At 44.7% G+C, this 128,023-nt stretch overlaps 5 protein-coding genes across 20 annotated transcripts; 2 read left to right on the plus strand and 3 right to left on the minus strand.

The window, feature by feature from the left end:
- Nucleotides 1–13,469: 13,469 nt before the first annotated feature.
- Nucleotides 13,470–30,292, plus strand: RTN4RL2 (reticulon 4 receptor like 2). Of its 2 annotated transcripts, none has more exons than XM_072638647.1 (3): nt 13,470–13,888; nt 19,779–20,260; nt 28,811–30,292. In XM_072638647.1, exons 1-3 carry the CDS (start codon nt 13,858–13,860, stop codon nt 29,561–29,563), a joined length of 1,266 nt encoding a protein of 421 aa, XP_072494748.1. In that variant the 5' UTR covers nt 13,470–13,857; the 3' UTR covers nt 29,564–30,292. The 2 variants fall into 2 exon arrangements, with proteins under 2 accessions (XP_072494748.1, XP_072494749.1); XM_072638648.1 differs by lacking the exon at nt 13,470–13,888 and adding an exon at nt 15,002–19,084.
- An 11,096-nt stretch (nt 30,293–41,388) lies between these two features.
- Nucleotides 41,389–63,538, minus strand: SLC43A1 (solute carrier family 43 member 1). Of its 11 annotated transcripts, none has more exons than XM_072638643.1 (15): nt 63,358–63,538; nt 61,608–61,774; nt 56,138–56,324; nt 53,312–53,367; nt 53,017–53,093; nt 49,927–50,019; nt 49,369–49,502; nt 47,509–47,687; nt 46,651–46,797; nt 46,473–46,508; nt 45,880–46,018; nt 45,170–45,311; nt 43,904–43,977; nt 42,614–42,737; nt 41,389–42,134 (listed from the first exon to the last, which is right to left on the minus strand). In XM_072638643.1, the coding sequence occupies exons 2-15, from the start codon at nt 61,759–61,761 to the stop codon at nt 41,994–41,996; spliced, it is 1,683 nt and encodes a 560-aa protein (XP_072494744.1). In that variant the 5' UTR covers nt 61,762–61,774; nt 63,358–63,538; the 3' UTR covers nt 41,389–41,993. The 11 variants fall into 11 exon arrangements, with proteins under 11 accessions (XP_072494744.1, XP_072494742.1, XP_072494739.1 ...); XM_072638641.1 differs by having other exon boundaries at nt 61,608–61,852; XM_072638638.1 differs by having other exon boundaries at nt 61,608–61,922.
- A 1,571-nt stretch (nt 63,539–65,109) lies between these two features.
- Nucleotides 65,110–69,368, minus strand: TIMM10 (translocase of inner mitochondrial membrane 10). 4 transcript variants are annotated; one of them, XM_072638649.1, is made up of 3 exons: nt 69,212–69,368; nt 66,120–66,238; nt 65,110–65,395 (listed from the first exon to the last, which is right to left on the minus strand). In XM_072638649.1, exons 2-3 carry the CDS (start codon nt 66,188–66,190, stop codon nt 65,194–65,196), a joined length of 273 nt encoding a protein of 90 aa, XP_072494750.1. In that variant the 5' UTR covers nt 66,191–66,238; nt 69,212–69,368; the 3' UTR covers nt 65,110–65,193. The 4 variants fall into 4 exon arrangements, with proteins under 4 accessions (XP_072494750.1, XP_072494751.1, XP_072494752.1 ...); XM_072638650.1 differs by lacking the exon at nt 69,212–69,368 and adding an exon at nt 68,948–69,045; XM_072638651.1 differs by lacking the exon at nt 69,212–69,368 and adding an exon at nt 68,856–68,874.
- Nucleotides 69,369–76,336: 6,968 nt separating this feature from the next.
- SMTNL1 (smoothelin like 1) lies at nt 76,337–89,335 on the plus strand. The gene is made up of 8 exons (XM_072638660.1): nt 76,337–76,431; nt 83,045–83,760; nt 84,046–84,178; nt 84,275–84,305; nt 85,320–85,478; nt 86,482–86,596; nt 86,841–86,992; nt 88,935–89,335. The coding sequence occupies exons 2-8, from the start codon at nt 83,047–83,049 to the stop codon at nt 89,077–89,079; spliced, it is 1,449 nt and encodes a 482-aa protein (XP_072494761.1). The 5' UTR covers nt 76,337–76,431; nt 83,045–83,046; the 3' UTR covers nt 89,080–89,335.
- A 7,659-nt stretch (nt 89,336–96,994) lies between these two features.
- On the minus strand, nt 96,995–106,118 carry UBE2L6 (ubiquitin conjugating enzyme E2 L6). Of its 2 annotated transcripts, XM_072638661.1 has the most exons (4): nt 105,815–106,118; nt 98,760–98,855; nt 98,024–98,207; nt 96,995–97,427 (listed from the first exon to the last, which is right to left on the minus strand). In XM_072638661.1, exons 1-4 carry the CDS (start codon nt 105,839–105,841, stop codon nt 97,270–97,272), a joined length of 465 nt encoding a protein of 154 aa, XP_072494762.1. In that variant the 5' UTR covers nt 105,842–106,118; the 3' UTR covers nt 96,995–97,269. The 2 variants fall into 2 exon arrangements, with proteins under 2 accessions (XP_072494762.1, XP_072494763.1); XM_072638662.1 differs by lacking the exon at nt 98,760–98,855 and having other exon boundaries at nt 105,815–106,063.
- Between the last annotated feature and the right edge of the window lie 21,905 nt (nt 106,119–128,023).

The raw sequence follows: 128,023 nt of genomic DNA on the forward strand, positions 1-128,023 counted from the left end.
CTTCTAATGTAAAGACATAAAAGAGAAAACCTGGGGTGGGAGTGGGGGGCAGTGGAATTCTTAAAATTTAGAATATCTGGAAGAATTTAGAAAATCTGGAAGGATAGAAATTGAAATCATCAGGTACAACATCTTTGTTGTGTAAGATAAGGGAACAAGGTCCAAAAATGGGAACTGCCTTACCTAAGGTATACTCAGGACCTAAGTCCTGGTCTTCTTCCCAATTTACACAATATCATATTGCCCCCTTCAGTAGAACAGACCTTCATACTCATTCACCATGTATTTGCCAGACATTTACTATGCGCCCAGCCCTGCGCTGGGCACTGTGGACTCACAAGAATAAATAAAATAATATCTTTGCCCTAATATACCTTCACAGCCTGCTGGGGATATAAGAATTGTTCAGATAGCCCTGATATAAAGCAAAGGATAATAAAGGTCCTAGCTGGTGTTACAGGTGGTAAAGATAGGAAAATGACAAAATGTGATTTTGTTAGCAGGGGCTACTGCTAACAAAATAGGCTACTAGGTAGTCAAATAAGCTAACATCTACAAAGGGCTTTTCGACTTTAAAGTCCTCTATAAATGCTGCTTTTATCTTTCTACTGCTTATAATAAGAAGAATTGCTTATAAATTTTTAAAAGATAATTTGGCCAAAAAAAAAATAAGTTAATATTCAACCTCACTCCTTAAGGCAGCTAGCTGATGCAGCAGTCAGAGAGCAGAGCCTAGAGTCAGAAAGACATGAGTTCAAATTTGACCTCAGATACTATCTGCATGATCCTAGGCAGGTCACATGTGCCCTTTTCACAACTGTAAAATGGGATGATAATAGAGCCTAAATCAAAGGATTGTTGTGAGTTTCAAATGAGATATTTGCAGAGAGCTTAGCACTATATGTCGGGCATATAGTAAGTGCTTAATAAATGCTTATTTCCTTCCTTCCTTCCTTAAAAGCATCCTAAATATACACTGAGACCATTCAATTAGGCACAATACATAATTATGTAAGTGAAACACATGGCAAATTTGGGAGTGTTACTTACAAAATAGTAATAACAGCTCCTAAAATAGACAATAACTGCTCTTATTCAATGATAGGCTTGCCTTACAAGCTGCTGAGGGAGCTTATGCTGGGAACCATTTCCCCATTCTACAGAGGGCTAAGTGACTTGTCGCTGGTCCCACAGATTCTCAGAGCCAAGGTTTGTATCTCCAACTTCAGATAGCTTTAAACCACCCTCCTGCCTCGCCTTATGACTCTTAGAGATGGCTGTCCAAACTAAGGGATGCCATTGACTGGCCTTAAGTTGACTGATCCCTTCAAGGGATGGAGACACTGACCTTGACCTCATTAGCACCAGGCACTGGCCCAGCTGAGCTAACACACACATCTCCAAGTGGCCTCATCTGACTGAGTGACACAAGAATGCCCCACCTGTGTAGAGCCATGTAGTGACAAGCTCTGAGTGGGCAGTTACGGAAAAGAGTAATAACTCAGGCCTGGAGGAAATGACTGAGGTTACTTGTTACCCAGAAGACAAGATACATAGACCACACCAGGAGCAGGATAGTAGGTTACATTCATGGGAGGGAGGGCACCAATGGCAGTGTCACCTCTCCACCACAGGGCAAAGGTTTATCATAAATGGGATGAAGATTGTGTTTTTCCTTTATTAAAGTGATCTGAAATGCTGTGTCCACCAGGCTAGGGCTTCCTGTATCTCTTTCTCGCTCTCAGAACTAACAAAACAGGAAGTACACCAACTTCTTGTTGGTACAAACCACTTCATCATGAAACCCTAAAACCGGGGGGATCTCAATAAGCCTATTTTACTCCACATCATAAATGAACCTCTCTAGGCATAGGCATCATATTTATGGCACTTTGAACCTTACAGAACCCTTTATTTACAATAATCCTAGGAGGAATATAATAGGAATATCATTATGCCCATTTTATGAAGGAGGAAACTGAGACCTGAGAGGGTAGGGTTAAGGTTATAGTCATATAAGCTTAGTTATATGATTATGGTTATAGTCATATACAGTCATAATCATAACAGTGCACTAGCCCTGGAATCAGGAAGAACCGAGTTCAAATTCTTGGGCAAGTCACTTAACCCTGCTGGTCTCAGTTCCTCATCTCTCTGTCAAATGAACTGGAGAAGGAAATGGCAAACTACTCCAGTATCTTTGCCAAAAAAAGGGGTCCCAGAGAGTCAGACATGACTAATTGACTGGCCAATAATAGCAATAATGTAGTTCTAAATATCATTGACTTGGTTATGATCACAGAACCAGTAGGTGTTGGAACTGGGATTTGAACCCAGACCTCCTGACTCAAAAACTAGTAGTATTCTTTCCACCACACCATATAACCATTCCAAACCTATGATTTCCAATTAAAAAGAGGGGTAGAAAAGGAGAAAAAAATAATATGCTGATTTGCAAGATCTCATTTCAAGTTCAGCCTCTAAAAAACAGGGATCTTGTCAATTTGACTTGTTTGACTTACTTATTAGGCACATACTGTGCACAAACACTGTGTATACAACACATTTATTAAGCAGCTAAAATGTGCCAGACACTAAGGACACACATAAAAAAGGCAAAAGTAATCTCTGTCCTCAATGTGCTTACAATCTAACAGGGGAGATAGGGAGGAAAGACACCACTCTGTATAAAGAATACTCAGCTTACAGGTCATGAAAAGAAATGGTAAATCAAGCTAGCATCCTGAAGGAGGTGAATGAAAGTGAAACGATGCAACAAAAATTGATTAAGCAAGCATCTGATATGTACCACTAGGAATTTATTGTGTCATTTCAGTCATGTCTGACTCTCCATGACCTCATTTGGCACTTTCTTGGCAAAGAGATACTGAAGTGGCTTGTCATTTCTTTCTCCAGCTCATTTTACAGATAAGGAAACTGAGGCGAACTTGATTAAGTGACTACCCAGGGTCACACAGCTAGGACATGTCTGAGGCCAGATTTGAACCTAGGAAGATGAGTCCTCCTGACTCCAGGTCTGGCATTCTTCCACGGCAGCACCACCTAGCTGCCCACCAGGGACTAGAGATACAAAGGCAAAAACCAATCTGTCTCTGCCCTGGAGAAACTTTGTAGCCTACTGCCCTCCATGTAACAGTTCTGAGCCACTTCCAGGAATCTTTATGGAATCTTGCAATTCTGGGGAATAGAGAGGTGTTGGATAGAAAGAAGTGTGGAAATGGACAAATATCTAGATTTTTCACAGAAAAGAGAAAGGCAGATTTCACAAACTGTAGACAAGTAAACTGGATGGTAATCCCTTGCAAAATTCAGAGAATCAGTGATGACATGAAGACAAGCGTGGGTTTGCTAAGAAGAAATTGTGCCAGACCAACCTCACTTCCTTTCTTGAAAGAGTTACTAGAATGGGAGGCCAGGGAAATACTGTGGATATACACACATATATGCCATACACACATACAGATATGCATATATGCTTACATACATACATACAACTTATAGAGTTCAGCAAGGAATTTGGCAATCTCTTGATGATAACCACCTCATGGATAAAGCAGAGAAATGTGAGCTGAATGATGGGGAATGAGGGCGAAATTCACAGCTCATTGACTAACACAACCCAGAGAGTTGCTCGGTGTCAATCTAAAGAAAGTCTCTACTAACACATCACAAGGCTCTGTCCTCAGTCCTATAATGGGCAACATTTTTATCAGTGACTATGCTGAAGACACAGGTGATGTGATTACTAAATCCACGGATGACACAAAGCTGAGACCAGCAGCTAATGCTTTGGAATCAGCATCTTGTAGAATTAGGATTGTAGAATTAGAGCTAGAAGGAATGAGGAAACTAGGGTTCAGAAAAGGTACATAATTCACCTAAGGTCACACAGTAATAAAGTCTATAGAGCTGAGATTTGAACCCAGGGCCTCTGCCTCCAAAGTCAGTGTTCTTTCCAGTATGCCGTGCATCAGGTAAGAGTAGGCCCCCCATTCTCACTCACCTACCTACACCTTTATTTTTATCCTTGGATGACTCCTTAGTCTCTTTAATGTTGGTATCTCACCTTGCAGTGTCATTCCAGATCCAACCATGCTTTCCCCTCATGGGCAGGTCTCAGCCAGATCTTTCCAACAATCTTGCATAGAAAATCCACCCAACATGCTAGAGGTTTTCCTCTAATTTCTTCTAATATGTTGTGGATATCAGCACAATACTTAGGTTTCTCATATTCTATACCTCAATCTCTCCCCATAAGTAGCCCAACCATCCAACCACTTTGTGGGACATAATTATCCTTGATGGTATCTTTTTTATGACATTTCTTGCTATGTACAAGTAATCACTGGTAATAGACTACAATCTGTTTACCACCACCAAAGGGAAGAGTTTATTTCTTTCCATGACCTTTTGGGTTACCTGTAATTTTGATTCTTCTGAAATCCCAGTGTTCTGTTACTTGTAGTCAGACATAAAATCTTGCACTTAGATTTAGAAAAAGAAGAAATAAATAACCCAATCACAGCATGAGGGATCCATGGCTTAACTGAAGTTCATGTGAAGGGAAAAAAATGACAGGGGTTTTAGTGGCCTGAAAGTTCGATATGAGACAAGAGTGTAAAGTGGTTCCCAGCTAATGTGATCTGAGGTTGCATTAATAGATGTACAGTGTTGACAAGGCAGGGTACTGTCCTCTAGGTTGGTCAGACTAATTTTGAAATATTGTGGGAGTGGTATAATTTTTAAAAATTAATTTGTTGTTCATCCTTCATTTTCTTTTCTTTTTTCACATAATAGTATTTTATTTTTTTCCAATTACATGTAAAGATAATTTTCAATATTCATTTTTGTAAGATCTCAGGTTGCAAATTTTTCTTCCTCCTCCCTTCCCTCTCCCCCACCCCAAGACAGAAAGCAATCTGATACAGGTTATACATGTACAATCATATTAAACATATTTCCACATTAGTCATGTTAGGAAAGAAGAGTCAAAACAACAGGGAAAAAACATGAGAAAGAAAAAACAAACAAAAAAGGGAAAATAGTGTGCTTTGATCTGCATTCAGACTCCACGATTCTTTCTCTGGAGGTGGATAGTATTTTCCATCACCTGTCTTTGACACTCACCTTGGATCATTGCATTGCTGAGAAGAGCACAGTCAATAATAGTTGATCACTGCACAATGTTGCTGCTATTGTATACAGTGTTCTCCTGGTTCTGCTCACTTCACTCAGCATCAGTTCATATAAGTCTTTCCAGGCTTCTCTGAAGTCTTCCTGTTCATCATTTCTTATAGCACAATGGTATTCCATTACATTCAGATACCACAACTTGTCCTTCCATTCCCTCATTGATGAGTATCACCTCAACTTCCAGTTCTTTGAGTGACATAATTTGGGGGAGGTTGGGGACCTTTCTTTGCATTCCCAGCTTATAGCATAGTACCAGGCACATAATAGGCATTTAATAAGTGCTTGTGGACTTGTGTTTAATTTAATTCATTAAGCACTTATTAAGTGCTTGATGTATGTTGGGTGCAGCTATATGGCATAGTGGATAGAATGCTGGGCCTGACGTCAGGAAAATTTGTCTCCCTAAGTTCAAATCTAGTCTCAGTCACTTACTAGCTATGTGATCCTATACAAGTCACTTAACTCTCTTTGCCTCAGTTCCTCATCTGTAAAATGTTGTTCAGTCATGTCTCATTCTTTGTGAACCTATTTGGGGTTTTCTTGAAAATAATACTGGAATGGTTTTGACATTTTGTTCTTCAGCTCATTTGACAGATGGCCAACAAGGTTAAGTGACTTGCCCAGGGTCACACAGCTAGTGAATATCTGAGGCTGGATTTGAACTGAGGTTCTCCTGACTCCAAGGCTAGTATTTTATCCACTGTACCACCTAGCTGCCTCCTATAAAATACACTGGAGGAGGAATGGCAAGTCATTCCACTAAGAAAACCCAAGTCATGAAGTGTCAGATATGACTGAAAACTATTGAATGATAGCCACACAAAATATATTGGGCACTGTGTTAGGCACTGGGGTTTCATAGACCAAAAAAATTAAACAAATTCTACCTTCAGGTAACTTCTGACTGGGTTTGGAACATGTGCACAAATAAGAATTGCAAGAGTACATACATAATGAATACAAATAACTGAGGAGAGAAGGGGACTAACTACAGTGGAGTGGGTGGGAATCTGAGCTCTGAAACCTTGTTTAATTCTGTATATTACAATTTTAAAATGGATTTGCATTTATATCTTTATTTTTACATTGACTAGCCTTCCTTTTGAATTATTCTCCTCTTTCCCAAAGCCATCCTTATGTTCATTTTTAAAATTATTTTTTTAAAAAAAAAAAGAGAAACCAAAGGAAAACATTCAGAAAAAAAAAAACAAACTCAATACACCAAACAAAAAAATCTGACAATGTCTGCAGTATTCCAAACCCACAAGGAACCCTCGCCTTGAAATAGGACTGAAGGGAAGTGTCTTCTCCAATCTCTTCTTTAGGGCCATGCACATTCTTTGTAATTTTATTTTTTTGTGTGGTTGTTCTGTCCAACTTACGTTTTGGTTTTCTTGAACCACTTCAGTTTGTATCAATTCATATAATTCTTTCAAAGCTTCTCTGTGTTGATTCTTTGTATTTCTTAGAACACAATAATATCCTATTACAATCATGTAACACAATGTGTTTGGCTATTCTTTAATGGACAGGTACCTGTTTGTCTTCCAGGTCACTTACTATTGAGTGATGCAATTTAAGATTAACCAAATCATGTCTAAAGGAAAGTCCTCTGATCAGTAAAGAGAATTAAAATCATGACATGTAAGGAAGAGCTGAGGGAAATGGAAATGTGTTATCTGGAGAAGAAATGCCTTTAACAGGCCCTGTGATAACTATCTTTAAGAATTAGAATCACAAAATTAAGAACCACAGGAAGCCTTCAAGTCATCTTGTACAAATCTCCTAATTTTACCCATGAAGCAATAGACTGAACCTGGTTAAAACACCTTCTACCTATTGACCCTGCTGATGGAGCTGTAAGTAAAGTGGGGAAGGGCAAATGTCTCTGGCTAGTTTGTGAGTTTATGTCTAGGTGCTGGTGTATCTGTATCCTGTCTGAATGCATGCCAATATAGGAAAAGTACCTTACCCCCCAAGGCCACCCCGTTTCTCTGCCCCTTCCTTAGCTGAAGTCAGGGGAGAAATTGCTGCTTTTGGAGTCAGAAGATCTGTGGTTACTAATAATTATAACCTTATTGATAGCTAGGATTTACATTACTCTTTAAGGTTTGTGAAGCACTTTATACATATTATCTCATTTTATCCTCATAGTAGCTCTAGGTGGTAAGTGCCATTATTATCTTTATTTTGTAGGTAAGAAAACTAAGGCTTTACAGGTTAAGTGATTTGCCCAACATCACACAGCTAGTAAGTATCTGAGGCAGAATTGGAATCCAGATCTTCCTGACTCAGGGCTTCCAGTATGCTGTCCAGCACTGTGCATCCTAGCTGCCTAACTCTTGTTGTTTGGTCATCTTTCAGTCCTATGTGATTCTTCATGACCTCTTGTGGGGTTTTCTTGGCAAAGATACTGATTAATTTGCTATTTTCTTCTTCAGTCCATTTTACAGATAAGGAAACTGAGGCAAGCAAGGGTGAGTGACTTGCACAGGGTCACACAGCTAATAACTGTCTAAAGTCTAGCTTTGAACTCAGGAAGATGACTCTTCCTGACTCCAGGCTTCGCCCCTCTATCCACTGTGCCACCTAACCACCCCAGCTGCCTACTTGACTTGAATCCTACTTGTGTTGGTTCTATGACCTTGCACAAGCCACTTATGTTCTCTCAAACTCCGTTTCCTCTTCTGTAAAAAGGATATAATAGTACTTCTGCTGCCTGCCTCATGTAATTATTATGAAGGGTAAATAGGATACTATTATATTCAAAGAGACGTACAAACCTTATTATACAAACCTATATGGATATTAACTATCACCAAGTCGGATTCAGTGCTTTCTTCACAAATTCATTTGTCCTTTGTTTCCTCTCACAAATTCCTATGCCTTCTTTATTATTCTCTCTCCTCATATTCCCTCTAACCTACCCTTCACTCTCTCTGTATACTTATTCTCTGTCTTCATCTTGGGGAGGTGATCTAGTCTAGGAGTATCATTCTGGACTTGGAATCAGGAAGACCTGCGTTCCAATTTCACCTCACTTCCTAGCTGTGGGTCCCTGAGCAAGCCACCTATCTGTCTGAGTCATAAGTCTTACTTTCTAGGAATGCTATGAGTTTCAAGTAAGATAAAAACACATTTTAAAGTTTTGCAAACATTGAAACCGATATAAATATCAATTCCATCAGCCTAGGTGGGTTTCTTTGTGGGAGGGGGTGGGGAAGTTGAGCTAGGTAAATAGAGCAAGGGATCTTATAAGATGACAGTTCTGAAAGCTGAAAGATCATCTAGTCCAAACCCCTCATTTTACAAATAAGGAAACTGAGTCCCCGAAGTAGGAAAGGTCCTTGTCTGAAGTCGTACAGCAAGTAGAAGTGCTGATATTGGACTACATACAATCAGTGTTTTATGCCTGCACTGTGTCATTCTCTCAGGAGTTATTGCCTCTGCTAAAGAGGTCCAAAGATGGGGGGTAGGGAGTAAGAACTCTAAGTTGATTGATGCCTCCTAGCCTTAGTTACCAAGTCCCCTAACTCTCGCTCTGTTCCCGTACCCTGTGGTCAATGCTTCTTGTCCTTGGTCTCATCATTCATCTTGCTCTCAAAGCAGCAGCCCTTCAGACCTTGGTATAAATTGGAGAAGTACATCACCACCACCACTACCCCCCCACCTCCATCCCTAGCTAGGCTCCCTTAGAGGAAGGCTGGTCTAACCGCACTCTCTACCTCTGTCAGCACATTCTGTTCTTCTGGCCTCTGGAAAGACTGGGCATTCTGTTTCATAGATAAAGGAACAGAGACTTAAGAGGCCAGAGGGAGGATGAAAAAGTACATCATGTGGGAAGGAGGAGAGCTGAGCCAACTTTCATTTCTTTTAAAGAGGAGATGGGTCTTTGAAACTTGTCTTGGTGCTTGTTTCCCTTCCCCTCTCCTCTTCCCTTTAAAGGGATCAGGAATTGAATCCTGTACCTTTAAGACAGAAAGATATTGAGAAAGAACATACTCCCTAGCTGGGAGTTGGGAAAAGAGAGGCTTCAGTTTTTAGCATCATTGTTGTTGATCAGTCTTGTAAACTGTTTTTTGGAGTTTCCTTGGCAAAGATACTAGCGTGGTTTGCCATTTCCTTCTCCATCTCATTTTACAGATGAGGAAATGGAGGCAAAAAGGGTTAAGTGACTGTGACTTGCCCAAGGTCACACAGTTATTAAGTGTCTGAGCCATATTTGAACTCATGAAGATGAGTCTTCCTGACTGGAAACCAGTGCTCTGTGCCAAAAACAAACTCCCAGCTATGGATGCTGCCCATTTGTGAACAACCTTAGACACCCTTAGCTAGTGCCTTCAAAAGACAAAATCCCTCCTGGAGAAAGCACCACTCTCCACCATCCCAGCCCCATGATGCTCCTTTAGCTCCACGAAACTCTAAGTAGCTAGGGACCCTGGGGCTGGGATTCCCAGTTAGTGCTCTGTCAGGGCTTTAAATTCAGATTGTCAGGCCAGTCAGTGGGAAGGCAATGGGAGAGGAATAGTGATGCTGTCTAGTCATTCAGTTTAGCTGGTACTAGAGTTTGTGAAGCAGGGTACAGTGTAGAACACCTGGCAAGGGAGGCTCTAATCAGATTTGTGAAGTTTGTATTTTAGCCGAGAGGCGATGAGGAATTGTTGGAACTCCTTGGGCAAGGAAGAAACATGATCCTACCTAGCCTTTGCTAAGATCACTTTGGCAGCTGTGTGGGGGACGGACTGGGGATGGGAGAGACTTGAGGTAAGGGATCAATTCAGAAGCCGGTGCAATGGTTCCGGTGAGAGGCAAAGATGACCTGAACTCGACTTGTGACCTAGAAGTGAAAAGAAAGGCTAGAGGGAAAACATTAAGGTTTGCTGATTTGATTTCAGTTGAATTGGATAGTGTAACAAGCCACGGATTTGGAGTCAAAGGGTCTGGATTAAGAGAGAGACCTGGGCAAGTAAGGTCCCTCTCTGGCTCCTCTTCTGTAAAATGAGGTTTGACCAATTGATCTCTAACGTCACTCCTTTCCAGCTCTAAATCTTAAAATCCTATGAATGAAACGGAAAGGAACGGACTTCCCTATAGCGCCTGGCTCTACTCCCAGGCTAAGCCCCTAGAGGATGTCTTCCTGGAGGAGGTGACATTTGAGTTGAGCTTAAAAGGATGCGTTTCAGTCCAACAGAAGAGGAGGAAAGAAGGCATTCCAGACATAGGGTACAGTGAAAGCAAAGAAGTGGAAGTGTGAGAACGCGGGGTTTGTTTGGTAGGACAAAGCTTGATATAGCCCAAGTTTAGGGGAGAAAGATGAGATAAGGCTGGGAAGGTGATTCATCCCACCCAGGGGCATCTGCTCCTCCAATCAGCTACTCAAACCCTAGGACTCTGTCTCCATCCCACGTCCCCAACCTCAAACTCGCTAGCCTCAAGTCCAAAGCCACAATCGCCAGGGTTCAGGCGGGTTGTTTAGTGACGCATCTCTTTCTCTGACCGCCAGAGGGAGTGCCTGCCATGCAGCTGATGGCTCGGACTAGATCACTCGAAGACTAAGCCTAGGTTCTCGGCCTAATCGACCCTTCCCTACAAGTTCTTCGTGTTTAATTGTAATTGTTTGCAAAGAATGGAAGCACCCCTACTCCCAGGATCTCGAAGCACGTACACACACACACACACACACACACACACACACACACACACACAGACTGAATAGAGGAGAGACTTTGGAGATAATATAGTTCAGTCCTCCCGTTTTGCAGATGGAAAAACTGAGGCACAGATACAGGATGAGACTTGGCCAGGATCACACAGGCAGGAAATGATAGGAATCTGAATCCAGACACAAACCCAGCGTCCTACTTCTTCCTTTCCCGTTTAACCGAAACCGGGCAACCCTATGGTGGGTGACCCAAGATGAGGGGGTCCGTGAGGTTGCCCGGATCAAGGAAATCGTTGATGGGGTTGTGGGAGTTGGCCTGGCAGCAGAGAAGCCCTGCCAAGTACCAACTCCACTGGAAGGATTGGAGGGGGGTGTCCCCGACAAGTCTGGGCGCGTCCAAGCCCATGCCGGGGGGCGAGCAGAGGGGCCCCGCCCCTTGCTGAGGAGCGCTGGGCCAGCAGAGCCGGTGACAAGCACACCTGAGTCAGCGCCCGCCGCCCACCCGCCCCTCAGCGTCTGTCTGCCCATCTTGTGATATTTCGCTTCCCGGGAGCCCGCTCCGCTGCGCTCCGGAGGCAGCTCGGCAAACAAACGCGGCGACAGATTGCGGCGTGGCTCATTCCGGGGAAGGACGCCAAATCCCCCCACCCCCAGCCCTCGCACCCCCCACTGCCACCCCCTCTTCTCCCCGCCCCTTCCCTCTCTCCCGACCCCGGCCTCAGTTTCGTGTGCCGAAAGATGGGGGGGGGGGGGGGCTTCCTCCACGGACTTCGCCTCAACTTCTTTGGACCCACGAAAGGTGACAGGACGCATTAGGGGCAGGGTTTAAAGTAGGTATCGGAGTCCAAAAAGGGGGCAGGGGATGGAGTCCGCCGCCTAATGCAGCAGCAGGGGGCGCCCCATGAAGAGTGAGTTTGTGTGGTAGGACTGAAGGTACCAGGGAGCCCACGGAGAGCTGAGGCAGAGAGAGAGGAGAGAGAAAGAGACAGACGGACAGACAGACAGAGAGAATAAAAGGTACCAAAAGAAGAGAGAATTAGAAAATGGAAAAGAAGAGAAGGAAAGATAGAGACAAAGACATAAAGACAGGAGGTGGGCAGACTGACAGAAGAACAGAGGCAAACACAGAGATAAAGGAAGGAAAAAGGAGTGGGGAGAGGGAAAAGACAGGAGAATAGGGAAAAGAGTGATAGAAACGAGATGACAGGAAGGAGAGAAAGAAGAGAGGGAAGAGGAGTAAAAGAAGAAAAAGGAGTAGAGAGCGAGGAGAGGAACGGGGTTGGGAGAAGAGGAGGGAATGAGGAATTTCCTTTCTGCACCCAGATAAGCAGCCCTGGCTAGGCTGGGCGGATCTCTGAGCTGAGCGGGGCATGGGGCTGCGCAGCAGATGGCTCCTGGCGGTCCCAGCCCGTACCCAGTCCTGGCACCGCTTGGCATTCGTTTCTCTCCCCAGTCCTTCCCCTCCCCCGCCCCCAATCTCCCAGGCTCCCTCCCCCGCGCGAACGGCCACCTTTTCCCGTGCGTCCCTAGGTGTCTTTCCTGAGGCCAAAGGGGCGGTCTGACAGGGGCCCCTGGGAAGCCTGAAGGTAGTTCCCATCGTTTCTCTCCCCTTCCTGGTCCTGGGTGGTGGGCTGAGTTTCAGGGTTATAGCCTCCTTGCCTGCCTCCCTTCTCTCCCCCCCCTTTCCCTTCCCCAGGTAATAGACCCTACCGTAGCAGAGAGTGGGGAAAGAACTCTGGTAAACCGACCTCGAGGAATTGGAAAGAGAGGCCCGAGATCACATAGCTGCATTAATACTAATTATGCTACCATAACAGAAAGGAACAGGGAATTGAATGCGGTCTGATTGACAAGTTAGCATACCCTGCGGAGTATAAAAAATTCTGGAGTCAGAGACTCAGGCTCGAACCCTGATTCCGTTACTTAACTCCTGGTGTGACCTTGGGCAAGTCATCTCACCACTTTGTCTCAGTTCTAATAAATACAAAATCAGGAAATTGACCCAGAGGATATCTAAGACCTCCCCCAGCTCTAAATCAGCCGTTTTTGGTTTTTTACAAGGAGAATGCAGGCGGATACACACCCTGGAGCTCTTCTCTTTTTTAGGGCCAGCGAGATAGTCTGGGGACTCAGGAAAGAAGGTTTCATCTGTCTTTCCCCACCAAACCAGATCTTCCTGGGGGAGGGTGAGAAGAGGAGATAGGGGATGTCTAAGGTGGGGTGGGGGGTAAAGCTGAGAAACAAAAATTAGTACTCCATCCCACCTCCCACAAATCCCTGGTGGACGAAGGTATTTGTAAATGGAGTTAGGGCGGGGGAGGATTTTAATTTAACGGGGTTATCCCGAAAGAGGGTTCCCTCCCTTTCTTCCCACCTCCTGAAGAGTTTTCCCAATAAGAGCAGAGCCTGGATAGAAAGAACGTCCCCTAGGTCCCTGGCAGCTGTAGGAAGAGGTTAGACTTGGTGGTAGGATGGGATGGGATGGGCAGCGTGGGGAGGGGGGCCCTGCTCCCGCCCCCCCAGATTTACCATTAAAGGGTTAAATAGTCGAGCGAGGGAGGAGCCAGAGGTGGTGGGGGAGGGGTGCGGGGTAGGGAAGCACTTCTCTGTTGTCCTCACACTCCCAGGGCCAGCGGTCTGGGCTTACGGAGCCCAGGATCCGACTGCCCTGCTTGGGGTGGGGGTGGGGACCGGAGCACCCGGCCGCCGCCGCCTGTCCCATCTCATCCTGTCCGGTCCTGTGTCCTATACGTCGGGGCTGATGGCTCCCTCTGAGCCGCGGAGCCCCGGGGGCGCAGGGTAGAGCCCAGTGGACAGCCCAGACCACCCGCCCCCCCACAGTCCAGGGGCTCGGAATCCAGTCCCATTCCTCACCCCAAGCAGTAGACTCCGAAGGGGACGAGGGAGAGAGTGGGAGCCCCCCCCCCCCACTGCTCCCCACCCTGCCCCGCCCCGTCCCCCTCCCCCAGCTCCGAGACAAGATGCTCGCCTGGCTCCGGCGCCTGCTGCAAGGTAAGGATCCCCTGCTTGGACCGGGCTGAGGGAAGGGGGCTCCCCAGGGAGTCAGAGTGTGGAGGAGGGAAGAAGAAGAGGAAGGGCAGGAGAGTAGGGGGGTCCGAAGAGGACGGAAGCAATGGAGAAAGGATTGGGAAGAGACAGAGGAAGGGGCGGGAGAAGGCCAAGGGGGAGGGGGACGCTGGGATGGGGTGAACTCCTCCAAACCCACGATCTGCCTGGTTACCCCCAAACTCGGTCCAGGGGCTAGGAGAGCACAGCGACGTGACCGAGGCACGGCCCATCCCCGCTCCCGCCCCGGTGGCCGCCCCGCTGGCTTGGCGGGGGAGCTGAACCTGCAGTGGCTGGAGGATCGGGAGCTGGCTCGTGACCGTGGAGTCCCGGGCTACGGCCGGCGGCCGGGGAGGGTTGGGGCCAGGGGCTGACCGGGCTAGGTGAGGAAAGATCAGGTTGTGCCGTCCCGGCTTCGCCTGCTGGGGGGCGAATGCAGTGCAGAGAGGGGCACAGAGGACTCCTCCGACCGGGAAAAAGCCAACTCAGCAACTCCAGGGCGCCTGGTGTGGGGCTTTCCTCTCGGCTCCGCACCTTCACTCACCTAGGAGGCATTGGATGAAGGGGATAAGAACTGGTTAGAGGCAGTGGGGGCAGTCAGACGGGCAAGAGATCTACCAGAGGATGACAGGGAGCAGCCGGTTGCGGGAGAGTGAGGGGGCAGGGATCAAGAGAGAGGAGACAGTCAGACAGACGAAACTGGACACTAAGAGAAGACAAGAGACGGGGGACATGAGACAGGGGGGCTGAGGAAGGGTGACAGGGCCAAGGTGGGGGAAGGGGGGCTGGATTAGACAAGGAGACAGGGAGGCAGGGATTAGGAGCAGAAGGAGCAGTGAAGCCCAGGGGTGAGGGTAAGGAGAATGGGTAAGAGGGACTAGGGCAGCAGGGGCCAGGAAGTCAAAAGAGATAGTGTGATATAAAGATCGAAAAAGCCCTTATTGCAATTCAATGCATTTGGGGAGGGCTTCCCCTCCTCCCCCACCTCACAGGTGAGGCAAACCTTTTGTGACTCTTAAAAGGCTATCCTCATGTTTATTATCACTCCCCCCCCCCCCCCCCCATCTCAGCTCAAGGCCCAGCTAGGCCCAGGGTCTTGGGAGTGGGCAGGCTGGGCCTAGACAGTAGGTAGAGTGCTGGAGCTCCAGAGTTGAGCAGAAGCACTGATGGATAAAGCATTGCCATTTTTGTCCCTAGCCCCTCATCAGACTAGGCTCTATCCGGACCTGGGGTGGCTGTTTATTTGGGGGGATTCTATTCTGGCAGAGTGAGAAACTGTTTGCAGCAGCTCTGAACCTCACCACTCGCACCAGCGTCACTGCCTTCCTGGGTCTATGCGTCAGCGCCACCACCTCCACCTCCGTCCCCACTCCACTCCCATCTCCTTTGCCCCCTCAGCATCTGCCTGGCAGCAGCTCATGCCCTTAACCCCCTGCCATTCCCTGGAAACAGTGCCTTTAGGCCATCTTCAGCAACCAATGTTGAGCTTCAAGACTCCACGCTCCTCATTCTTTAGACTCAGGGACTGAATGGGATTCCTCTTTGGTATTAGCTCTTTTCTGGAGTCACCAGCTAGCTCATTCCCCTTTTCTTCTCAACATCTCTGGCTTTTCTTTAGTCATACTTGAGACTTAGTTCCTTCCTTACCTCCATGATCCCAATCTCAAAGGTTCTGGAATCTTTAAAACTAAAGGTAGAATTTGAATTCTAGGATGTTCTCAGAGCCTCCAAGCATTGGTGTCTGAAATCCATCTGATGGTGACATGTGTCCTCAGTCTGGTGGCTACATTCCTCACGCCTGTACTTTCTGGGATCTTCCATCACCCTCCATGATTTTCTGAGAGTTTGTGATCTTGGCTTCCCTTGTTAGAGAAATCATGGAATCACAGATTTATAGCTGGAAAGGTTCTTAGAAGCTATTGAGTTAAGCTCTCTCACTTTATAAATGAAGAAACTGAGACCCAGAGAAGTTAAGTGAATTCCCCAGGATCACACAGCTAGTCTATGGTATGTTTGAACCTAAACCTTCTTGTCTCCAGTTCCATTGTTCTATCCACTGTGGCACTGTCTTCTATCAAGGGTACACCTGCCATTCTCATAGTCCCACAAAGGATAGGTTGTAGACTCCCAAATTGGCCATCCCACACTGGACCTAATGGTTCTTGTCTGACTGCTGAAGCCTGGGAGATACAAAATAAAAGAAAACTCAAGAATCTTGGCCCTTTCCCTCTGCTCTGCCAGCCCAGTTCAGTATAGTAGCTTGCCCTGCCCCCCCTGGGTCTGTGGTAGAGCCCAGGTTCTGCACCCTCTTGTCTCCATGGGCGTTGTTCATCCCTGTTCAGGGTCGATTTGTCTCCAATGAAAGGACCAGAAATACATCATACTACTTAGTGCAGGAAGAAATCTTATGAATAACCACTCCAATCTCTCCATTTTGCAGATGAGGAAGCTGAGGCCTATGGAGTAGGTCCAATGATTCCACAGTTAGCAAGCTCAGACATGAGTCAAGGCACCATGTTCTTACTACCCCATGGTCTTCCTACCCTATGCAGATTTATTCCTGGTTCTCATCATTATTCTCTTTTCTATCTTATAACTAATCCTTAATCTCTAGACCCTCCCCACTAAAATAGGGACATGAAAAGAGGGTCATAGTGTTTGGGGGACTTTGGAAGGGCTTTTCCTTGCTATGAAAAGACTGAGAAGCTAGCTCCATCCTACCTGATGTCTGATGTCCAAGATTCTCTAGGACACTAAGGTAATGACAGCCCTTTGAGAGAGTACCCTAGAAAGGAAAGGAATAGGAGGGTGAGGGGATTGGAAGGATAGAGAGAGAGAGGAGAAGACAAGAGAAAATGTGAGCATAGAAGGAAAGGTAGGAGAGAGGATGGAAAAGAGGGGGACTCTGGGGTGAGAGAAAACCAAGGAAAGGAGGGAGCAAGACCAGAGTAGGGAGAAGGGGCTACTTCCCAGGTATCAGCTGCCTCTAACCAAGAGCTTTGCTGAGCTGGGCCTGGGGGCAGAGGCACTGGAAGCCCCCACCTTTCCCTCCACCCAGCCTCCAGTGAGAGCCCGCAGCCTGAATTATGGATGAAGCTCCTTGGGTTACAGCCACTGTATACAGGCAAGGACTAGAAATGGCATCAGCCACAGCTCTGCAGCGGCTGCCAAGGTGCCCCTCCCCCAGCCTCTGGCCCATTCCACCCCCCTCCTTCGAACCCTCTCCTAGCCTAACCCTGGCTCTCTGAACCCAGTCCCCTTTCAGGCTTGAAAATGGTATTTTGGGAAAGGCACAGGGTGTGACTACTTATTGGGGAAGTTAGGCCAAAAAGCCCCCTGGTTAGGCAAAGAATCTTGGATCTGGCATATCCCAGTTATGCTGCTATGTGACCTTGGGCAAGTCACTGCCCCTCTCTGGGTCTCAGTTTCCTCAACTGTCAAATGAGTGTGTTGGACTATCTGACCTCTGAGGTTCCCTTGTGACTTACAGTCCAGCAAATCTCTGTGAGACAGGGATAATGGGAAATTCCTCTTTTGCCTTTTTTTCCTTGAGGGGGGAGAGAAGAAGAAATAGGGAGGAGAGAGAGACAGCTGTCCTTGGGGTATATGAGAGAATTATGAGATGAGGGAGGAAGAGGAAAGATTGACCACCATTTCTCTTCCCTAACCAAACCATGCCCTTAGATGCTGGATATGCAGTCAGGGCTGGAGCTGTCAGGAGCAAGAACATGCCCTTTCGTTCCTCCTTCCTGTGACAATTGACAGAGAGAGAGAGAGAGAGAGAGGCCTTCTAATCCGGGAGAGCCTTGGCAAGCCTTTAGATCTGGGTGGGATTAAGGGATCAGGAAAGGAATTTGGCTTCCTAGAGCATCAACTCCAAGGGGAAGCAGCACTAGGGAGGGGGAAAAAAGTAACAGGGGTTGTCTCCACTGGGCCAATATGAAAGAACACCCCCATCCAAGGTCCCATGTTGGGCTAGGGGGTTTGGCTTCCCCACTGTAGAGTAATGGAGAGAGACTTGTCCCCCCACCCCAACTTACCCCATGTGGCTCAGGAGAACTGGGGAGGAGAAAATGATCGTGAAACGCTGCTCGGGGGAGGGGTGAGAAGGGCCGAGAAGCGCGGAGGTGGTGTGAAGGAATGGAACAGCCGCCGCCTGTGTCACTGAGTATTACATCACACCCCTGCCTACACACACACGGGGCCCAGCACTCGCTCACACGAGGGGGGACGACGGGGGACATCCAGAACATGCACACTCATATATGACGACGGACCCCTAGCGGGGCTCCAACCCAGGTGCTGGGATCCTATCCAGGGGTGCTGTCCAACACCTCAATTATCCACAAGCCTCAAGCACTGATGTCTCACATAAGCCTCACAGATAAGTCGGAATGAGGACCTGTGATGTTACACTTGGGGGTGAGTGATGCCACTGATAGACATCTGGCTGGATTGGCAACATCAGAGATGGCAAACACGTACACCTGACGGCACACCTGGCACAGGAGAGATCACAAATCTGTGCACACACAAAGTGGCAAATCAAACACCTAAAATCTGTCCTATATTCATGTGAACACATCGTAGTGGTGATAGTGGTTTCATACCCATACATGATGACCCAGATAACCTCCTCAGAACAATCAACCTCAGAGAGGTAGAATGAAGCAATGAGAAAGGTTTGTGTCCCAGTTTTGGATTCTGTGTGACCCTGGGGAAGTCACTTCATTTTGTGGCAACTGGGTGTCTTCATCAAAAAAAAAAAAATGGAGACAAGAAGACAAAGCAATAGGGCTTTAAGATTTGTAAAAAGTTTTGCACATATCATCTGCTTTGATCCTTACAGCCCTGCTATGAAGTGGGAAATAAAGAAGGGGGGACTCCAAGGGGGCTTGAAGTGCTATCTCGGAGGCTTGTGGTAAAGATCAAATGAGATGGTATATGAAAGCACTTTGAGAGCCTCAAAGTGACCACTACTACTACTTCTACTAACACCACTACTACTACTACTGCTACTACTACTACTACTACTACTACTACTGCTACTGCTACTGCTACTACTAGCTACATTATTTATCTATTGCAAGATGGAATATATATGTTATTTCATTTCATCCTCACAACACCCCTAAGAAGCAGGTATTTTTTATTACCCCTGTTTTACAGATGGGGACAATGAGGGAACTTAAGTGACTTAGACAGAGTTGCATAGCTAACAAGCAGCTCATGGAAGGATTTTAACTAAGATTTTCCTGACTCTAAGTCCAGGCTCAAACCACTTGCTGTCACCTCTATTATTATTAGCGCTACCTTTTTATCATCATCATCCCCATTTCAAAGATTAAGAAAGAGAAATGGAATGATTTGCCCAAGGTTACAAAGCTAGTGTCAGAATCTAAGATCAAACACAAGCCTGTCCTAACTGCAAGTCCAGTGTGTTGTGTTTTTCTTCCTCACTCTTGAGAGGAAAGTGTTCTGTAAATCTTATGTGCTAAAGAAACAAGTATCATTTCTAGATCTGGTTGAGGGCACCCACTAACCTCTGATGAGTGAAAGAGGTAGCAGAGTCAATGTTTGTTGAACAAACAATAGTGGATGGTGCACACCTCAGTCCAAGACCAACTAGGGAGCCATTGGAGAATGAGATCCTGGACCTAAAGATGAAAGAAGCTTACAGATAAGGAAACTGAAACCCGGAGAAGTGTTGTAACCTGACTAAGGTTACAGTTAGTGGAAGGGTGGGATCAGAACCCAGGTCTTCTATGAGCTGTTGCAGGCCAGGGAACACAATCCCTATGGAGTCCTGCCAGTCCATGCCTTTGTCTCTCTACAGGTCCTGCCTCAGCCTGCCTGCTGCTCCTGCTGCTGGCCCTGCCTCTAGTGACCCCTAACTGTCCCATGCTGTGCACCTGCTACCTCTCCCCACCAACTGTCAGCTGCCAGGCCAACAACTTCTCAGCTGTACCCTTGGTACTGCCCCCCCACACCCAGCGCCTTTTCCTTCAGAACAACCTCATCCGCTCCCTTCGGCCTGGCACCTTTGGCAGCAGCCTGCTCACCCTTTGGCTCTTCTCCAACAATCTCTCTACTATCTACCCTGGCACCTTCCGACACCTGCAGGCCCTGGAGGAGCTGGACCTCGGGGACAACCGGCACTTACGTTCTCTAGACCCTGACACATTCCAGGGCCTTGAACGGCTACAGTCCCTCCATCTGTACCGCTGCCAACTCAGCAGTCTACCCAGCAACATCTTCCGGGGCCTGGTCAGCCTACAGTACCTCTACCTTCAGGAAAACCAGCTGCTCCACCTCCAGGTAAGCTCCCTTTACCCCACCCTTTAGCCCCACCAACTTCCAGACTTTTGGTCTTCTCTGCCAGACCTGTCTACCTTTCCACAGCTCTTCTGGTCTCCGTTCCTGCTCTTCTGAGTATGTGCCTTCATCCTTCATCTTTCCTTTCTGACTCTTTCTCTGTCTCTGCTATCAGCTCACCCTCCTTTTCCTTGCCTGTCTCTCTAGTATCTCCATCCACTAGCCACTTTCTTCTCGTTACTTCCATCCTTTCCTTTCCTTTTCCTCTTTTTTATTTCTTTCTGCATCTTTTTCTCTCTGTTTTTTTTTCTCACCTTTTCAAGACTTGTTTTCTTTAGACTTGTCTCCCTTTTCTTCTCTTTCCTGTCTCCTCCATCCCTTTCCTTCTTTTTGTCCCCCTACCCTTCCCTCTCTCCATCTCCCCTTTCTTCTCTCCTTCCCTTCCCTCTCACCTCCTCCCTTTCCCCCTCTCCTTCTTCCCCCCTTCTCTCTTTCTCTCCTTCCCTCCCCTCTCCCCCTTCTCTCACTCTCTTCCCTTTTCTACCCCTTCTCCCCTTCCCTTCATCCTCTTCCTTTTCCTTTCCTCTCTCCCCTTTCTTTCCCCTTCCTCTTTCCTTCCCTCTCACCTCCTTCCTTCCTTCTCTCCCTCTTTCTCTCTCTCTCCCCCTTTTTCTTCCTCTCCCTCCTCTCCTTCCTCTCCCTCCTCTTCTTCCCATCTCTCCTTTCCTTCACTCTTTCTTGCCTTTCCTATTTTTTTCTGTATCTCTCAGTGCCTCACTATCTCCCTCTTCCAACATTTTCTTTTCATTCTCCCTTTCTCCTCTGGTTGCATCACAAAAATCCTTTGATACTTTCTCCCTTCTCATCTATTCTTCAGAGACCAGCACATGGAATGTGGGGGCAGGGTGGGGAGGTGGGCAGAGCAAATGGAAACGATGATCTCATCAAAGGCCTCTTCCCACCTTAGATTTGCTGGGTGGTTTGGGGAGAGGAGAGTATACAAAACCCTTTGCCCTTCCTATGCGTCAGTTTTTGTTCCTGTGAAATGGGCAGAGAATCATCCCAGGCCCCATCCTATCTGTCTCAGTGGTAGGATTAAGAATTAAAAGGAGGATGGTAGCAAGCTTTTGGGAGAACGCGGCTATGGAAATTGAAGGGATAGCCATAACAGCTATTATTAGTTTTATTGATATTATTATCAAGAATGATTAATGTTTCTTTTCAACCGGATTTTCCACCTTCTGTCCATTCCCTTCCCTCCCCAAAGTCACAACACACCCCCTAAAACCACACCCAGGGAAACAAAATTCCAAAAGGTTGCTGATTTTAAGGGTGTGTTGACAGCAGGGAAGCTGGGAGAGGTGGTACTGAATCATTCTGGTACGGTATGAATCCATGCAGGGCTTTGCTGCAAAGGGCCCAGCTTGGCCTCCCATCTTTGGGGCAGAGGCTCAAAGAGGGCAGTACTGTCAATGACCACACTGGTCATAATGGAGGCTGCATTAGAGCATCACTTAGTAGAATGCAGTACCTTTCTTAGACTCTTTCCAAGGGAAGTTAGCACTGATCAACCCAAGGGTTCTCTATCAGGCAGGCTTGTTTGTAAGCCATGGACACTAAAGATGAGAGTAAATCAAGGTTTTTGGATTTCAAGTCTAGATGCCACTCGTATCCTGTGTGGACTTGGGGCATGTCATCCAATCTCCCTCTGCTTTAGTTTCTTTATCTCTAAAATGAGGGACTTGGGATTAGAGGCTCTCTTCAGTACTTTCTAGTTCTAAATTTCTGGTCCTATGACCCTACGTCCTTAGTCACATCCTCCCAGAAGGGGACTGGGTACCTTAAAGATTCTCTCTCAACCACCACCTCCTTTCCAGACCATGGAAATGTAGTCAGAATCCTCTCCTCATGCCCAAAGTAGAACCATTGACATACACACACCCTACTCCCTCATGTCAGTCATGGAGATTCTGTTTGGTCCAGATCTGGGATTCCATCAGTATTAGAAGCACTCTGATGAGAAAAGTCCTTTTACCCCCAACCTCTCTACTGCTGACAGTGTCGAGTTGCTTAGCTCTTGAAGGCTAAGTGACTTGCCCAGACACACAGCCCATATGGTTAAGACGTTGGTCCTGAACTGTGTTTCTAACTGTGAAGTCAGCTCTATTCACTGTGCCACACAGGCTCTGATATGATTCTTTCTACATGTGATTACTTTCATAGTTGTGTTATCTCACATTATTATTTTCAATATTTAATTAAATTATTAATTAGAATAATTGTTGATATAATAATTACTAAAGCAGAGTAGCATAGTGAGAGAGAGCTGGCTTCCAAGTGAGGAAGGCAGTGGGAAAGAATAAAAAGAACTCTGAGACCTGGGTTTAAACCCCACCTTTGACACTCGTGACCTTAGAAAAGTCATCTGATATCCCTAGTCACCTAGCATTCCTCCCCTATAAAATGAGGTCTGCACTAGATGGCCTGTGAGGTCTCTTCTAGCTCTAAATCTATGATCCTAAGACCTGGGTTCCAATCTAGCCCCTAATTACCTTCTGTGTAGCTCCTTGAAAGTGGCTTGACCTCTCAACACCCCAGGCTACTTTCTAAGTCTATGAGTTGCTGCTCTGAATTTGTGGGGGGAGTTTCCCTAACCAGGGTTTCCTAAGTCAAAGAAATCATAGATATGGCCAAAATGCAGTAACAATGATGACGATGATCCCAACACTCTTATTCAATTACAAAAAGCACTTATTTTATCAAGCTAGGCAAGGGTTGGTCCTCAGACCATTTTTCCATGAAGCCCATCACAAAAGATGAAAACCAAAGGATGATAGTAGCAACCCCCTCTACCGATTCCCCACTGGAGGACAGACACACCCTTGGACTCTCAAAGGTGAGACCAGTGTAGGGCAAGTCCTGGCCCTTTCTCCCAACTTGGAAAGGCTTCCACTATGGGCTTAGTGACAAATGGTGTGTCTATTCTCCAGCACTCACCCCAGCCAAGTTCAAGGAGGCTCATTGCCAGCTTGGCTACTCTGTTGGGAAGGGGACAAAAGTCACAGTCCCTTGAAATACTTTTCTTAACCAGATCAGTTGATTTCAGTGGTAGGAGGAACTTTCAGGTGAAGAAACTCCTTCTACCAGTACAGACTGGCCCCTACAATGCAACCTACCTTTCTAGAGAGTTAGACTGAGAAGTGACATGCCTAGCTCAAAGCACTGAAATATCTCCCTAGACAGGAGAAATAGGAGAAAGGACTTCAGGTCAGGTCTTCCTGACTCCAAGGCCAACTTTTAAGCTAGTCTACCAACAATAATATTAATATGCTTCCAGTAAGGCTTCAGAAGCTGATATCCCAAGACCTTTATTCAGTTACAAAAGTATCATTTTATACACTTGCAAAACAGTTTGCATTAAATACAGAACAATTATAACAGGAAAATGACTTGTCCTTGGACCATTTCTGTGTCTTCCTGCCACCAGAAAAGATTGGAGGAGTGAACTTGGGATGATCTAGAGTTTTGAGGGTCAGGGAAGAGTACTGACTAGAGAACTGACCTTGGAGCCAGGAACACCTGAAGTCCTTTGATACACTTAGAACTCTAAGTTCAGAAGCAGCTGGGTAGTGCTGGAGTAGCTGTATGACCCTGGGCAAGTCACTTAACCTCTCTTCCTCAGTTTGTTTCCCCATCTATAAAATGGGGACAATAATTATAGCACCTGTCTCCCAGGGTTGTTGTGAGAATCCCGTGAAATAATACTAAAGTACTTTGCAAACTTTAAAGTGCTACCTATTATTATATGTTTCCCCCTCTGATGCATGTGTCTGTGAGATCTTAAACAAGTCACTTAACTTTTCAGTGTCCTAGGCAAATCTCTAAGATGATAGTTTTCAGGGAGGGTGCTAGCTTGAATTGATAGAAGGAGTTATCTCTTTGGGAGACCCCTATACCAATAAAATCACAGGTCTAATATGTATTCCTATTCCTATAAAATGCTAAAGTCTATCCCTAGGACTTAAGATGAGAGGTCCATGGGGCTCAGTCCATGGGGCTCCATCCTCAGGGCTCTGTCCTTGGGCATAGGAGCTGGGAGGCTGAGCAAGAGAGCTCCCAGAGACCTCAGATGACAATCTTTGGCCTCAGGGACCCACACATTGCCATTTGGTCCAATGTGGAATAAAAAGAAAGACAGCTTCTTCCAGGGAAGTGATTTGTCTGAATTAGGCCAACACAAGTCGCAGGCAGGTGAGGAAGCCTGAGAGCTGGGGTGACACCCACTGGGGGCAGGTGTGGCTTAGGATGGACACCTTCCCTACAGCAGTGGGTTGGAAGGAGCTATTTGAGGAAGTCAAAGGTGGGGATGGGGAGGGTGTTTCAGGTGTGGAAGAAACTGAAATGGGGTAGAAAAGGAGACTGGAGTTGGGAAGCAGCAAAGGGAAAACAATTCAGTTTGAAATGGGGGAAGGAACTTAGCCCCAGAGGGAGAAATGCAGAATGGATGTGGGGAACAATGAACCAGTTGGGGGAGGGGCTGAGGGAGATCAGGAAAATGTGGTTGTAGAAATGGAAGATGATTGAAAGCTTTCAAGCCAGGAAGTGGAGGGGGGAAGGGGGGAGAAGGGGGGAGAAGGGGGGAGAAGGGGGAGGAAGGGGGAAGAGAGGGCTGTGAAAGTCAAGAGCTGATTAATGCACAGAGAGAGGTTTTAGCAGTGGGGAGAGGAAGGAGCAGATTTTAGAGGCGTGGTGGAAGATACAGGATTTGGGCAACAGCTTGAATGGGGGGTGGGGAGGTGTTCCAACTTCAGACCCCAAGATTATGTGTTAAATGGAGACTGGAAAGGGGACAGGGAAGAATCCGATAATTAGGAATCGTTACACCCCTCCACCATGTGGTCTCTGACCCAAAAGGTGAAACTACCCCCCAAAAAACATGGAGTCCCTTGATCTTAGTTGACCTGGCAGAACTTCCAGAGGTTCAGGCCACAGCTCTTCCCTGCCTCTACCCCATCCATTATCTGACCAATCCTATCTCCCATTTCTATCGTTTCCAAAGCAACTTGTCTAGTGTGACTGCTCTGTGGTGAAGCCCCAACATTCGCATTACTAACCCATTTCACAGATGGGAAACTTGACACACAGAGTGGTAAAGTGTCTTATCTAAGGCCACACCTACTAAGTTCCAGAGTCAGCATTCTAAACCAGATCTTCTGGCCCTATGCCTAGTAGCCTTTGCTAAAACATCACCCAGCCTCTCAGTGCCCTCTGAGATAACACAAGCTGCTTAATATTTAGTAGAAGATGGAACACAGGGGAAGAAATTCAGTAACCATTCATGGGGTGAACTTAATGGGCAGAGAGATGATGGGAGAAAAGGTGGGTGAAGGTTGTTGTTGTTGTGTTTGTCCTTCATTCTCGAAGAGGACCATGACATCAAGATGATGACATGACTTGCATTTGACTTTGATTTGAGTGAGAAAGGGCTGTGAAAGGTCACCAGCCTCACTTTCTCCTCCAGAGCCATCTGAGTCCAGTGGCCTGATATTCACCAGGATGACTGGAGATGGCCCAGGATGCACTGGGAGACCTTGGCCATTTTAGGCTAAGGTCTTAAGAGTCAGAAAAGAGTCTGTAGAGAATTGGTCAGAGTCAGAGAAGTCAGGTGAGCCTGGAATCAGGAAGACTCATCTTCCCGAGTTCAAATCTGGCCTTACACACCTCATAGTTGTGTGACCCCGGACCTGTCCATTAACCCTGTTTGCCTCATTTTCCTCATCCTAAAATGAGCTAGAGAAAGAAATGGCAAACCACTCCAGTATCTTTGCCAGCAAAACTCCAAATGGGGTCATGAACAGTCAGAAATGACTGAACAACAACAGAGAGGTCAGAGATGTAAGGGGAGAAGAGGCCGCAGCTGTGGAAAACTCCAAGGATAAAGAGAGAAAAGCTCTGTAGTGTCAGAGGCAAGGGGTGGGGGGTGGGGGGGTGTTGGATGTGGTTAAGAGGAGGAGATCTTGGCAAGCGTGGTTCCTGTAGAGAGGAGAGGGTGGCTGCCAGATGGGAGGGGGGCGAAGAGAAAGCAGGAGGACAGGAAGTGGAGGCTGGAAACTGAGGTTCTCCCCACCCAAACTTCTCAGACCAGACTTCAGGGAACTGGGATTTCTTGGGGGCAAAGATGGTCTTCTCTGCAAAAAGAGTTAGGGCTGGGGGCTGTGAATCCCTGCCCTTCACCAGGGACCACCTCTCCTATCTAGGCTAGGGTTGGGCTTAATCCCAGAGAGAAAGGCTCATTGACTATCACTAGAGAACCTCCAATGTAGTTTTTGAAGCCCCAGAGCAACTACACCTCCAGATGTGTATCTCTTAACAGCTTTGCCCCCAAGGGACACTCCAAGCTCATCCAGATCATAGATTTCCAGATGGGAAAAAAACATCTCAGTCCTTCCTCCCCATTTTACAGATAAGGAAGCTAAGGAACAGTTAAGTGACCTGCACTAGGTCATGCAGGTCATATATATTAGATGTAGGATTTGAACCCAGGTCCTTTGACTCCAGAGCCAGTGTTCTTGACACTATAACATGTTCCTTCCTGCCTTTCTCCAGTCCTGGTCTTCTAGAGAAGTACCACCCCCACACACAGACAGACGCACAAACACTTGTCTTGGATGCTGGGGAAAACCCAACTCCCTTCTCTCTCCTCAATCCAGCCCCTGGTGAGAAGTGTATCAGTGGCAGATATAGGATCAAGTCAAACACAGAACTGGCAGTCAGGAGAGAGCTGGGATCAAATCCCAGCTTTGGCATTAACCAACTCTATCACTCTGATGAAGTCATTTATTCTAACTGGTCCTCAGTTTCCTTACCTATAAAATGGGGGGGAGTCATCCTTGCTCTGTCTACCTTGAAGAGCTGGTGTAAAGAAATTGCCTTTTCCTTGCCTTAAAGCCTAAGAAAAATGTGAATTCTAGATATACATATATACATAATTATATACATTTAATACATATGTATGCATATATGTACATATATTAGCTAGCATTTACATCACTCTTTACATTTATGATCTCAATTAGTCCTAATCACAACCCTCTGAAGCAGATGCTATTATTATCTTTATTTTACATATAAGGAAACTGAGGCTAAGGGTCATGTAACTAGGAGGTGCAGCAGGTAGAGCACTAGGTCTGGATTCAGGAAGACTTGAGTTCAAATATGGCCTCAGACACTTACTAGCTGTGTGACCTTGGACAAATCACTTAGTTTGTTCAGCTGTAAAATGGAAATAATAGCACCTACCTCACAGGGTTATTGTAAGTTCAAATGAGATATTTGTAAAGGGCTTAGCACATAGTAGGCACTATGCATATGCTAGCTATCATCATCATCCCACTGATGAATGTCTGAGGTCAGATTTGAACTCAGGTCTGTCCTGTCTCCTTGTCCGGGATCTCCCCATTATTGCATGTAGGCAGATACGTATATGTGTCTAGACAGAGTGAGAGAGCTTCTTCCAGATGCAGCTAGATCAAATTTGATGCCTGAATAATAGGCATAAAATTCAGGGTCCACCAAATCGCACCTCAGATACTTACTGAGAAGTCCTAGGGAAGTTACTTAACCTCTTTTGCCTCAGTGTCCTCATCTGTAAAATGAAAAATTGCTCTCAACGGTCTCTGAGATCTTTCCACTATCTAAAGCTATATACCTATGACAAATGGGCAAATAGACAACTGTGGAATGGAGATAAATTAGCCCCCTCCCCAGTGAGGTTGGGTGCTTCCCCAGCTCCCTCCAGACTTGGGCTCCCTCCAAGCTCCTGATCTCCAGGGAAGAGATCCTCATGATATACCAAAGAGCTGTCTCAGGGCTCTTCCCACCTCTTTTCTCTGGGAGAAGAGCTATCACATGGTGGGAAGGTGAGAAGCCAAGAACATCAGAGGATCATAGGATTTAGGGCAGGAAGGGACCTTAGAGATCATCTTGCCTGACCTCATTTCCCTTACAAATGAGAAAACTGAGGTCCAGAGCAATACAGTAACTTACCTCAAGCCAAAAAGGTAGTAAGTGATAAAGCTAGGATTCGAACCCAGGTCCTCTAACTCCAAAACCATTGCAATATACCATGCTAACCTGGAGATCATCTAGTCATTCCTCAGATGAGGAAACAGAGACTAAGTAACTTGGCCAAGGTCTCAAAGGAAGAGCTGAGGTTTGCAACCATCAGTAAGGGAGTTTGAATGATACAACAAGGGGACTGATCACCTTATCCAACCATCTCATTTTTCATTGGAGGACAGAGGTCCATGGAGTAAAATGACTTTTGAACTCAATTCTAACCCTAACCTTTGACTGAACCTGAACTCAGGACCTCTGACTTTAAATCCATCAGTCTTTACCTTGTACCAGTGTTACTTCTGGATGCCTAAACAACGTCTTCCTTCTAGTTAGGGGCCTCCAGGAGCTATTTCCCAGTTCTAAGTTTCTGCCACCCCTCACTCCATTACATCTCTTGCACCCACTCTTTTTCTTTCCCATCTCCTGCCACCCCAGGATGATCTGTTTGCTGACTTGGCCAACCTGAGTCACCTCTTTCTGCATGGAAATCGCCTCCGACTGCTCACTGAACACGTCTTTAGGGGCCTGGCAGGGCTGGATCGGCTGCTGCTGCATGGGAACCGGCTACAGGGAGTGCACCGAGCAGCCTTCCGGGGCCTGGCCCGACTCACCATCCTCTATCTATTCAACAACAGCTTGGCTTCACTGCCCGGAGAGGCATTGGCTGACCTACCTGCCTTGGAGTTCCTGAGGCTGAATGATAACCCCTGGGCATGTGACTGCCGTGCCCGCCCTCTCTGGGCCTGGTTTCAGAGGGCCCGGGTCTCCAGCTCAGATGTCACTTGTGCCACCCCTCCTGAGCGTCAGGGCCGTGACCTGCGGGCCCTCCGGGAATCAGACTTTGAGGCCTGTCCCCCCGCTGCTCCAACTCGACCAGGTGGCCGTGCCCGTGGCAACAGTTCCTCCAACCACCTGTATGGGGTGGGAGAAGCTGGGGGAGCTCCCCCTGTGGATCCTTCTACCTTATACCGGGACTTGCCAGCTGAAGACCCCAGGGGGCCCCAAGGTGGTGACACACCCACAGAAGAAGACTACTGGGGTGGCTATGGGGGTGAGGACCGGAGGAGGGGAGAGGTGTGCCCTGGCCCAGCCTGCCCCACCTCACTGGACTCTGGAGGCCCATCCCAACACCATGCTCTGCCCACTCCTTTCTTCTGCCTCTTGTTGCTGGTTCCCTATGGCCTCTGATGGGCAGGTTGATACTTGAGAGGGTAGCGAGTGGTAGGAGGGCAGCCAAGGATGGAGGATAAGAGGTAATTTTGATCTAGATGACCTCCTGCCTCCATCTCTTTGAAGATTACTACCCTCCTTTGTGCTGCTACCTATGCACTGACTCATTTCCTGTCCCCACCCCTTCCAGGACACTCTTCCAAGGGACAGCATCTTTCCTCCATTCCCTACTTGTTCCCAAAATGTTTAATATGGGCATTTCTCTTCAGTTTTCACCCCTCACCCCAGCCATTAGCTCTTCCCTCCTCTTTCTAGGGCTGGGATTTGGCTGCTCACAGATTCATCTTTGGGCCCTTCAGGGGCCAGAATATTACTTGAGGGGGAGCATATTTAGTTTTCAGAGCTATCTCTGTCAGCTGGATGTATCCAATGGATTAGAGTTCCTAGTGCACCTGTAGGCTGGACTTTATCTGCCCTGCCTCCCCATCAAAGAACACTAAGGAGAAGTACCCCCTAAGAAGGCCACTCTAATTCTGGCAAGGGATGACCCCTAAGGCCCCAGCTTCTCCTGGCCCTCTCCAAACTCCTGAGAAGGAAAGGAAGGGAACTTTTCCTCATCCATCTCTCCTGGACATTTTTTGGAGGTGAGAGCCCCCGGAGACCTTTCTTCTCCACCATGCCCCCGTGCGGCAAAGAACAAAAAAATTGTTTGAAAACAAATTTATTAAAAAAAATTATATTATTTTAGATATGTCTATGGGACTCCTTCACTTTTAGTCCCTTAGGGGTAGACTGTCATAGATCCTTGAGTGCTCAGATGCTGAGATTCAGACATTTCTAGATCATATGCTCTCATCCTTTCATTTTACAGATAATTCAGGGTCCTCTAAGAATCTAGAGCTATTGTAGAGACCACCTCAGATCTGGATAAGGGGCAATTAAGCCAGGACTGAACCCATGTTCTGTGACTCTATATTCGAAGCTTAGGATCCTTCCAAGCAAGAAAAGATAACTTGTCTAAAGTCAGGAAGACTTAGAGAACAGTAAGAAAATCTTCAGTATCTAGACATTAAACTTGGGTTGGTGATTGAGGAGCTGATGCCCACAAAATGGCAGGAGCTGAGGCCACAAAAGATGAATGTATTTCTCAACTCTGGGGTGGGGGAAGAAATCAGAGTACCTCTCCCAACACATGGAAATCTTATTCCTAACAATATTCCTCCTTCTTCTTTATGTTGATTGAAATAGACAAAGTCTTACATCAGCCCATGATACCTGACACAAATCAATAATCAAGAAGCCTCATTAAACATCTATTGTGTGCCAGGAACCTTACTAGACCCCGACCATACAAAAGCAAAAGTAAAGTCATATTTGCCCTCAAGGAGCTTGTATTCTATCAGGAAGGTAAGGCTAGGGAAGGCAACTTGACTGAGAATAATTTTTCTCATATCCCAAGGCCTGACTCCTCTGCTATAAGCAGTAATTAAATATACAACTATATGTAACATACAATAGAGAAATGTTCTATAGTAGAGTATGGTCAGAAATGCCATCCTTGTGCTTCTCATCATTCCATTCAACAATTAATCAAGCATTAATTAAGCTCCTACTGTATAGCAGGCAATGTGCTAAGCAATGGGGTTATGAAGGTAAAATTTAGCTGCTCCTTCCCTCAAGGAAATGACATTTGACTGTGGGGAAAGCCCAGGTATAGGTAACTAAATACTACATATGTAGAAAATAAATACGCAGGCATTTTAGAGATGAGGACCATAGCTGAGGGCATCTGGCAGGTCCTCTTGTAGGAGACTGACCCATGAAGGGAGCAAGAGGTCCCAAAAGACCAAAGTGAGGAAAGAGAACAGTCCAGGCATGGGGGATGGCCTCCTAGGAAGCACATAACTGAGAAATAGAAGGCCACATATAGGGAAAAGCAAATTGGTCAGTTTGTCTTGGACATAGAGTGCAAGGGTAGAGGGAAGAGGAATGTGGAAAGCTAGGTTGGAGTCAGGTGGTGGAGGACTTCCAACAGCAAAACATATTTTATCCTAAAGACAAGAAGCCATTGAAACTTCTCGGGTACAAAGATGACATGGTGAGTCTATGGACTGGGGCTGTTCATTTGGCAGTAGTGGGGAAGAAGGACTGCAAAGGGGAGAGTCTGGAGACAGGAGATAGTTTTGAGTGGCCTTTGGTTCCTACCACAGCACCAGGTCTGGAAGGCCATAGCTAAGAGAGAAAGGTTAATAGTATGACTAGTTAAGGATCATAGGCCCATCAGCTGAGAACCAGAGGAGCTTATCACAAGGGTGATGGGGTCTTTGGGCCCCAGCAGCTCACCAAGACCAATACTAAGGTGTGCAAGAGCTGTGATTTATATGTTCATGTACAAGAGAATGGAACTTTCACATGGAGGAAAGTCCCAGTCCTGGAAGTTTTGAATTTGAAGGCTGGAGGAGGGGGAGGGGAGACTTTTAGGACTGGAGGGAATAGGAGTCAGATATTCTGATTGATACAGCTAAAAGATGGAGAATTAGGGGGATGTAACCCTAGGTTAATGTGAACTGTGTTGTTGTAGCTGGATTAGACTTAGCTAAACAGAGGTTAAGGAAATAAATTGATGGGGTTGGGTGCTGAGGTTGAGATAAGAAGAGTGAGTAGAGAAAAGGTAGGGACCTAGAGATGGAAGAAGATTACAGCTTGGAGAGCTCAGTGTTGGGGAACAGATCAAATCTGATTCTTAGATCTGATACTCATGGCCTAGACTTTCATTTGGGCTGCTGGAATACACAGTGCTATGCTGAACATAAAAAATAGAACCCATACTAGAAAGCATCTTAGAACACAATGTATGAGAGATGGGAGAGTTCTCCTAACATAGAATCCAGAATGTTTGAAAGGATCTTAGAATGTAGAATATTAGAGAAGAGAGAGTTCTCCCAACATAGAACCTAGAATGTTAGGGTTAGAAAGGATCTTAGAACATAGAATGTGAGAGGTGGAAGAGTTTTTCTAACATAGAAATCAGAATGTTGGAACTGAAAGGAACTGTAGAATTTGGAAGGTTAGAGAAGGAAAGGGGATTTCAAATGTAGAACCTGAATGTCAGGTCTGGCTGGAGCCTTTGAACATGGAACACAATTAGGACCAGAAATGACTTTAAAACAGAGTCAACAATGTTAGAGCTGGAAGGGATCTTAGAACATGAAATATCAGAGCTAGAAATGTCTTTAGAAGTGATAAAGAAGAAAGTGTTTATAACAAGGGACCTTGTAAGGGAAATGACATTTTCAGTGTCACACAGTGAGTTAAAGGCAGAGACCCCAGATCTTCCAACTGCCACTCCAGGACTTTCTCTAAGGTTTTTTTCAGGTGCTAGCTAAGATTGATGTTCGGTTCGCTTTAAGACAGGCAGGCTGTGAATGGGAATGAATCCTGACCCTGGGACCATGGACAGTGTGGGTGTTGGGGGAGGGAGGGCTCAAGATGGAGACAGGTAGGTATGAGGTTGGTCGGCTGCACCATGGACCAGAGGAGGGCCGGTGCTGGTAAATCGCAGCCAGCCTTCCCAGGCCATGTAATTATCCTTGTGAAAAATTCATGGGCCTTCAGTCCAGATGCTATTTCAGAACAGCCGTGAGAGCATGATGAGTGAGCAAGACAGCTTCAGGAAGGAGGCTGTAGGCATTGGCTCCTCAGTCTACCCCCACACAACCAGCACAGAAGGACACATAGACACCCATAATGGACTGTGGCACGTGCCCAAACACAGAAACACTTCCAGAGATGACCCACAGTATGACCCCCAATAAAGCACAAAACAGATATGCACCCCCCAAATCACAGGCATGCCCACCCCTACCAACTGCTCTCATATCCAAGCAGAGACCACACCCAGAGATACTGCACCCACATCTACATGCAAAACTACAAAGGGAACACACAGGCTCTCAGCTTCCTAGTTCCATCCATATCCTCACCCCTACCCCCAACCCTGTGGAAGACTCGAAGCCACAGCCTCCACTATGGAAGTATACATTTAATATGGAGCTCATCTAGTCCAGCCTCCTTCTCTCCGCTCCCCCCTTTACAGTTGAGGAAACTGAGGTGCAGAGAGGGCAACTGAGCTGTTCAAGGTTATCCAGTCACTTAGCAGAGATGAGTCTGGACATTAGATCTTCCAGTGCCAAGACCAGCTCCTTCGCACACTAAAATCCCCTCCTCTGCTCCAAGGCTTCCACCACCCTGATCCAGGACCTTTACTAGTCTTTTTGCCTTGCCTATAGACTCTTCCATCTCCATTTCATCCTGTTCACCACCATTCATTAATTCATTCATTCATTCTCTGACAAATATTTGGCATTGTGGATGTTCAGAGCAGTGTACTAGGCACTGGGGTGGGGGCTGGGGTGGGGAATAGCTAATGTTTAGCTAAAATGCCCCCAGTCAAGTTGGGACGGGATGAGACACAAAAACAAATAATTCTAATAACCAGATCAAAATTTTCCCATTAAAACAAAAATGTAATGCCTTTTGTTTTCACCTCAAAATAATTTCTGGATACATACTTATATTTCCTCCTACCCCCAACCATGAATTTCTCTTTCTAAAAAGGAAAAAAAATCACAGTTAAGTGAAACAGACTCATTTATATCTTTGGACAGTATATTCAACACTCCATACCCATGATCTCCCATGTTTCTAATGAAAGAAGGATGGAATAAGCTTTTATTAAGTTCCTACTTCATGCCAAGCATTGTGCTAGGCACTTTACAAATATGTCATTTGATCCTCACAGCAGCCCTGGAAGATTGGAGCTGTTATTATCTCCATTTTACAATTGAAAAAACTGAGGCAGGCAAAGGTTAAGTGATTTGCCTAGGGTCACACAGCTAGTCACATTTGAATTCAGGTCTCCTTGACTCCAAGTCCAGTACTTTATCCAGTGTACCACCAAGCTGCCTAAATGGGAAAGGATAGTAGTATATTTCCCCAACTCTTCCTAACCAGACTAGAATTCTAGAACAGGCATGAGGAACCTGCGGCCTTGAGGCCACATATGACCCTCTAGGTCCTCAAATGTGGTCCATTGATGAAATTCCACACCTGAGGACCTAGAGGGCCACAAGTGGCCTTAAGGTTAAAGGTTTCCCATGCCTGTTCTAGAAGCATCAGTCACAGAATTTTAAGAGACATTTACATTGTCACTCAAGAAATGACAATGATTCCCTTTTGTTTGCTCAAAGCCCAAACTTACATCTGCCTTTGTAACCTTATCTCCCACTGTGAACCCTCTGTTCTATGTTGGACATGCTTGGGATAGGTCCATATATCCCACAAATACCACCAACTTTCACTTTTCCCCCAAAAACCCTACTAAGCTACCCAACTACCCACCCTGCTGCTAGTGGGCTCTTCCTCTCCCCTTACTTCCTGACAACTGGTCTCTGAAACTGAGGCAATTCTCCAAAAACAATCCCTGGACTTCAAACCTATACAAAGTGTGCCCTCATACACATCTGAGCAGCATTCCCTAACTTCCCCCCTGAAGCCCCAAGAAAAGAATTCAGACCTCTGCCCCCTACACAGATACTCTAAGGCTGAGGGTGAGCATCTGTTGGAGGCAAAAGAACTTGGGACTGAGAGAGATAAACCAGCTTACTGGGTTGAGCTCTTAAAACTATAAGACTATTAGACATCCACAGAGAGAGGAGGGCTTCTTTTAGTCCCTTTCCTGGGATTCTTACTCCCAGAAACCAGATAAATGTTCAACACTTCTCAACTGCAAGCTTTCAGATGGACACAGTCTCACAGTCTAAATCATACCCATTTTACAGACATGGAAAAGTGAAGTCTGAGAGAACAGAAATGAGTTCCTGAAGGTCATACATCATAAGAAACCAACACACACACACACACACACACACGTCTCTTCCCTACTCAGAAACCCAAAGACTGCAGGAAGGGGTGGGGGCTCCCAGATTATCAATGGAGAAGATCTCATACTTCTGCTCTGAAAGGTGACACTAGTTTTGGAAGAGCACAGGTGGTGGCCCTGGGGGTAGGCTGGGGTTATCTTTCCACATAAATGTTTCATGCTTCCACCCAGACCTGTCAGCTGTTCCAGAAACCTGAGCCCAGCTCAATGTCTTTGTATAGGTATGACCTTTGATGGGGGAGGGGAGGGAAGAGCCCCTAAGGACAAGAAGACATCTGCCTAGGGGCATGCTGGGTAACTTGGGGTGGGGGTATATTTTTAGAGAAGGAGGAGTGGACAAGGAAAGGGGGAGGGAGCAGAATTGACCTTGAGGACCTTGAGAATTACCTGGTGACCTAAAATTAAGGAGTTTCAGGAGGCCTGCTTTGGATCTGACTAAAGCAACTGTCTTCCAGACTCCCTGCCCTACCCCCTACCTTTCAGTTCTAGAGTATTGTCTAATCCTGCTTAATCCTGCCTACCTCCCAGCTTAAAGTTGGCCTGTTGGAGAGATAGGGGAGGTGCACCCAAAAGATGCCCCCAGGGCTGAGCAGGCAACTCAGAGCAGGATTCCCTGATCCCTTTTTGCTCTGTGATTCAGGAAGAGGAAGGTTGGAATAGAAGGGAGAAACTAGGGAAAGATATTAAGAATTGGCAATGAGGGAAAGAAAAGGGGAGGGGAGTTTGGAGAGAAAAAGAAAGCAAGAAAGGGAGGAAGGGAAGGCCCTTGGAGACAGATGGCAAAGAACAGAGAGCCAGGGACAGACAGACACACCAAAAAACTGACAGAGATAGTCACCAGCAGGCAGAGGATGGAAGAAATCAAGGAAAGGAGAATGCTACTATAGTGCCAAAAGCAGAGAAGCAAGAACCAGAATTGGAATCCCAGCTCTGATACTTACTACCTGCATGACTCTTTGCAAGTGACTTAAACCTTTTTGGACCTCAGTTTTCTCACCTGTAAAGTGAGAGAATTGACTATATGATCTCTTTGGTCCCTTTCAACTTTAAATTTATGATACTATGATACTGGTCTAGATGGCCTCTTGGATCCCTTCCAGTACTCAATCTATGGATAACTGGGAAAGAGTAGGTTGATTGTCTCCACATTCTCAAAGGTGGCATGGTCTCTGGGGACAATGGGGAATCAGAGAGAAAAAACTGGGGAAAATGGTCCAAGTTTCCTATTTGCAAATTTCTAGGGACTATTAGGAAGCAGCTGGGTAGAGTGGGTAGAGTGCTATGCCTGGAACCAGGAAGACTTCTCTTCCTGAGTTCAAATCTGGCTTCAGACACTTCCTAACTGTGTGACTCTGGGTAAGTCACTTAATACTGCTGGCCTCAGTTTTCTCATCTGTAAAATGAGCTAGAGAAGGAAAAAGCAAACAGCTCCAGTATCTTTGCCAAAAAAACACCAAATGGGATAAGGAGTTAGACTGGACTGAAAAGAACAAAGGGACTGTTAATATTGGAGGGAAAAGAGGGGAGGTGGGTGAGTTTATGAAATAAAGACTCAAGAGAATGAAAAAAGAAGTAGGGAAATGATGGAGAGAAGAGAAAGAGGCTGAGAGGAGGCAAACATGGTGGCCGAGAGAAGAAAGAGAGTCAGAGGGGTGCAGAAGGGGAGGGGTGCTGTCAACTGAATCAGATCTGGAAGAGCAAGTCTCCCATTCAGTCATTGGGCCTTGGGGCAGAAGAAGCGCATCTACACCCAGAAGGAGACTCAGAGGGTGGAATCAGCCCTCACACCCATATACATATTCTCACATATATCATATATGGTCACACTATGTACACAGAGCGTTAATTTGCATTTGTATAACACATTACAGTTTACAAAAAGCTTTTCCATAATCTCATTTACTATGTATATGTATGGTATCACACGTCCCCAGTTACATGCCTATGTGTCTATAGACTCAAAGACCACACACACACACACACACACACACACACACACACACACACACACACACACACACACACTCCCCTGGACGGAAAACTCCTGCCCACTTTCACGCTCACTTCTCCTGCAGAGAGATTCAAGCCCCCTTCACATGCCCCTTCTCCCTTCCATCTAACCTCTCCCCCACCCCCCATCTTTTCTCTGCCTCCCCCCCACCCAGCTCTTAGCTCCAATTCATCTGCATAAAGTTCCAATTAACACGTTTTTCTTTTGCTATTTGCGATCCCTGAGCTGGTTCCCAGCTTCAGTAAGCCAGCTTCCCACCCGCAGCCCCCACCTCCCAGGCAGGTCCCATTAACCCTTCGGGTCCTGGGCCTTTGAACTCACTGCTGGCTTCGCTGACCTGGTGCCCGTCTCGAGGGCAACAGGATCATAGGGTTTAGAGCCAGAAAGGAACTCGAAAATTATTTAGTCCAACCCCGACAGTTTACAGGAGGAAATTGAGGCACAGAGGAAGGGAAATGACTTGCCCAAAGTCACACGGAGCTAAATTTCTTAGCTAGGACATATGACTGCGAAACCTTTAGGCAGATAAGGTTTGATGCTCAAGGAGTTAGAGCGTCAGTAGGGTAGGGGGATCGCAAAAGGTTGGGACAGGAGCGGGGGCGGCGCTTAGCCACGCTTCCTAGGTGGATGCTAGCCGGCCCGACCCACTCATGTTTTCAGAGAGGGTGGAGATGGGGGAAGGGGCTTCTCCTGGGAGACTCTGGGCGTCGAAATTCCGCGTTCCTCATTTTCCGGCCCCCGCACTCCCTCCCCCTCCCCACACACAGTTTTCCCTTTCCCAGCCATCTGTTCCTTTCCGCAGCGACAAACACGGCTCTCGCTTCATCTCGCCCCTGCTCAGCCCCCTCCCCAAACTCCGAAAGACTTGAGGGTGGGGAGGGAGACCCCCACGAGAGGGTTGCCTCCTTTCACTGACGGGCTACCTCTCTAAATTCCCTTCCGCCCCTAGGGCTGATGAAGAGGGAAGGGCCTAGACCCTCTTTCCTTCTCTCGGGCTGAGAAGTGAGGACAGGGGAAGACCGACCATTCTCTCAGGCAAGGACTGTGCGGAGGTGGGCTCCGGCAGTGGGTCCCGAGAGTTGCGGAAAAGCTGGGGAGTGCACACCTCCAGAGCTCCGCAGCGCCGACTGCAGGGCGCAGAGTCCCAGAGTAGGGCGCGCGGCTTCCAGGGCGCTGTCCATAGTCCCTCCTAAAGACTGGAGCTGCCAGGAGGTACCAAAAGATCCCAAGAGAGGGTTGTCTCCTGCCTCCAAGCGCACAACCCTAAGATATGCTCAAAGTCCCATTCTTCCTCTGACTGAGAAGGGAGGTGGCAGCTCCCAGGACCACCCCTTCCCCCGAGACACGCGCGCGAGCAAACACACACACACACACACACACACACACACACACACACACACACACACACACACACACACCCTAGGGCCCCGCCTCTAGAGGGAAAAATCTGCCACGTGATCTTAGACTTTCTCATGCCCATCCATGCCCCTACTCTCCATCACTTGATCAGCTCGGCCTCAGTATCTTCCCTAAGCGTAGATTACACTGTGCCACGTGCAATTGAAAAGCGTGTGAGTGTGTGTGTGAGTGTGTGTGTGTGTATGTGTGTGTGTGTGTGTGTGTGTGTGTGTGTGAGAGAGAGAGAGAGAGAGAGAGAGAGAGAGTGAGAGAGAGAGAGTGAGAGAGAGAGAGAGAGAGAGAGAGAGCTTGAGTGCTGGCTCTGAGGAAGGGAGGGCCAAGAGCCCTGGCCATTCTAACCGCGGACCTGGTATTCAGGGGATGGGGCCAGCCTGTTCCATGAAGACTGTCCAATTCTAGCCGAAAGGGCAGTTAGAGCCCATCTCATCCACTCCAACTTTTGCAGAAGAGGTATCTGAGACCCTTGCCCAAGGTCATAAGGGAAGGAGTCACAACTTCTCCTTTCTTTGGTTCCTTATATGTGAAATGGGGATAATAGGAGCAACTTCATAGGGATGTTGACATGATCAAATGAGATATCACGTGTAAATCGCTTTGCAAACCTCAAAGTGCTATTATAAATGCTAGCCAATAAAGTAGCTGAATGAATAAATAAGTGAATATACAAAAGAACGAATGAATGAATGGATAAATAAAAAGTAACAGAACCTTCAACCTGAGTAGGCAAGAGAGGTTATCAAGGAGGGGGGCTTCTTAAGGGGCAGCACTCTAAGGGGAGAGCTTTTAAATATGAGGTTGAGGTAAATTTGCCTATTTTAATGACAGAATATTCCATTTTATTAACCATAAGTATTTATGCTGTAATGAATCCAATCTCTTTTTCAGTAGCTGGATGGAGTGGAAGGGGGACTGGAATTGGAGATGGGAACTTCACAAGTTTGGATTCAAAGAGTTGCACTTGAGGACCACATGTGACCTCGAGGCCACAAGTTTCCCATTCCTGGAATCTGTCTCCAATTCTTGCCCCACCTCTGCCTTTCAAGAGACCTAATGTCACCTCTTGGAGGGTGGGGTGGGGAAGGAGGTCTGTACTGCTTCTAAGATTTAAAAAAAAATCACCACCTGAGCTTGGCCTTTGATGTCCTCCACAACTTGGTTCCTGCCCACCTTTCCAGACTTACTGCACATCCCCTCACCCCAACCCCACTCCCTTTACATGCTGTACTTTCAACTAAACTAGGCTCATTGATTTTTAACTATACCCCATCTCTATACCTTGGCACAGGCCCTGTCCTTGCCCAGAAGATATGATTCCTCACCTCCATTGTCTTAGAATAGTTAGCTTCCTTCAAGGCTCAGTTCATGTACCACCTCCTACAGGAAGTCTTTATTTTTACCCCCCTTGTCACTGGTGATCTCATATGTACATATATCATTAAGATTATATGTGTCGTATTACACATTATATGTACATCCTCATAGTGTGTATACTTTTTCATCCATGAGCTCAAAGATTTAGAGCTGAAAGGAAACTCAGAGGTCATAAAGTCCAGTTCCCTCATTTTACAATGAGGAAACTGAGGCACAGAAATGTTAAGTAACTTGTCCTGGGGAATAAAACTAGTGTTTGAGGTAGGAGGTAAACCCAGGTCTTCCTGACTCCAAGCCCCAGGCTCTATCCACCACGCCAAATCTCTCAGTAGGACCTAAAATCCATGAGAGAAGGGGCTCTTCTTTCCTCCCCTAGGCAAGTGCCAAGTCTTGTCCATTCTCCCTCACTAATACCTCTCCCATTCCTCCCTGCATCTCTACTCACTAAGACACCACCCTGTTTCAGACCTTCATCACCTCTAGTCTGAACTCTTGCAATAGCCTTCGAAATGATTTACCTACTTCAAGTCTCTCCCCTTTCTGAATCTAGCTTCTACATCACTGCCAAACCACAGATCAGATCATGTCTCCTGACCAAGAGGTTTCAATGGCTCCATCTTGGATCTCGGATATAATACAAACCTCTTAGGCCTTGGCATTTAAAGGCCCAGCCACCTCTCTTATTATGCATCACTCTCTTTCATGACTCTACAGTCTAGTCAACCTGGCCTCTGTGGGATTATTTCCTATGGCATTCCCAAATCCATGACTTTACACAAGGAAGCCCATCATGCCTGGGATGCCATACTTCCCCTTTGAGAGGGAAAGGCTCAGGATCTGAGCAATTTTTCAAGCTGTCCCCATTACAGTGAGTGATGGGGAGAGAACAAGGTGAGGAGGAGCCAGACAGAGCCCTGAGGGGCACAGACTGGCACCCAAGGCATTTGTATACTCTGTGTTCGGTGCTCAGCTGGGGCTGTGTCCCATTTAATGCCAAAGAGTTTCGGTGGGGTGGGGAGTGAGAGTGGTGGGAAAAAGGGGGGAAACGCTTTGTGTGGGAGGTTCCCAGGTAGCAGCTCTGCCCTGAGGCACAGACACAAGTATCTTTGCTTCCCTTTTTATTTCCACTGTGGCAACCACAGCTTCAGAAGATGTAGTGACAAAGAGGGAACCTGCCCTCCCACCCTCAAAGTCAGGCTCCCCTTCTAGGCTCTAGTCCAGATACTCATCCTGGGCCCAACCCCACAGCCCTGTGCAGGGGATGGAGAGCCACCCTATGGTTCTCATCTCCCAAAATGTCTGTCACCAGGGTGGCACCTCTACCCACAGAGATCAGTGGGTAGCCCTGGCTCTAGGCAGCCTTGGTTTCAAGAGAAAAAGAAAACAAATCTTTCTACCCTGGATCTGCCAATGAAGCCCCTTGGCCTGGCCTTCCTCAGTGGAGCATTTCTGTGTGGAGTTTTTTTTTTCTTTTGGTGGTTGTTGCGGGGTGCTTCAGGGCTTTTTTTTTTTTTTGGTTTGGGTTTTTTGGGGTTTTTTCTTTTTTTGGTTTTGACTTTTTTGCAAGTTCCTACAAAAATAGAACTCATGTATTTATAAATCCATGTCCCGTGGCTATGTGCATATGTTGCAGGTAGAAACTCTAAGCTGGGGCAATTCCTCCTGTTCTCCATAGGTAGACGGAGTAGGGGCACTCTTTTCCCCAACTAGGCAACTATTTCCTGCAAATTGTACACCTCTGGAGCCTTCCAGGAGTGGAACTTTTTCTGCAGCTTTGCTCGATAGAAGAAGAGGTAGGTAGGCAGCAGGTACCCCAGTAAGGAGAAAAACAGCAGGCCAAAATTCACCTGAGGGAAGGGAAAGAGGGTGGCACTCATCAGGCACAGAGGTAGCATGATACAATGGAAAACCTGTGAGACTGACTGAAGAAGGCCTGGGTTCAAAAACCAGCTCTGCTCCTTTCTCTTTGTATGACCTTGGACAATTCATTTCCTTTCCCTGGACCTGAGTTTTCTCATCTGTACAGTGAAATGGTGGCTGGACTAGCTGACAATCAGTAAGCCTTCAAGGCTACCTAATCCAAACCTATTTTTAGCACAAGTGGAAGAGAAGAGAAATGATTTGCCCAAGGTCTCAAAAAACAAGCAGTAAGGATGGAACTCAAGTCTTTGGAATCAAGATCCAGAACTCTTTTCACTCTATCAGCAAGCCCAGCAATACCCTCAGGCCCTGAAAAGAAGGAGGGTCAGGGGAGGCTACAGCCTTTCCTTCAGCTGCTCCCCACCAACAGCCCTCCCCCCAGCAGTTACCTGATGCCCACTCTTACCCAGAAAGGGTCTCCATGTAGAGGTCCCAACATTAGCATGAAAAGAGGCTGCTGCAAAAGGGCAAATATGGCACTGATAATGGACTGCAGGCCAGTCAGGGTCCCAAAGTGATTAGAAGGAAACCTGTCAATTAAAGAGGCCCAAAGCCCCGGATTCATGATTCTTTCTCTCCTACAATACAACACAATTCTTTACCCCTTCCCACTCTCTCTATGCCCTCACACACACACATACCCCAATATTATGGAGCACATCCAGACAGTGACAGCTGAATCATTTGAAGGAGGTAGAAATGTTTAGAGCAATCTGAGACAAATATGACCTCAGACATCAACTAGCTGAGTGACCCTGGGCAGGTCACTTATCCTGTTTGCCTCAGTTTCCTCATCTGGAAAATAATCTGGAGAAGGAAATGCAAACCATTCCAGTATCTTTGTCAAGAAAACCCCAAATGGAGCCAAGAAGAATCTAAAATGATGGAACAACAAAAACAGGAATGTTTAATCTGGAGAAGAGAAAGAAACAGGAGGTAGTGGCCTTCTGATATTTGAAGGACTGTTGTATAGAATACTTTGTTCAGTGTTCCTCCTAAAGACAGAACTCTGGTCCATAATGGGAGAACAATCAGGATGCAAAATTGTATCTCAGGATAGGTATTTAGCTCAGCGTAGGATCTAGGTATCAACTCTGACTACTAAGCAAGGGTTGTGAAAAGAGGTCACAACCCCATGACTAGCAGAGAATGAGTGTCCAGCAGTCAGGAATGCTGGAGAACCACCCCTGCATTAGGAGGTAGGTTCTTAACTTAGGGACTCAGTGAACTTGGTTTTTAATACTTTGCTATATATGTTTAAGTAAATGTGGTTCCCTTTCTCAATGGATTATATTTTATCTGTTTAAAAATATTATTCTGAGAGGAGGTCCCTCAGCTTCACTGAACTATCTATCTCTAAGGGGTCCCATGACACCCATCAAAAGTTGAGAACCCTAAACTAGAAGGTCTATTTACATCAACAAAACTGAAGTTCTATGAGCTAAAATTCCATCTGCAGGGGGAACAGCGAGTAACGGAATACACCCCAACTCATGGGATGATCAATATTAGAGCTAGAGGAGACCAGAAAGTACATCTTGCCCATTTTACAGACGAGGAAACTGAGGCCTAGGAAGCAGGAGACAGCAGCCTAGTAACATGAAAGTGGCAAAGAAGAGGGGTTGGAGTCAAATTCAGAGCCCCAAAGCCAGGGTTCTCTAGATTCTACACCAGGGGTTCAGCCCCAGTGACTTACACAGCAGCGTAGAGTCCCCCACAGGCAGAGTGAAAAAAGCCTCGAATCATTGTGTGTAGGATGAAGGTTAAGAGCTGTGAACGAAAAATTGAGGAGAGAGACAGGTTTGTTAAAGCTGAAATACAACGGGGAGGGAAACAGGAGCCTCACTTGGGTAGGATAATCACTGTCTGTGCTCTCCTAACCCAAAAAAGTTCAAAGAGACATTGCCCTTGGAATTGACATGTCACATGATGAGGATATGGAGAAAACTCCCTATTGGGAAGGGTAAATGGATGACAGTCTAGTCTTGAAGTGATTCAGTCATGGCATTAAAACAGCTACCACTCCTTCCGGTCTTCAACACCTCCCACCTGAACTCTAACAACGATCTCTTAGCAAATCGAATGAGTTACTGCCAACTAATTATTACTGTAAGCTGTTTTGCCCTCTCTGATCCATGCTCCACGTTACCACCGAAGTGATGAGGTGGGAATCTGTCAATTAAAGACAGCTGAGGGGGGCAGGCAGTGGAGATAGTGCTGGAGGAAAGCAACATATGGACATGAAAGTAAATTTATTTGTCTTTTTTTTTGTAAGACATTAAAAGTTATTAGGATGTAAGCTCATCCTTTGTAAGCTCCTTGAAAGCATCCTTGGTGCATTCTAATAGCAGATAGGATGATGGGCATGACTTGCACCCAAGGGTGTGCTTGATCGCAGAGCTGATTGTAAAATTTTCAAAGTGAACATTTACACCTTGGAAATGGAAAAATATGACAAATTAGGGCTTGATTTGTTTTGTTGATTATTTAGACTAAAGAAAGTGATGGAGGAGACGATAATCATGTAAATTAAATGTAAAAGTGTGTCCTGGGTGCAGTTTTTTCCTGGATAGCTGGGAGCCAGAATATCCCTTTGTGCACCTCACCTTGTCCCCAAGTGACTTAGATCTCCTTTTCAAGGTTTGTGTTTGTAACTATTATTGTTGTTGCTATCATCATAATAAGTCTCTATGCCCCTCCTTTATCAGATAAGGAATAGGAGGCCCATATCGCTGAAGTGACTTGCCCTAGGGTCACAAAAGCAACAAGTGAAAAAGCCAGGATTCAAACCTAGGCCTTCCAACTTTAAACTGAGCTCTCTTTTCCCTGAATGGCGTCTTTTTCAGGATCCCCCACAACTGATTATACCCAGGCCACCTGCTAGAGAAAGAACTGTAAGGGGTTGGCCCATAGCATTCATGTCCCAGGGATGGGGCAGAACAAGGGTGGTGGATAAGGTTACCTGCAAATGCAAGCTGTGAATGAGGCAGGTGATCCCAAAGACCATGAGTAGAGTGTTGGTCAAAAGAAAAGCGTAGATAGCATTGGTGAGTTTCTGTATCTTTCCATAACGAATTCTGGTCCCTTTCTTAGCAATACCATTCCTGTCAAGATCAAAGAGTCACCCTTGGCTCTGGAAATCCATCTATCTCTATGGCTGGGAGTTGGAGAGTGATGGAAATAGCCTACCCATCCTTTCCTCTGGGCTTCCATGACTGAACCAAGGAGGCTCATCAGGTTGTATCCCACTGACTAGCCTAGCAGGCAGAAGTGCCCCAGAGCTGGCTCCCCATTCCTCCATCCTAAGCCTTGTCAAGACAGAGCCCAGGATGGGAGGATCCCACATAGAGAAAAGCTTGTGGGATTGGGATGAAAGCAAGAAGCCTTTAACAAAATGGAACCCCACCAGCAAGAGCAGCAGAGGACAAAGACTTCATTAGCTATGGGTAAGACTGGCATATCTAGCTCCAACTAGCCCTTTGGGTTGTTCCCATTGGGCCCCTGCCCCACCAACCCTTTCCAAGAGTAGTCTGGGAATAAAGGACATAATCTCTTTGCTAGCAGAATGAGAAACCCCATGGGAGTTCAAGTCCATCCGACCCCAACTCCAGATAAGACTGTCATTATCTTATGTCATAATCTCCACATAAAATTGTCCAGATAAGAGGTCACCTGGCGTCTTCTAGGATGTTGGCATCACTGCGAGCATCCACACAATCCTTGATTCGCCAATCCATGATGTAGCCAATTAGAGGACACGTGAGGAGGCACAGCAGCTGCATAGCACCAAAGATGGAAGAGTAGAACCCAACTGGCACCAGCAAGAGGAAAAGTGGGATAAGGAGGTATCAGTGAGAATGCATTGTTTGCTCTGCCCTGGAGGGCCAAGGAGAGGGCAAGAAATCTCTGAAAGGCCCTTTCTCTGATTTGAAAGAAATGCCAAAATCCTCAAGGATACTAAGGTACTTTTAAAACTAGGGAGATTATCCCTAGAGTTGAGTGGAAGAGCCAATGCAGTTGATATAGGGAGAAAACTCAGCATCCTCTTCTGTCAAATGTAAGAACTGGCCAAGATGGTTGGGAAGAATCTTTTTATCTCTGACCTTTTATGTACTAAAGCCCTGCCCAGCTCTGATATTTGATGTCCTAAGATTCCCTTCTAGCTCTGACTTTCTAGGGTCTAAGGATCTCTAACATCTATGGCTTCATGGCTATATAAGATTCTGATACCCCCATGTCCTCTTACCCCACCTGAGATCACATACCTTGCTCCTTCATATAACATTCCTCCTCCTCTGTCTCTGTGGAGAGTGGGAAGGGGAGAAGACAGAAAGAGAGACATAAACACATAGAGTTAAGTAGTTGATAAGTAGTTGAAGACACTCCCTCCCCTCACATATTGTGTCTTCTCCTATATGCTTCCTCCTTCCCAGAAGTCCTTACCCAGCTTTTGGTTGCCAGTGAGTAAGAACTCCAGCATCTTGTTCATGGCAGCCATGTAGAAAATCACGCGAAGCTGGGTCATACCCATGGTAAGGAGACTCCAGAGAAATATGGGGGAAAAGAGGCTTTTTCGAAAGGGGACAGACTCTGCAACAAAAAGAAGGGAACCCCTCCCTGAACCAAGATGGCAGGATCTTACCCACCACCTACCTTCCTTTCCCTGTCTCCTACCTTAGTCCATGCAAGTCCTACACACAAGCTGGGCAGGAGCACCTGGACACCTCTCTGGTGGTCTTGGGACAATTTGTCTTTAAGGCAATCCTTCCCACCTGGTGGTATCCATGCAGCTAGGGCCTCATGCCTAGAGGGCCAACCGTGCTATTTCTTCAAGGTCCACCTCTATCATGAAGCCTCTCCTTTCTCTTTCTCCCTCCATCACTCCTCCCTCTCCCCAAGGTAGAAGGGTCTTTTCCCTCCTACTATTCCTCTAGCATTTTGACTTATTCCTTTTCCCATCTCACATCAGCATAGAAACAAGGGCCCTGGCATGAGTGTAGCTCCCACCATTCACCAGCAGAGGGCCCCATCAAGCTAGGCACTAAAGTACCCACTCCCAGAGACCAGAATCCAGTGATGCAAGAGGCCCCGGGATTGCAGGGGGCTGGGAAGCAAAGCAGCTGCTGGAGAAAGTGGCAGCTGCCAAAAGTTATACTGACAACACCCAAAGGCCTTGTTTCAGTGCCTGGGAGACCCCTCCCACCCAATCCTTTCCCAGCATCCATGTATAGTCCTGTATTACAACAATGGGTCCCTGCAGCCTGAATTTCCAGAGACTCAGCTCTGGGCTCTGATACTCACTCTCAAGAGTGGCAGTCAAGGTTCCTTCTACCTCTTGAGATAATGAAATGAACTCTCTCTCTTCCTCTGCATTTGGAGTCTTCTGGTTTAGCTGCTGACTCGTGGTAGCAACTTGGACAAGAGAACCATCACTAGTCACCTTGTCGTCTAACGTCAGCCCATTAACCTTGATCTTTTTCCTGGGGAAAAAAGAGATGGAGGACATGGGAGATTCGAGCTCGTGGCATCTGAAACATTATTCCTCTCAGAAGTCATCCCTTATTCCAGATTCACACAGAACACAGCTTGAGGGAACTCAACAGTCATGATGCCAGTTGGTCAAGTTCATGCCTAACAAGGAATCAGCACCATAACATTTCCACAAGTAGCCATCCAACCTGTGCTCAAAGACCTCCAGAGAAGGGGAACCCACCAAATCTCAAAGCAGTCCACTCCAGTCTGCAACAGGGGGGCGGGAGGCAAAGACTGGACCTAGAACTTCACTGGATTATGGACCTCCTTGTGCCAGCATCAGTCAGCACCTTCTCTGCACCTTCTCATTTTTAGAGCATTGTCTAGGACCCCAAGAGGTTTAAGTGATTGGCAAAGGATCACAAAGCCAGTAGGCAGGACTTGAACCCAGGTCTTCCTAGCCCTAGGCAGCCACTCATTCAGTTTGAGACAGTATTGCTGGTTAGGATTTTTTTCTTTAAATCGAGAACAAATTTGTTTCTGTACCTTCTACCAATTGCTTCTGGTTCTCTGTGTTTAGAGGGCAAAGAGAACACTTCCAATCCCTCTCCCATTTCTTTTTTTTTGATGAGGCAATTACAGTTAAGTGACTTGCCCAGGGCCACACAGCTAGTAAGCAGCTGAGTCTGGATTTGACCTCAGGTCCTTCTGAGTCGAGGCCTGGTGCTCTATCCATTGTACCACCTAGCTGTGCCTATCCTCCTCCATTTCTACCACCCTTCAAATACTTAAGGACAGCTATCTTTTTCCTTAATATGTCTTCTCTTCTCATGTCTAAATACCCCCCAGTTCCTCCAACTGTCTATAAATACAGTATGGACTCAAGACCTGATCACCTTCCTCAACCATAGCCATCTCATCAATGTCCTTCCTAAGATGTGGTACCCAGAACTAAACGTAACACTGCTGATGTAGTCTGACCAGGGAGCCATTCAGAAGCATACATCACCTTTGAATTCCTAGAAACTTCACTTTCCTAATGCAGCCTGAGATCGCATTAGCTTTTGGGAGGCTGCCATATTCATTCATTCACTGAACAAGTATTTATTAAACTCTCATTCTATGCCAGGCATCATGGATATGGAGGTGAAAAGGAAACAGTTCCTGTCCTCAAAGGGCTTACACCAAGCATACCAATAACTCACAGGAGTTTGTAGTCCATCCAAGCCCACTAGTGCCAGCTCAGACACCTCTACTTGGCACTTAGGGATTCTGCAGAGAGCACATTAGAAACTGAGGTTGTTTTTATGTTTATGTTTGGCTGGCCCTTCAGAAAGAGAAGCCTGTCTTCCCTTCCATTAGGATCAGAGGATTTCTGTTCGGATAGAACCCTAAAGCTCATCTAGTCCAATGCCTTGAATTTAGAACTAAGGTTCAGAAGGAGGAAGTGACTTGATCAAAGTCACACTGCCAGAAAGTGACAGAATCAGTCCTTCCATTCTAGTGTCCAGTAAAGTGCCATGAATCCAGTGCCAAAATACTGCTTACCAAACCCAGTGAATATTCCTCCCAATCTTCTTTCCAGGACAGGGAGAAGGAAGTGGTCTTATTTTTCTCTCCCCAGCTGGAGGTCCACAACACACACACACACACACACACACACACACACACACACACACACACACTTACATGTAATTGGCCTCCTCTGGGGAAGGGAAGGTTTCACTGGGCCAGTTGAGGGCACAATTGATAAAAATGAGACAAGCCAGGGCAGACCAGGTGAACATGATGACCACAAAGGACACTCCAGCATCATAAAGCAGCTGCAGCATAAGATGCCAGAGTCAGAAGACAGAAGAAAGAGCAAAAGGTTAGAGACCTACCCAGTGCCAGCATCCCAGTCATTGCAGCATACTGGCCAGATCTTAGGGAGGACAAAAAATGATACTGCTAATGTCTGTGACTTGCCCAGTGAATCACAGCTGGGACTCATACTCAAGGTCTTCAAGCTGAGTGCTTTTTTCACTACCCTATGCTGTCTGGTTTCCAGTCCAATACTTTTATCTCCATTAAACCACAGTCTCTCTAAATGGTGTGTGGAAGGAGCCTCTGGTCTTTGAACCCCAGAAGTCCTGTAAACAGAGATACCAGACCCTATCCCAGCTCTTTCCTGAGGGCACAAAGAACAAGTTCAGGTTCCTCCCACTCAATCCCTACCAGGCTGCTGCTGGAGATGGCTGACTCTACCTTAACTCCAGGGAATGTGATGGCAGATGATGCATAGGAACCAATCATCAGGGACATGATGGTGGATCGAAGGTTTCCAAATATGTTGGGCAGCTGAGGAGGGAAAATGACTAGATGAAGCAGCTTGTTAAAAACTCCTTCCACCTGGAGAATCACAGATCATGAGAGCCAGAGGCAATCTCCGATATTTGTGACCATTTCAGGATTCCAAGACGGAGAGGACCTGAAAGGTCAGAGTCCACCTCCTTAACCTGACAAATGAGGCCCAGAGAAATACAATCATTTCCTAAATGGCACCCTGATGTAGGACAAGAGAGTGGGATGAAACTCCACAGCTCCTGATTCCCAGTCCTGCCAATCCTTAATGAGGCACTATCTGATTTCTAGCCACCTCTCTCCCTAAGGTCTCCAGATATTGATCTCAGCATCCAAGGGCCAGTGAAAGGTTGACTCAGTATTCTTAGGCCTATAACAAGGCTTAAAGTTGGGCTAAACCAAGCAGTCTTAAGGATCATTTCCAACTCAGAGATTCCAAGATTCTAGCCCTGACACTTTTACCAAACCCCCCCCCCCACCCCTCCCCCAGCAAACTAGCAATCCTGCCTGCTGCTATAGGGAGTCCAGCCTGGAGGGGAAGTCTCCCACCTGCCAAACCTTCTGCACAGACCTGACAGAAGGGACAGTGAAGGGGCCTGGGAAGGGTCAAAGGCAAGAAGGGGAATTTATAGAATCATAGCATTGAGAGACAGAATGGGAGAAAAAAGAAGAGGCTGCTGGTCACAAATGCTAGACTCTTCCATACCCAGCATACCAGGTTAGATCAAGATGACTGGACTAACAAGAATTCACCTAGAATCAGGTAAGGTGAGCCTTCCCAATATATTTGTAATAAAAGTCAGCAACCCCAAATCCCAAGGAGGCTAGGTCATCTCCCAAACCTTATCAGGGAGACATGAACCTAAATATAACTAATGGGGGATCAATTATATTATTGGAAACATGCTTATGCCAGAATGAAGAAAGAGGGGGTGCTCTTCATAAAGTCTAGAAAAAGGTGAGAAATTCACAGAATTTCAAACTGTCAGAGTTGGAAAGGGCCTGGGGGGCCACAGAGCACAACCCATACCTGAATGACAGTCCCCTCTACAATATTCCAGTCCCCACACCTAAAGAAATAAGGTTGTCATCCAGCCTCTGCCAGAAGAGCTGAAGGTGGTGGGGGCCTAGTGTGACTCCCCCAAAGCATTCTTGCCTTTTTTATAGCTCTGTTTATTAGGAAGTTTGTCCTGACATGGGATCTAAACCTGCCACTTTGACACCTCTAGCCATATGGCTCCTAGTTCTGCCCTTAGGGAGTGAGCGAGTCCCTGACACAGTCCCAGGAAAAGGAGGCGAGGACTCTGATAGAGGTGCTCAGGTTGGAAAGTTAAACCAGAGTATAAGCACTTCTGAGGATCCTTCCTCCACTCCTGCAGATCTCAATACCTCTCCCTCCAACCCCCTCCCAGAGCTTGCACCCTGACCTGGTACAGTCTGAAAGCACTCAGGATAACCTCCAAGCCACCAAGGGGCAACGATTAGAAGGACCTTAGGGAAGGTTCACCACCAAAGAAATAATTAATGACTTGTTTGGCTCAACTTGAGTCCAGTCATGCCCCCAGGAAAGGGGAGAGTGAACACATAGTGTCCTTTCAACCAGTCTTCCCTACTCCCCTTTTACCCCAGATCAGGTACTCGGGCCTTTCCAAGAAAAAAGGGCCGAGAGAGGGTGGTCTAGCCTAAAAGCTGGAGACCTGGGACCTCCAGGACCTTGGGAAAGGAAATGGTGGTAAGCTGACCACTCTCACTGGGGCAGATGTTTCTCCGGTTTCCTGTATCTGAAAGGCCAGCTGCCAGGAGCATCGAGGAAGGGTGCCAAGGTCCCAGAAAGGAGGGTCTTTGCAGGCAAGACCCAAGTTCCTCAGCATGAGGGGATAGCCAGCTCGAGACTTCCCCAGGAGGGGGAGGGAGGGTCAGCCCTGGCTTGCAGTTGGCTACGGGCTTTAGCAAACAGTGGGTCAGGAGGCACAGGCTGTCCCAACACAGCTCAAACCACTGCGGGTGCAAGGGAGGGAGAGGAAGGAGTGGTGGAGGAGGGAGGGGAGACGGGTCGGGTGGCCCAGTCCTTCCATTGGTCAGCGGCTCCCCGCGGGGGGTGGGAAGTAGGGGTGTGCCTGAGGAGGCCTCATGCAGGAGCCAGTTATCAGGCAGAGTTTCCTGGCCAGGGATAGGAGCCTCCGCCTCCTACCCCCAGGGGAGGATACCGGGATTTCGCTCTACCCCTAAAGGGGGGAAGGAACAGCGACTGAAAAGAGAAAGGGGGAGGGGAGAGGATGTGGATTGGGAGAGGAAGGAGCCAGAGAGCAGTAAGGTGGGGTGGGTGGGGTGGGTGGGGTGAAAAAGGAAAGAGGAAGGGAAGGAAGAAAAGTGAGAAGGAGAAAAGCACCCTACCCTGTGCCCGGGGCTTAAGAAGGCGCACTGAACGCAAATCTAGCTGCCTTTGGCTTCATGCCCCCCACGCCCAGGGAACAAAAAGGAGGAGGCATTTCTCATTCCCAAGAGTTGTGCAATGTCCCGGAGCAGGAGTGAAATGCTACCCCCTCAGAGTCAGGGAGAGTCTGCCCTAAGCACCCAAAGAGCCAAAACCACACAGATAAACATGACCCTGGCTGAGCCCCCCAGCCTAAGGGCTGAACCCCCAAGCCTTAAGGCTGGGCCCCTCCAGCCTAAGAGCTGGCTGGCTAACCCAAACAGACATACCTTCCCCAACCCCAACACACAGTACCACCACCACCACTCCTCCCAACCCCCACCACACACACACACCACTACCACCTGCACCACCACCACCATCACCAGCACATCTGGGCAGACACACATTGAAGTCTGCTTCCTTGGGCTTTTGTCCCCCACCACACACACGCCACACACACGCATGCACACACACACACTCCACCACCACACCTAACGTGGCTACATTCTTCCGCTGGCTCCCCTTCTGGCTGTACCCCATCACTGCCAGGTAGCCCCTGGCAAGTGCAGAGAACTCACAGTGAGCGAAGTGAAGGTCAGACAGATGCCACCGAAGCCATTCATAGACAGGGCCAGAAAGATGAGCGGAGACAAAACTAGGGGCCGGATATAGAGAGCAAGGTGTGAGAGCAAAGTCGGGGGCAGCATGTGTAAGGGGAGGGACAAGTGCTACTTCCATCCCAACCCCAAAGACCCCTAGGTTTCTTTCCCTCCAGATATCTGCAATATTAGGTTCCTGGGTGGGGTTTCACAGCAAGGGGAAAAGAAATAGGGATGGGAGATGGAGGGAACAGACCTCAGAGGGATCTCTCACCTAAGGGATTCTGAGAGGCCAGAGCCATCAGGGCACAGGAAGTTGCAAAGCTGGAGCTGTGGAGACAATGGGATGGTAAGAAATGTTGGACAGGGATTCTTGATGAAGATGATAGCCTCAGCCTTATATCACGTTTTACAGTTTGCAAAAAGCTTTCCTCAGTAAAACTCTTGCTTTGACTGATCAATCTAGACCCACAATCTTTCTCCTTTGCTCTAGTCCCCCATTACCACCTGTTTACCAGTCATCTCCACAAACAGCTGTCCAAAACAGACCTAGTCATCTATTTTCTCTTCTTTCTTTTTCTTTGTTACAAGGGATGGTTCTCTGAATGGAAGTGGGTGGGACAGAATACTTAGAAATGCAAGTGATGTCAAGACAAATGCTATCAATAATATGGTTTGTGTTCAAAGAAAAAAAAAACCAAGAGAATCATGCAGATAAATTCTTCTGTTTCATTCCCATCTCTTAAAAAAAAAAACTAAAAAACTAAAAATAATTCATTCTCCTCATACCTCACCCCTGAAGTAGCTTTTTAACTTATCTATTTCTGTTAAGGATACCATCCCTTGAAATGTTGTAAGCCTCAGAGCCTGGTCCTGAACTCTCTATCATACCACATATCCAATCAGTTGCCAAGTTCGGTTGATTCTACCCTCACATATCTCTCACATCTGGCCCCTTCTTGCTACTTATATTCTCATCACTTCTCAATCTGACATTAAAAGGCTTTAGTCTTCTAATTGTCCTCCCATCCATCCAACTCAAGTCTCACTTTTATTGGATCCATCCTTCATCCATCTGCCAAAATGATATTCCTAAAGGTTTGATCACATCACTGTCCTTCCTCTACTTAAGAACCTCCAGTGGCCCCCTTGTGCCCCTAAGATCACCCTACCAAACATTACCCTCAGGAATTCTACATTCTGGCTGACCTGCCTGTTCTTCTCCATACATAGCATTCCATATCCCACTCTGTGACTTTGTAGAGTCTTCCCAAAATGCTTTATCTCCTTACTTCTTTTTCTTAGGAACCCCTGCTCTTTAAGGTTCAGCTCAGGTGCTACCTTTTCCCTTCCCTTTTCCCCTTTCCCCTTCCCTCAGCTGCTAGTACATTCTCCTGATGACTTGTCTGTGTCCATATTTTTTTTTCTTCTTCCCACCAATAGGATGTAAGCTCCTTGAGGGTGGGGACCATTTCATTTTTGTCTTGGTATCCTAGTGCCAAATATGGTGCCATACAGTAGGTGCTTAATAAATGCTACTGAATTGACTTGATCATTCTTTTTAGAGGTGGAAAGGACAGTGAAGATCATATAGAGCAACTTTCCTCCCATTTTACTGATAAGGAGCCTAAGGGCTAGAGAGATCCTAATATCATAGATTTAGAGTAAGAAGGGCCCCTTCTGGTCCAATGCCTTTATTTAACAGATGAGAGAATGAGGCCTGAGGAGGCTAAATGACTCACTCAAAGTCTTGCAGGTACTAGATGATAGAATCAGAACTTGAGCTCTGGTCCTCTGATTCTTTGTCATTGTTCGGTCACGTCCAACTCCTCATGACCCCATTTGGGATTTTCTTGGCAAAGATGCTGGAGTGGTTTGCCATTTCCTTCTCCACCTCATTTTACAGAGGAAGAAACTGAGGCAAACTGGGTTAAGTGACTTGTCCAGGGTCACATAGATAGGAAGTGTGTAAGGCTAGATTTGAACTTATCTATCCACTGTACCACATTGCCTCTTTAAGGTTAGGTTGGAAGGATTCTTTCCTTCCTCAAATGGAACACTTGCCTGCTCTCTCCTTTGTCCTCACTTATCATCATCATCAATGAATAACATTTATGTATCTCTTTAAGGTTTCCAAAGTATTCTACATAAAGCATCTCATTTGATTCTCACAACAACCCTGTGTTATTATCCCAACTTTACAGAAAGGTTATGTGACTCACTTAGAGTCACCCAGTTAGTAAATGTCTAAGGCAGGATTAAGACTCTGGTCCTACTGACCCCAGGTCCATCACTTTGCCACTTAGCTAACTCCCTTCCTCAGATTACATTTATAATATGGACAAATTATCTTCCCCTCTATTAAACTGTAGGCACCTAGAGAGTAGGAAGTGGTTGCCCCCCACCCCTTCAGGCTCTTCTACTAGATAGGGCTTGATAAATCTTTAATTGTTCTTTGTGCAAGTACAGCTGGAAAATGAGACTGGTCTCATTGGTTGTCCCCAAGTAGAACTCTGCACCTTCAGAGATAGTTTCATGAATTTCAGAAGCCAAAAATTCATTGCTCCTTCCTGGCTTCTTTCTGTCAGGCAATTCTCTTTGACCTTTCCTTGGCTCTGAGTCATTTTCCAATTTATGAGTTATCTATGTATATAGATATGCTTCCCCCCACCTAAGAGATTATGAAGTCCTTAAGGACAATAGTAGGTTAATAAATGTTTGCTAAATTGAATGAGATCATCCGGTAGCCAACCATCTGCTGACAAACAACCCTGAAATAACTACTGGTCTTCAACTCAGACACAATCACTGTGCCCATTTCTGAAGCCCATACATTAGGTGTGGGTATTCCCAGCCCCACTTTGCAGCTGAGATAACAGAGGCTCAGAGAGAAAAAAGAATGCTCCTACACAAAGGTGGAATGAGTGACTAGTTCACTGTGACACAGCTTATAATTGAGAAAAGGCTCAAATCCAAGCCTTCTGACAAATGTTCAGTGCTCAGCACACTGCCTTCTGTGAACAGCTTTGGACCACTCTCTGTTCCCAGTCCCTCACCAGGACCCCCACCCCGGATGGTGCTCCCCTTTCCCCTTCCTTACCTGCCAATCAGGCGAATAGGTCTGGGTCCAAATCGGTCCATGAGGATGCCCAGAGGCAGGGTGGTGGCACTCAGAACAAAGGAGCCAATGGTGAAGCCCAGATTTAACATTTCCTCCTGGCTCTCACAGGTGGGCCACTCATGCTTGCTTGGATGCTGGCTCTCACTACCGTTGGTACCATTCTTTTCTGAGAAAGACAGGAAGTGGCATTCGAAGACTTCGGGAAACATTAAAGCACTGACTATGTGCTTAGAATTGAGGGCATAAAGACAAAAATGAAGAATCCCTACCCCCAAGAGCTGACTTTTTCTGGAGGGAAACAATGGGTATACAGATAAGGAAATACAAGATGACTAGATTTCCTTTTCTCTGATATCAGTTTGGCTCGGTATTCCTACCGGGAAGAAAGTTCTCTGACCAACAGATATGAGGATTCTCTTGTCTGAATGGCAGTTATATTTTTCAGCACAAACTTAAACATGGGCCCCTTGGTTTATTAGCCAGGCTCTTATGAGCTTAGTTTGGGTAATTCCACATCTCCCTCCTGTACCCTGTTCCTGCCTTATCCCCAGTGCTCAAGAGACATAGAATAAGGAATATGGCTCCTGAGCTTGGGTGCTGCTAAGTCAACTATGAGGGCAAGAAACTACTTTTAGGCCTCTGCCCATGTTAATTGCAACTGAAAAGAACATTCTAGTCTGATTTCACACACACACACACACACACACACACACACACACACACACACACACACACATACACTTTGCAGATAAGGAAAGATTCATCTTCCTGGGTTCAAATCTAGCCTCAGACATGTCCTAGCTGTGTGACCCTGGGCAAGTCACTTCACCCTATTTGCCTCAGTTTCCTTATCTGTAAAAATGACCTGGAGAAGGAAATGGCAAACCACTCCAGTATCTTTGCCAAGAACCTTAAATGGGGTCACAAGGAATCTGACATGATGGAGTAACAACAAAGTGAGGCCCAGAAAGGGCAAGGGACCTGACCTAAATTTCCTGTCTTCTAGCCAAGCATCTTTCTAGCAGATCCAGTTGTTTCTTCCCACCATATTTATGTACCAGTTGTACCCGGTAAGCACTAACTCAGAAATACACACACACATACACACACACACACGCACACACATGCATGCCTACATCACAACTGTCCTTGAGAATTTTTTTTTTTTTTGCGTGGCTACCTACCTTATCTTCCTATCTATAGACTAAGCTCAGAATTTCAGAATCTCTGAAAAGGAAGGTCAGAAGGCATGGGGCACAATCCCCATGGAACCCACCTGAAGAAGGGATTCCTTATTCACCAAGCCCGAGATGGAAGAACTCTCGTGAAGGGAGTCTTCCAATAGAATGTGTTCCTCTTTGGGCCAGTTCTAATTTCTTGGCTGTTTTTGATCTGTCATCCATCAAGCTGCAATCTGCAGCTTTGGTCTTCCACTCACTGTTCTTCAAGTTTGGCCTGCTGAGGTCAAGCCTGTTGTCATTCTTTAGTCATGTTCCACTCTTGGTGACCCCATTTGGAGTTTTCTTGGCAAAGATACTGGAGTGGTTTGCCATTTCCTTCTCCAGCCCATCTCGTTGTTTTTAAGTCGTTTCAATCATGTCCAACTCTTCATGTACCATTTAGCTGCCCTCCCAACTCATTTTACAGAGGAGAAACTGAGGCAAACAGGATTATGTGACTTGTCCAAGGTCACACAGCTAATAAGTTTTTAAGACTGGATTTGAATTGTGAAGATAAGTCTTCCTGACTCTAGGCACTTTGCCACTGAGGTCAAGCAGCACTAGCCTGATCACTTCTGTATCTTTCTATCACCACATGTGCTTAATAAAAAGTTGGTGAATTATATTTTCAATGTTACCATATCCATTCTCCCCCAGTCTCTGAGTAACAGAGTTACCTTGTGCCTTGGACCCAATTCTAGGATGATGGCATTACCCCAGGGAAAGAAGCACCCAGCCCCCAAAATGAAATTGGTGGAGATAAGGAATGTAACAAGGAAAGATGTAATTGGGGAAGCTGGGAGGGTGTGTGTCATTAGGAAGTGATGATGATGGGGTTATTTATACATTTATGTATATAATACAAGCACCCCCGCAGTTCTGATTAGAGAACACCTATGAACTCTGCAGGGATCTAGGCCCTTCTAAGTAAGCTCCACAGGGTATTTTCTAGTCATAGACAACAAGACCAGGTTTCCCCTGATTGCACCCATTATATTTCTGTAATAATGATATCTAACATCATACAGTATTATTGAGGAAGCTGCAAGATGTAGAGAGAAAATTCTAGGTTCCAAGTCAGGGCACCTGAGTTTGAATCACACCCCTCACCTCTCAAGACCTTGCAACTGTAAACAAACCACTTCTCTTTTAGGTGTCTCCATTTCCTAATCTGTAAAATGACCTCTCAGGTGCCTTCCTATAATTATATAATCACTCTGCTTTCCATTTCTTAACCTCTCCTCTTCTCCACTCAGTGTGGATCTCAATGTGAGTCAGGGTAGTGTGATATCTTTCCCATTCTACACATAAAGAAACAGACATGGTCACATAAGGAATTGGTCAGAGACCTGGAAAGCAAGAACTCCTGGTCCTGGGAAGACTACTCTTGCTAGCAGACCATGGCTCTCTGAGATTCGAATTGCCTCCTAAAGCCACCATGGTCCATTCCATGCAGTGTTGTTGCTCCACCCTCTGTCCCACGGCTGGGGGTCCTCAAATGTCTTAAGAATGAGGAAGAAAGAAGCACCAGAAGGAGGAGCGAGCCTGAGTGCCTGACATCTGGAAGGCCAAGGGAACATCAGGCATCAGTGAGGAGGGCTAAAAAGGGCTCAGTAGCTGTGTCGTTGGACCAAGAGCATGGGAACACACTCTCCTACTCTGGTGAATGGGCCCATGACACTTCTACCCCCTCCTCCTAAGCTCTCCCCTTATTACTCCTTTCCCTAACACACACACACACACACACATACACACACACACACACACACACACACACATCTTGCCGCCCATATACACTCCCAGCTACCTGAATCTTTCCCTAGGCCCCTATCCATTCCAAGCCCCATCCCATCCTGCCCAACCTGTCCTCTCCCGTTGGCACTAGTTGGCAGTAACTGCAGGCAGGCAGCCAAAACTAATCTCTATCTCTCCTCCTCCTATCACCCTGCAATTAGTGCTGGGAGTCAGAGGCAAGTCTCCACCCCTTCCCCACCTGCTCTTTCCTCATGTAACCCTAGGAAGTGCTTGGGTAACAAGATCAGAACCCCCCTGGGTGGGATGGTGTTGTTGAGGTCTTAGAACGAGAGATGGAGGAAGATTAAGATTATCTCTCTCACACAACACACACACACACACACACACACACACATACACACACACACACCTCCAGGGGCTTTCAGAAAGGGGTAGAAGAGAGAGTTATTTTTTCCTAACATCCAAGGGGCAAGATCCCTACCATAGCATACCTGAACTGAAGAGGTAGGGTATGAAGTAATGTGGCTCCAGACTCAGGGGATCTGGATTCAAATCCTCCTACCTCAGATGATTACTTGCCTTGTGGATGACCCAGAGCAAGTCCCTTAAAAACTCTGGACCTCAGGTTCCTCATATGTAAAATGAGAGGGACTGGACTAGATGGGTCTCTGAGGTTCTTTTCTTCCAGATCTAAATCTATAATTGTATGAGGTCATTGAAGGGCTGGCTAAAAGGTACCTATGGAAATGAACATAGGACATTTAGAACATAGACTGTCATAGTCTGGGACCTTGAAGACCACCTAGTATAACCCCATCATCCTGATAAGGGAACTGAGACCCAGAGAGGGTAAGTAATTGACTCTGGGTCACATAGCTGGTCAGTGTCAGAGCTGGGACTTTTGACTCAAAGTTCATTTCCCTCTGTCTTGTTGAGTGGTCCCAGTCTGGGAAGGGGTAAAGCAAGAGAGAGATTGATAGGCTAGTCCCAACAAGCCATGCTGGTCCATGTTGATTTCCAGAACATAGCTCCCTTGTATCCAAAGTTCCTTCCTTGCTGGGGATATACTTCCCCTTCCTAGAACTATTAGAGAGAGTATCATCAGACTTCAGGTCCCACCAACCCCAGCTAGCTCCTAGCCCAGTCTTTTCCCCTTGAGTGACAAATGCCCTATCCTAACAAGTGTTGAAATTCACAGTCCTCTCCTGAGGTTCTCAACTAAGCAACTGAAATACATCAGATTTCTGGACTGAAACTTTTCCCAGCTCCTGAAACTACAGTGAGATCTTCTGAGTGTCTGGGCACTGATTCCCAAAGCGCTAAGATTTGCATGCATTTTCCACTCAAGCATAAGAAGAGGTAGGTAGTACAATATTATTAGATGCATTTTTCATGAGATATTTCAGAGAGCTCAAAAGTCACTTGGACAAGGTCACATAGCTAGACAGTGAGGGGGAAATAAGGCTGTCTAATTTTCTTGATATGTCTTGCAGAAACACAAAATCTATTTTTTCTAAGAGAGATTAGTTCTGGCAGCTTAACATCTGAATCAAGCATAATAGCTTTTCAAAAGCACTATCTCATATCTAACTTCACTGACCCTCACAACAACCCATAAAAGTAAGCAAGCTAGTTAAATATTGCTACTTGCTTCATTAGTTATGTCTGACTCTTCATGACCCTATTTGGGGTTTTCTTGGCAAAGATAATGGAGTGATTTGGCATTTACTTCTCCAGCTCATTTAACAGATGAGGAAACTGAGGCGAACTGGGTGAAGTGACTTGCCCAGGGTCACATAGTCATAAGTGTCTGAGTCCAGATTCAAACTCAGGTCTTCCTGATTCCAGGGCTGGGCCACTCTGCCACCTTCCTTCATTTGAGGGGGCTCAGAGGATAAGTGACTTATGCAAGGCTTTATACCACTAGCAAAGCCCAGAATAGCACTCCAGCCTCCAGACCCCTGACCTGTTGCAATACCCTCTTTCCTGATTCCTTTATTGGATCATGGATTTAAAACCAAAAGAGACTTCAGAGACCATAAAGTCCAATCTCCTTACTTTATACATGAGGAAACTGAGGTCCAAAGTGATGAAGTGACTTGCCCAGGGTCACACATTTGGTAAGTTTCTGAAACAGGTTTTGGCCCAGCTCTCCAAAACTCCCAAGTCCAGTGCCTTCTCACTCTTTATTCACTTGTCCCCATTTCCCTTCAGCCTCTCTGCCCTCAGCTCCTGGGGAATGTTATCTTATGAAGATTAAAGGAGATCAGAGGATGATAGATTTTGAGCTGTAAGGAACCATGGAAGCTATCTGGTTAAATGACTTGTCCAAGGTTACCCAGGAAATTAGCAGGAGAGTTGGGATTTGAACTCAAGACCCTTAACTCTAACTCCAGCCATCTTTACACTGTACCCTTATCCCTCTCTGTGAAGTAGGAAGTAGGAAGGGCTGAGACATACCAGTTATGACTTACCTGGGCAAAAGTGGGAATAGAAGCCTTCCTTCTGAAGCATGATAAGTAGGGATCCCCAGCCAAACAATACAGCAGAGAAAAACAGGTTCTCCACCATGGCTGTGCTGGCCATCCACCATCGCCGCCGGTGCGCCTGGGCTAGTGTAGGGGCCATGCTGGTTTCTAGGCTGCCAAGGAATAGGAGCCTCTGAGATCAAACTTTGAGTACCCCTGGATCGTGGCAGCTTGATCTTCCTTCTTCCTTTCTGATAAAGAATCAGAGGCCACACGGGTGTTTTCAAGAGCTTTTACTCGGGTCCTAGAAGCCTGGGACTCCTAGACAGTGCCAATGCAAGGACAGGGGTGAATTGGCACTTCCAGGGCTGCGAAGAAATTTCTCCAGGACTCCCTCTGAAATAAAGGCAGTCCTGTGTGCCTGCTTCTGGCACTTGACCATTCCCCTCCCCCCAGGAATGATGGGGTCTCCCTAGGTCTCTGGAAACTTGCCACCTTCCGCCCCCAGTCCTTGAAAACCAGCTCCCCCCCACCCCTAACAGCCTAGTGTCCACAAGTGTCAAGAGGGGACAGAGAAAGGGCTAGAGCTACCCACATCCCTGCCTAACAACTACCTCATCCAGAAGCACCCCTAAAAGGCAAGTACAGAGAGGAAAGGGAAGTCTGGGAGGGTCCCAGACCCCTCTTCCTGTTGTCTCTTGGCTACAGCACCTTCCTCCATCTGTGTTCCCTCCTGCCCAGGTCGGCTCTCCCCACCCCCCCAGCCCACCCCACTACAGTCACCTTCCTCCCCTACAGCCCCCACTCCACCCAGGGAAGTCTCCCTTGCTCTCCTCTCAGAGACCCAGGTCCTATAGTTCAGTTTCCTTGGCTAAGTCTGCAGCTGCCACGTGGATGGGGACCCAACTTGGGTTCCTTGCCTCCTCCTCCCCGTCCACTCCAGATCTCCTCCCCCCACTCCAGATCTCCTCCCCCCACGCCAGCTCTCCTCCCCCCACCAACCCCACTCACCCCTCTGTGGACTTGCTGTGGCACCCAATGCCACTGAGCCCGGGAGGGGGTTTGGGGCTGGGGCAGGAAGTCTGTCAGCCGCCGACTTTATAAGGGCGGCTGGACTAGTGTGAGAGACACAAGCCCGCGCGGCGCGTGTGTATGTGTGTACGTGTGTGTGTTTGCCAAGGCAGAGAAATCCAGCAGAGAAGGAAAACTGCCCCAGTTTGGGCCACCAGTGTGGGGCTGGAGGGACAGGGCAATGCGGGGTGGTATGGGGGCGGGGGGGTGGTACAGGGCAGGAGGCCGGCCTGGAGCAGAGCTGACCAGGCAGGGCAGCCCCGGGTGAGAGGCCAGGGCAGTCCAGGGAGGGCTAGAAGGCAGAGGTGGGAGAAGAGACTGAAGGTGATGAAAGGTAGAAAGGAGGCGCAGTGCATGATGTAAGGCGTCCCCCCCACCGTCCCAAGTCACAGAGAGCAAACAAACCCAGAAAGGGAAAGGGACTTGCCCAAAGTCACATAGCTCCACCGCAGCAGACAAAACGGGACTGGAACTCAGACTTCCCGACTTCCAGGTGCGAGACGGAAAAGGTTGAGCAAAGGTTGGACAAAGGGAAGCGGTGAGGCGACCACCAGGCAAGGAGAAAGGAGGCGGGGTCGCTGGGCAGCCCTAGGTCAGGGAGCCCGGTGGGCGGGGGTCGTATACTAGGGAGCCGGCCTGTGCAGCCACCTCTCCGAACCTGCAGTCCACCCGACTCCGCACTCACCTTTGGGTCGTGCCACAGCTGGGGGCCCGCCTTCGACGCCGCTTTGTCCCTCTCCCTGCACTCTGCCTCCGTTCCCCAGCCAGGCTGGCCCTCCCCGGCTGAACTACCTTCTAAAGGTACCCCAAGATCCTGTCCCAGCCGGCTAAGTCCTCCACACGCCGAGTGAACGGAGTGCTAAGCCTTGCTTGAGCCCACCTCTGAAAATGATGTCAGGGAGTCCGGACCGGCCCCCATCCCCCCGTTTGACCAATAGGACCTTAGAGGATTGATAGCCTGCCCCATGAGACAGGAGCTTATTAGTCATTCGGACGCTTCTCTACTCTCCTAGTTCACTTTCACTCACCTGTTACCTTCCCTCTAATTCCAAACCGTTCACCCATTCAGAGTGTACCCCAAAAGTAGTCTAAATTCTGGCCCCCAAGAAAAAAGTCAACAGTCCGTTCCACCCATTTGCAAAGTAAAGTGACCTCAACCAGGGAAGGTGGCCTCATGCAGGGGACCATGATGGCTCTCCTCTCCTCCCATCGACCAAGGAAACATCATTTTCAGCCTTTGAATCTTTCCTTCCCATCATCCCTAAACTTTTTCAATATAATACTGGAAATATCATGGGGTGCCTGTTGGTGCTAGGTGCTAGGGTTACAGGTGTACACAGCCATCAATAGCACTGGGTTGGAACAATTTTGATCGCAGAGAAAGTAGCAGCCTCACCCACCTTTCTAAAACAGGAACTTCCCTGGGGTCAGCCCACAAGTTGGCTGTGCCAGAAGAAATATGTCTATGACCTATCATTACTCTTCTGTTCTTCCAGGCAGGTCATAGTCCAAAGCACCCCATCAGAAACAGAGCCCAGGGCCAAGCTGGGGCCCCATCAGGGACAGCTAGTTCCCATTTGGGGTGGCTCACTCTTCTACATTGCAATAACATTTTGTTTCTGTCACTCAGAGGGCAGTATCCACAGACTATTTCAGTAAAATCGCTTCTTAAGCTCCCTGAGGGTAAGAGCAATGGTCAGGTGCTGTCCATTTGGAGTTAAAGGTTTTAGAGGTTTTTGTTCTGGTTCTCGGCCACATACTTCCAATGTAACCTGGGAAAAGACCTAAATTATATCTCTACAATGGGCAGGTTTGAGTAGATGAAGTCCCTGGCAGCCCTAAATGCTATGAACCTTATTAATTTTTGTATTCAGCCTGTAATAGGTAATCAGAACATTTAAATGTATTGATTGCTGAAAGAGATCACATGAGGAACCAACCTAGTGGAGAGACACATCATGTCACTACCTTAGGGTAGGCAGAGAAGCTAGTTAGTTAGACCTTTAACATCTCAACGATCCTGAGAGAAATATATCCATTCTCCCACTTATCCCAGACCTAACTAAGCCAAAGTTCTGGATGAGATGATAGCGCCATCTGCTGACAGAAATCCCGGATGTACTTGGCAAGGCAAAGCTCCCATCCATTACAGTGGAAAAAGAAATGAAATGCAGAGGAAATCCTTGCAGTCTAAACTCTATACATAATTTTTCTCTCCAAACCAGCTCTTCCATCGTATTCACTCCATAATTACCTGATGATCCCACTCCAAAGACACTTCACTGTTCCTAGATGCCTCAAGACAATGGTACAAAGATGGATGTTGAGGCCCATCCATGCTCTCAACAGAGAGCCAAGAACCAGCTCCCAGTGAGCCCCAGGCTCGAGGGTCCTCTTTGAGGACAGTAGAAATAACTCATTCCTCACAAACAGAACATATAATCACCAACATTTTTATTGACAAGTGCAAAATGGTTAGGGCTGCAGTCACGGGCTGGGTGCTCACTGTCTCTGGGGGCTTTCATGCAGGCCCTGAACCCTGCTGCATCCTTTTCATCAGCTCTTCATCCTGCATGGACAGCTCTGTCAATTTTTTGCCCATTCGCTCATGGATGTCCAAGTACTTGGAGACACATCGATCCAGACACACAGATTCCCCCTTGGAAAGTTCAGCTTCCTTGTAATGGGGAGGGACACACTTCCGGTGGCATGCATTGGTCATCCTGGAAAAAGTCATAGTTCATTCAATATCCTGCAATGCCTCAAGAGCCCTGGCTCTTGGTAGAGACCCCACCAACAACTCAATGATACCCTCTGGCAGGGACATGGAAGGAACTGAGCACACAGTAAGTACAGACCACTCAATCATGCAAAGTTTAAACCCTGAACTCTCTTTTTCCGTCCTTTCCAGCCCCAAACGAAAAACAACAGTTATCCCTCCCCCTTACTTACCCAACCCCACCCCACCCCTGGCCACACCCTGAATTCTATCCCATTCTATTCCTTCCCTTTTGCCCAAATCCAGTGCTGTAGCACTAACTCAGACTCTAGGAAATGTTTACAGTCAACTGAGATTTTAAAAAAATTAACCTACCTGTATATATACCAAATGCTTATACTTTTGTTGATTTGCGAAGTTTTTATTCTGAATATATTTCCAACTGTATTTAGGAGAATTCAACTTAGGTTTTGTGTGTGTTTATTCTAACTAGGATTGGCTTTATTCAGATTTAAGTTAAAACAAGCCAGTGAACAGAGGCGGACTGGGTCACAGAGCTGCAATACACAATTTGTCTCTGATCGAACCATGCAGCAGACAGGTTTCTTTCTTCTCATGGTAGCACACAAGGGGAGACAAAAGTTTGTTACTGCAATCTAGCAAATGCTAATATAAGCCAGGTGAGTCTGGTGTGCGTTTGTGCTGCAGAGGAGACACTCTCTCAATACCTGTTGTACATGTCGGCCATCATCTCCACCTCCAGCTCAGCTGCCAGCTGTTGGGCCCTAAGTGGATCCATCACAATCCCTCACACCACGGTGGTTCTGGTTTCCTTGGTCCTGGGGTGCTGAGAGGAAGAGAAATGTAACCTGTCAGCATCCATTCACTCTTTAGATTAGATGGTGGCCTTCTTTGTTCTCCATCTTTAATGACTCATCTCCCTCCATCTTCTGCAACAGTTTAAAGCCAACTAGGAATTGCTGCAACATGGAGAGTACAGTTCACTCGAGGTCTGAGGCACTGGATTCTAATCACAACCTTGGCCCTTCCTGGCATATAACAGCCTCTTCAGGCCATGCTTGTAAAAGGGCAATAACAGGACTCTAAAAAGGAAACTACTTTATAAATGGTCTAACACTATAAAAAAGAGGAGCTACTGTGTAATCATTACTATTATTAAATAGAACATAATTTCATCAATACAGGTACTACCCTAAAAATGCAGATCCTATTGACTTCTTGCCCTAAGAAGACAACTTTGTAAGTTATCACATCTAGAAAAATTCTGGCCAACCTTCTGTGTTGACCCTTTCATCAACCTAATTAGGCTGGCCTTCTGATAAGTTAATCAACAAGCAGACAGTGTGTCATAAGTCCATCTTTCCAAACTGGAGGGATCTACCAGAGCTTATAATCTCTTGCACAATCTGTGAGAAACTAAGCATCAAACTCCCACAGGAACCAGATTAAAATGTAACTGACACCACTGTCACACACCAGCAGAAGGGAACTTGGATATTTCATTGATGAATTCCCTCCACCAACTCTACTGCAATCCCTTCATGCCATAGGAGATAATCTTCAGTGAGGGCTGAAAAGGTTGCCATTCCATGGCCAACAAAGTAATGAGCTATTCTCATTTAGCAAGCCTGGTTTTGTCCTCCCCAGGCAGTCGATCACTCGGTTCCTACTACTACTTGGTGAGTGATTTCTTGGATACCTTGAATTCCTTCAATGTCTCTGGGCACCAAGATCCTTGGGTTCTCAAAGGCTACCAGTAGAGCAAAAGCTCTAATAGGTGCTATCAAGTCATATCACTAAACATTGATCAAGGACTTACTATATGCCAGGCACTGTGCTAAGTGCATAGTGAAAACAAAAGAATGCTCCTGGCTCTTGATGACCTCACAATCTAATGAGGGAGACAGTATGCAAACAATTAGATGGTGGGTAAATTGGAGATAATCTCACAGGGAAGCAGCTGGAGGGGTGAAGGGGACCATGACAGGTCTCCTACACAAAGTAGGATTCTGAGCTGAGTCTTGAAGGAAGCCAGGCAAACCAAAGGATGGAGATGGAGGTGGCTGGGGTTGGGGGAGGGAGCATTACAGACATGGGGAATAGCCAGTGGAGAAGGCATAGAAATGAGAGGGGATGGAAGTTGTGACCAAAGAACAGCAAGAAGACCAGTGTCACTGGACTGTGGGGTACAAATTCTGGTGGTAGTTATTGTTGTTACGTATCCTGGGGATTAGATGGAACAATCCATCTCATTTCTCCTCTCTAGGCCTCAGTTTTTCATCTACAAAACCAAGTGTCTGGACTAGATGCGTTGGGTCATGGTTCCTTGCATTCTAAGCTTCACCGACTTCAACCTGACGTTTTCTGTTTGATGGTTCAGTGGTGGCATTTTTGACTAAGGATTGCCCAGCAAACCTGAACAACTCTAACATAACAGAGGCATGAGGGGCCTGAGCTCCTTCTTTACATGAGTCTATCCTTGTGTGCCTCTAAAATTCAAAGAAAACAGACTTTCCCATTAAAGGGCTGTGTGACCTTAGACAAGCACAGTCATGGCCGACTTTCATGAAGCTCACTTTCCAGTTAAGTTCCTTAAGGGCAGGGCTGGGGGTTTTTACTGCTGTTTGTTTGCTATGCCCAGAGCCTGGCACGTAGCCAGCACTTCATAAATGATTACTGTGTGGGTTCAGTTTCTAAAGCATCTCACATCCACCATCTCACTGGAACCTCCTCACCACCCTGTGGGGTAGAGAGGTAGAGCAAGGTTTTATTTTGGCAATAGGGAATCCCTGCATGAGGGTCCCCCCAAACCCCACCAGTCCAGGGCAGCACTTTCTTTATAATTTATAATCTTAGAGAACTTTCTGGAGCTTAAGTGTGAAACGTAAGCCCTGAACCAGGTGAAAATGTGGCTGGGAAATGTTTTACAGAATAAATAAAAATGTGGTTTTCTAAGGCAATCCCTGTTTGAGTTGGACGCCAGAGGCCTACAGCACTAAAAGTTCGGGTCTCCAAGGCAGGACGTGTCAGGGGCAGGGCCAGATTTGGATCCACTATTGCGCTTTGGTATCAGGGACCCCCTGGGGGGGGGGGGTCAGTGGGGTGACACCTGCTCAGAATGTTTGTAAATGTGCTAGACTGCAAAAGTTATCAATCACACGGACAAATATTTTGGACAAACAGGTTCATATAACCCTGGCAAAGAATCCCTGTCTGGACAAGTGTGGACAGATGAGGAAACTGAGGCCCTAAGCCGAAATGATGAGCGCTCCGCCAGTAAGAGGTGGAGACACTTCCGCTCTCCGGGCCTCAGTTTCCTCATCTGTAAAAAGAGGAGGTCCCTCTCCAGCTGCAGGGGTTCCCCGTGCAGGGCAGGACCTCCAGGTCGGGGCGTCTTTGGGCACCGCACTAGGCCCCACGGGCCTCAGTTTCCCCAGCTGTACCCGACGGCCTCCAAGGCTCCTTCCAGCCTCCGGCTCACGACCCTAAGAACAAACTAAGAGATCAAACAACAGGGCGGGGTCTGTGGCATTACGGTCAGGAGTCGGTGACCGGGCGGAGGTTCATCAGGAGGGGCTGCTCAGTCAGTTGGTCAAAGAATGAAGGTCAAGGGTCAGGGGTCACGCTGGCAGTGCGTCAGGGGTCATGGATAGTATCACGGCACTGCTATCTCCTCCCGTTCCCCAAGCGAAGGGGAGGGAAGGCACACACAAGAGACCCAGACGTTCGGAGCACCCCCCCGCCCCATGCTCCCCCGGCCCAGGATCCACAGGCGCCCCTGGCAACAACACAGACTCACCTAGGGGAAGCGTGGGGCCGCGGTAGCCGAAGTCCTAGCCCACTTCCGGGGAAACAGGAAGTGCTGCCCCGGGCAGGGGGCGGGTAGGGCCGCCCGGGTCCGCTCTAGGACGCCGGGGGCCGCGACCATAGAGAGGGAAGGCGGGCGGAAGCAGGGAATGCGCGAGGCGGGAGAGTTGAGCTGGAGCGAGCGTCCTTTGTGACGTCACAGGGATGGGGGCGGAGCTCCTGACTGGGTGGGGAAGGGCACGGGCCCCGAATCTGGACGTGCTCGGAGGCTGGGATTGGGTGGAGGAGACTCCAACCTCTTCATACGGCTTCTCCACCATAATTACCCTAATACCTCCAACTGGATATCAGGCTAATCGCTGGGGACGCAAAGATTCCCATTTTACAGATGGAGAAACTTGCCTCCTGACCCCACATACAACACCCTTCTCTGCCCCCTCCCTCCATGGGCATCCACCGCCTCTCCCTGTTAGGGTCTCAGTGTTGTCCTGAAGTTACAGAAGAGGCCACCCCAGCCCCAACCCACCAGGCAAGCCCTTCCCCTGTGGACAAGCCCGCCAAAGCCCATCCTCCCTATATGTGCAATCCCAGGCAGTTTCTCCCCAGCACAGCCTGTCCTAGCAACAATCTTTATCTCCCCCCTTGCTACAGTAGCATGCTGTAGAATTTATTAGTACTATGTATCCTAACTTAGAGATACATATACTTCCTTATGTTTGTCTTGTCTAACAAGACATTCATGAGAGCCACCTGATATTCCTGAGTCAATCCTGACCTCTAGTTGGCTTAGTGAAGTTTCAGGTCTAAAACCACACCTCCAGGTAGCCCCCCCGCCCCCCACTTGGGCTATTGCCAGATGAATTGGGGGTAAAAATTTGTGCAGTAGATATCAAAAGTGCATGTTCCCTTAAGAACTAACCACTCCCTAATCCTACCCCCAAACACCTAGTTAGCATATTTGGCACATGCTTCACTATAGAATATCCTTTACCTGTACCCCTCTAAGGTTGCAAGTTCCCTAAGAATTCTTGCCCACTGAAAAACATAATAAATCTTTACCTTGACCTCAACAATGCTTGAATCCACGAATTCATTCCAGGTGACCTGCCCCTGGTACCCCTGTCTTTGTGGGGTTCTCACCCTGCCCTTCCAACCTTCATCAACTTCTCTCTGGATCTTGGTTTCCTCACCTGTAAAATGGGGGGGGGGAGGGTTAGACTGGATGTTCTCCAAGGCTCCTTCTACCTCTAAATATAAGATCCAGTCAAGTAGGAGTGGACTGGATTATTGACAGAAGCAGACCAGTTGGTGTCCAGTTACCTTGGAGCTTTGGAAAAGAAGAGAAAGAATGCCCCCAAGAGCATCTTATCCAACCTGCCTCATTTTACCTATCTCCTCCCCCATGCTATAAAAAAGATCCAATGAGGCCACACAGCAGAAGAGGAATTGGATTTAATCCGTTTGTTCCCAGAATGTAGAATTGGGAGCAAAAGACCCAAGGTGCAGAAGCAGATTTAGACTTAATGTAAATAAACATTTAGTATCGATTCCAGCTGACCAGAAGAGGAGTAGATTGCAACACTTGGCACATTTTTTTGTTTGTTCGGTCCCCGTCTGATTCTTCATGACTCATATGGGGTTTTCTTGGCAAAAATACTGGAATGATTTGCCATTTCTTTCTTCAGTGGATTAAGGCAAACAGAGGTTAAGTGACTTGCCCAGGGTCACACAACTAGTATTTGAAATCAAATTTGAATTCAGGTCTTTCTGACTTGGGTTTCAGGACTCTATCCATTGAGCCATTTAGCCTGGCACATAGTGGGCACTTAATAAATGCTTATTGACTGTCTGGCTGGTGATAGAAGTCTTCTCACAGGAGATTTTCAAGTGAAACAAAGGTTGGATCAACACTTGTTGAAGAGGTTGTGGAAAGGATTTTGGTTCCTGTTGGATTACAGGACCTTCAGCTCTGAGTTTCTTTAATTGTGTTACTTCTCCGTTAGGATTCAAACCCAAATCCTCTGACAAAAGCAGTTATTCTGCCCACTATATCACACTACCTCATCACCAGGCTATTTTACTGCCTCTGCATAGACTTTACAATATGGGGGAAACTGACTCACTAAACCAGCTGTGAGATATTGGACATTAAGAGCTGATAGTCATATCGCTGAACATGCAGTACTTACCTCCTTACAACTATCCAATAAAGAAGGCAGTTCAGGTATTAGTTTCTTCAAAGAGTAGTTGGAGGGATAGAATTAGAAACTTATATGTGTGCATGTGGCAAATGTATTTCCTGACACGATGTCCTTGAGCACAGGAACTGTCTCCTTTCCTCTTTTTCTTTGTCTTTCTAGGACCTAGCACAGTTCTTGGTACATAGTATGTCCTTTATAAACAATTATTTGTGGTGGATAAATGGAGGAAGGGAAAGAAAGAAAAAGGAAAGGAAAGGCAAGTAAGAAAAGGGGAAGGAAGGGAAGCTATTTTTTAGAGTTTTTTTAAACTTTTATTTAGTATTTTAATTTCCACAGTTACATGTAAAAACAATTTTAACATTCATTTTTAAAACTTTGAGTTCCAAATTCTCTCTCTTCCTCCCTCCCCACCCCATCTCACTGAGAAGGCAAGCAGCTTAATATAGGTGTAGTCATGCAAAACATTTCCATAATAATCATGTTGTAAAAGACTAACATTATTTCTTCACCCCTCCCCCATTTATTTTATTCTTTCTCTCCTTTCACCCTATTCCTCCTCAAAAGTATTTTGCTCCTGACTCTCTTCTCCCCCAGTCTACCCTCCCTTTTATCATCTCCCTCCCCCTTCTCTTATCCCCTTTCCCCTACTTTCCTGTAGGGTAAGATAGATTTCTATATTCAATTGAGTGTGTACATATTCCCTCTTTGAAAGAATTCTGATAAGCCTAAGGTTCACGCACTTCCCCTCACATCCCCCCCTCTTCCCCTCCACTGTAAAAGCTCCTTCTTGCCTCTTTTATTTGAGATAATTTACCCCATTTGAAACCTCTCTTTCTCTTTCTCCCAGTACACAGGGCAGTTATTTTTAAGCCTTCCTCCCCACCATGACTTCCTTTTTGACTCTCACCCACAAGGTTCCACCTGAATGCTTGTCCTAGCTTTGCCATCAATGTGTAGTGTGGTCATGGACAAATCATTTTATTTCTTTAAGTCTCAGTTTCATCATAGGTGAAATCAACAGGTTGGACCAGATGATCCCTTCAGGTCCCTTCAAACTTCAAGTTTCACAGTTCCAGTAGGCTGATAGGTGGTTTGGATGTCTTTTAAGACAGTTTGTGAATTCATAGTCAGGCTAGGCCTACTGACTGCCATCTGCCACCTCTATTCTGAAAGGTTCACAGAGGAGATATGTTTCCTCCACACTTGCTCCTTCCATCTCTCTCCTGTCTTTTTAAGGTAGAAACCTATTATCCCCAGCAGCTCTTGTTTCAGTGAGAGAATTCATAGAAGAGGAGGAGAAAAAGCAGGAGGAGAAGTAGGAGGAAGAGGAGGGGGGGGGAGACCTCAGAAATGATTTAGCCCAATCCCCTAATTTTACAGGGTAGGAAATCACCACTCAGAGAGTAGGAGACTTGCCAGACAGAGGCTGCAAAACTAATGTCCTCCAGTTGTGAGCCCAAGGCTCTTCCCGCCTCATCCTCCTCCAGTTTCCACCCCAGACGTTCCCCTAGGCAGTCACTTGCTCCTGTGCTTTGTCCAGATTCTGCCCACCCCATCTTCCCAACCTGGCTATGCCAAAATTTCTTCCATCTTCTTCCTTCATGGAAGGGAGCTTTATCATTGAATTTCACCAGGGGTCAGTATTGTTCTCTCCTAGATAGAGAAAACCCAGGCACAAGATGAGGAAAAAAGCCCGGACACATCCCAGATCAAAGAAACACTGTCAAGCTCCCTCCCCCAGCCCCCATGGACTCCCTGAATGTTAAAGAGCATAGGGAGAAATTGGAGAAGATCCAGAAAAAGCCACACTAAGGTGACGAAAAGTTTGAGGAATCAGACTCAAAAGGAACTTCTGTATTTAGCCAGAAAATGAGAAAGCGCGTGGTAGGTTTAATAAGTGGATATCTTTGGGTTTTAGAAGGGAAGATGGTGACCAGCTGCTTTCCATCTCCAATGAGGACAGAACAAGAGGAGATGGGATTAAATGACAGCAGGCGAGTTTGGGACATATGGAAGAGCTTTCTGTCTGGGAGCACAACAGAACCGAGACAACAGGGCTTGAGAGCAGGAGGCTTCCGTTCCATCATCAGTTCAGACACATCAATTGTGTAAACTGAGGCAAACCACTTAACCTCACCGAGCCTCAGTTTCCTCAACTGTCAATATACCACAGATCTGTGGGAATGCCCTCCACTTACCCAGATTACAATTCATCTGTAATTCAGCATTTTGGAGCATTAATTTGAGGCTGAGAGGTAGAATGACATTTCCCTGGTCATTCAGTTAATGAATGTCAGGAGGGCTTTTGACTGCCAGCCCAACACATTACATACTCTGCCATGACACTTCTCTTCCTCACCTATAAAATGTAAATGATGATCTTTGTACTGGGGACGAGGGCATGAATAAATGTCTAGTCTTCTTGAAGTGGATTCTGGTCCGTTGAGTGGAGCTGGACAGCAGCAAAACTGACAAGGAGCATGGAGGTCAACTTACAAGCCAACAGCTTGCCTTCTTTTCCTCCCCCAATTCTCTTTCCCACTTTCTGATGCAGCAAGAAGGAACCGACTGTATTTCTTCACAAAGAAGACCTGAATTTGGATCTTGCCTTCACTCCTCCCTAGCTATGTAGCCTTGGGGAAGTCACAGTTTAGGTAGGATTTTTTCCAAGTTGGAGGATGACCAGGATGCTGAGGTGACTCTCAACAATTCAACTGAAATTCCACAGGAATTTGAAAGTACCTACTGTGTGCTAAGCAATATAGATACAACATAAAAAGCCAAATCTGTCTTCAAAGAGCAAACTTTCTACTGGAGGCATAAAAACATGTCCATTAAAAAGATTGGGGAGATTTAATCTGAGGAAGCTAGGTTAGTTAGGGCTGCTATGTGGTGAAGCAGATAGAAGGCAGGACTTGGAGTCAAGAAGATTCCTCTTTCTGAGTTCAAATCCTGCCTCAGATACTTAATAGCTGTGTGACCCTGAGCAATTTATTTAACCCTGTTAGCCTCAGTTCCTCATCTGTAAAATGAACTGGAGAAGGAAATGACAAACCACTCCAGCATCTTTGCCAAGAAAACCCCAAACGGTATTGTAAAGAGTAGGGCATGACTAGAAAACAACAGCAACAACTGGAAGAAGAAAAGACTTAGGAGGGACATGACAGCTTTCTTCAAGTATATTGAACGACTAATATAGAGATTAGATTTACTCTGATTAACCCCCAGAGGGCAGAGCCAAGAAGAGGAGTTGAAGGTGAAGGAGAAGTTTCAGCTCAAAAATAAGGAAAAACTTTATAATAAAAGACTTTTCTAGAAGTAGATTGGGAAGTCCCATGAAAAAGTGAATTCCTCATCGCTGGAGCTAGGCAAGAAGAGACTGGAAGAGCAATTATTAGGGATGTTTTAAAAAGGACTTTCATATAGCCAATCAATCAATGATTTCTTCAGCACCCACTATGTGCCAGACTGGCACTTGACACTGAGAATACAAAAATAAAATGAAGATAGTCCCAGACCTTAAGGAGATTACAGTTTCATTGATAAGTAAATACAAGATATAAATAAAAAATAAATGATTATGACAATTGGGGGGATTTGGAATGGTCTGGGAATGGGGGTGACCTTTGATCCGAGCCTTTAAGGGAACTAGTGCTCCAGGAGGCAAAAATAAAGAGGAGGGTCATTTCAGGCAGGGGGAACAGAAAGGCACAGAGGTGAGAGATGAGCATTAAAGCAGGCCAGTCTGACTAGCATGCAGCAGCGGTAGGGAAACTGCCACCTTGCCTCAAGGCCACATGTGGCCTTCTATGTCCCCAAGTGTGGCCCTTTGACTGAATCCAAACTTCACAGAACAAATCCCCTTCATAAAAGGATCTGTTCTGTAAAACCTGGCCTGCTTTAATGCTCATCTCTCACCTCTGTACCTTTGTATAGGCTGTTGCCCCTGCCTGAAATGACCTTCCTTTTCATTTTTGCCTCAAGGCTGCAGGTTTTCCACCCTGTTAGAGTATATATGGAAGAATAATATGTAATAATCTTGTATAGACTGGACCCAGATTTAAAAGGATTTTACATGCCAAATAAAAGAATTGCTAGAAATTTGACAATTAGGATCCCTGACCCTAATGGCAGTGGGCCCACAGGTATGGGTTAGACAAGGTTCTCTAATGTCATTTTCAATTCTGAGCTTCTGTGGTTCTATGATGTTATTTATACCTTACCGAGCCTCAGTTTCCCCATCTGTAAAATGAGGATACCAATACCTGTTTTACCTGCCTAATAGGAGAGCTGTGAGGATTGAATCAGGGAATACGTATGTGTATATATGTATAATTTCATAAACCACAAAGCACTATGTAAGTAGTTGCTATTATTAATATCATCCATCATTTCCCAGGACGTGATCCCTGAAGCTGGCAGTAATGTCCTTGCTTCTAACTCCCTTCCTTAATCTGCCCTGGTGCAGCTGCCTCTCCCTGGGGAGGAGAAAGGGATAGATCAGGGAAACTTGGGAAGTGTCTGGGAAGGAAAAAAAAAGCCAGGAGTCTCTCAGGAAGGGCTGCAGACTAATGGAAAACAAGGGGGACTTCCCTGCAGAATCCAAAGCAGTTGCCCTTCTGGTTCTGTTTACCTACTAGAGGAGTGGGTCAGGGCTTGACAGCCCAGGGGCTGGAGTGGAATAAGAGGCTCTAGGCTGGAGAAACTAGTAGAAAGGTGAGTAGAGGGCAGGGGCTGCCTGAAGGAGGGGGAGGGGAGATTGAAAGATGCCACCTGTCAGTATCTTGTAAGAAATATGAGCCTCTAAGCCCAGACGGGTGTTGTACCAACCAAGCCATAAACAATGAGCCCTGGCTGGAGTCCTGGGGGGAGGATGACGGAGGAGTAAGGAGGTGGGCTCCTCAGCTAGAGTTAAGGGCAAGAGATAGCATGGGCTTAAAAAGAAGGGAGTGAGGCAGTACAGCTGGAGGAAGGAAGAAGCAGACAGAGGCACACACTAGGGCAGCAGCAGGTAGGAGGCACAGCCCCGCCCCCCCCCAACTCTATCCTTCTTTTCTTGCTTCCTCCACTCCAATCTCTTGTCATCTCCCAACATCCAGAGGTTCAATCTGGGAACAGAGCAGACTTAGTCATAGGATCATAGATTCATGGAAGGGACCTCAAAGATCATCTAGTTCAAGTCTCCCATTTTACAGTAGGGGAAAATGAGATCTATGGGGAGGAAGTGAATGCCCCAAAGTCATGTGCCTAAACATTGACAAGGCTGAGACTATCAGTAACCCATCCCTCAGACTCTAGGTTCAGTGGTCTAGAGACAGTAGCGTTCTCTAAGGGTTCACCATCTAGAGGACCTAGGAGTTAAGCAGAGAGCCCCTAAGTCTCGCTTGACTTGACTTGAAAATCCTTCATTAGAATTCACCTGTGGATCAAGAAGAGTATCTATGGCCAAGATAACCTCCAGCTGGGAGGCTTCATCAGATGAAAAGGGAGTTTGCAACCCAGCCAGATGTTTAGCATCATTAGGGATGGCCTATGCTACTTGGAGTTTGGAAGGTCAGAGATCCTTGGAATTCTTTCATTCCCTCTGGGTTTTTCCAAGGAAGCTAAGGTGGAATAACAGGTAGTTGATATCAAGCATGTGTTTAGCTGGAGTACAAAGGACTCAGGGAAGGAAAGAAGAATAGAAAGTCATCTCTAGCCCCTTATTCCCAAATCTAGGCCCAGCTACCAACCCCACATCTTCTCCTGGACTGGGGAGATGGAAGGGACTCAGAGGATTGAGATTACAGGGAAGGGGAGAGCACAAGAGGGCATTGAATTCTCACCATTGCATGCTGATATTTTGTCCAGGCATCCTTGATACATCCTGAAGTTTTGGGCTACCTCATGATCCTTTTTCAAACCATGGGCAGAACTGGGGAGGATGAGGAAGGAAGTTCACTAAATATGGGTCTGTGAATGGGCATGGGGAAGGATGTATCAGTGCTGGTGTACTACGTCTGTGTGTGTGTGTATACCACTTCAGCACCCCAAGGATTTCCAGTTTCTTTTCTTTTTTTATTTCCACTTTTATCCTGTGAATATTCCCTTTTCTGGAAGAGCCTGCAGCTTGTGGCCCTCCATGACTTGCAAGATGATCTTTGAGGGTTGTGGTGGTCAAAAAACAATTAACTTATGGCCAATCTGATTATTATTCTTGTTTTTCTTAGCTAGGCTAGTCCCTGGAGAGCAGACATACAGAGTCCCTCCCTCTATAATTCATGATTTTGTTGCTGAGTTGCTTCAGTTGTGTCTGACTCTTCATGACCCCTTTTGGAGTTTTCTTGGCAATGATACTGGAGTGGGTTTGCCATTTCCTTCTCCAGCTCATTTGGCAGATGAGGAAACTCAATCAAACAGGGTTAAGTGACTTGTCCAGGGTCACGCAGCTGGCAAGTGTCTGCAGCTAGATTTGAACTCATGAAAATGAGTCTTCCTGACTAGGCTCAGCACTCTACTCATTGCATCACCTAGCTACCCTTCTCTAATTACCTTGCATTCAACTTCTTTGTTGATGTTTGTATTAACATTATATTTATGCCATATACACTTATATAAGTACGTTTTGTCTCCTTCATCAGAATGCAAGCCTTTTGCAATCAGGATTGCAAGTCAGGATTGCTTCATTCTTTGTACTTATATCTCCAGTGCCTAGTACAATGCCTCCCTTATAGTAAGTGCTTAATAAATATTTGTGAATTGACTGATTACCAAGTCCAAACTACTCTATTGGAAGATGGGATCAAGACAAAAAAAATAAACAAATAAACAAAAACCTTGATGAACTACAATCATGAGCTGAATTTAATAAGATAAAAATTAATTGTAATAAGTACAAAGTTCTATATTTGGATTTTAAAAAAATATCTCCTTGAGTTGAAGATGGGGGAGGCATGGCTGGCCAGGGGTTAATACAAAATAGGCCATACACAGCAGGCTCAGTATAAGTCCATGCTGCAACATGGCGTCCAAGAATAGATAACTCGATCTTAGACTACATTAAGAGAGACCTAATGTCCAGAACACAGAACTCCTGTTGTCATCTGCCCTAGTTCAACCACGTATAGAATGGTGTGTTCAATTGTGGGCATCACATTTTAAGAAGTAATTGACTAGTTGGAGTGCATCCAGAGGGAGGCAACCAGTCTGATGAGGGGATTTAATATCTGGCCATTTGAAGATTATAACATATCAACAAGGATGAGGAGATTTAACTTAGATAAGAGATGGTTTAGTAGGGACATGATAGCAATCTTTAAGTATTGGAAGGGCTGTCCCGTGGAAAAAGGATTTGACTTGTTCTGCTTGGTCCTGGTAGAGTGTGTAGAAGTTATAGAAAAGCTAACTTTGACTTTATGGACAGAAAAAAATCTCCTACTACTTAGAGCTGTCCTAAGGGAGAAGGGGATATGATGAGTTCCCTGTCCCTGGAGGTCTTCAAGAAAACCTTGAGGATATTGCAGAAGGGAATTCCTGACCAGGTATGAGCTGCTCCTTTCCAATACTTAGATTCTATAGTTCTATGAACCTAATAGAGCTTGGGGAGTCTGCTGGCAGAGGCTTAGAGAACCTAGGGTCTTTTACATCAGAGGCATTCCAGAAGATAATTAGTGGAAATGAATGAGTATATGTGAGTATGCAATGTATATATAGGTGTGCACATAGTGATTGGAAAGGCAAGTGTGGCTGGGTTGAACAGATGGATGGATTAGACAAGAATAAATGCACCAAGCAGGTGTATCCTGGGAAAGTGCCAGCCGTTGATTTATTTTTCATGGATTTCTTACTGATGGCATGTAATTATTTTTATCAATGAATATTATCTCTAATGCTTCATTTGTATGTCTTTCACCTGAACTGGGAGTTCCTTGACAGTAGAATCTGTCATACACTTTTCTTTACGCCCCCATGATGCCTAGAACATCATAGCGTCTCCCTAGGTAGAAGATTAGAATTTCAGACCTGGAAGAGACCTTAGAACATAAAATGTCAGAGCTAGGAGACCCTTAGAAGAGAGAATGGGTGAGCCTTGAGGTAGCTTAGAACATAGAATGGCAGGATTGGAAGGAACTTTAGAATACAGAATATCAGAACTGGACGAGACATGAACATAACATATTGTCCATGGATAAGGGATTAAAACAGGGATTCTTAGCCATTTTTTTGCATCATGGACCCCTTTGGCAGTCTAGAGAAACCTAAGGACCTTTTCTCAGAATGATGGTTTCTTGACTACATTTCAATTCAAGGAAACACTTGTTTTGGTTGGAGGATTAGTAAAAATAAAGATGTAATTTTTTTTCCCATCCAATTTCACAGATCCATGAAATCTATCCATGATCCCCATTGGGGACCATGAACTCCAGGATAAAAGCTCCAGGTTTAGAAGTAATCAAGTCCAACTTGTCATTTTACAGATGAGAAAAAGGAGGCTGTAATAGGGGAAATAAGATGACCAATGCTTCATCACTAATTAATGCCAAAGCTGGAACTAGCATTCAGACCTCCTGACTCCTAATTCAGTGCTCTTTCTAGACTGGGCAACCCCCATTATGGAACAGACAGGAAGAAGCAGGCTGTGGGCAAGGAGTGTGGAGTAAACCATATAGGGCTAGAGAGGGAAAGGACAAGGTATATCATGTAGAGAGAGATAGAATGCAATCTGACCCACAGAGGATCAGAAAGACCTTTGACTACTGAGGAACCAAAGGTAATGGGCCTCATCTTTATATCAGAAGAAAGTAAGCAGGAAAAGGGCTACATTCAGAAGAGAAGACCTGGATTCAAATCCCACTTCTCCCACTATTTTATTTCATCTTTCTGAACCTGTTTTCTCATCTGTAAAGTTAAGGGGTTCAATCAATTGGCCTCTGAGGTTCCTTCCAGCCCTGCATCTTTTGTCCTGTGATTTTGTCCTGTGATTCTCCACACAGTGAGAGTGGTCAATGGAGACCATTTCTTTTTCCCCTGTCTGCCTCTCTCCTGTTTCCCACTCCATACCCATACGTACATCCAGGTGCCTGGTATGCTGTCATCTCAGAAGCTAGCTTTGCAAAGGTCAGGGAATATTTTTAAACAGTGACACATTGCCTGCTCTCCTTCTGCCTGAGTCACCACTGGAGACCCTATTTGAGAGTTGTTTTCTTTGTAACATGACCCCCAAGAGGGGTGAGGGAATGGAGAGACTGTCCCTGGCATTCATCCAGGCATAGATACCACAGTAAGTATATGTTTAGGGCAGTATGAGTAAATAGGACCCAGCTTACTTGTATACATTTCTTACTTTGTCATGTTCTATCCTAACCCTACAACTAGGGTGAGGCCTGGCAAACTTGAGGGAAGAAAACGTGCGTCTTTCACACAGGGATACAATTCTCCCAACTCACTGTGTCTGGCAAGTCTAATTAGGGGATTCCCATTTACACTGGCCAGAACACTGGAAGTTGGACTGAGCTAGAATAATAGGCATGTATGTGTGCGTGTATACATGCATACACACACACACACATATATATATATATACTCATACACATATATACATGTGTATATATGTATATGTATGTATGTATATGTATCTTGAGTTCAAATCTGGATTCACACTAGCTATATGACCTGGTCAAGTCACTTAACCCACTTGCCTCAGTTTCTTCAACTTTAAAATGAGGATAATAGTGGCATCCAGGGTCATTGTGAGAATCAAATGAGATAATTACTGTAAGTAAGGTGCTTAACACAAGGTAAATGTCCTATAAATGTTACCTATTACTCTCATTATACAGTTCCATCTTTCACATTGATCTGGAAAGTCCTGGTAAGCATATGTGTCATGCATTTCTGAGTTTCTAAATGTTTTCTATTTCATCTGCAGTTGCCACAAAACTCTCCCCAAATTCCCATTTAATTTCTTATGCTAACTCTTGATATATCCAAACCTCTGTAGGGAAAGTCGAGATGTGGAGGGGATAACCGTATATCACTTTAAGGTTTATCCAATGCTTTATGTATATTATGCCACTTGATTCTCACAAGGAAAGAGAGGAGAATAAGCAATTATATAGAATTTATTATATGGACAGAGCACAGGACCTGGAGTCAGGAAGACCTATGTTCAAATCCCACCTGAGACACTTAATAGCTTTGTGAACCTGGACAAGTCATTTCACCCTATTTGCCTCAGTTTCCTTATCTGTAAAACGAGCTGGAGAAGGAAATGGCAAACCACTCCAATATCTTTGCCAAGAAAACCCCAAATGAGGTCACACAGAGTTAGACACAACTGAAATTACTGAACAACAAAAATTATTATGTAAAAATTATTATAGAAAGTTCTTGGCAACCTTAAAAATCAAGGGGGCCATTTACTGGAGATCCCTTTTTAAAGGATATTATTTTTTTATTCCACAAAGAAACTAACCCTTTTAACTAAACTTAATCCTAATGTAGATGCATGATACATGGGTTCACACTGAAAGTGTGCTTCAATTAAAAGCCCCAGACACTTTTTCGAAGTCACACGTGGCTTACATGGCCTGTACAAACACCTGGGCTGGCACTAACCTGCCTTTCCAGTTTAATCTCATGTTATCCTTCCTCCCGAGATGTCAAGATGCATGCAGTGTTTCCTCATCTACAAAATTTAGAGGCTTGGATTAGATGATCTCTAAGGTCCCTTTTAGCTCCAAATCCTTTGATCCCTTGACTATCCTCTGTCTTCCAACTACACCCTATGCTTTCCTACCCCTCCAGGGCCTTTGCTCAAACTGTTCCCTATGACTGGAATGTCTTCATAGAATTACAGATCTTGAACTGAGAGGAACCTCAGAGGTCAACCCACTAATCCAATCCCTTCCTTTTATAGAAGTGGAAACAGAGCCCCATAGGGGTTGAATGACTTGCTCTAGATAGCAAGTAAACAGCTGAGATTCAAACTCAGGACCTGGGACTTCGAATCCAACCTTCGTCTCGCTATCCTACTTCCCTTTAGCTTTCTGCTGGTGAAAGCTTTCTCTTCCGTTATAGCTTAACTCAGATGCAGCCCCTGACCCCATGGCCACCAAGGCCCTTCCCATCTCCCCACACCTCCTCTTCTGTGCACCAATCATATGTTATTGTTTACTATAGTTATTTCTGTATGTATCATATTCCCCTATGAAGCTGTAAGTACTGAAAATTAAGGACTGTTTCTTCATCCCTCTGAGACAACTAGATGGTGCAAGTGCTGAAGTTCTAGACTTAGAATGAAGAAGCCCTGAGATCAAATCCAGCCTCAGACACTTACTAGCTATGTGACCCTGGGCAAATCACTTAACCTCCCCCAGTCTCAGTTTTCTTATCTGTAAAAAGGGATAAATAATATCACCTTCCTCACAGGGTTGTTGTAAAGATCAAATGAGATAATAAATAAATACCTGCGAAGCACTTGGGAAACCACTACATAAATGTTAGCCATTATTTAAACTTTCTGTCTTTCCTCATATTTTGTACTGGGCTTTACACATAGCAGGTGCTTAATAAATATTTGTCTCCTTGCTCTGTGGCAGAGTTTGACAAGTAGTCAAATCCTGATGTGTGTTGTTTCCTTCTAGAGATGGAACAGGAAAATGGAAAGCCCCTTCAGGATGGGACCACTCCCTCTACTCCAACCCAGGCAGCAAATACTGTGGGAAATGGATGTTCCAATGAGAAAGAATTAGCCAAAGATATGGCCCAAAAAATGTCTCACAAGGAACCTGCAGAACTAGGAGAATCTGAGTCCAAGAAGGAAGAAAATGGAATAGGGGTAACCCAATCTAAGGCCAACAAAGAGAATGATGAGAAAGCCAAATCTGAACCCAAGGAGGCTGATGAAAAAGAGGAGAGCAAGCCTGTACCCCAGGAAGAGGCAGATGGCGAAAAAGAGACTGAGTCTGAATTGATAAAAGAGGCTAAGGGGAAAGAGGAGGCCAAGTCTGAACCCAAAAAAGGGGCTGGTGGGAAAGAGGAGGCCAAGTCTGAACCTAAAAAAGGGGTTGATGGGAAAGAGGAGGCCAAGTCTGAACCCAAAAAAGGGGCTGATGAGAAAGAGGAGGCCAAGTCTGAAGCCAAAGAAGAGACTGATGCGAAAGAGGAGGCCAAGTCTGAAGCCAAAGAAGAGACTGATGGGAAAGAGGAGGCCAAGTCTGAACACAAAGAAGGGGATAATAGAGAAGAAGCCAAATGTGACTCAACAGAAAAGGCAACAAAAGAGTCAGAGAAGGGGATTAAGAAGAGTTCCTGCTCAGAATTGGAGGCAGAACCCATTTCTGATGCTCAGGTCACCAAGGTAGGGAAGTCCAATTTTTCCCTTTGGGGGTTTCTAAGTATCTCCTCCCTACACACACACACACACACACACACACACACACACACACACACACACACACACACACAGTAGCCCCAACAAAGAGGTGTGATCTGATCCAAGGGGCTACAGGACAATGGTGGAGTAAGGATACAACTTCTACCCACCACCACCACCCCCAAACAGCTTGCAGTGGTGGGTTCCTGGGAATTGGCTACACCTATGCATGTGCATGCCCAGGACTCACAGGAACCTGTGTCCTCTCAGGAGGTAGGTGGTAGAGATGGAGAGCCAGGCAATGGAGCTGAGAAGGAGCAAGGAGAAGGCTCAGAAGCAATTCCTAGCTCACCAGAGGAGTGGCCAGAGAGCCCCACAGGAGAGGGACAGAATCTCAGCCCAGGTAAATGCAGCTGTAGAGTGGAGGAGGGGTGCTGGGGGTGGGGGGAAGAAAGCACATTTCTAACAGCTGCAGATGCCTCCTTTAATTTCTCTTCAGATACTATTGGTCCAGAGAGCCCAACAGCCAGGTAAGATTGGGTCTTGAGGCTCCAACCCCCAAGCCCCAGCCTTTTTGCACCTTCACCCTTTCTACATCAGCCTTCCATCTCCTTCCAAGTCCATCAGTCCTCTTCAGTCACGGATCCTCCAGGCCAAGGCTGTGTCTCCATATTCCTCCACTGCCAATCACACAATATTCCTGAATTCCCAGTGACATATAATCCTTCTGCTCTTGTTTAGAGTACAATTTAGACTCCACTCCACTTAGATATGAAGGTGTCTTTTAAATGAGGGCTCAGAAGTCCCAATCATTCATTTGGAAGCCATTATTTGTCTAGTAATTTTTCTGGGTCCTGAGGATGCCAAGACAAACCCAAACTAGTATCTGCCTTCAGTGAACTTACATTCTATTGGAGGGTGGGAGTGGGGAGCAAGATAAAACAGTGCAAACAGATAAGCCTACATGATAGTTTAAGGGCAAGGGATTGAGAGAGCCAAAAGCTTTGAGTAGTAGGAGATGGCATCAGAGCTTTGAGCTGAGTCTTGAAGGGTAGTAGGGATTCTAAGAGACAAAGATTAGAATCGAGAGCATTCCCACTGCAGAAGAGTGGAAGGTGGCAATCAATCAATCAATCAACATTTATTGGGTACCTGGTTTGTGGTGGGCATTGTGCTAAGTGCTGCAGATACAAAAAAAGGCCAAGATAGTCCCTCACCTTGAGGCCAAATATGCAATGTTGAGTTTAGGGACCAGCAGGGACTGTTTGACTCGTGTCAAGGTTGTTCACATAGAAGCTAAGCTCCCCCAGTCCAGGTACTGTTTCACATCTGACTGGATGCTCAGCACCAAGCACCAGGACTGGCACATGGGAAGGAGGCATTTAATAAATGTTTATTGATTGATTGATTTTTAAGGCACCTCTCCTTCCAAACCCACCTGCCAATCTAGAGCCTGTGTTCTGACCTCAGAGACCTGTTGCATGTCCCCAGCTTGCAGGGTCCAGTCCCTCTGGACCTCTCTCTTGACTTCTTTCTGCCTATAGTGACTCCTCCCCCAGTGATGTGCCCCAGAGTCCCACAGGCCCCACTCCCTCAGAAGAGAAGAAGAAGGAGAAGCCATCAGAACACAGAGTTTCTGCTCCAACTCGACCCCGAGGGCCCAGGGCTCAGAACCGAAAAGCCATCATGGACAAGTTTGGGGGGTAAGAAGCAGCCTTACAGGAGGCATTGAGGCTGAGTGAGTCCAAGGTAGAGAATGAGCTTTCTGGAATATCTCCTTTCAGGGGTTTCTGGTGGGGCCAGGATTAGACTAAAGAAAAGGGAAACAGGGTTCAGGTTGAAAGCAGACTGACAGCTAGAAGCACCCTGATGCAGATAATCGGGAGAGATGGCTTCTAGTCCCAACTGTCCCTTCCCTATGCCTCAGTTTTCTCCTCTATAAAACAAAAAGGGGAGGCAATGTGGTAACTGAAAAATAGCCCTGATTTGGAATCAGAAACCATGTACTAGAATCCCCACCCTACATCTGCTCAGAAAGCTAGTGACACAGTGAAAAGAATGTTGAGATTGGAGTCAGGACCTGAGTTCAAATCTTACCTCAGTCATTGGGTATCTTTGTGACCATGGGAAAATCCCTTAACCTCTCAGCCTTAGTTTATTTAGGTGTAAAATGAAGATAATAGCACCTCCTTTCTAGAGTTATCATGAAGCTCAAATGAGATAACATATATAAAGTCCTTTTACAAACCTCAAAGCATTTATATAAATATTATTATTACTCTGTTTAATCTTGGGGAAATCGCATCACTTCTATAGGCCTTATTTTGTTCATCTGTGAAATGGGAAAGAATGAGCGGTCCCCTAGTTATTGTTGTTTCGTTGTGTTCAACTCTTCATGACTCCATTCTGGGGTTTTCTTGGCAAAAATATATTTTGCAGATGAGGAAATGGAGGCAATCAGGGTTAAGTGACTTGCCTAGTGTTACAGAGCTAGTAAATATCTGAGACCAGATTTGAACTCCAGGAGATGAGTCTTCCTGACTCCAGACCCGGTACTCAATGCACTGTGCCACCTAACTAGGTCCAGTTCTCAAGCCTATAGTCCTATGTGCCTAGGACTAGATGGTCTCTAAGGTCCCTCCCAGTTTGTCTATTCCCTGATCTTTGACCTCTTCTTTGTTCTCAATCCTCCTTTCTTCCAAACAGGGCAGCAACAGGCACTGCCCCTCTTTTCCGGAACACAAAGGCAGCAGGGGCAGCTGTGGGCAGCGTCAGGAACATGCTACTGGAGTGGTGTCGAGCCATGACCCGAAACTATGAGGTGGGAGCCGCAACAGGCACAGGGGAGAGATTGGGGCGTGTGGCTTCTGGGGGGAGGACCAGGGAGCCCTTTCTCCAGGATGGCTTCTGTATATGTACTTGAGAGCCCAAGGTGGGGAGAAGGACCTAGCAGACAAGAGGGTGGCGGAGCCCAGAAATAGTCTGAGTCTAGCCCTTCTCCCTCTGAATGGGGCAAAGGGCCTAGAGCGAGATATTCACCATGAACCACCTTTTCAATTCCTTAGCATGTGGATATTCAGAACTTCTCCTCCAGCTGGAGCAGTGGGATGGCCTTCTGTGCTCTCATCCACAAATTCTTCCCTGATGCCTTTGACTACACTACGCTTGATCCCAAGCAACGTCGGGAGAACTTCACCCTGGCTTTCTCTACTGCTGAGTAAGTCAGAGAACACCAAAGGGAGGGTTTTCCCTCACCCAGAGTGAGGGAATGCTAAGGCAACAAGGGATGGGCATCTCTGGGCCTCAGTTTGAGGCCCATCTGAGGAAAGCATGGTTCAGTGGACAGAATATTGGACTTGGACCCAGAAAGAATCAGACTCACATCTCACCTCTGAGAGTTACTAGCTGAGTGACCTTGGATAAGTGAGTTAACTTTTCTGAGGCTTAGTTTCCTTTTTTTACCAAATGGGAATAACAATATCTGTGATGTTCCCACGGAGATTTACTGTGAGGCTCAAATAAAGTGTGTGTCCTATGTGAAGTACTCTATAAATATCAGTTCTCACAGGGACCTCTACAATAAGGTCACTGTACTGTGGTAGGTCAGGATAAGCCAGCTCTAACATTGTGTTCTAAGATCATTCTGTTCTAAGAACGTTCTGTATTCTATGTTCCAGGGTCCTTTCCAGTTTCAAGATTTGGCATTCTGAGTTCTAAGGTCCCTTGTAGCCCTAGTATTCTGTGTAATGATGGCCCTTCCAGGGCTGACTCCCTATGTTCTAATGTCTCCTCCAGTTCTAACATTCTGTGTTCTATGTTCCAGGGTCCTTTATAGCTCTAATATTCATGTGCACAGATCCTTTCCACTTCTAACAGTATATGTTTTCTGAAGTCTTTTTCCACAAATGCTAGAGGACCAGTCTTGACCCAAATATGTGAAAGCTTCCCAAGTTATGTCGGATGAATGGGAGAATTGAAAAAATCTTTCAAAGAATCACAAAAGTTCTGGCTCTGCCTCCCCACCATCAGCCCTCTGTAGTCATGGCCACTGTAAAATGAGGAGGCTGTACTTGGGCAACACTGAGATCTTGTCCAACGCCCTCCACACTGTGATGGATTCTTTGGGAAACCTCTGCCCCCCCAAAATAAGGAATTGCCTGAATTCAAATCCTTCCTCAGATACTTATTAAGTGTGAGATCCTGAACAAGTCACTTTACTTTTCAGTCTCAGCTTTCTCATCTGTTTGAGTGGTTATAACAGCAGCTACTTCACAGGTTGTCACGAGGATCAAATGAGAGTATATATGCAAAGCGCTTTGCAGACTTTAAAGCCTGTACAGAATGTCCTACTGTAGAAATACTAGCTAGCATTATTCCTATCAGCTGTTTCTAGGCACCACCCTCCCCTCAGTCAAATTCTCTTCAGAATATATTGTCTTAATTCAGTTGGCTCTGGGAAATCTCAGAATGTAACTCAAATGTACCTTTTATCTACCTCTCCGTGGATGTAGGTAAAAGCTCCTGTACAAGCATTCAAGGCAACGATGTGTATACGTAGTACAGGACAACCTTTATTCTGCCCCACAGAAAACATATGAAGGGCTCACAGCAGCCCATTAATAAGCAATACCATTCTCCTCCCTCTCCCACGAATACTACTTTGCCTAAGGTCCTACATAACATCTTAGAGCTGTAACCCTACTTTGGTGGTTAGATTTTGCTCGTAAGGGAAACACAATTAAAACTGCTAAGTGGATGATTCTCCCACCTGTGTGAGAGTGTGTGTGTGTGTGAGTGTCTGTCTGTCTGCCTGCTTCTTTTTGTCTACATGTCTCTGTCTCTCTCTGTGTCTCTCTGCTTGTCTCTATGTCTATCTCTGTCTCTGTCTGTCTCTGTCTTTCCCTTCTTCACTCAAATTCTGTAGTAATTTGAATGGTGCATAGTGCTTTATCATAGATAGGAATTAGCCCTAGATCATACAGTGCAGACTCCTCATTTTACAGTGGTGATGACTAGAACCCCAGAAGTGAGCCCCAAGGTCACACAGCAGGGAGGGAGGAGCGCTGGCATTTGAGCCAAGGTCCTCTGGTGACCAGTGCAGTTGGCTCTGCAGTGATTGTCCGCTGGCCCACTGATTCTCACCCCCTTCCCGTCCTCAGGAATCTGGCTGACTGTGCCCAGCTGCTGGAAGTAAACGACATGGTCCGAATGAGCGTCCCTGACTCCAAATGTGTCTACACCTACATCCAGGAGCTGTACCGCAGCCTAGTGCAGAAGGGACTGGTGAAAACCAAAAAGAAATAAGGAACACGGGCGCCTCCCACAGGAGCAGCCCAGAAGGACATCTGGTTGATGCTGAGGGGTTTCCTCTTGCCCTTTGGCATGCCTGAGCTCTTTAGTAGAGGACTAAAGACATGCGGAGGAGAGAGGCAGATGAGGCAGCAGAGTCACAGCCTGGGTCTCTAAGGGTCTATGGCCCAGTCTCTGAGCATACCCCACCCACACCCCAAGATGAGAAATAGCCTCCCCAGAGCAGGCCAAACAAACTTTCTCAAGAACACTCCTTTCTGTCTGCTTCTTCTCTTCTGAAATCGCCTCCCTAGCCTAGTCGGTCCTACACAAACCTTGGAAGGTCTGTGGGACAGCTATTATTATCCCCTATTTACAGATAAGAAACCAGACATCACTAAGGGGTGAATGACTTGACCAAGATCACACAACAGATTTGGGGGCAGTGCTGGAAGGAGAATCGAGATCTGCTCTTTCACAGAACCCTAGTCCATAGGAGTTAGAACTTGTAGGGACTGTACCTGATAGGAACATAGGAAGGGAATTTATTTAGTATTATATAGTATCTGTTTTCCAGGTGAGGAACCCCAGAGAAGTCAAGTAATGCCCAAGAGTACTAAGTGGCAAGGTTGAAATTTGAACCCATTCCCTGTGATTCTACATTCGATGCTTTGGTCACAAGACACCAATATGTCCATTACAAACCAGGCTGGGGCTGAACTTCTGGGCACTGGGAACAAACCACACATGCTCACAAGAAGGTCAGGGGTTAGCAGTGGGGTGGGGTACAGCTAGGTGGCACAGTGGGCAGAGCACTGACCCTGGAGTCAGGAGAACCTGAGTTAAAATCTCAGCCTCAGGCACTTACTAGCTGTGTGACCCTGGGCAAGTCACTAAACCCCAATTGTCTCCCTCCACCCAAAAACAAACTGGAATGGAAAACGACTGCAACATGCTGAAGCTTAGACTATATCTCTGGCCACTGAAGAATGTCCTCTGGGGCAGTTTGGCCATTCATTCATTTATCATTCATTTAGTCAATCATCCCTTCATTCTCTATTCACCTGAAAACATAGAGGGTTTCCATCAAATGCAAATTCAAAATGAAACCATGGGGTTTTTGTTAACCAAGAAAGCTAATGTGAGGTTGGACTGATGGGAGCATGTGGTCCTGAAGGTAGGAGACAGTAGTACCTCTGTACTCTAACCTAGTCAGGCTACAGCGGGACTATTGTGCTCAATTCTAGCTACCGTATTGTGGGAAGGAGACTGACCAGCTAGCTTGCATCCAGAGGAAGACATCAGACAGGGAGACCATTTTATGAAAGGATCTGCTGAAGGAAATGGGAATGGTTAATTTGGGGAAAAGAAGATTTGTAAGGGACCTAATATCTCTCTTCAAGTATTTGAAGGGCTCTTATATAGGAAAAGGGGCAGCTAGGCGGTACATTAGAAAGAATGCTGAGCCTGAGGTCAGGAAGACCTGAGTTCAAATCTGACCTCAGATATTGTTAGCTGTGACCCTGGGCAAGTCATTTAACCTGTTTGCCTCAGTTTCCTCACATATCAAATGAGCTGGAGAAAGAAATGGCAAGCCACTCCATTATCTTTGTCCATAAAATACCAAATGGGATCACAAAGCATCAGACACAACCAAAAATGACTAAACATATACACATGTAGGAAATGATTTAGACTTCCTGCTTGGTCCCAGAAAGCAGAACCAAGAGTAATGGGTGGATGTGGCAGAAGGGACAGAATTCTACTGGATGTAAGGAAAAACTTTCTTGAATAGAACTATCCCAAAATTGGATTAGACTCTTTTGGGAAGTAGTGGTTAACACATACCCCCAAGGTTTTTGAGGAGATACCAAATGATCATTGTAGGAGAGAGGGGAGAAAGATATTATAGAGGAAATTTCTGTTTTGATGTGGATAGGCTTAGGTTCCTTCCAAATCTGAGAATGTCTTCCTTTCTTTCAACTTTTAAAGCTATATATTTATTAGAGAAAAGGGTGTATCCTACACTGACAAGTGTCAGAAACTATTTTCCAAGGTAGAAAGAATGGAGGAGTCTGAGAGATACATTACAGGTTCTAGATTCCCCTCCTACTCTTCCTTGGCAGAAGCTTCTTTATCTTGCTTCTCCTGGTCAGAAAAGCTTCCCCCTCCCTCCCAATCAACTCTATCTCCCTGGGTCTCATCCCTTACCTAGCAGTCATAAGGATTTAGAATTTAAAAGGACCTGAGATAATAATAATAGCTCCACTTATATATGACTTTGAAGACTTGCAAAGGGATTTACAATGATTGAATATTTATCCTCACAACAACCCTGGATGGCATGTGTTATTATTGTCTCTATTTTATAGGAGAAGAAACTGAGGCAGATAACAGTTAAGTGACTTGCTCAGGTGAACAGTTAGTAAGTATCTGAGGCCTGATTAGACTCAAGCGTTTCTGTTCCAGACCCCATGATCCTAGAGGTGATCTATGGCAACCCTTTCATTTTCGAGATGAGGAGCAGGAGGCCCAGGGATGTGACTTGGTCAATGTCCCACAGCTGATAAGCAGCTAGGGCAGGATTCAAGCCCAAGTCTCCAGGTATCATTTCATTAATCTGAGTTGTCACCCAAGAAGTTGTCCCCTACTCCCAGAGAGGGCTGAGCCATTCAGTTCTGTGTATCTTAATGATTCCCTAGGCTAGTCTCAAAGTATGCCTCCCTTAGGTCCTAGGCCTAGGCTGTGGTCACTATTTCCTCTTTAGCTGTACCCCCTCCTTCCACTCTCTGAGAGGCCTGTATGATTTCACTGAAGAGTGTTTTATTCCTAGGGGATTTGCAGATCAAACCAAGGTCCTTGTTGAATGAATGCCTAATAAGCATGAGGTACGATGAGATACAGTGCTAAGTACTGTGGAGATCAGAGGAAATCTTTGTCCTTGGTATCCCTCTCACCAGCGTTTGGTGGCAGGGAGATCATTCTTGTTCAGTCATTTTTTCAGTCATGTCCAACTCTTCGTGACCCCATTTGGAGTTTTCTTAGCAAAGATACTACAATGGTTTGCCAACTCATTTAACAGATGAGGAAACTGAGGCAAACAGGGTAAAGTGACTTGCCCAGGGTTTCTTTGCTACTAAGTGTCTGAGGTTGGATTTGAATTCAGGAAGATGAGTCTCAGGTAGATCACAGCCTCAAAGTTGAACCCTCTCATTTTATAGATGAGAAAACTAAGACCCACAGACATGAAATGACTGACAGAGGTCCCAGGGCTGATAAGTGGCAGAGTCAGGACTCTGTCTGACTTCAAATTCAGCCCTCTTTCCAGGGCTCTATCATGCTGCCTCTAGAGGGCTCAATGCCAGAGACATGCCAGTGGCAGATGTCACCCTTAAGCCTCCTCTGTAACCATAAGGGGACAGGATGGGGCTGAGAACACAGATCTCCAGGCCTTCCTTGGAGTGGATTAAGAGTGACTTTGAGCAGCCTCCACCCAAGGAGAGATTCCATGGGGGAGGGAAGGGAGTGCAGCAGTGATTCTCCGTCATACTGGGGTGGGGTGTGCCCAGAGCCCCAGGGGATCTCTCCACAGCAAAGAGAGCAGTCAGGGAATAACTGGGGGAAAATGCCAAGGTCTGAGTGTCAACTGCAAGTGTAGTTCCTCCACCCCCACCCCTGCCCCCACCTTTGGGAAAGGGAGGCCTGAGTGGGGAGGGGTGGGGAAATGCTTTTCCAGGAAAAGATCAGGCCTGGGAGGGGGAATTCATTAAGGACCCTGGAAGGCAGAGGGCAAGAACAGCTGTTGTCCCTATCTTTGTCAGGGGGCCTGGAAAAGGGGCGATCACAGCCAGATGGAGAAATAGAAGGAACTTTTGTGATCATCTGGTCCAATTCTCACCTTTTCCATAAGGATAAACTGAGACCAAAAAGAGGCAGCAAGTAGCCCAAGGTCTCAGGGCTAGAAACCATATTCTTAACTCCAAGAATGATACAAATTCTACCATATCGTGCTGACAGAGTCCACGAAAGTTAGAGTACACAATGACCTGCTGTCAGTGCTGCAGTCTGCCAATGAAGATGCTCAAAATCTTCATACTAGCTCACACTTCAATATAGCACCCAAAGGATTACAAAAAAATTTTACCTCCAAACAACCTTGTGTAGGAGAATCATAAATTAAAAGCTGGAAGGAATCTTTAAAGTCAACTAAACCTGTCGCTTAAAAGGTGAAGAAATAAAGGCCTAGACAGGCTAAATCACTTGCCCAAAGCAATACAGGTAGTGAAGAAGAAGAACCCACACCAGAAGCCATGTCCTCAGACCCTAAATTCAGCCCCATATGCCTTCAACGATTAATTAGCAGAGGATGGTTTCACTCCATAACCCTCTGAGTTATGGGCCCAGTTCGCTTCTGCTGCACCATCCTGCAATACCATTAATTACCCCCATTTTAAAGATCAGGAAACTGAGGTTCAGAAGATAGTGAAGTGAGAGCACGATGGAGTTTGAGTCAGGTACAACTGAATGCAAATCCTACCTCAGCCACTTACTGATGACCTGTGAACTTGTGCCTCTTAACCACTCTGTTCCTCAGTTTCCTTATCTGTAAAATGAGGGAATAGTATTCAAGTCTCTAAGGTCTCTTCTAATTCTAAATCTATGATCCTGTAGAGTGGAATGATTTGCCCACTATCACTTATTGTTGTTCTTGAATTCTGCTTCAGTCATGTCTGACTCTCTGTGACCCCATTTGGGTTTTTTTTTTAGCAAAGACACTGGAGTGGCTTGCCATTTCCTTCTCCAGCTCATTTGGCAGATGAGGAAAATGAGGTAAACAGGGTTAAGTGACTTGTCCAGGATCATAAAGTAGGGAAGTATCTGAGGTCAGATTTGAGCTCAGAAGTTCCTGGTTCCAGGCCCAGCTCTCTACACACTACACCACCAAGCTGCCGTATAGCACCCACCACCTGAGCAACATGTCTGGGTTGAAATGAAGGTGTTAGATTCAACGGCTTCTAAGGCTCTGGACCGTTCCAAATCCATAATTCTCAGGGCAGAAGACCTGGTTCTTCTTGACAATTTGATTCCTTCACTTAATACAACTGAAAAATACGTTAAGTGCCTATCGTGTGCCAAGTATCATGCTAAGTGCTAGCAGACATAGAAAGCTGAGGGACGCAACCATAGCCCTCCCCTTTCCGGACAATAACCCAGATTATAGAGATTAGTGTATTAGAGAGATGCAGGGCAGCATCATGTGAGGTCTGAGGGAGGCAAGGGCTTCTGGATAGAAGGCTTCTCAGAGCCAGTACAATTGGAGCATAGCTTTCAAAGGCAGTTGGGAATCCAAGAGAAAAGGGGAGGGGATTTCAGGCTCCAGGAAAAGGACCATCAAAGTGAGGCTGTGCAGCATGCTTCCAGGAGCCAGAGTTGTTTAGCTCATTGCAGTGAGTCTGTAAAAGGAAGTAACCCAAGAGGAAGAGAAGCTGCTTATGAAGGGTTCATTTAGAAAAGCATGGATTTTAGTAGGAGGGCAATAGGGAGCCGCTAAAGGTTGCTGAGCAAAGGAGCAGCAGGAGCCAGTACGCATTTACTATATACACTTAACTATGTACCCGACGCTAGGCTTAGTGTTGGAGATACAAAAAAAGGCAAAAGACAGTCCCTGCCTTCAGGGTGATCACAATCTAATGGGGAAGGCAAGAAGCAAATACATACAAAGCAAGCTCTGTTCAAGATAAATAGGATATAGTTAACAGAGGGAAGGCACTAGAATTAAGAGGGTTTTGAAAAGACTTCCTGTGTAAAGCTTGGGACTTGAAGGAAGCCAGGAAAGCCAAGAGGCAGAGAGGAAGGAACGGATGCATGTCAAGCATGGAGGACAGCCCCCTCCCTGCCCCCCAAAAATGCCCAGAGCAGAGAGATGGAACAGCTAGAAAACTGGTGTCACTGGACTGAAGAGTACTCTCTGAGTACTCTGAGGTGTACTTCCCACTCAGAGGTGGGAAGCTTGGGGTGGGGGGGGATGGATGAGGGAGCTCCAAGTTATGAAAGGCTTAGAATGCCAAGCACAAGTTTATATTTGATCCTGGAGATGATGGGGAACCACTAGAGGTTATTGTCTAGGAGGCTGTCATGGGTGAATCTGCATAGATCTACACAGAAAATGGATCATTCTGATGGTAAGGTTAAGACTGGATCCATGGGTAGAGACCATGGAGGCAGGATGACCTATAAGAAGGCAAACAGTCATAGTCCAGGGAGATGGTTATGAAGCCTGGAACAGGAAGTAGGGGACAAATAAATGTTTAAGAAATCAGAGAGGTGGAATTGTTAGGACCTGGGAGTGCTGCCTATAAAACCAGAAAGAAAAGGAAGGGAGAAAGATAGCTTGTAGTATCCTCCATATCTGACTGTCATTCAACCACTTAGAGTCTCAGTTTCTTCCTCTGTAAAACAAGGAGAAAAACTTTTATTTGTTTCAAGGCAAGAAACTGGACCAGATGCCTTTTTGCAGCCTCTCCCAGCTCTTAGATCCGGGTTCTAGGAGGAATGCCCTGCCAAAGTCACTATCATTCTCATCAGGGGAGGCCCCCATTAAGAGGGGTCATGTGGTATGATCAAAAGGACTCTGACTTTGGAGTAAGGAAATATAAGTTCTATCCCAGCACTGAACCCTAACTGATTGAGCTAGAAAAGTCACTTTGCCTCTCTCAACCTCAGTTTCCCTGTCTGTAAAATGAGGAGAGGAGAAGCTAATGCTTATTTGAATTGAGTCTTGAAAGATGATACTCCCGAGGCATTGTATGGATAATACCTTGTATACTGTAGAACATATACAAGTGGGAATTCTCTTCAAACTTGGGTTAGAAGGTGAATGAGGGAAAGCAAAACTGGTTCGGCCTAACACCTCAGCCTTGCTAGAAAAATTGCCCGAGGAACATAAGTAAAGGATGGACCACTTCATATTTTTGAGGATAAATATTTCAAACTCCAGCCTTTTCTTCCCTAGATGGTTATCCCAACTCCCTCAGCCATAAATCTACCTTTTGATTCCCTCCTTCTACAGACCCTATACCTAGAAGGAGCATAGAGCCACCGAAGGCTAAAGCAGATTGACTTTGCCAGGCTTCCATCCATCCCCCAGGGAGCTTGTAAAACATAGAGATGTCATTTATTCCAAAAAAAAAAAAAATGTTTTTAAATTACTTACAGGATACAAGGCCCAGAGCTGGTGAAACAAAAATACATTTGACATGGAACTAATTCTTCATGAACCTTTGGCCTTCTCCCTTCTCCATGAGAGTTCACAATCAGTCTCTTATCTATCCTCTTATTGGCTGTGATTCTTTCTTGTCTTTCCAGAAATCTGCCAAAGATAATCTTGTTCCTTGTACTTCCTTCCTACCTGTGTGACAGTAGACAGCCCCCTTTGCATTATCTGGACCTTCATTTCTTCATCTGTAAAGTGATAGTATTGAAGAAGATGGCCCTTAACGTCAATTTCATCCCTAAATCTGGGATCCTAGGAGTACCTGGTTCTCTTGAAGCCTGCTACTGGGGGAGAGAGAAGGCACAAATTCAAGAAGCATCATGATGCAAAAGAGAGACAAACAGACAGGCAGACAGACAGACAGACAGACAGAGATCTGGGCAAAAATCTGTCAGGAATGGGAGAAAGGAGAGGTCACTTTCACCTGAAGGAGTCAGGGCAGGCTTCCTGGAGGAGAGAACATCTGGGCTGGACCTTGAAGGAAGGGAAGAACTTTAAAAGATGAGGAGGGGAGGGATGGAAAGAATCCTTTCTATGGCTAGGGGATGAGAAAGAAGATAGGGGCAAGAGATCAGCAGTGGTACCGGAAAACTCGACTTCTGGAGCTATAGAATTATAGTCAATGGAAAAAAAGGAGGAAATGAAGCATCCAAAATGTGTGTTCTCTAACAGCAGAATAGCTGAATTCAGCCAACTATTTTAAACTTTCTTCACATTCCATCAACACACATGTACATCCCCATCCCCATAATACCCAGGCATTCCCTTTAAGATCTTCTTTCTGGTCCCTGTAAGCCATTTTCCTAAATGGGCTCAGACCTTGAAACTAGAATCAAGGGACCCCTTCCTACCCAGGAGGACATGTCCATTCATCAGACAAGTGGTTCTCTGTGAAAGAGTCAAGTAGATGAAAGGGGAGGAGACAATCAGGATCATTGGCTAGTAGGCCGATCTTCCCCAAACTGGAGAGTGAATTCCTTGGCATTCTTCATGAATTGTTCTGGATTCTGAACGTACATGTCAGCAAGCTCTGCCTGGACTGGTAGATCTTGATTAGGTGTGTTCACCAGTGAGATGAGAGCCTCCAGCACTGGGAAGAGAAATGAATGAAAAAATGTTTGTTGAGTGCTTACCACCTGTCAGGCACTGGGCTACTTCTTGGAGATACAGATACAAAAGCTCCACCATTCCTGCCCTCCAGGAGTTTTCATTTTAATAGAAGAGACAATACATATGGGGAAGTAAGGGGAAGGGAAGTGTTTTGATCTGAGAAACAGTCAGGAGTCAGAGCTGAGGAAAGAGACTAGCAGAGGGATCCCAAGCCTTGGGGCAACCAGACCACCATATTGCATTCTCAAAATCCAGAGCACCATTATAACTACAATATTAGTGGTGCCTACCAAGAAGTCCAATCCTAGATGGAACCTCTGAACCCACTGAATCCTCGTACCAACTAGCTTCCTTGATCATGATGCCCAAAGTCATAATTACTTTTCTTGCCACTCTTGCCCACAACACTTCCCACTAAAAATTAGCTCTCTGTAATTGCAAAGAACTAAAAACAAAATGGCTACCCACTGACTGGTGGGGATGGTTGAACAAACTCTAGTATATGAATGCGATTATCATGCCATGAGAAATAATGAGGATGAGGGACTTCGAGAAACATGGGAAACTGTAGCCCACCTTGATAGATTTTGGTACGCGCCGTCCAGTTCTTATCTAGGATGGACAGGCACACCTCTCCATTCTTAGCCACATTAGGGTGATATATCTTGGTTATGAATTTCAGCTGGGGAGGGCTGAAGGGGTAGTTAGGTGGAAAGGTGATTCTGAACTTAAAAGCCCTAAGGTTGTAGGGCTCTTGATCCTAGGAGAAAAGAGAAGAGAGAGATCTTAGCTCTCCTGGAGAGTTAATGCCATGCAAATCAGTCTCTTTAGGGTTAGATGATTAAAGTTCATCTAATCTAACCTCCTCATTTTATAGAAGAGGAAATTGAGGCCAAGGGACATACATAGAGTGATTGGTTCAAAGTTGGTGCTTAGTAGCAGAGAGGATTGAAATCCAGCTTCCCAAATTCAGTGATCTTTCCACTACACCAAGGTGGGGAGACAGAGAAATGAAACCTGAACCTACAGCAGTGCCCACCCTCTTCTAGGTCTAGGATATCCAACCTTGAGTCCATCTGAATTCAGAAAGGGATTATTGGGTAATACATTATAGAAGGTTTTTGTGGGACTAAGAATAAACACTGATACCACAAAAAGTGGTTTTACTAAATGATTTCCTCACAACAAGCCCAGAGAGGGGGTTGTACAAGCATGAGTGTGTCCACCTTACAGATAAGAAAACTGAAGTCGAGGGAGGTAGAACAACTTGGTCAAGATCATCCATCTGGGAAGTACCATATCTGGGACTCACCGGGAGGAGCAAGGCATTCCATATGAGCACATTGGAATTTTCACTGCACAGGTTCCCAAGGTAACTGGGAAGGTTTTTCTGTAGCACCTCCAACTCCTGCCAGACAAAGACCAAGAAGGGCATTCTCCTCACCAACCCCATCCCTCTCCCTTCAAACCCCTCCATTTTCAGCAGCCAGCCTTCTCCTGCCCAGGGCAGGGAACAGGAGAGGCTCATACTCAACCCTGTTGGGGAGAAGGGAAGGAACCAAATTTGGTACAGGGAGAAGACCAAGATCTCGAAGGTCCCACCCAGCTAGACAGCTTATGGTCACATGGCCCAGTTCAATATTCCCATCCTTATTAAAGGCAGGATGGGGTAATGGATAGAGTTAGACCTGCAGTCTGGTTCAAATCCAGCCTCTTTGCTTCCCAGCTGTATGACCTCGGACAAGTCACTACACTTCTTAAAGCTTCAGCTTCCTCATCTGTCAAATGGAGGATAATGATACTTGTAGCATCTTTCAAACAGGGCTGTGGTAAAGTTCACATGAAGTCATATATTTAAAGGACTTTGCAAATTCTGAAAGGTGATATGTGTCTATTGTTACTAATTACTAAAACTCATAGAATCTTAGTTAGCACCGACTACAGAGTTTATCTAGTTTAAGCCATAGCTTAACAAAGATCTCCTATAAAAATAATAGTTAGTATTTGTATAACGCTTTAAGGGTTGCAACAGATGTTAACCCATTGAATTTTTCACAACTCTGGGGATTAGCTGCTGCTATTATTATCCCCATTTTACAAATGAGGAAACTATATTATGTAGAGGTTAAAAGACTTGCCTAGGGTCACTCAGCTAACTTCTGAAGCAGGATTTGAACTCAGGCCCTCCTCATTTCAAGTCCTACATTCTACCCACAGGTAGAAGGTTGACTAGGGCAACTAGGCTAGAGGTCTGCTGCTGCTGCTGCTGCTGCTGCATTTTCGAAGACAACCAGTGATGTCACCCGTAAATTGGATTTCAGTGAGGTTAAGTCATTATCCTCACTCTCCCTTCCTGAGTCATTTAACCTTTAATTGATGATTCACTCAAGAGGAACTATTATCTCCCAGGGTAACCTACCACTCCATTTGGGGATAGCTCTATGTTAGGAAGTCCCTCCCCCATACCAAGTCTTGTTTTACCTTTTTGTAATTTTTAACCATTGTTCCTGGTTACAAACAAAACAAAACTAATATTCCACATGACACACCTTCATAGACTTGAAGACAGCAATCACATCCCATTCCCCATCCCCTTTACCCTCACCTTCCACCCCAAGTTTTCTCTTCTCTAGTTGAAGATCCTCAGTTCCTTCAACCATTCAACCTACAGAGTGTTATGAATTCTATACCTTTCACCACTTGGTCAAGAATTTCTGGATACTTGACATCTTATCAGTGTTCTTCATAAAACAAGATGCTCAGATCTGAACTCAGGTGTGGTCTGACCAGGACAAAGCAAGGAAGAATTCTCACCTCCCTGGTTCTGAGCACTGGGCCTGTTGTAAGTGCTGTTATTGAATCATTTCAGGTGGGTTCAACTCTCCATGACCCCTTATGGGGTTTTCTTGGCAAAGATATGAGTGGTTTGCCAATTCCTTCTCCAGATCATTTGTCAGATGAGGAAACTGAAGCAAACAGGGTTAAGTGATTTGCCCATGGTCATACAGCTAATGTTGTAAGACCAGTTTTGAACTCAGGTCCTCCTCACTCCAGGGTCAAAGCTCTATCTACTGAGTCACCTAGCTGTCCTGTCTTAAAGCAGCCCCAGATATAACTGGCTTTTGTGGTTGCCATATCACAGTGTTAATTCCTATTGAGTTTGTAGTAAGTATATATCCACACACATTTATGTATGTGTGTGTAAATATATATAGAAACATAGATATGTATTTATATAAATATGTTGTATTATGTATATATGTGTACATACTAGTGAGCTTGTAGCTAAAAAAAAAAGATCTTGAGGATCTGGCCATGCTTTCCCTCAACCACACAACAAACCACACACATTTACTATTTGTAAAATTGATGTTTCAGATCCAAGCACAAGATTTCAATTTATCCATATTTTTCATCATATTTTAATTAAGTCCAACATTCTGAGTTATTGAGAGCTTTTGGTATCCTGACTTTGTTGTTCAATGTGTCACCCATTTGCCTCCACTTTCCCCACCCACCCTACCCCCCCAGCCTCAGCTTTAGGTCATCTTCAGATTTGATAACTACAGTTATTCATTCTTTTATCCAAGCCATTGATAAAAGTGTTCAACAGTTTAGATCCCTCTGTCACAGCACTAGAGATCTCACTTCAAGTTGACTGGTATAGATGACTCATTGGTTCCAACTGTTCACCTGGTTAAAATTCCACCTAATTTCACTATAGACTTAACCACATCTCTCCATCCGGTCCACAGGGGTATCCTGGGATGCTTTATTAAGAAATCTAGGGTTCGTGTCAATGTTTAAATTATGTAGGATCATAGAGTTGGTGCCAGATGGGATTTCAAAGACCATTCAGGTCAACCCAACCTCAGGAAACTGAAAACAAAAAGGTTAAAGGATTTGCCCATGGACACACCGCTAAAAATTATTAGAGGCGTGATATGAATCCATCACTGCCTGATTTCAGGTCAAGCACTTTGCTCTTCTCTGTCTTAAGTAGCTATGTCTGAGGCAGGTCCCTCGTCTACCAGTCTGATAACCCTGTCTAAAAAGAAGGTGAGGTTAGTGTGACATAGCTTCTTCTTGATATGATCACTGTCTCCTTTTCTCAATATTCACTAAACATTCCTTCCATAGCATGTTCTAGATTTCTACCAGAAACTGAGACTTTATCCCATAGATTCCTTTTTCTTGCCATTTTTTAACAATGGTACAACATTTACCTGTGTCCATTCCCCTGAGACCTCAATCATTCTTCATAGTCTTTTAAAAACCACTGACTATAATGACTCCTCAGTTACATCTGCCATCTTTTTCTTACCCTGTGCTGTACCTTGGGCCTGGAGACTTGAACTCATTTGGGGCATCTAATGCTGTCTTACCATCTCCCTACGAATTTGTTATTTCCACTCCCTTCTAGTCATTTTTATCCTCTCTTTTCTAATTTAAAGATCATGCTTCTTGATAATGAAAAAAACAAATCCTAAGCAGTTCTGTCTTTTCTCCCTCACTGGCAGCCAACATTGTTCCATTAACATGAGCAGGGATCTTATTCTTTCTTCAGATTCCTTTGTCTGACTTTTTTTTTAATCTTTGGATTATTTTTCCAAATGCTCACCCTATCAACTCATTCTGAGTTTTAATGTTTCTGACATTTTCCTCACAATTCAGTGTGAGGCTTATATATTCATCCTTCACCACCTGTCCTTGCTTCCATCTTCAAAACATGACTCTTTAAAATTTCTGGGCCAGATCATAACATCTTAGATTTAGAGCTAGAAAGGACCCTAGAGGTCATTATATCCAACCCTCCCATTTTCTACTTGGTGAAATTGACCTCCAGAGAAGCTAAGGGACTTAGCCAGTATGGTCAGAGTTGAGAGATTAACCCAGGTCTTCCTGACTCCAAAGCCACCTGTCTCTATCAACTAGGCTACACTTACTCATGAGTTTTAAAATCCAGTAAGTTGATGAGTTGACCTTTGTAACCATGACAGTCTTCTTGGACTGTTTCTTGTTTTCTCTAACATAAGAATCGTCTCTGTCTGTGCTATTTTCACAGTTTCTGTATTGAGAACTTCTTATCCTTTCTGACCTCAGGTGCCCTCTAGAATTTTAGACCAAGGGATATGACTTTTCATTTCCCCCCCCCAACATTTCATTCATCAGCTTCATATGAAATATTCTCTTTAAAAATCTAACGTATATACAACTCCCAGCTTTTTTCTTCTCTATAGTGAATTCAATTCAAGTAAGCATACAATCAATCAACAAGAAGTTATTGAATATCTATTATATGCCAGGTACAAAAGACATCATGGCCTAGTAGATAGAGACCAGAGTTCAAATCCTACCATTGCTAAATACTGGCTGTTTGAGCCTTTGAATTCCTGAAATGCTCCCCCTCCTTCATCTTGGCCTCTTAGGACCCAGTTCATTCAGGAGGGTTTTTTTGCTCTATTCATTCTTCCCTTGTACACACACACACACACACACACACACACACACACACACACACACATAAAGAGAGAAAGTATAAAGTTTATAGATGTATGAATATGTATGTGTGCATGTGTGAGAAGAGAGACACACACAGAGAGAGAAAGAGTCTCTGTTTTAAAATAAATTTGGTTTTGTATATTGTCTCCTCTATCAGAATGTAAGTTCCATTTCAAGGGCAAGGACTATTTTTTGCCTTTCTCTGTATTCCCTGCATTTAGTGTGGTGCCTGACACATAGTAAGTCCTTAATAAATGCTTTTATATATATATAATGTATGTAAATATAACAGGCACTGGGATATAGAGGAAAAACCCAACATTCTCCTGGCCCTTAAGAAGCAACCATCCCATTGGTTGAGACAACTTGTACACATATACAGCAAGTATATAGAGAATAAATACAAGGTAATTGAAGGAGAGAGGGCTTTAACAGCTGAGATCAGGACGGGCTTCATGTAGAAAGCAGCACCCAAACTGTCTTGAATGTACAAACATTTAAGTGCCCACTATGTGCCAAGTGCGGGCAGGTAGGGGGTGAAGTGGACAGAATGCTGAGCCTGGAGGCAGAAAGACTCATCTTCCTAAGTTCAAATCTAGCCTCAGATCCTTACTCTCTGTGTGAGTCTGGGCAAGTCACTTAACTGTATTTGCTTCAGTTGCCTTGTCTTCTAGCTCTAAATCCAATGAATCCACAGTCCTAGCTCTTCCATTAATTCACTGTGTGACATCAAGAAAGTTCTTCATTTCCTCAAATGAAAAAATAGAACGTGGCTAGACCATCTGCAAATCCCTTCTAGTTCAGACATTCTGTGGCTCTACGTTGGCTTAAAGCATGAACACTGAGAGCCCTCCTGGTAGTCCCTGACAGGAGGAAAATTTGTCCTTATTTTGCCATAAGTTTGAGAGTTCCTTTGCAATAAACAAATTCAAAACCAAAATTCTTCGGTTCTTTCCTGAGGTCTTTCATTGTCAGGGAAATGTCAGTTTAGAAGAGTAGAAAGTGAAAGTGGAGAACTCAGATCACCTTCACCCTGGATCCTGGGCACCTCATTCCTATAGGAGGAGAAGGAGGAAGAGAAAGAAGAAAGAAGAAGAAAGAAGAAGAAGAAAGAAGAAGAAGAAAGAAGAAGAAGAAATATTTATGTGGGCTCTAGCTATTAATAACTATATTACAAATTAGAACTAATCATTTAAAAATATTTATTCAATGAAAATAACAGCAATCCTATAGTATGTTAATAGCATGTTTTATGAAAAATAACTAATTTTCCAAACAAAAAATGTTAATGAGGAATAGTATTGTCTTACATACTTTTGCAAATTTCTTTAATGACTGGCTTAATTGAAGACAGCTGTATTCTCACATCTGCTTCTGCATTCAATCTGTTGTATCTGGTATTTCAGCTTAAATATATGAAAAAATCCCTCTTGAGATGCATGGACAGCTACATAGCTAAAAAAGGAAGACTGACTCAAAGAACATCTTAGCATTCTTATGAAAAAAAGTTCTGAGCTTTCAGTTCCCCTGAAAGGGTCTTGGGGACCCTCAGAGTCCAAGGTCCAGGGACCACAGACACTGAGAACTCATGTACTGAAAGGCTGAGAAACTTGCTCGGTGTTATCCAATGTGTGACTGAGGGAGGACGGAAATCCAAGTGTTCCTGACTGAGAGGTCAGCTCTCTATCGCCCTGCTTAACCGCAACAACAATTCTGCGGTCCTTTAAGATTTGCAAAGAGCTACCCTTATATACTACCTCCTTTGTAGTAAACATCGAAGCTGAGATGAGAACACCATCATCTCACAGGTAAATTCAGTACTGTTCCAATGATGCCACGCTGCCTACCACATCCCAGCAGTCCTGGTCCCAAGGTGGACAGTGCCACACCAGACCAGGGCGCTAAGGATCTGCCAAGGGTGACTCTCCCAAAGTTCGACCCCCTCCCAGCCAGCTCACTTTAACTCACAGCGTCATAGGCTTTAGAAGAATCCTGGAGAAGATCTAGACTAGCTCTCCCCATCTATGCAGTAAACTGAAGCCGGGAGAGGGGAAGGACGTCTTTTGCCCCAACTTCACAGAGAGCAAGTTCGGAATTCAGAGCTCTTCATCACCACACCCTGACCCCCATCTACGAGAAAGCGAGCCTGGGGACTTTTCACAGCTCTTCCTCACTTCCATCCAACTCACTGGCACGTCTTGGCATCCCTTCCCTAACGTCACGGTCCTTTTCGAAAACCAAGGACAAACAACAAGGATATTCTATATAATTGGAATGTGAGGAACTTGAAGGCAACAACCCCCTTTGCTTTCCTTCGTCTCTCCAGCACTTAGTGAGATACCTGGCACATAGGAAACCCTTCACAAACACTCGCTGGCTGATTATTTCCATTTGGGGACTGTGGTCATTCGTAGCCAGGAAACGAAACTGAAAGAGATTCAAAGCAGGCTGATAGGGAGTCCAAGCCCGAGGCACCTCGGGGGGACCAGAGGAAACCCTCTACGTCTGCCTCTCAAAACCAGTTCCCGTGGCCTCTCCCCTGCCCCCCTCACATGCCACTTCCCGGATGAAGGATGGACTCAGGAGGAAAGGGACAGAGGTCGCCCAGGGAGTGTTCTGTCTGTCCGGGTCAGCGGACAGATGAGGTAGACCAGGAGGAGGATAGAGGGAGGCAACAGTGGTTGGATGGGGGGGGCAAGGGGAATCCTGAGGGTGGGGTTAGATGAGGACCAGGAGCCTGGGAGGATGGGGTGTGAGAGGGTAGGCAGAGGATGCCTTGGGTCAGAGGGAGAGGGCTCTGTGAGCGCGACAGGACCAGGCAACCCTGTTCACCCCTCCTAGCTCACCGCAGCCCAGAGCTTTTACCTTCGCAGCGCGCTTGCTTGCTGTCATGTCTGGGGATGCGGAGTGCGGGGAGTCAGGGGGACTCCTGGCTGACCGAGAGGCAAGGAGGGTGGGCGAGGGCTGGTGAGTGGCGGCGGGATCGCCTTACGAGTAGTTTGGGTCTCGCGGACCTTCCCTGGAACCGACGTCGAGATCTGTGTTCAAATTCTGACTCCGGCGAATTCTCTGGGTGATCTTGGTTCTGGGCTTCTGCTTCCCTATGTGTAAAATGAAGGAATTGGCTGGGCTTATCTTTGAGGTTTCTCCTCCCTTTGAGGTTTTTCTGGATGCCCCGCCCCCGCCCCGCCCCTTCTCCCCATGGCACCGCCTCCTCGAGTCCTGGGTACAGGTGCATTCCTTCTCCAGACCCCGCAGGGCTGAGCAGTTTTAGGGGAGCTTCTAGCTCGTAAATCTGGAGACAGCGGCCAAGCTGAGACTAACAAGGGCCTCACTTACCTTAGGAGAAGCGGGGGGTCTAAGGGCATGGAATATTGCGATACTGTCAGATTGTAGATAAGTTCATTGATTTTGGCAAACCTTTCCTTTGATTTTTCAATCTTTTGTTACAAGGAATGTCTCAATTAGGAGGAAAGGGGGTGGGGGTGGGGAGCAGCTAGATGGATGCTGCAGTCTATAGTTCGGAGGACTTTGAGTTCAGCTTGCCTCAGACACTTACTAGCTGTGGGATCATGGGCAGGTCACTTAACTCCACTTTTAAAAAAAAGGAGAGGGATAGATATAACAGGAAGGGAATACAAGGAGAGAGGCAGAAATGATGGAGGGAGTAAGGAGCTGGTTTCTGAGTTGGAAAGACTTGGGTCCAAGTCTCTCCTCTGACATCTTCTGGCTGAGTGACCCTACAATGTCACTTCATCTCTCCGTGCCCGAGGGGACTTTGTGAGATGATGAGCGGCAGAAAAGATGCCATTTTCATTCATAGAGGGATTTCTGACACTGCTGACATCACAGGAACTCCCCAAAGTTATATCAGATCAAAAATCATCAATGTTTCTTTTTGTTTTTTAAGTGTGTATCTACCATTATGCCAGGCCCACATCATGCCATTAGGCTGGATATAGGGTTCGAATTTAGCTAGTAAGGGTCCTCAGGCAGAGGAGTTGACCTCAACCCTCCTTGCCTATCTTGAGCTTGCTTTTTTATTGCTGGTTGTAACCTCTGCCACTTCACCTGGAGTGAAGAAAACTTGAAACTAATCCTGACTCTCACATTTACTGTGGAACATTTGGAAAATCTCAGCTTTTTTCAGCTTGTTTTCTCAACCCATATAAATGGGAATAATATATTCAGGGCTGGTATGAAGAACAAATCACATAATATATGTAGGACACTTTGAAAACCTTAAATCAAGCAGTAGCTAGACAGTGAAGTGGATAGAGCACTAGCCCTGAGTTCAAATCAAGCTTCAGACACTTTCTGGCTCTGTGACCCTGGGCAAGTCACTTAACCCCAGTTGCTTCTAAAAAGAAAGAAAAGAAAACCTTAAAATGCTGTACAAATGCTGACTTTTATAAAATACAGGAAAAAGCACTGACCTTCAAATAAGGAGACCTGGACTGGTTTCAGTCACTTTAATTTGGTATGTGACCTTGAGTTATGCCATTCAGAGATACAGAGTAGGAAGGGCCCTCTGAAATCATCTAGTTTAAGGCTTTTATTTTTACAAATGGGGAAAATGAGGCCCAGATTCAGGAAGTAAAGATTTATACCAGGAGTTTGCTATTGATAATGATGTGCTCTTGGGCAAGTCACTAACCTTTTCTGCTTCAGTTTTCTTCCAGTCCTAAGATATATTATAATCTGTTCGAGTTCTCTTCCTTCCCTTCTGTGCCTCCCTCCAGAGTTCTGTTTTGAGAGATGGATTAGCTTCAAAAAGGTACTTTTCTTTGGCCACTACTCCTCTAACAGAATGTCAGCTCCTTGCGGGTAAGGATTGTCTCATTTTTATATTTGCATATGCAGCACATGTAGATGTTTTCCCCCTCTTTTTATATTTATGCTCAATTTTAAAATAAAATTAAAACAAAATAAAACTAACATTTCCATATACATTTTGGAACAGACAGTAAGGATTGTATGTGAAACTGCAATTCTCCAGTATGTAGGGTTGTATACAACTTGTTTTTCTTCTTAAGTACATAATAAGTTCAACAAATAACTTTCAAGCAAGTTCTGCTTGTCCTTGATTCCTTCTGGTCTTCTCATTTAGGGTAGTGGGTAAAAAAATGCTATTATCCCTATCCCTCCTTTTCCCACTCCCATGATGGGTAAGGGAAGGCAAACCCAAATATTCATAGCCAAGCAAAACAAACTTCCCCCATTTGCTTTATCCAAACATGTATATCTTCTTTTGGGTCCTAAGTCCATCACTTCTCTGTCAAGTAGTTGTTAGCATGTCTCATCACTAGTACTTTGGAATCATGGTTGCTTATTACATCAATCAGAGTCATTAAGCTTTTCAAATTTATTTTTCTTTATACTGTTGTTATTGTATAAATTATTCTCTTAGTTCTGCTCATTGTACTCTGCATCAGTTCATACGAGTCTTCCCAGACTTCTCTGAAATCATTCAGGTTCTGCCCCTTGGTAGCCATGTGCAAATCATTTAAACTCTCCAGGACTCAGTTTCCTCAACTGCAAAATAGGAAAAATAAGTTCTAACACTTCATAAGACTTGGCTTGTGATAATGAGATTTTAATAGCTTCCATTTCCTAATCTCTTCACAAAGCACTGTTCTTCCAATGGATCTTCAAGCTAAGTACTGATGGTATTATGCTATGATGTTTTAGACAGCTGTGACAAAATCTTCCACATCTTCTCATTTGATCTTCCCACCAGTTCTGTGAGGTAGAGTGCTATGATTAGTGTCACTTTGCAGATGAGGAAACTGAGGCTGAGGGATGGAAAGTAACTAACTCAGGGTTACACAGAGAGGTAAGATTCAAACCCAAGTTCATTGTGGTAGGAATGCTGGATTAGGTGTCAGAGAACCTGAGTTCGAATTCTACCTCTGCTACTTACCTAGTATAACAAGTCACTGCAACTCTGTGGAGCTGTTTTCTCATCTGTAATGTAAGGAGGTTGAGCAGATGACCTCAGAAGTCCCCTTCAGCCCCCCCCCCCATGATCACAAACTGGACTCCAAAATTCTTTTCCAAGGGTTCCTAACATTTTTTGGGTCACTGTCCCCTTTAGATTTCAGCAAAAAACTTCCTGTACTCCCTATTCAGTATGGAAAAGAATTTTTTTTAAATAAGTATTTAATTTAAATAAGAGACCTGACAGCTTGAAGACTAAATTAATAAGAATTTAAATGTCAATAAGTCTTGAATTTCACAACAGCAAGTCAACATTTACATTCAGAGATTTTGTTGTTGTTTGGTTGTGTCCAATTCAATATAACATCATAGACATGATCTATGAGGTTTGCTTTAAAAAAAACCTGTTTACTATGTTCATATATATGAAAAGTAAAATAGGAATCAAAATAGATTTTGTTATATAACATTTAGTATCATAAAGTTAAATGTTTTTCAATTTATCCTATTCACAAATTTTTCCCACTAATTCCTACTTTTGGAATATTTCAATAGTATATTACAGTTCTTCAGAGGAAGGGTGGTACAATGGATAAGGTGCTGGCCTCAGAGTCAGGAGAATTGGATTCAAGTCCTTCCTCAGACACATATTGTCCCTGTGACCCTGGAGGAATGACTCCCTTAACTTCTCAGTGCTTCACTCTCTAAGAGAGACTGTAGAGACTGTGAGGCTTGGAATTTGTATAGGAAAGTTCCTTTAATAAGGAACTCCCTAACAGGAGTTTCCCAGACCAACGAAATCCCCAGTCCAGTCTATATCCTTATCCCGAAGTAGTTACTTATCAAATATTCCATGTACCCCAAGTTGGGAACCTTTGCTAATAATGCAGGGTAGGGAACCATTTCTTGCAGGTCAGGAATCTAAGCCTTCACTCTAAGACATAAGAGAATTAAGTAAGTCTCTTGGGATCATCCAGCTAGAATCTGTCAACAGAGAATGGGAAGTGAACTCTCTAGCCCAGGACCTAGGCTCTCTGCACAGCACTACACTGAAATAATATACCTGAAAGTGCATTGGAAAGAAGTCATAAAAAAAAAAAAGAATAAGAAAGAAAGAAGTCTTCACAATCTTAAAGGTTAAAATGAGACTTTTATAAAACCCACTTCTGACACTTAACTGTGTGCCTGTGGCCAAGCCATTAGCTCTCTCAGTCTCTGTTTTCTCATCTGTAAAACAGGAATACTAAATGGTATATTCCCTACCTCAGAATTAGAGATGGAAGGGACATCAGAGGTAAGTCCAGACCTTTTTAAACTATAGGTCTTGACCTCAGTTTAAGAAGTGTTGATTAGGTCTCCAGTGGTAAAAGTTTAAGAAGCCCTGAGTCTCATTCCTTGAGGAAATTGAGGGACCAGAGACAAACGATTTGAGACCTGTTTTCCTGTGTACTTGGAACTTGAGGCCATTTGCACATGGAGTAAGAAGAGCAAGGCTTTAAATTCTTTAAATTCAACACTTTTGTTGCTTTTTTTAAAAAAATCAGTTCTATTTTTTTTCAAACTAAGAAATATTCCTTTTCTCTCCCTCCTCCAACTGATAAAGAAAAGGAAAGGAATATCCTTGTACCAAATATGCATAGTCAAACATAATAAATCTCCATGTTGGCCGTGCCTCAAAATGTATGTCCCCTTCCATATACTAGTCCTTTACCTTTCTGTCAGGGGATGGCTAGTGGGCCTCAGTGCTCTGGGACCATTGTGATTCAGAGTTCTGAAATCTTTTATTGTTGTTGTTATACTATAAATTGGCTCATAAAAATCTTCCCAACATTCTCTGAAACTGTCCCCTTCATTTCTCCTGGCACAATAATATTCCATTATATGCATGTAACATAATTTGTTCATCCATCCCACAATTGATGGTCACCCTATCAATTCCTAGCTTTTGTCACCATAATTGAGTCATTATAAATATTTTTTAATATATAGGACCTCTTTCTATTTCTTTGATGTCTTTGGGCTACAGTGCTAGTAATAATATTACTGGGTCAAAGCACATGCATAGGTTAGTAACTTTTGAATATCATTCCACATTGCTTTCCAGAGGGACTGATCCAATTCACAGCTTTATCCACCAGCATTAATGTGTCAGTTTCCCCACAGTCTCCCAGAATTTGTCATTTTCCTTTTTTGTCAACTTTACCAAACCAGTGGATAGAAGAAAGAACCTCAGAAATGTTTTAATCTGCATTTCTCCACTTTATTAGTGATTAGGAGTATTTTTTCATATGGTTATTGATAACTTGGATTTCTTCCTTTAAGAACTGCTCCATATTTCCTCCCCACCCCCCACCTCAATAGAATGTAAGATCCTAGAAAGCAATGACAATTTTTTATCTCTGTATTCCTAGCACTTGTAAGTGACTTATGCCTCAGTTTCCTCATTTGTAAAATGAGTTAGAGAAGGAAATGGCAAACCTTTTTCTGCCAATCAACAAGCAAGCACAGTATCTGTTATATATCAGGCAGTTAATAAATACTTGTAGAAGCTTTTTTTTCCCTTAAAGAAGAGATGAAAGAATGCACATGATTCACTTCATTGGGGAAATGGAGGACAGTGACCATGGAATATTGCATGTGCTGTTAGACTTAATTGATATATTAGTTTTGCAGATAGGAAGCCAGAAAAACCAAGGTGATAATTTTGTCTTACCCCCTCTTTTCATAGGAGAGGGTAAGTATGTCAAGCAAAGGGGAAAATAATTTGCTCAAGAGATTAAGAACTCAAGTCCCCCAGCAGCAGATCCTGCTTCCTGTCCTCCTCACCTTCTCTGGCTTCCCCCAAGGGTTTGTAAGTCCCTGTTCTTAATGCTGGGAGTTGCAGAGTTAATCTCTCAGTCATCCCACCCACCCCCCACCCCTGCTCCTCAGATCCCAGAGAGGCCACCCAGGCAACCGGATGCAGAAGAGCGTTTCCTGTTTTCAGCTCCTGATCTCGATTGCAGCATCAGCCAGCGGGGCTTGCTCCAGGCTTGGGTCTGTGCATCGTAGGGCTCAGATTCAGAAGACTCCCTTCCTTCTACCTCCTTACGTATTACCCTTTTGCGGTAAGCAATGGCTTCTGAGCTGGGGAGATAGAGACTATGGCAGAAAGATAAGGCACTGAGGCAGCTGGGGACAAGGGGCGGAGGAGGGAGGCTGTGCAGAGAATAGTGTTAGAGGCGAGTCCTTGTGCCGGAGGACCACAGAAGCAATGGTGGGCGTGCCATTTGGATCATATATCAGAGGGGCCCTGGCCAGTCATCCACTATAACTCCTTCATTGTTCAGGGATTTACTTAAGTTCACACAACTAATTCAGGTCAGAGTGGAGCCCAGGCCTCTGGACTCCCAGGGCCAGGCGTGGCTCCTTGTACCAAAGCATGCAAGAATAGATCCTATTCATAAATTCACATGAAAGGGGGCTGGATCAGAAAATGTCAGAACTGGGAAGGACCTTAGAACATACAACACAGAATATCAGAGCTGAGGAGGGACCTTAAAAAATAAGCCATAGAATATCAGAGCCAGGTGGGACTTTAAAAAATAAAATGTTAGAACTGGAAGAAACGTTAGGGCATAGAACAACAGAGGGGTTCTATAGACCCTGTGAATAGGTTTCTGGGAGCTGTGAATATGGTTAGGAAAAAAAACTACATCTTGATTTTCACTAACCTATAACTGAAATTGGGTATTTCCTTCAATTATTTTAAAAGCATGATTTTTAGAAGGCGTCCATGGGCTTTAACAGATTGCTGAAGGAATCTGACACCCCCCGCCCCAAAAAAGTTTAAAAACTGTTGCCTTAGAATATAGAAAATAGAATGTCCAAGGTGAGAAGAACCTTATAATAGGGATGATCAGAACTGGAAGGAAACTTAGAAATCATTAAAGGTTCAACCCCCTCATTTTACAATTAGAAAATCTGAGGCTCAGAAAGAAATTATTTGCCCAGTCACATAGCTAATAAGCATCAGAGCTAGGATTTGAACCTGAATTGTCTCACAGGGACTGTTAGGTGGGACTGCAGTGGATAGAGCCCTAGGCCTGGGGTTAGGGGTACCTGAGTTCAAATCTAGCCTCAGATATTTACTAGCTGTGTGACCCTGGGCAAGTCACTTCACCCTGTTTGCCTCGGTTTCCTCATCTGTAAAATGAGCTGGAGAAGGGAATGGCAAACCTTTTCTGCCAAGAAAACCCCAAATGAAGTCATGAACAACCAACAAAACAAATCTGATTCTTCATGGAACACACTTTCTAAGACACCATACAGTTTCCCTCTCAAAAGTACTGGATTCTTATTGGTTCTGGATTAGGATGCCTGGGTACTATTCCTACTAACTGGCATAAGCTTGAGAAACCTATTTAATTTCTCTATGCCTCAGTCTTTCCATCTATAAAACAGGAACCATGTTCTTTTACAGTTGTTGGAATGGCAAAATCAAAATGTGAAGATGATAGTGTACTGAGTTGTGAAAAGCCTTGTGTAAATATAAGATTGGCACTGGTTACATGCCCCTTTCCATCTGGACACTAAAAAAACAAAACAAAACCCTAAGGTCAACTAAAGGGTCATTAAAAATCACCTAGTCTTATTGCTTTGCACATAGCAGATTCTCAATAAATGTTTCTTAAGCCAATTGTGTCAGGAGCTGAAGCCAGATCCTTTGACTCCTAATCCGGTCAATTTTCTCTACCCAACATGTTGCCATCCACATCCCCTTCCCCATATTGTCTTTTTGTAGATCATTCCTTTCTCCTCTCTCATCTCAGCTTTTTCTCTCTCTTCTCTCCTAGCTCCCCCATCTTCCCTTGCTCTCCCCTGACTCATTCACTCCTTTTTTTTTCTCTGCCCTTCCTTAGGCACGGAGCCCACTGTTCCTGACAATGCTAACATCTGAGGATGTAGCTGTGTACCTCTCCCTGGAGTTATGGCAACAGTGAATCACTATTTAAAGAGAACTCTACAGGGATGTTATGCAGGAGAATTAGTAAAACCTGCTGTGTTTGGGTGAGGTGGTATCTTCTTCTGGTAATGGAACTCAATTTTTACATAATTCCAGGGCAGATAAGAGCTCTGGTCTCCCTTTCCCCCAGCCTAATCCTTTAAAAGATCTGCATTCTCTTCCCTGACTCAAAAACCAAAGTTAGTCCAGCGATGAAACTGGTCTTCACTGGATCTGTCCCTTCTTACTCATCAGATAATTTCCTATAAATGAGCCTTTCTTTTCTCCTAAGGGAGCAATTTTCTAAAACGGTCCATGAGAAAACTGCTGTAAAACTATGTTTAAGAAACTGTTTTGTTATGCTCCAAATGTTAAAAAGCATTAAGGAAGAAAAATTGAGGGGATTCCAGAAAGCCCGTTTAAGCAGAGAGTTCCAAACAACTTACAAAACTGCAGCACCTGCAAAGATGAGTTAATGAACAATTAACATCTGTGAACGTACCTGTGAGTGAGTGTTTGTGTGTGTGTGTGTGTGTGTGTGTGTGTGTGTTTTAACTTTGCCAGGAAGTTTCAACAGAGAATGAATAAGTAATTCTGCAGTGGTCACCTATTCCAATCCTAACTATATGAAATCATAACAGACCAGAGAGAATGAGACCTCACATAGATGGGTTTTTTTTCCTCTATGTTTTCTATTCTGGATGGAAATAAGAAAGATCAAAGCTAAAGAAACCATTTAGAAGCCTAGTCAGGGAGCAGATAGCTGAGTTTTATGGAGAGATAATTAGAAATAGCAACATAAGGCAGATGCCTTTTGGGAGGGGGGTAGCAAATGAAGAACCTTACTCTTTAAAGTTCTGAAGGCTGGAACAAAATGAGCTGAAAAGGCAAATTTTGAAATGAAATGTTGCCAGAATGTGTCCAGAGGCTGGAACCATGGTTACAACTTCAAGGAGAAACTTATTTATCTGAACAAAGATCTGATCATGAGAAATGATTTTAGATGATTTCCAAGGCAGCTAGCTACTGCTTAGCTTTGAAGAGGAAGCCCAGGAGTTAAGCAAAGATTGAATTAAAGAGGATTGTTGTGATTAAAAAAGAGATATCTATCCATGACTTCATATTTTATTTCTTTAAATTTTTTTCATTTTATACTTTAGGTGTAAATGTAGGTAACTAACCTATTGCAAGTGGGGATTGTTTTGATTTTTGTCCTTGTATTTCCCGCCTCCCCCCCCCCGCCCCCCCCCCCCCACACACACACACCTGACAATGTCCCTGGTCTGTAGTATTAATAGGTGTTTACTAGATACTTGTTGATTGATTAATTGATGCTTGAGGAGGAAACTAAGAGACCTTGTTGTCTATCTGATGACGACTACTAGACTTACAGAAATAGCTCCTTGAAAAAATTAACCAGCTTCTAAGGCAAGAGTTCTTACACTTAGAACAAAAACTTGTTTTCTAAAAAAATGTTGATAACTGTATTTCAATATAATTGATTTTGTTTGTAATATTATACATCCTATTTTATGCATTCTAAAACATTACTCATACCTGCACAATTATTATAGGCTGCTAGTAAGTCTGCCTGTCTCAAGTCTCTTCCCACTTCAAGCCATCCTCCAAAAATGATTTTCTGAAAGCACAGATCTGACTATGCCATTCCATATTCTGGAAATTTCGTTGACACCCAGTCACTTACAAAATCATTTTTTTGCCATACAGAGCCCTTCATAATCTGGTCCCTGTCCCACCACCATCACCACCACCACCGCCACCACTATCATCACCATTCTGGTCTTCTTACACCTTGTATGTCTCAACAATTCTTTTCCGTCAAGGGCCCCAGACCTCCTTGCTATTCTGGGAACAAGACACTCCCCACCCCGGAGCATTTTCTCTGACTGTCCTCCATGCCTGCAATGCTCTCCATTCTCATCTCCACCTCCTGGTTTCCCTGGCTTCCATCAAGTCCCAACTAAAATTCCACCTTCCCCAAGAAGCTTTTCTCAACACCTTTTCATTCTACTGTCTTCCCTCCATTAATTATTTCCTATTTATTCTAGTATAGCTTGTATGTACATATTTGTTTGCTTGTTTTCTCTCCCATTAGACTGAACCCCTTGAGGGCAGGGAGTGTCTTTTGCCTTTTTTGCATCTTCAGCATTTATCATAGTGCCTGGCCTATAGTAGTGGTATAATAAATGCTTGAGTGACTGACTGAGGGTCCACAGACTTTGACTGCCAAAGGGACACACAAAAAATGGTTAAGAGCCCCAGACCTGGGGATGTACCTGACAAAGGCAGCTTGTTCCTGTGATAACAAAGAACCACTCTTTATAACAAACTGTTAAAAAACAAATAGGAAGATAAAAGAAAAAATTCAGCAAAACCTCCAAATAGCTATATAAACTGACATCCCAGGCAATATCCCTCACCCATGGACTATCTTCCCCCTTTACAAAGAAGCAGGAGAAGGTTTCTTCTCATATCTCTTCTTTGGGACCAAGATTGTTCCTTATAATTTCATACTATTGATTTTTAATCAAAATTTCATCTTTAATTAAAAATTCAAATGAATTTTTCAATGTTCATTGCCATTTAAAATTTCAAATGATTTTCTTCATATTCATTGCCATTTAAAAATTCAAATAATATTCAGTTCATTTTTGTGGTTGTAGTTCTTTCCATTTCCATTATTGTTGTCCCCGTGTTTGTTGTTTTCCTTTGTCTGCTTACCTTACTTTGTATCAGTTCGTGTCAGTCTATGCTTTCCTGCATTCATCACATCCATCATTTTTTATGGCATACTAATGTTCCATTATATTCATGTACTACAATTGGTTTAATCATTCCACAATCAATGGGCATCTACTTTGTTCTCAGTACTTTGCTACCACAAAAAAAGTGTTTCTAAAAATATTTTGGTGTCTACTGAGTCTTTATTTTTGTCATTGATCTCCTTGGAATAAATGCCCAGCAATGAAATCTCTGGGCAAAGGAATATGGGCATTTTAGCTACTTAACTAATTGCTTTCCAGAATAGCATTGTCTTTATTTTTAATAGTTTATTCCTCCCATTTGTAGATATCTCTCTTTTCAAACCAGACTTCATCATTCAGATGGAGAAAGGCAAAGGAACATGGAATTGGGAAGGTGCCAAAAAGACAAAAGATCCCAAGGGACTCCCCAACTGGAACAGAACTTGGGAGACCAGGTGAGTCCTGGGAAATCCTTGAGCATACCCTTCTGGGTCTTGTTTCCACTTGTTGTCATACACTATCAACTCACATTCTCTATGGCCTAGGTCAGGGATGAGGAACCTGTTGCATAGAGGTCACATGTGCAGTCCTTTGACTGAATCCAAACTTCACAGAACAAATCTCCTTAATAAAAGGATTTGTTCTGTAAAATCTGGACTCAGGCAAAAGCCTGCACCCAAGGACCTAGAAGGCCACATGTGACTTCAAGGCAGCAGGTTCCCTACCCCTAGCCTAGGTTGACTGTTGCAAAGACCCTCTCATTCATAAACTTTCCCATTAAATTCAGGCAAAATTAGTCTTTTCTCTACCTATGGGGGATGGCATATTTTGGACCTATAGCAGAGTTAGGAGGGATCAGGGGAGCATCCTATTCTACAGCATTCAATTACGAGGATCACATTTTAGTAAGGGGGCTAATAAACCAAAACTTTTTGAGATAAGCAGCTAGGAAGGTACAGTGACTTCAGGTCATGCTATATGAGTATATAAGGAGCATTTAAAATTTCTCCATTCATCTCACATCCACTAAGCATGAGTATCACCCAAGGTCCTGTAATAGTCCCCCCCTTCTCTTTTTACTCTTTGTTATTTTGATACATGATCTTGTCAGCTCTTGTCAGGTTGAATCATCATCTCCATGTAGATAATTGCCAGTCTATACATCTAGCCCTAGTCTTTCTGCTGAGCTACAGTCAGATATCTCCGTCTGTCTCTTAGACATCTTAAACTGGATTCCTACAATCATCTCAAAAAAACTCCATCATCTCATGGGCAAAATAAAATTCATTATCTTTCCTTCAAACTCCCCTCTTTTCTATTATTAATGGTGTGTCACCATCTTCCCACTTACCTAGGTTTGCAACTTTGGCATGATTCCTGATTCCTCACTCTGTGCCCATATACAATACATTGCCAATCTTATCCTTTCTTCCTTCCCAACATCTCCCTCCTTCACATCCTCTTCTCTCCCCTCATGTAGCCACAACACTAGTTCAGGCCCTCATTACTTCTTAACTAGCTACTGCAATTACCTTTTGATTGGTCTCCTTACCAAGTGATCTTCCCATTATAATACATCCTCGGTTCAGCCAACATGATTTTTCTAAAATATAAATATAATAACTTCATCCCCCAATCAATGAACAGCAGCAACTCCATTTCACCTCTAAGATCAAATATAAACTGTTCAATTTGATGCTTCAGACTTTTCATAAATTGACCCATTTCTACTTTTCCAGTCTTTTGACATGTTACTCCTCCCACACATTTTGTGATCCAGTTACATGGGTCTGCTGGAAGTTCTCAGACATGACATTCCATCTCCACTCTCCATGCTTTTGCACTGGCTGTCCCTCATACCTGGAATACTCTCCCTCACCACCTCATACATTTTGTATGTACACGTTGTTTCCTCTGTTAGAGTGTGCTCTCCTTAAGGGCATTTATTATGCACCAACTATGTGCCAAGCACTGTGTTAAGCACTGGGCATACAAAAAGAAGCAAAAGACAGTCCCTACTTGCAAGGAGCTTATAATCTAATAGGGGTCAAACCTGTACAATCAATAAATTAGTTACATGCTCTAGTTAGAGAGCCATGAGAGGCTCAGCATTATCAAAGATCACACCTGTGTGACATTAGCAAATCCCTACCCCTCTCTGGGACTCAGTTTCCTCATCTGTAACATGAAGAGGTTAAAGCAGATGACCTTTATATTTCTCTCCTAGATCTAGATCTATGATTATATGTTATCAATCTGATGTTAACAGTCATCAGTTCTATAATCAATTGCCTAAATTCCTATAATGTTAAAAAAAATGAAAGGAAGAATAGAGGACCCATATATACATAGGGGATAGCTATATAGACAGATAGACAAACCAACAGACAGTCCCAGCCCCCTGTAGGTTCATTAACTGAGGGAGATAAGCCTGCTATGGATACAACACACAAACAGCAGAACACAAAGTAAGAAGGAACCCAGTGTTGAATCATAGACTATCCAAGGTTGAATGTCTATTTGAGGTAAGAAATAGGGAGGCTGAATTCATCCTTGGATAGAGACCAGGAAAAGGGCTCAGGATAGAATGGAATAAGAGCCATCTCCTGACAGATTACATGGTCAAAGTCTGTGAACAGGCAATCCTCAAGGAGGAAATTTAAGCTATCAACAAGGAGATGAAAACAATTCAGTCACTAAGAATAAGAGAAATATACATCAAAGTAACTAGGAAGTTCTACCTCACATCCTTCAGATTGTCAAAGCTGATAAATGGCAATTATTGGAGAGACTGTAGGAAGACACACATCAAGATAAATCAATAAACATTTGTTAAGTTGTTGAGTTTGTACAGTCTGCCAGGCCCTGTCCAAAGTTCTGGGAATACAAAAAATGGGGAAAAGACAGTCCTTGGTCCCAAGGAGCCCATAATCTGATGAAGGAAGCAATATGCAAACCACTATATGCAAACAAGATATATATATATATATATATATATATATATATAAAATTATATATAGGTAATTATAGATATTATATAGGTAATCTCAGGGAGAAGACATTACAATTAAGGGGTAATTAGGAAAAATTTCTTGCAGAAGGCAGGATTTCAGCTGAGACTTGAAGGAATCTAGGGAAGATGTAATGACAAAGAGGGAAAGAATTCCAGGCAGAAATGGAGGTATAAATTGTTTCAGCTATCCTGGAAAACACTTTGCAATTATAACCCAAAACTCACTAAACTGTCTATACCCTTTGGTCTACAATAATGTACCCCAATGAGGTTGATGACAGAGTTGGATATGTGTAAGAATATTAATTACACAAGGAAAACAAAACACTAAATAAAAAAACTTTTTAGAAAATATTAATCACAACATTTTTTATTATAATAGAAAATTGGAAACAAAATAGGTGCCCACCAATTGAGGAATGACTAAACAAATTATAATGTAGAAGAAGTTAATGAGATTTTTGGATATGGTAGATTCAGAGAAATATGGGAAAATGTGCATGAATTGATGCTGAGTGAAATGAGCAGAACCAGGAGAACAATTTATACGACTATAAAAATGATGTAAGGAAAAGCAATCAGCACTCCATCCAAAAAGTGATCAGTCATTACTTCAAAAGACTGAGAAGTAAATGTAAACATATCTTTGCACAAAGAATTGGTGGACTGATGGTACAGAAGGAGATACACATTTTTTGACATGGCCAATATGTTTATTTGATTTTGTCTGACTACACATATTTGTTACGAAAAAGAACCTCTACTGAAGAGGAGGTTAGGGAGGGAAAGAACTAGCTGTGTTAGTATGTAGTGATAGATATAGAGGGAAAAAGGAACACTGATTTAGAAAAAATTTTTTGGTTAAAAACATTTTAAGTGTCCTTGAGAGTTCCAGGTCCAGACTGAGCAGGTCTAGGAAAACTAGTAACTCTCTTTTAATCATATGACCATAGATTTATAGCTGCAAAAGACTTTAGAAACCACTAATCCATCCTCCTTCATTTGAAAATGAGGAAACCAAGGTTCAGAGAAGGTCAGGAACTTTCCCAAGGTCATATCAGTAGTAAAAAGTAGAGTTGAAATTCAGCTCCAGTCCTCAGACTCTAAATGAATCACTTTTCCAAGCATTCATACTGATCAATCTGGGAAGGTTCTGTACTTTACCAGGTTCTGAAAAGGAGATGGGACAGTTCTATATTTTTTGTGGGTGTGTTTTCTGCCTCAGTAATTATTTGGTGGCATTCATGAATTTACGTTTCAATTTCATTCATCTCTTTATTCTAGCTGAAGACTGGAGAAAAATGAGGAGGGTTATCAACTGAAATGTCTCATGTATGAATACTCTCAAGGGATGTGCATAGGAAGGTCCTAAGAGGAGAAGAAAGTTCCTGGATTGCTGGAAGAACCCATGTGAGTCAGTGCACTTCAGAAAAGCACCAGGGGAAAGTCTTAGGGAACGGGCAGAAAAAATCCATCCCCAAGATAAGGGATCTGGGGAACCACATTGTAATCTACCCTAAAACTAGACCATGTTTTGAGAAAGCCTCTATTTTTAGTTATTGTGGAAAATCTTCAGTCAGCATTCCAATCCTAAAAAGTATCCAAAAATCCATTGAGGGGAGAATGCTGCAAGTGTGTGGATTGTGGAAAAGGGTTCACTTATAGCTACTCATATAGTCAACATCTTAGAATTCCTGCCAAGAGAGGGAAAACCCCAAAACCTATAAAAGTTCTGAGAGTGGGAGAACCTTTAGGGAGAACTCCAACATCAAAAAATCCAAAGTGGGAGAGAAACCCCACTGAGTGTGGAAATCAGTTCAATGTGAAATCATCTGTCCCTAACCAAAGAATCCACACAGGAGAATTACCCTATAAATGTCCCCAGTGTGGGAAAAGCTTTACCCATCATACAACACTTACTAAATGTCAAAGGACCCACACTGGAGAAAAACCATATACAATCAGTTCTGCTATAGCTCTTGTTTTGCAAATGGGAATTTGCTCCAATATGATTGACATATTAGGCAACAGTTTGAACATAATGCTAAATTTAGTTTGCTTATGCACAATTTCATCCACAAGAAACAGCTAGAATGCAGAAAACTGCACCCAGCTGAACTGAGCCGTGGAGGAACTAAACACACACTTTAAATATCTATCAGTTGCCTCAGTTCACCGTGTGTTATCCTATAAGGTTGTGTTTTACTGTATTTTTTTTTATTTGCAAACTTTTCCATACATACATATATTTAAAAAAACCAACTCATTCCACATCCCAAACATGTCTAAGCGTCCTGGTTCAAAACCATCAGGCCATGGATGCAAAAGAAAAACTTTCAGTATTGAGGAGAAGCTTGAAATAATAAAGCGTTTTGAAAGAAATGAAAGAACATGTGATATCGCCAGAGCAACAGGCATAAAGGAATCTACCTTGCGGGCCATTAGAGACAACGCTGTGAAAATAAAGGAAACGTCTATGACTGGAACAACTACAATCTCAGCAAAGTCAGTAAGAATAAGGCCTAAAGAGATTACAGAAATGGAAAGGTTGTTGAGCATATGGATCGAAGGGAAAAAATCGAGAACAACCTTTCTCACCATCAAAGGGAAAGCGCTTTCTATATATGCAGACCTTAAGCGGAACTCTCCAAATCCTGCCGAAGTGGCTCCTTTCAGGGCTAGCTGTGGCTGGTTCAGCGGTTTCAAACATCGTTACAATTTCCAAAACCTTCAGTTCTCTAGCGAAGCCGCTAGTGCAGAGCAGAAAGCCGCCAAAGAATTTCCAGCAATGATACAGAAATTAATTAAAGAAGAAGGCTATACATTGGATCAGATTTTCAATTTTGACGAAACAATTGTCTATTATAAACGCAGGCTTCGAAGAACCTACAATTCAAAGACGGAAAAACACTCCCCAGGATACAAAGCTTCGAAAGATCGCTTAACTGTGATGTTCGGGGCCAACGCCAGTGGAGATTTGAAGTTAAAGCCAGTGGTGGTTTATCGCTCGGACAACCCACAGGCCTTGAAAGGCATTATTAAAGCCAGCCTTGGTGTTCATTACAGATATAGCAAGAAAGGATGGATGACTGCCCAAATCTGCATTGATATTTTTGCCGAATTCTTCCCTGTTATAGAATATTATTGCAAGAAAAAGAACTTGGCTTTTAAAATTCTTGTAATTATCGATAACGCACCAAGCCATCCCCCGACAATAGCTGAACTCAATCCGAAGGTCAAATTCGTCTTTTTGCCTCAAGAAATCACCTCTCTCATACAGCCCCTTGATCAAGGTGTGATTGCCCTGTTTAAGGCGTACTATCTCAAGAGAACATTTAAGATGTTAATTGCAGCTACGGGAGGTGAGAATGAAGAAACTGTTATAGAATTTTGGAAGCGAGTTAACATCAAAATGGCCATCGATATCATTGTTGAAGCCTGGAATGATGTCACTAAAGAGTGTTTGCATCGTGCGTGGAAGAAAATGCTCCCTAAGTTGGTTCATGATTTTGAAGAATTTGAACCTTCAGAGCAATTTAAAAAAATCAAAGCAAGCTGTATTGATCTGGCGAAACAAGTTGGATTTGACGAAGTCGAAGATGTAGATATAGAAGAGCTTCTGGAGCCTCACTCTAATGATCTGACCACTGAAGACTTACAACAGCTTGCTGATGGCCAAGTGGAGGCTGAAGATGAGGAAGATGACGATGATGATAACGAAAGCCAGAAGGCTACACCACGGCAGCTTGACACGTCACAATTATCAGGTGTTTTAAGTGTTATTGAAAAACAGTTGCAGTGGCTGGAAGATAATGACTATAATGCTGAACGCAGCAGAATAGTGGTGCATGGCATCCGCACTAATTTGGAGCCCTACAGGCAGCTTCTGTACGAGAGGAGGAGGCTAGCCAAGCAGCAGAAATTAGATATATATTTTAAGCTCATACAGAAGAGACACCTAGAGGAAAATGAACCACACCCATCCACATCTGGCATTACAACTTCCAGTCCTGTTTCAGATAAACCCCTTTCTACCACTTCACAAGCTGCAACCCCTTGAAAGCCCACTTCTGCATGAAAACTTCAGTCTTTGTCAAGGTAGAGTGCCATATTTATCACATTCTGATGCAGACCTGTGGGAAGAGAAAAGGCTGGTACAAACTCATATATTACAGCTCTCAGCTCTGGCCCCTATGGAAAATGAGGTACAAGATCAGCAGTAACCCAAGGCTGTAGAGCCCACCATTATCTGTGGTATGGTAGTATTTGTGTATTTCTTAACCACTTGACATGGATAAAAACCATGCTAACATTTTAAATAAGTTCCTACCTTTTTTACGTGTCACTGATGAAGTTTTTTTTTTAGTGTTGTACCCCAAGCCCATTTTTCCCATAGCCCTGTGGCTTTTATTACACAATTTTGTCTAGTATGGCTATTTTTAGGAATGTATATATTGCATTATAGCAGAACTGACTGTACAAGCCCTACCTGAGAGATAAGCTTCATTTGTAGGTTAGATTTCATCAAACATCAGAAAAGTTACACTGGGAAGAAATTCTATTAGTGTCCTCAGTGTGATAAAACCCCAGCCTCAACTTCAAGCTCCTAAAGCACCAGAGATTTCAAACAACTAAGAAAACTTATAAATGTTCTGAATATGAGGATGGTTTTGGCCAGAGAATTGAAGTTGCTGATATCAAGACACGCAGATTGAAAAAAAAGTTGTCCATGGGTTCATGCCAAATGAGGTGTATCTGACCTCATGGTCTCTGACATTTCTAGTGGCAATTTCTGGATCTCAGACATGACTAAGAAGTTAGCTGTAAAATAAACATGATTCCACTGGTCCTAACTGTACTGTAAAAAATATCCATCCAGCACCTCTCCATCTCAAACAAACCACCCTACAGAGGCTCAACATGGCCACCATTCACAATCTTCTTTTACATCACTGACCCACTTTCCAAAATCTCCCAACCTACAACACTGTCAGGTTTCCTATCATGAGTGCTGGGATGGGCAAAGTGAATTCTCTTCTGTCAGTTTCAAGGATGATGATTTGAAATAACTGAAATGTCTTAGAAGTCATAAAGACTGAAGTTCTTAAAAGGCAATGCTGAATAAAATGGGTAATATTCTTGGATCATTGTCCTTCCAGATCCCCAGATCCCCAAGGACTCAAGAGTGAGGAATTAATCCTTCCACTATACTTGTCATTGGTCAGAAATTTATTAGAGCACTGCATACAGTCTGTGTACAGAAATATGTAGAGTACCACATTTTTAAAAATAAATAAACTGGAGAAGGTTAAGAGAGAAGAACAAAGTGATAAGAAATGAAAAATAGATTCTATATGGACAGGAGAAAAGATATGAGGTTATTCAACTTGAGGAAGAGAAAGCTAAAGGAAAACATTATCCATCTTTATGTACATGAAGGATTATGAGAGAACTGGAGGGGATCTTAGAGGTTCTATCTGTCTGAAATGGATTCTTTCCCTACCTCCACTTCATAGAGTTCCTCTTTTCCTTTAAGACTAAGCTGAAGGCTGAACCTGAAGTTAGGAAGACCAAGGTTCAAATTCAGCTTGTGTGACCCTTGGCAAGTCACTCAACCTCTATCTGCCTCAGATTCATCATCTGTAAAATAGAGACAATAACAGCATCTCGCTCTTAGGGTTGTGAGGATAAAATTAGAAAAAATTTGTAAAGTGATTTGAAAACGTTAAAGTATTATATAAAGTCTAGTTATTATTATCTTATGCATGAAGATTTTCTTTATCCCCCAACTAATAGTACCCTCCCTCCCAAAATCATTTATACGTAATTTCTTTCTTTAGAGTTAAGTAATTTATGGTTAACTTTCTTTAAATAATTTGGATTATAAATTTTATATTTGTGCTGTATATATTTTGTATGTATTTGGTTTTTTTCCCCTATTAGAAGGAAAGCTCCTTCAGATCAGGGATTGTTTCATTCTTTGGAGTTGTATTCCTAACACTTCACATAGTGCTTGGCACATAGTAGGTGCTTAATAAATATTCATTGATTGATTACAGGTTGATTCTAAACCTCTCATTTTACAGATTCTGTAACTGATCCCCAGAGTTGCCTAAATAGTAAGTATATTAGGCCAGATTTAAACCTAAGTCTTCTTGGCCCCTCTGTCCACTATATCTGCATCTTTGATGGCTATAATCCCAAGCACCTGTCCTCTGTCTCTGAAGAGCCCTGGATGAAAGCAAATGGGCTTTCATCAAACAGGGAATGGTTTAAGAAGTTATGATATATGAATGTGGTGAAATACTATTATTCTATGAGAAATGATGAAGGGCATGGTTTTAATGTAGAGTACCACATTTTTAAAAATAAATAAATGGGAGAAGGTTAAGAGAGAAGAACAAAGTGATAAGAAATGAAAAATAGATTCTATATGGACAGGAGAAAGGATATGAGGCTATTCAACTTGAGAAAGAGAAAGCTAAAGAAAAACATTATCCATCTCCCCAACTTGGGAAGACTTGTATGATCAGATGCAAAATGAAATGAGCAAACCTAGGGAAAATGGATACATTAAGAATAATATTATAAAGATAATTTTGAAAGACTTAGAAACTCTGATCAATGCAAATGACCAACCACAATTCAAAGGATACATGATAAAATATGCTGTCTGATTAATCAATAAACATTTAGTAAGGACCTGCTGTATGTCAGGCACTGTGCCTCCAGATGTAGAGGTGATGGATTCAGAGTGCAGATTTTCTTTCTTTTTTTTTGAATATGTAGGAATTTGTTTTACTTGACTGTACATATTTATACATATTTACTTGACTATACATATTTATAACAGGTCTTGTTTTTCTCATCCTTTCAATGGGAAAGGGAGAGGAGGGGAAAATGAGAGAACTTGAAAATAAAAATAAAGATGAATTTTAAAAATCAAAACACAAAAAAAAAGCTTTTTGAAAGGAACAAATGGGCTTGTTACACTGAGAGAGTCTTACATAGACATGAGGAAGCACTTTTGACTCTCAGCATGACTAAACCTTGGCAGAGAAAAGAGGGTGGTTGGACTTTCTTGCTTCCTTCCCTCCATGAAAACATTTTAAAATAAGCTAGACAATCACCTGTTAAGCATTCTTCCTTTCTCAGAGAAGGAGGCTGTATTAGAAGACTTTCTAAGATTGATTCTGTGGTCTTTAGTTTTACAATTCAAGAACAGTGGAATGGTTTATACTTAAAAAGAATAAAAACCATTCCCCATTTGATAAAGTCAAAAGACATGAACAGGAATTTCTGAAAGGAAGAAATCAAAGTTATCAATAGCCACATAAAAAAATTCTTCCAAATCACTAAGAGTTAGGGAAGTGAAAATTAAAGTGATTCTTATGTTCCACTTTATACCTACAAGAGTAGTAAAGATAACAAAAAAAAGAAAAATGACAAATGTTGGACAGATTGCAAGAAAACAGGTACATTAATACACTGTTGGTAGAGCTGTTGGTTACTCTGGAAATCAGTCTGGAACTATGCCCCAAAAAGTCATCCAACTGTGCCTGCCCTTTGACCCAATGATTTCATTCTTACCCTACCCCAAAGAGATCAAAGAAAGAAAAAGAGGACTCATTTGAACACAAAAAATATGTTAACTATTTTTTATCATGGCAAAGACCTAGACACTAACCTACTGGGGAATGACTGAAAAAAATATGGCATATGAATGTAATAGAATATTATTTTACCATTAGAAATGATAAAAGAAATAATTTCAGAGAAACTTGAGAAGACATCTATGAACTGATGCAAAGTGAGCAAAATCAGAGAGCACATTGTATAATAACAATAGCATTGTAAAGACAAATGACTTTAAAAGACTTAAAAACTGTGATCTGTGCAATGGCTAATCAAAATTGCAGAAGACTGATGATGAAGCATATTATCCACTTCCTGAGAGAGAAATAAGGAACTCAAGATGCAGAACTAGACATATGTTCTTGGACATAGACAATGGGAGAATTTATTTTGCTTGACTATGCAGATTTGTTACAGTGGTTTTGCTTTTTGTCCCTCCTCTCCCCATCCCTCCACCATGGCAGGAGTGAATGTGGGAAAGGAAATAATTTTTTAATTGAAAAAAATGGAACACAATTGCCAGACCCCCAAAGAGACCCCCAAAGCAAATGGCTTTCTGAAAAGACCATGAGTCCAAGAGAAAGGCTTACTCTTTCTCAGAATATGAGGAGGGTGTGTTTAACTCCTCCAGGTTAAGGAGGGTGGTAGCTAACAAGAATCCTAGAGCTGATAAAGGCACTCCATTCAACTTTGGTTCGGATACACACCTGAAAGGTTCCCATGTTTGCTGGACTTGC

This window comes from Notamacropus eugenii, chromosome 2 (assembly GCF_028372415.1).
Source record: "Notamacropus eugenii isolate mMacEug1 chromosome 2, mMacEug1.pri_v2, whole genome shotgun sequence".
NCBI lineage: Eukaryota > Metazoa > Chordata > Mammalia > Diprotodontia > Macropodidae > Notamacropus > Notamacropus eugenii.

What these genes read in the sequence shown, in the direction of transcription:
- RTN4RL2 (XM_072638647.1), top strand. Translation starts at nt 13,858, where the DNA reads ATGCTCGCCTGGCTCCGGCGCCTGCTGCAAG. An exon ending in GCTCCGGCGCCTGCTGCAAG is followed by an intron (nt 13,889 to 19,778) that starts GTAAGGATCCCC and finishes GTCTCTCTACAG; the next exon opens with GTCCTGCCTCAGCCTGCCTG. An exon ending in ACCAGCTGCTCCACCTCCAG is followed by an intron (nt 20,261 to 28,810) that starts GTAAGCTCCCTT and finishes CTGCCACCCCAG; the next exon opens with GATGATCTGTTTGCTGACTT.
- SLC43A1 (XM_072638643.1), bottom strand. Translation starts at nt 61,761, where the DNA reads ATGGCCCCTACACTAGCCCAGGCGCACCGGCGGCGATGGTGGATGGCC. An exon ending in TCACATTCCCTGGAGTTAAG is followed by an intron (nt 49,503 to 49,926) that starts GTAGAGTCAGCC and finishes CTTATGCTGCAG; the next exon opens with CTGCTTTATGATGCTGGAGT. An exon ending in GGGGGACTCTACGCTGCTGT is followed by an intron (nt 42,738 to 43,903) that starts GTAAGTCACTGG and finishes TTTAATTGACAG; the next exon opens with GTTTCCTTCTAATCACTTTG.
- TIMM10 (XM_072638649.1), bottom strand. Translation starts at nt 66,190, where the DNA reads ATGGATCCACTTAGGGCCCAACAGCTGGCAGCTGAGCTGGAGGTGGAG. An exon ending in ATGGCCGACATGTACAACAG is followed by an intron (nt 65,396 to 66,119) that starts GTATTGAGAGAG and finishes GACTTTTTCCAG; the next exon opens with GATGACCAATGCATGCCACC.
- SMTNL1 (XM_072638660.1), top strand. Translation starts at nt 83,047, where the DNA reads ATGGAACAGGAAAATGGAAAGCCCCTTCAGGATGGGACCACTCCCTCT. An exon ending in ATCATGGACAAGTTTGGGGG is followed by an intron (nt 85,479 to 86,481) that starts GTAAGAAGCAGC and finishes TCTTCCAAACAG; the next exon opens with GGCAGCAACAGGCACTGCCC. An exon ending in CTGGCTTTCTCTACTGCTGA is followed by an intron (nt 86,993 to 88,934) that starts GTAAGTCAGAGA and finishes TCCCGTCCTCAG; the next exon opens with GAATCTGGCTGACTGTGCCC.
- UBE2L6 (XM_072638661.1), bottom strand. Translation starts at nt 105,841, where the DNA reads ATGACAGCAAGCAAGCGCGCTGCGAAG. An exon ending in CAAGCAAGCGCGCTGCGAAG is followed by an intron (nt 98,856 to 105,814) that starts GTAAAAGCTCTG and finishes TTTGTCTGGCAG; the next exon opens with GAGTTGGAGGTGCTACAGAA. An exon ending in GCGTACCAAAATCTATCAAG is followed by an intron (nt 97,428 to 98,023) that starts GTGGGCTACAGT and finishes TTCTCTTCCCAG; the next exon opens with TGCTGGAGGCTCTCATCTCA.